The sequence below is a fragment of the Canis lupus genome, chromosome 2, assembly GCF_003254725.2.
Source record: "Canis lupus dingo isolate Sandy chromosome 2, ASM325472v2, whole genome shotgun sequence".
NCBI classification, from domain to species: domain Eukaryota; kingdom Metazoa; phylum Chordata; class Mammalia; order Carnivora; family Canidae; genus Canis; species Canis lupus.
Window position 1 is genome coordinate 83,257,505 of NC_064244.1, and position 132,295 is coordinate 83,389,799.

General features: G+C 60.3%; 1 protein-coding gene and 2 long non-coding RNA genes across 5 annotated transcripts; 1 reads left to right on the plus strand and 2 right to left on the minus strand.

Moving 5' to 3' along the window:
- Nucleotides 1-21,056: 21,056 nt before the first annotated feature.
- On the minus strand, nucleotides 21,057-71,619 carry DISP3 (dispatched RND transporter family member 3). Of its 3 annotated transcripts, none has more exons than XM_049107289.1 (21): nucleotides 71,490-71,619; nucleotides 55,190-56,252; nucleotides 53,620-53,839; nucleotides 44,141-44,277; nucleotides 43,133-43,267; nucleotides 42,708-42,868; nucleotides 41,364-41,503; nucleotides 40,357-40,505; nucleotides 39,976-40,137; nucleotides 39,057-39,218; nucleotides 37,113-37,226; nucleotides 36,296-36,432; nucleotides 35,313-35,497; nucleotides 33,689-33,819; nucleotides 33,444-33,616; nucleotides 32,290-32,416; nucleotides 31,737-31,882; nucleotides 29,957-30,086; nucleotides 29,620-29,733; nucleotides 29,026-29,192; nucleotides 21,057-28,434 (listed from the first exon to the last, which is right to left on the minus strand). In XM_049107289.1, exons 2-21 carry the CDS (start codon nucleotides 56,247-56,249, stop codon nucleotides 28,072-28,074), a joined length of 4,113 nt encoding a protein of 1,370 aa, XP_048963246.1. In that variant the 5' UTR covers nucleotides 56,250-56,252; nucleotides 71,490-71,619; the 3' UTR covers nucleotides 21,057-28,071. The 3 variants fall into 3 exon arrangements, with proteins under 3 accessions (XP_048963246.1, XP_035569343.1, XP_048963248.1); XM_035713450.2 differs by having other exon boundaries at nucleotides 29,957-30,116; nucleotides 71,490-71,618; XM_049107291.1 differs by lacking the exon at nucleotides 36,296-36,432 and having other exon boundaries at nucleotides 29,957-30,116; nucleotides 35,313-35,439.
- On the plus strand, nucleotides 70,464-90,594 carry LOC125754625 (uncharacterized). The gene is made up of 2 exons (XR_007409347.1): nucleotides 70,464-70,669; nucleotides 81,623-90,594. It is a non-coding gene; the product is annotated as an uncharacterized LOC125754625 (long non-coding RNA).
- LOC125754624 (uncharacterized) lies at nucleotides 79,173-80,912 on the minus strand. Its single transcript, XR_007409346.1, has 3 exons — nucleotides 80,814-80,912; nucleotides 80,201-80,384; nucleotides 79,173-80,128 (listed from the first exon to the last, which is right to left on the minus strand). It is a non-coding gene; the product is annotated as an uncharacterized LOC125754624 (long non-coding RNA).
- Nucleotides 90,595-132,295: the final 41,701 nt, after the last annotated feature.

Below are 132,295 nucleotides of genomic sequence, written 5' to 3' on the forward strand. Positions count from 1 at the left end.
GAAAGAAAGAAAGAAAGAAAGAAAGAAAGAAAGAAGAAAGGAAAGAAGAAAAAGAAAGAAAGAAGAAAGAAAGAAAGAAAGAAAGAAAGAAAGAAAGAAAGAAAGAAAGAAAGAAAGAAAGAAAGAAAGAGGGTGGGAGGGAAGGAAGGACGGAAGGAATTGGAGCCAGTTCTGCCCACCCCGTCCTGCGCTCTGATTCCTGGGACCCGGCCCCCCCCCCAGGGCCCGCGGACACAGCGGAGGCCCCGACCCCGCTGGCGGTGGCCAGGCTGCCAGGGTCAGAGCCCACCGCATGGCGACCCGGACGCCCCAGGGGGGAGGACTCCCGATGTGGCCGGGCCTGCAAAGTCGGCTCTTCTCTCTAAGAGAAGGTGTAGGGACCGTCTGTGTGTCTATTAATGCCTCGCTTGGGGACGCCTTTTCCTTTTTCTTTTTTTTAGGGCTCTACCTCCAGGGGCTGAGGGAGAGGACCCCCTTCCCACGGGAGGGCTGTGGGGACGGCGACGGGGGAACTCCCAGGGGTCTGGTACTGGTGTTGACTCTGACCCCGAACCCACCTTCGGGGCCGTAAGGCAGGAAGGATGCGTCTGGGGCTGTGGCCGGGCGTCATCCCAGCGCTGCCCTCACAGAGGACACAGGCTGGGCTGCCCAGACGACAGAAGGTTATTGTCTCAGGGCAGCTTGGGGGGCTCGGCGGTGGAGCGTCTGCCTCCGGCCCAGGGCGTGACCCCGGGGTCCCGGGTTCAAGTTCTGCATCGGGCTCCCTGCATGGAGCCTGCATCTCCCTCTGCCTGTGTCTGCCCCCCCACCCCGTGTCTCTCATGAATAAATAAATAAAATCTTAAAAAAAAAAAGAAGAAATGTATCGTGTCACAGCTTGGAGGCTGGGAGTCCGGAATTGAGGTATCGGCGGACCTTGTTCCTCCCGAGGCCTCGGTACCTTCTTCCCCGCGTCCTCGGGTGGGGGCAGTGGGCAGGCGGCCCACCGCCAGTCTCGGCCACTTCCCAGCCGTGTGGCCTCGAGCAAGTTGTTCGACGTCTGAGCCTCAGCTCCCTTCCCTGTCCTGCTCCCGCAGAGACGGGCCGTGGGGTGAGCCTGTGATTTCACGGCTGTGCTGTGGGACACCAGAGCGGCTGGGCGCGGCGGCTTCAGTCCTGATACCCGGCACCCGGCGGCCCCGACGGAGGAGGCGGGGCGGGTGCTCCCCGGGGACCCGGCTGCCCTGAGCACCTCGAATCTCCTCCAGCCCGGGAATTCCTCTCCTCCCCATTAACCTGCGTCGCGCATGGGCTCTACTAAAGGATCTTTTCGGTTCCGTAGGTGCAGACTTCAGCTCCCGGGCAAACATGAGCCCTGCTGTGCCCCCTGCACCGGTTACAAGGGGCCCGGGGCTCCCAGCGCCCGGAGGCCCCACAGTCGCGGCTCAAGGTGCACCTGCCCCCCCCCACCCCGCTGCAGCCGGTTCTCCACTGAGTCTGAGAGTGTGTGGGGGACGAGGGAGAGAGCGCGTGTGCACATGGGAGGGAAAGTAGGCTTTTATTTATTTACTTATTTAAAAGATTTTATTGATTTATTCATGAGATTTATTCATGCACAGGCAGAGACACAGGAAGAGGGAGAAGCAGGCTGCATGCAGGGAGCCCGACGTGGGACTCGATCCCAGGACCCCAGGGTCACGCCCTGAGCCGGAGGCGGACGCTCACCCACTGAGCCCCCCGGGCGCCCCAACGTAGGCTTTTATATCCTGAAATACCCAACTCACACTGACCCATGAATCTTACTGCAAACACCCTGTGGAGTCCTCCCTAAAACCCGAAGGCTGGTGCTTCTCTTCCAGCCCATCCTGTATCTGGGTAAACTGAGGCATGGCGAGAGGCAGTGAGCTCCCTGGGGTTTCACAGCTGCTGACCAGCAGCCTCAGGGCCCTAAGTCCCGGAGGCGGCCCCCAGCGCCACGACCTCAGGCTCTGCCTACGGCCCAGGGTGACCCGCGTGCTCCCCTCGCTCCCAGGGACGTGTGTGGTCCCGTCTGGACAGTCCTCACCCGCCCGATGCCACGCTCAGGACGGGGACAAAACCCAGCTCTGGCGGCTTCCAGCAGCTTCCAGCAGCTTCCAGCAGCAAGGAGCCAGTGGGTCCCGGGCCCCAGAGAGACCCTCCCACCCGCCGCCGGCCAACAGGCTCCCATCGGCGGTGGCATCGTGGCTGCCGCAGCCCCTCCCAGGCCCAGGCCAAGGCCCGTGGTGGCCGAGGCGGTGTCACCGGTGGCAGGGCCCCCCGGGGTCATGCGTTTACGGGGCTTCAGTGCCGCTCCTGTGGCTCAGGGCGCCTGCTCGGGCGTTCAGGGGGAGGGCGCAGTCCAGGCTGCCTGGCCCCTGGGGGGGTCATACCCCCTCCTCTCTCCTTGGGCCCCAAGCCTGGGCATCGTCTCACCGAGGCCCGACGCTCTCCCCAAGGCATGAGCGCTTCGGTTTTCTCGTCGGCAAGCCCAGCGCCCGTCCAGACGAGGGGAAGCTCAGTCCACCTACTGGGGGGTGTCACATGCCTCTGCACCCCGCACACGACCCTGCCACCCCGATGGCAGCCGGAAATCGCCTGCACCGCCGGCGGGACTGACAGCTGCCAGCCCTCCCCGCGGACGCTCTGGTTCTCGGCCCCAAATGAGGGCTTGTGTCCCAGGTTTCCTGCTGACGTGCGGAGGACAGCTCGGGGTCGGGGGGCCCACTGTCCTGCACGCAGGGAGGCGTGGGGGGACGGCGGTGCCCCGTGAGGTCCTCTGCTTGTGCCTGACAGATGAGGAAACAGAGGCTCAGAGAGGGTCCGCAACTTGCTCGAGGCCACACTGATCAGAGCCGACGCAGGTGGGAAGGTGCCGTGCGGGGAGGTGGCCGGCCTCGGCCTCCTGCCCGTCCCCTGTCCTGCCGGCAGTGTCCCCTCTTGGGGATGGTCAGCCACAGGCCCTGGGGGCTCCTCCGAGGTCGCAGAATCCCGCTGCACTGGGCCCAGACCGTGAGTCCCTGGGGCCCTCCCTTCACAGGGACATCCTGCTGCCTCAGGCCTTCCACGCAGCCAAGGCCTGGGCCGGGCGCCCCCTCCTCCCAGCCCACCCCCGCTCGCCCTGCCCCCTGCAGCCCCCCCAGCACACCCCAAGTCCGTATCCCTCTCACCATCGCCCTCGACGTCTGATTCTCCTCCTAGACCGTGAGCTCCACCAGGACTGAGACGGCGCTTGAACCGCTTGCTCAGAACACGGCCCAGGGCGCCTCCTGCAAATTCACAAGCGTGCCCCTTCCTGAAGACGGCTGACCGACGTTTTATTTATTTATTTATTTTTTTAAATTAATTTCTTTTTTTCCCAACGTTTTAGACCATAATCCTCACCCACACACAAATCCAAGACGCCAGTGTGAGCAGTGGCTCCCAGATTTGCACAGTGCACAGCCTGCGCAGCGGGACGTGCCCACCTCAGCGGGCCTTGTATTTGTTAACTGACCCGCGGTTGTAAATAAAGCATAATTCAGATGCTTAAATATGTAAACTGAATAATTTAAATAACAAACAGAGTGTCTGCTTAGGGCTGAAGAGAATTCAACCCTTGGAACACAGGGAAGGAAACTGGGTTGGGGATGAATAGGCGCCGCCACGGAGAGTCTGTGTTCCGAAAGGCAAGCCCCAGAAGTGGGTCAGAGCCGGACCCTGTGCAAATTAGCGACTGTTTACTTAGCGACGTTTCTCCAACTGAGTGCGGCTGCAGGGCTGGAGATTTATTGGGGGATTTAGTGTCAACAGAGTAACGAAAATCCTTTTAAAAAACACGTTTCATTCTAAAGTGAAACATTTTCCAGGAGCGGGGGCTTGGGGCTCAGCGCAACGGGTGCCCTGGGTTGTGTGGGCGACAGCGGGGCAGGGAGGGAATTGGCCTCGATTTGCTAAGGACTCGAGTCTCTCGGGGGGAAGGGGCGGAGCTCTGGTGCCGGGGGTGGGGGGTGCGTGAGGGGGAGCGGCCGTGACCTGTGTTCGGGCCCCAGAGCGCCCTCGCGGCCACCGCCACCCAAGAGGCCACAAAACCGAGGCTCAGGGCTGCAAACCTGTCCCGCTAAAAGCCCATACGGTGCATAGTTTAGGCTTTGGGGGCACCGAGGCTGCTCGCAACCTGCCCTCGGCCGGAGAGCCTCCCAGGGGTGGGCAACCTGCGTGACCGCGAACGGTAGAGGTCTCCCTGCAAAGATAGAGGGGCCCCTGCCCCCCAGGAGACTTAGGGAGGTGAGAACACGGGGGCGGCGCTTGGCTCTCAATCCCGGCCCCTCCGTTTATCTGCTGAGCCTGGCAAATCTCGCCACCGCACCCGCCCCCCCCCGCCCCGCGCCTCGGGTTTCCTCATCTGCAGGATGGGAATGGTATGGGGGGGGCGGGAGTGGGCCAGGCGAGCAAGGTGCCGGCGGGCAGCCGATGCTCGAGGGTGACGGGTGCCCGGGGTCAGACCACAGAGCTGAGCATCTCCTGGGGGGCAGCGGCCTGAGCTCCTGGCTGGCCCTGGGGCCGCCGTTCACTGGCTCCCGGTGACGAGGGAGGAGGGGACGCGGTGGGAGGCTCGCCCCGGCCTGCAGAGCGCACGGCCTCTGCCTCCTGCCTCCTGCCCGGGACCTGCCCTCAGCCACTCTCTGCCCCAACCCCCTGCAGTTCGTCCAAACTGTCCCGTCCGCCTGCTGCGGGAACCTGGCTCAGGTGAGGGACCTGCTCCACGGGCCAGTGGCACCTGGGACTGGAGGCCCGTGGGTGCTAAGAAGTACCTGCAGTCCTCTTTTTTTTTTTTTTTTAAGATTTAATTTATTTATTTGACAGAGAGTGGGAGAGCGAGAGAGCGAGCGAGAGCACAGCAGGGAGAGCGGCAGCCGAGGGAGAAGCAGGCTCCCCGCTGAGCAGGGAGCCCGACGTGGGGCTCAACCCCGGGACCCCGAGGTCGTGACCTGAGCCCAAGGCAGATGCCCGAGCCCCCGGCCGCTGGGGTCTCGCTCCCGTGCCAGCCTTGTCCCCCCACAGACCCGGTGACCCGCTCGGGGAGGCAGCACCCCAGCCGTGTGGCAGTGCCGTCCGGGTGCCATGGGCAGGTGGATGCGCCCGGGGACAACTGTAAGCCGAGGATTACGGGGTGACGTGAGAGGGCGCTGCGTTGGCGCCTCAGCTTCACAGAGTGGGGAGCGGAGGGAGACGTCGTGAGTGGGGGCCGTCCTGCAGAGTCCGCATATTTCTGCTAAAAGAGGTTTTATCCGGCCCGGCCCCGGCTGGGGGGCTGTGAAAGGAGCGTCTACTCCTGGCCTGTAAAGTCACAGCTGGCCGGACCCTAATGTCCGAGCATGATTTGCGTGGCCGTGAGCTGGCGCTGCCGGGCTGCTGGGGGCCGTGAGCGTGGCCGCGTGCTGGCTGGGGCCCGGGCCTGGGAGACCGTGCGGGGTCCCCGGGAGCACACGGGGTGAGGGGTGTCCCCGACACGGAGAGGCTATCAGCGCACACTCGCTTCACACTCGTCTTCAAACCCTCAGGACAGCCCTGCTGACGGCTCTCGCGGGGTCCCTGGTTTGCTGGGGGAGCTGAGCTCGGAGGCGCCAGGCGCCCTGTGCAGGTGGCACAGCCGGTTAGGGACGGAGCTCGAGGCTGAGCCCAGAGCAGCAGGCCTCGGGTAGGGCCCAGGCCCAGACCCTCGGGAGGCTCCCAGCCCGCCCCAGCCCTTCCCCTCTCTGCCATGCGACCTCGGGACAGGCGTGTAGCCGGCTGGACCTCAGTTTCCCTGTCAGATGCGGGGGACAGAGGAGCCCATCTCAGCAGACAAATGGCGGGTACCAGGGGCTCCCCGGGTCTCACAGCTCCGGAGGCCGAAGCCTGGCTCCTTCGGGAGGCTCAGCTCCTGGTGGCCGCCCGCCGTCCCCTGCACCCCGTCGCCTGGACCTCCGCCCTGCCCTGCACGGCACCGTCACCTCTGTGTGTCTCCGTGTCTCTCTTCTGTCTGTAGGAAACGTGTCACTGGGCGGACCCGGGATGACCTCCTCTCCAGATTCTCGGTTTCATCACATCCACAAAGACGCCGTGTCCCAATCAGTCCACCTGCATCCACTCTCGGGGGCCGTTTCTTCCACCTGTGAACCCACAGAAAGGGCTCGGGCTGTCGCGTGTACCCTCACGCCCGGGCGCTTGCTGAGTCCCCACAGCAGCCTCTGCAGGCAGCCCCACCCACCGCCCCGCCTCCCTTCCTGAAAACTCACACCCCGGTTCCGGTTCCGTTTGTCTTTCCACCTCTGGGTCTCACGGGCTAACGACGCCCAGATGCTCTGCGACCTTCAGTTACCCGCTGGCGAGCAGGGGGTAGGGGCGCGGGGGGCGGGCTGGGAGGGGCTGCCCAACTGCCAGGGAGCCTCCCCACCTTGACCCCAAAACGTGGATGGAGCACTGGCCGTGGGAACCGTTACCGGGGCGTCGGCCTTGAGCTTCCGGGGAGAGTAATGGGCTCAGGGACGCAGCTCACGGCAGGAGACGCGGGTCTGGGCCTCAGGCGGGTTGGGCCTCGGCCTGTCCTCACCCCGTGACGGCAGGAAGGAGCAAGCTCACGTGCTGAAGAGACTTAAAGTCTTTTTATTTTCAAAGTAAAGTTTGGGGGCCCCTGGGGGGCTCGGTCAGTGAAGCGTCTGCCTTCAGCTCAGGTCGTGACCCCGGGGTCCTGGGATCGAGCCCCAGGTCGGGCGCCCCGCTCAGCGAGGAGCCTGCTTCTTCTCCCTCTACCCTCCCCCACTCATTCTCTCTCTGTCTCTCAAATAAATAAAATCTTTCAAAAAAAAAAAAAAAAAAGAGTAACGTTTGTTGCCGCCAGTCCCGGAGCAGTCACGCTCTGCGCGGGAAATGCGGGGAACGCGGAACAGAGGGGGTGCAGGTCGCGGTCGCTCAGCCCCGGGGCCGCCGCCGTCCCTTTGCAGAGTGTTTCCTTCCAGGTTGCCGTCTTCTCCCGCGCGTAGCTTGCCTCCCACAGGCGGATGCTGTTCACGCGACTCCACGTCTTGCTTTTCCCGCACCCGCCGTCACAGCAGCTGAGGGGTTTCCCGTGTGTGGCGAGTTCCGTGCACATGGGATGCCCGGTGGCCGGCCGGTCGCGCGAGGGCCGTGCAGCATCGGCCAGACGTCCCGGGCTGTGAGTGGCCGGGGTCGCCCCGCGCCTGGCCCGGGCTGCGCAGCTGCCGTCGGGCCTCCTCACCGCGAGCGGCTTCTTCTCCGTTTCTGTCGCGGGACGCCCGCCGGGCCTGGCGCTGCCTCTCGGTGTCTCCCGCCCCCGGGGCCTCCCTGCCCAGAGCCAGTGAACCCTAAGTGGACTCGCAGGCTCCGGGCCTCCAGGGAGCTCTGGGCGCCGGTGCAGGCGCAGGGGTGCGGGGCAGCGGGGGTCGGGCGTGCCCTCCCTGCGGGCGGACAGCGGAGGGTGTCCCTGCCCCACCTGCTCTCTCCCTCCCTCCAGCTCACCCCTCCCGGTCTCCTTGGGGTGCCTTCTGGAAGACGCCAACTGCCAGGCTCTCCACCCTAAAGATGGGGACTCCGTGGGTGCCGTGGGGCCTCCGCTCAGCTAGACCAGGAAGTCCCTGTGGGACCCCCTGGGGTGGGCCGAGGACACCCCCGCAGCTCTGCTCAGAAGCGCCCCTCGGTCTGAGCTTGGCGCCACGTGCCAGCCGCGCGAGTCCCCACATCCCCGCCCTCTGGGACGCTCCGGCTGGAAAATCGCTGACTTGACTCAATTTCCTCATTTTATAACTGAGCGAACTAATTCCAGGGCGAGGAAGGGCTCATCCACCGTCTCGATAGCACCCACCTCCCATCCCCTAAATCATGGCCCTGTGGCCCCGGAGGCTCAGGGTCGCCTCCACCCCCCGATCCCGGTTCTCCAGACCTCCCTTGGCCGCGCACGGACGAGGACCGACCGAGTGGCCCCGTGCCTGCTGCCCCCGTACTGTCCAGCTGGCTCCTCGGCCAAGCTACTAAGATCCCGCAGTTTCCACTGGTTGTTGGGTCCTGCCAAGCCCTCTGCTGCTGTAGTTTCTAGTCGGTTCTGCAAGGAGGGAGAAAGAAGGCAAATGCCCATCACTCTGCTGGTGGAGGGAGAAAATGAAGAGCCGTTCCCGAATCTCCGAGGTTGTTTTCATGCTTGAAAATCCCCGATCTTGTCCTAGATCGGCCTGCGGGGACTCAAGACGGGCCCCCCACCCCCCATCCCCCGGGCTGATTTGCCGACACCATTAGGTTTGTGGCCAGCACCAGGTCCCCTGGGGGAGGGGGGACACCCGGTGGGGGGCGCAGGTCTGGGCTCCAGTCCCCCGAAGCGCGTGCGTGTCGCAGGGGGTGGGGGCAGCCTTCGGGCAGATGGCTGTGGGCTCCCGGCCGGCGTGTCCCCCTCGGTCTGGGGCCGTCTCTGAGGCAGGGAGGCGTGGAACGGGCCCGCTGAAGGAAGGGACAGCAGCTGAGGACGCCGAGTGCCTGAGATGAAATATGGATGAGCCTTTTTCATCCCAGTAAATTGGTAGCTGGGGCTGTGGGCGGTGCTGGCTGGAGGCCGCGGGGTTGTCTAATCTGATAATGGCCATTTTCGGCAGCGCTCCCTCCCTCACCTCTGGTCTCTCATTCTGTGGGTTTCCTGGGGGACGGCGGGCGGGGAGGGACGGGGGCTGGAGGGAGCTGCTCCTCTGGGGGGGCGGCGGGGGGCTAAGCTCTGCTCTGAGCCGGGGCAGAGGCGTCCTCGCGTCCACCAGGGCAGCTCCTTCCATCCCACGGGGACTGGGACGGTTCCTGCCCTGATCCCCCGCATTTCAGCGCCTAGCACAGAGCCCACGTGTGACTCGCCAGGCTCAACTGGCATTTGACACGTGTGTGAATGAAGGACCTCTGTACGCAGCCCTTTAAGAACTTGCTCTCTTGGGGCGCCCGGGGCGGGGGGCTCAGCGGGTGAGCATCTGCCTTCGGCCCAGGGTGTGGTCCTGGAGTCCCGGGATCGAGTCCCCCATCGGGCTCCCTGCATGGAGCCTGCTTCTCCCTCTGCCTGTGTCTCTGCCTCTCTCTCTGGGTCTCTCATGAAGAAATAAATAAAATCTTAAAAAAAAAAAAAAAAAGAACTTGCTCTCTGCCGGGTGTCAGAGTAACATGATCTACTTTAATCCAGGCGCTTCCATCAGCGGGTACCCATTTAGTCATTCAGTCCATATTCACGAGCACCTACTATGTGCCAGACAAAGAGCCTGTGTTCAAGACGCTCACATCCCAGTGCCAGGGGTCCCTGCTCTCAGGGAATGTTTAGGAGGCAATTTCCCAAACCAAAGAATTAAGCTGAATGGTGGGGTGTTGGAAGCTGCGGTCGGTGGGTGGCGGGAGATCTCCTGTTGAGGACAGGGGAAGGCGGACTTCCAAGGTGCTGCCTTGTTTGAGTGTCACGTCGGTCTGGGCTAGGCTGGGCAGGCGGGTGAGACCTCATGGGCTCATTCCAATTTGCACTGGGATTTGGCAGCGGGGCCAGCATCCTGGCTCTGGAGTGAGACTAAGAGCATCACCAGGCTGTTTCCCAATGTTCTAGGCTGGTTGCTATGAACAGCTGGGGCCGAGAGAAGGAAAACTTTCTCCCCGTGGCAGCGCCCCAGCTCTGTGATGTGCCGCGGTCCCCCGTGAATCAGGGTTGGAGCGATGCCTCATAAATGTCAAGCCGAGAACGTTGATGTCCTGGGAAGCAGAGAGACACTAGCCACGGAGGGTCCTTGTCACGCTCACGGGGGTTAACAGGACAGAAAGGGTTAAGCTGGGGTGTCCCCATGTGTCCCTGCCCACTCGATAAAGGGGGTTCTCTTCTCCTGGGTTCCTTCCACCCCTATTTGTCCCTCTCCCCAGTCCACGTCATCAGTCCAGCTCTTTGGCTTTTGAGATATAGAATCAGGGAAAATAGGCTGGAAAATCTGTAGCTCAGGAGTTGGAGTGAGGACTCGGGGATTTGGCAGGAAGGAGACACCAGGGGAACTGAATACTGTACGGATATGGGTGAGAAAGACAAGGAGACTGGGATGTTCCTCTGCCTATGTGTCCCCTTCAAAGGCCTGAAATATGCAGTTGCAGAATGGAAATAATTTTAAGTGACTTTTTTGGTTCCTGGATTCCTTCATCATGGTGCCACTGACCGTTTAGATGGAGGTTTTAGTAGGGTTACGTGTCATAAGCCCAAAGACCAAGATAACTCCTACCATGTAGTAAAGGTTATTATGTGCAATATATGAATAAAAATGATCAAATACCCCACATTTCATTTAACAACACTGTTCTGCTTTTTTCCTCTTTTATATTGTAAGTTTTGACCTCCTCAAGACTGCTTTTTTTCCCCTTCTGTGCTGACTAATAGAATTCCAATATTGGGTCTTGAAACTGTAGGTCCTTATAACTGCTGGTGAAAGAAATCTCAGCAAGATAAGAGGCAAAAAAAAAAAAAGAAAGTCCCCACTTTCCCTGCAGCTATAGGAAAGCAGATTCTAGTCTGCATGAAAAATCCATCCTTGCAAATGTTATTTTGAACAAAAGAGTTTTATATGGCAGCCTGACTTCGGAGATGGTTGCAATACTCCTTAGTAAACAGTTTTCACTCTTAAAGAAACCCCCTCATAATTTTGATTGATTGTCTTACTTAATAATTTATTACCCTGGTGATAATATGTAAGTGGATATGTCTGTTTTCTGGAAGGCGTAAATATCTGTGAGTTGTTTTTGTGAAACCAGAGGAGGGTGATGGGCACTGCCTCTCTTCTCCTGCATGAATGAGCACGAACAAACCCAGCATTGTTGGAATTCATATTTAAACGGGGAGTTTGAGAGCCCCTGCCTCATTTCAATTAAGGGGAGCAAGGTGCAGAGTCCTTTACCTGGGTTATCTCGCTTTAAGCCTCATAGCAACGGCACAAGGTGGGAGCCGTTGTCATTTCTCTTTCACAGACAGGACAATGAGACACAGTGAGACTAAGGGGCCAGGGAACACACAGCTGGCAGGGGACAGAGCCAGGAGTTAGAGCCAGGCTGGCTTACAGACCACACTCTTAGCCTTAGTGCTGTGTACCTGGGGGAAGGCAGTTCGATTTTGTCTTGTGGATTGATGATTCTGGGAGGTAGAGGATGAAGAACTGGGGACCTCGTGAGCATCTGAGCATTCAGGAAAACAGAGAGAGAAACCTCAGAGACAGGCCAGTTTTGCAAAGCCTGAAAGGAGGAATAAGCACAGAAATGAAAAAAAACAACAACAACAAACCAAAAAACAGAGGAGCTGCATTTAAAGAGTGTTCCTGAGTCTGAATCCAGGAGGCTGTAGGGGGAGCAGGGGAGTGAGGGGAGCCCAGGAAGGGGCTGGATGGGTTGTGAGAAGGACTGGCCTGGGTTTGGTGGGTTAAAAGGACATGGACCTCAAGGTCAATGCCACTGACATAGTATAACGGGGGGGGGGGGGCACCATTTATAAGGAAAAAATAGGTGAGTGGTAAACCCTGGACTTGGGCAGCTTGGGGACCCTGTCTGGGGACATGGTTTAGAGAAGCAGCCAGTTCACTGGATAGAAGAAGAGGGAATATACAGAAGAGCTTACTAAGTGCCCTAACGCTCTGCCAGGATAATAGGGCAATATGAGGCCTAACACCTGCAACGGATCACATCATCTTTTTCACATAATCACTCCTGCCAGTGGTGAAAGTTGGTACCTTTGGAAATGGTGGGTCCCATGGGCAGTTCTTCAGGTGTTAGATGTAGTGCTTGTTTGTTTGATGTGCTTATCCATCCACGTCCTAAGTCCCGTGGGAAACAATCTCTCTAACACCCTCCCCACACACATGCACACGCACACGCACACGCACACGTGTACACAAACAGTTCTAGTTATCTTTTGCTGCATAACCCATTACACCTAGACTTAGTCGCTTAAAACAACCATTTTATTATGATCCTGGATTCTGTGGGTCAGGAATTGGGGAAGGACGCAGCAGGGGTGGCTTGTCGTTGTTCACATGACGTGTGGGAGCTTTCCAAAGAGGACTCACTCCAGGGGCAGGAATCATCTTGAGGCAATGTCGCACATGTCTGGTACTGGTGTTGGTTGTCTAACCTCCTCTGGGGCCATCAGTCTGAACACCTGCCCTTGGCCTCTCTACGTGCCCTGGGCTTCCTCAAAAACATGGTAGCCTTGAATTTCTTAAGTGGGGGCCCAGAGCTTTAGAGGTGAGAGTCTCAAGAGGCAAAAACAATGGAAGCAGCCAGTTTCTAAGGGCTGGACCTGGAAATAGGGAAAGCATTACTTTTGCCATATTATGGCGGTCGAAGGAGCTGTGAAATCTGTCCGGATTCAAGGAGAAGGCCCATAAACTCAACCACGAGATGGAAGGAGTGTCAATGTTACATTGTAAAGGAGCACGTGGGATGGGACCTATTGTGGGGGCCACGAATGGAAAAATACAACACACATATACTTGATCTTGGCGTGGTTGTCAACAATGGTGTTCTTCTTGTCTGGGAGCATGAAATTTTGGGCCTATGGTGACCCTCTGGGCTACTGGCTGGGGCAGCTCCACCTGCAGAAGAATTCCAAGCAGACAGATGCAGAGCTGAGACAGAGACAGAGTTCTAACGACATTGCTGAGCCTCTGGATAGAGTCATGGCCCCATCCGGGTCTCGTCTAGGATTTTCATGTTTCTGGCACAACTGAAAGAATTCTTAACAATAAAGCAAGGGAGAAAGGGATGGTTGTACCACAAAACTAGTGAAACGGCCAAGATTTGGAGCCCAAGTCTCATTCTGTGGGGGAGAAACTTCCCCCAGAGGGAGGAAGAACATCTTCCAGGGGAGAAATAGTGGGAGACTGCTTTGGGGGGTTTCCACCTCCCGTGGAGTATCTCACCCCCATTCCTTCCTCTCCTCTCACTGTGATTTTATCCCCGAAAGGATCCGGGAACCGTGGAGATAACCTAGAAGTTGGGCAATTACAAGCAGCTGCTTTCCATTCCTGTGATATTGAGCAAGACACTTAAATCTCCCCTAGGCTCGCTGTTCTCATCTAAAATGTGGAGTTCGTAGGGTTATGGGAAGTTCTTTTTTTTTTTTTTAAGTTTTATTTATTTATGATAGTCACAGAGAGAGAGAGGGAGAGAGAGGCAGAGACACAGGCAGAGGGAGAAGCAGGCTCCATGCACCGGGAGCCCGACGTGGGATTCGATCCCGGGTCTCCAGGATCGCGCCCTGGGCCAAAGGCAGGCGCCAAACCGCTGCGCCACCCAGGGACCCCAAGGGTTATGGGAAGTTCAAACGGGATGACACACATGGGAATCCCTGAGCACAGTCCTGGGCACACTGCAAGCTCTGGACGACTGGAACCTGTTACATGAGCTCTGGGTGGTCGAGATTCCTGTGATGTGAGCACAAAGATGGAGGTCCCTCGCCTCCCACATAGCCTCCCTCGGCTCTGCCCAGCCTCCTCTCACTGCAGCCTGTGGAACTATTAGAAATGACAAGAGGCTCTCTTGCAGATTTATATGTACGGGTGAGTGGTAATTTCCACAACAAACACAGGCACAAGCAGGCGGGGTGCAGATTCCTCCAAGGCCCAGGCGCTGCAAAGGGAACACCTCCTAAATCAGGATGGGCGAATAAAGCCCCCGGCGCTGTCCTCTCTCCCCATGCTAATGAGCTGACACATTCCAATTATGAGCCCAGTGGAAGGGCCTGGTCATGATGGAATTCGCCCATGGCCTCAAGCCTGAAGTGTCCTGGGGATGACCAGAGATGTTGCAGGGCAGCCAGGGGCCCGCAGGGGCTTGAAGGGGCTGGGAAAGGGGAAGGGGCTATCCAGGGTGAGGTGAGGAAGCCTCGCAGAATGCACTGCTGTCAGCTGCTCCTGGAAGAGTTAGGATTTACCCGAGTGAGTTGTAATTGCATCTAAGTCCTCTCTCATTCACTTGGTAAAATTTGTGAATAGTACGTGTGACCTCAGTTTTCCATCCTGAACGATAGACATGATATTACATGCTTCCCATACTTTTTTGGGATTTGGGGAGTACAAGAAGAGATACCAAAGAATGTGGGAAATTACGGTCCTAGGGCCATTGCGGCTCTAAAGACTTCTTGAGCTGGAAAGTAATGAAATTCAAACCCCTCATTTCACAGTTGAGAAAAATGAGGCCCAGGGAAAGGAAAGGATCCTGCCTGACATCCTCAAGTGAGTTAGTGAATGAGATGAGATCAAATGCCAGAGGCCCCGATGCTAAGTCAAGTGATCTTTGTCTGTTCCCTCGTTGCTCAGTTTGCTCCCTTCCTGGTGGTCGTATTAGACGCAAATTCCCAAGGTACCCATGGCTGGCAAGCCTAGTTGGGTAGAGCATGGGCTTGTACACTATGCATGGTGGTCTTCCTGGGTCTTCTGGTTGGTTTGGGAAGTAATATCCCTGTTACATTAATGCTCTAAATATCATATATGTTGATGCTGTTGTTCATTGCATAACTGATAGTGTATAGTCTCCCCCCTTGACATCCCATCAGCATGAGCCTACAATTCCCACCGACTGGAGGGGGCTATTTCTCAGATGATGGACCATGAGGAGTGGATTAAGTGCTCTGCATGTCCTTCCTCCCCAAGTGGTAGCCCAGGAATTGAAAGAGTGAGAAAAACTGGCATCAAAGAGGCAACAGATCCTATTTCTGGATGAGACGGGTGTCTCTAAAGCCACTATTTATTCATTCTTTCAATGGTAAATAAACCATTGTGACCTGTGCATGTTCCCTCATAATATCTCACAATAACCCGTGTGTGGCACTGGTTACAAGAGGGACTGGAGAAAGGGAGCGTGGATGGCTCAGAGAAGTGCATTCTTCATTTTGGAGATAAAATTCCGAGTGGTGGGAGATGAGAAGGGATTATCATCACCACCGTCTCTCAGTGGGCCATTGCAGCAGCCTAACTTGGTCTGCTAGCTTCCCCTCCCACTCCCCCAGTCCATTCTCCCCAAAGCAGCCAAAAAGGCAGGCTGCTTGGAACATGAATCAGATCCCTCCCATGCTTAGGATCCGAACGTCTCGTATGACTCACAAGGTCCACGAGGTCGGGTTCCTTCCACTTCTCCAACCTTATTTCCTCCGTGTCTTCCCTTCATGCACTATACGCCATCGGCACTGGACTCCTTGCCACCCTTTGAACATGTCACGTTTGTTTCCAGCTCAGCCCTTTTCCTGGAACCCACTTCTGACAGCTCTTCCCAAGTCTGGCTCCTTCCCATTGTTCAAAACACAAGTCATACATCATCTCTTGAGAGCGGCCTTCCTTGACTCTCCTAGGGAGAGTAGTCCTCACCCTGTCACCACACAGCCCATTTCTCTACTTGTTTTCTTTACAGAACTTACAGTAGAACTGAAATTATCCTCGTTATTGATATATTTATGTGTTTACTGGTCTTCTCCTCCCACTAGACTGTGCGCTCATGAGAGCAGAGAATTTATTTGGCTCACCACTCTCTCTCCAGCGCTTAGCACAGGCCTGGCACACACTAGGCTCTCAATAAATATTAAATGAATGGATTAATTAATTGATAGTGCACATGTAAAGGAAAGATATCTTTTTTTTAAAAAATATTTTATTTATTTATTCATGAGAGACAGAGAGAGAGAGGAAGAGACAGGAAGAAGGAGGAGGCTCCATGCAGGGAGCCCGATGCGGGACTCGATCCTGGGATTCCAGGATCACGACTTGGGCTGAAGGCAGATGCTCAACCACTGAACCAACCAGGTGTCCCTAAAGGAAAGATTTCTAAATGACCTTGCTTTTCACTCTCTCAGAGAGGAAGGTGTTCTTTCGCATCTAGGTTTCAAAGGGAAAATAAGTTGGGTCCCAGGGGTTCTGTTCTTCTACCCGTGTGCTCCACTGACAATTCTATATATGAGAAACCCTATTTACCTGGGCATTCCCTGTAGTGCGGGTCCCTCGGGAAGCACCTGGATTGGAGGAAGGAGGTGGAGGTGGAAGGGAGGTAAGTAAGTGTTGAGTGTTTTCCAAACCAATCTTCCCATCACACATACATTTTTAACGCTGTCAGAATTTAATTTGTTATAGGAAGCTGGAAGCAGTCGCGGTGTGTGTAAATAGGCAGCTGTGGGAAGACTGCAAACCAGTCGACCGCACAGTCCGCAGACCAGTCAACGTCTGAAGCCATTTGATGCATGGGTCGCTGTCCCTGGTGCTGAAATAATAGGCTCCGCTGGGCACCCGGGCCTCCCGGGCGGGCCACCTCTGTCGGAGGTGCTGAAACAGCCTCTGCGAGCCCCCCGGGGCACGTGGTCACCAAGCCCCGCCAGGGTTGGGTCACCGTAATGGCAGCTGTTGGAGACCACCAGGCTGGTCTGTAATTCAATTCTAATTTGGCATCTCTTGAAGTTAATCCAGGAGCTGCTGCGACAGCCATCCTATTCTGCTCTAGGGAGAGTGGCAGGGCTATGGGATGATGAGAACTTTTGGCAGCTCCACGGGGCACGTCCAGCCTCAGGCGTTGTGAGCCACATCAATAATGCCACGAGGAAGGACAGAGGTGCCACAGGTCGTGGTTCACAGTCTGCGTTCACCATGACACCTGTCAGTCGAGCCTTACACTGCATGGCCTGCAGTGGTGCCTCTGCCTGAAGATCCCCATGCCTCATTATCCTCATTTGCGCAATGGGCAGGTGTGTTTCCCGTTTCCCTCAAGATGGAAGATAAAGCTCAAGCTCTGTGAATTTCACGGCCCTCAAGAAGTGATTGACAGATGATGGTTCAAATTTTGGACTGATGGAGTGGAGTGACCATTTAAAAATATCTGCTAGTCATCTTGAGGAGTGACTTGTATAAAATACACGCATCTTAAGTAAAAGTGTGTGTGCGTGTGTAACCACCATCCAGATAAAAATGCAAAACACTTTTAGCACCACCTCTTCGTGTTGCTTCCCACCCCTTTTCTGACATGTCATCATCGATGAGTCGTTCTTGTTCTTGAACTTCACATAAATGTATCTGCTCTTCTGTGTCTGGCTTCTTCCATTCAACATTGTGTCTTGAGATTCATCTATGTCACTGCATAGAAGTAGTTCATTCTTTTTTTTTTTATTTCTGTATAATACTCTTTTGTGTAAATAAACCACAGTCTATTGATCCATTCTACTGTTGATGGACATTTGAGTTGTTCCCAGTTTGAGGCTGTTATGAATAAAGCTGTGAACATTCCTGTGCGTGCCTTTTGATGGACAAAGCACTCATTTATGTTGGGTTTATACCCAGGAGTGAAATTGCGGATCATAGTATACAGATATGTTTCTAAAGGGGGTTGCATCAATTCACAGTCATTTTTTAAAAATGAATTTCTCCTTTCTGATTTTGCCTTTCTTCATTCTTTTGATCAACAGAGAAGATGTTCTAGGGAAAAACTCTGTTTCAGTAATGTGGCTTTAGATTTTCCTGGGACATTTTATTGATCAATATTGATTCAATGACTATTCCCCACTAGTCTCTTCCTAGAAACCAGAGACATTCTTCTCTCAGAACCTTTCCTGTCTTTGGTTATCGCCATGACTGACTCCTGTGATGGAATGTGAACGAGATGATGCAGAGCCTCGATTGAATAACCTTCTCCTTCTTCCTCCATGCCCCAGTTACATGTCTGAGAGAAGAATCTGTTCAAGAAGAGCTGAGAACGTGGAATTTATCTCCCAGTGCAATGGAGGACTCTTGGGAGCTCAGTTAAAAATCTGCAAGGAATCTTATGCCCCAAGAATGAGATGGGGTTAGGTAGCAGGGAAAATATCAAGCTCCTTCTCCTTTGTTCTTTCCCATTCTTGTCTTTTCTCCAGATTTTATGAGATTTGGGAGCATTGTGTCGACTGCTAGTTTACAATGTTTAAATAATTTTAGGATTCAAATTTGGACTGTATTATTGACAGCTCAACAATCTCAAGGGCACACATGGAGTATTTTACAGATCGTCTTAAACACTGATCCGTTCATTAGAAGACCCAGTGCTCACAGTCTGCCTCCCCTCCCTAGCTGTACTCCCTGGCCTTGGGGTCATGAGATTTCCCATTACACGTCTACTTCCTTGTAAAATCTCTCTCAGTTGTTCTATGCTCCCCTCTTAAAAACACTGGTTCTCTGTCCTTCTCCCTCACTCCTTTCCTCTGGACCTCTTGTTTTCCCTCTCTGCTTCCCCTCTCACTTCCTTTTGTTTGGCATGCCCTTTGGAGAAAAGATGTCTGGGTTCTGAACAGCCCAAATGGCTGGTAAAAAATAAAACGAGACTCCAGTGTTCTCCTGAGATGGAGCTAAGGGTTCTTATAGCCCCTTTAGAGGTAACAATAGAGATGGATAATGGTTTGTACTTTATGAAATGGAAGCAATCAGGGCTATGCCAACAAAACCCAAAGACGTTCCACCCTGCCTTTCTGCGTTGAGGTTGGAGAAGCTCTTGGCCTGAGACTTAAAGGACTTGAAACTTAGGATGAGGAAGGATAGTAGAACACATTTGTGGTGTACCTTGACTTGGATCCCTCTGGCCTAGGGAGTTGGGGGTCAGGCAGGCAATGGTGGGACAAAAGAGGGTGCGGTGTTTACCGTGGGGCCCTGGGAATCTTGGAGGGTCGCATAGGTCCTCGACATGTCTTTAGGGAGTCCCTGCAGGACTGGGATTAGGAGCTCTGCCTGTCTCAAGGTTATTTAACTTCTTCATCAGCCATCAGGGCTACCTGCGGGTCATACAAAAAGTGATCTCACAGCTGCAGGATTCTCTCCTGGTCCCCCCTGCCCACCCCGGCCTGAAGATGGTCACTGTCAGCACTTTCCCTCTCTATGTAGATCAATAGGGCCCTTGGATATGACCTCAAGTTCAATTATGGCTTCAATTATGGAATAAAGAGGCTGTTATTGCACACCTACCTCTTATTAAAAACACTACACTGGGGGCCTGGCAGAGGCTGGACCTGGGGGAAATCATTAGCCCACTAATTTGAAATCAATTTAAAATGCATTTGCTTAATGGTATAAGCCTAGTGAATTATCTATAAATTGTTAATTTAGTTGAATGTCACACCAGATTTTCATTTTATAAATTGCATTTTGGTGTTGGCAAATGTATGTGTCCTTTCTCTCCCCTCCACCCGTGCTTCCTCTCTTTTTCTAAAACAAACCTTGATAATCCATCATCTGGGATTCAACCTGTAACAGGAGGGTCGAACACAATTCGAGCCATAGTAAGAGGCCTCGTGCACTCCCACTCATTCCCTGGGAACCACGACACCGCCTTGTGAGTAAGCCTGGTGAGTGACACATCGTCCCGTGACCCCTGTTCCTCCGGCCTGACGGTCAGCCGAGCCCCCAAAGCAAAACCACTCAGCTAACCCACAGCTGACTGCAGACGCAGGAGGGAGCATCTAGGATCAGAACAACCACCCAGATGAGCCCAGCTTAATTTAATTAGCTTACAGACTCATGAGCTAAATACATGGCCGTTGTTTTAAGCCACTGGTGTTTGAAGTGGTTTGGTAGGCAGCAGTAGAGACTGGTATGTCGGGACTCAGCTCATGTGGCTTCCACGGGTTGGATCCCTGGCAGCCTGATGGTCTGACCACGGGGAAAGGATGTGTCCCAAGGTATCAGATGCCTCAAGGACCCCCTGCGGCCCAGAGTCCCCGAGTGGGACCCTTGGAATTCAGCGATCCAGGGGACAAGGCGGGGAGAGTCTTGCCTCAACTTCATTTACTGTGGGATCTTGGAAGAAATCACTTCACCTCCCGAGCCTCATGCTTCTCCTCCGTAAACTGGGGCGCTGGTCGGTCTGCTTGGCAAAGTCGTGAGACACTGATGAGACGGCAGCTCGGGAACCGCAGAGTGCTGTACACACTTTAGCGCATCTCTCTTTTTATTGTAAGAGTGTCATCGATGCTCTCTGTTCCTGTCGACGCTGCCGGCACCACCAAGGCACGGCAGATCGTCGCCGGCTGCGGAGGCCATTGCATGCAGGAAGAACTGACCTTGGGGTCAGCCAGCTTGGGTTAGAATCCCACCACTGGAGAAGGTGGGTGATTCACTTTCTTCTTTGAAAAATGGGGGATACAATCCTCCTTTCGGGGAGGGTGGTAAGGATGAATCGACTTCAAGGCATGTGGGAGGGACCCAGTTACACGTCAGCTGCCCCCAGTCCTCCCTCTCCGCCCGCCCTGCAGAGTTGTGTTCGCCAAGCCAAGGCAGATGCGCCCGGAGGGCACTGTGGCGGGCAGAGCGGGGCGCCCGGGGGCAGCCTGGGCAGAGGCCCTTCCCTCCCCACGCAAGCCAGGTAGGTACAAGCAGCACCTCCGTCAGGTGGTCTGTGCAGAACAAAGGCTCCCCGGTCTGCTGAGAAGCCACATCCTTCACCTCGGGTCCTTCTGACAAGAGCCGGGGAGGAGGTGACGGCAACGAGGGATGGAGTGGGTGGAGAGCAACAGGCACCTGTTCATTCCTCCTCCTGCAGCGAAGCAACGCAAGGGCAGCGCTCTGGCCCAGTTCTGACAAGACAGTTCCCATTCTACAGGTGGGCAGACGGAGGCTTCAAGGCACAGGGAATTCATTCGGTCAACACATATTTACCGTGAGTGTATTTATGCCAGGAGCTGGGGATGTTCAGTCTTTGCCTTCATGGACTATGACCTCGTGGGGAGAGAGAGACAAGTAGAAGGTCACTGAAAATACAGGGCAGAAGCAATCCAAAGGGCTATGGGGTCACATCGCAGGACAACCAGCCCAGACTTGGGGCACCCCTGAAGGCGTCCTGGCGGGAGCTGAGTCCTGAGGGGTAGAGAGTTGCGGTGAAGGTGCAGTAGGGGAGGAGCGCTCGAGGCAGGGGGGACGGTCTGCGGAGCTGGGGGTGAGCCACGGCACCACGTGCACCAGGACTGGATGAAACTTGGTTCGGCTGAGGCCTGAGGTACAAAATGGAGGCAGTGGCGTGAGATAAAAATGGGGAAATTGTCAATGAGATGCTAAAAGACCTTGAAGGACCTTCAACTTTATTGTGCAAGTCATGGTTGGTGCTTCCATCAGCTATTGTCGCAATAAAGCTGCAAAAAAACCCAAAAACAAATCTAACCAGCCAACCAAAAACTACCTAAACTTGGTGGCTTCGATCACTAGGGTCCGCTGGGCGTCATGAGATCTGTGCAAGGACCAGCTTCTCTTGGCTCCGGGCTCCAGCTGGGGTCAAGTCTGTGCCACAGCTCTCGGCCTCTGGGAACCAGCGGGCTCCCTGGGCATGGCTTTCCCTCGGAGGAGCCGTCAAGTCCCCGCAGGCTCCCATATTTCAGGTCTTGGCTTGCTCTACTCCTGCCAACATCCCAACAGACAATTTAGAGTCACAAAGCTAGACCCAGCATCGGTGGCCCAAGGAAACACATTCCCCCCAGAGTTGAAGAAAAGCTAATTGGGGAGCAAATGGCTCCTGTTTACTGAGGTGCTTTGCAACTCTAAGCACATCAATGCTGCCCTGAGTTGGTTGAAACCTGCTTTGTAACAATGACGGTGGTCGTGACGATGGTTCAGCGGGTCTCGATGCGGCCAAGCCCTCGGCATTATCTTACCTCGTTCAAAATGCGACAACCATGCACGCGGGTTATTCTATTTAAGGGATGAGCAAACAGGCGGAGATAGAGCAAATGACTTGCTCAAATTCACACAGTTAATGGAGGCGGAAGGAGGACACAAAACCCCGGGTTCTAGGCTCCGCACCAAAGTAGTCGCGGGGGCCGCCCGGGTTTCTCCATCACCCCGGGCTGCCTGTCCCAAGCACCCCCTGCCTGCCCGACTCCGGGGGAGGAGGAGGGACGGGCGCCAGGCAGCGCCACACTCCCCATCACTCCAAAGGCTCTGATGCAACTGGCTCCAGAGCGTGTGATTGTCCCTTGTTCCTGCTCAGTGATGGGGCAGGGAGCAGCTGCCGCCCGGCCAGCTCCCAGCGGTGCCCGGATTCGGCGGCACCTCTTCTGGGAGGGGGGGCTCCCTCCCCTTCTTGCTCACTGCTCTCCCTGACTCGCTCCCCCTCCTCCAGGCCCCCCTCTGCCCTGCAGCCCGAGTGAGCTCTCTAAGGAGCAAATGAAACCTACAGCTCTCCTCTGCTTAAAAAAAAAAAAAAAGAAAAGAAAAAAGAAAGATGCAGGTACTGCATTTCCTGCGGTCAAAAAATCCAAGAATGTGAAAAGATTTATTAGAAAAAGTCTTCCTTCAGCTGTTGCCGGCCGTCTGCGGGGTCGGCCCATACCCGCAGGTAGCGGTGTTCGGGCTCGTCCCATGCTTCCCTCAGGGCTTCCTAATGCTGAACAAGCAGAAATGAGTATCTGTCCTCTCGCCCCCACTGCTTCTTTTTTTTTTTTTTTTTTTTTAATTTTTAGACACACGAGCTAGCAGGTCTTGCACACGCTTTGCAGTGGTGGGTGCCCTGTGCGAAGGTTTCACGGGCACGTAGCTCCCTCGCTCTCCTACAGCTGGCGTGTCCTGGTGTCGGGAGGGGCCAGCGCATCCCACCGGTCCCCGTGCTGAGGGACAGTTAGGGGTCCCAGGCCTTGGCGACACTGGCTCAGCTTCTGTAACGTCTACACTTGACCAGCGCAAGTTTATCTGCGGGATAAATTCTCAGAAGCGGGCCTGCCGAGTCCAAAGGACCACGCGGCGTGATTTTCACGGTTAGTCGGGTTCCCCCATAGCTCTGCCGACAGAGGGTGTCATCAGATGCGATTTTTACCAATTGGATAAACTTAAAATGTTCTCCTGTTTTAAAAGAGAAAACCCTTCATCACATTCCCATTGGGCTGGGATAGAGTCCAGCTTCCTTGGGCCGTCGGGGGTCGGGGGTCGGGCACGGCGTTGTCCTGCCTCAGGGGCCTCCTGCCCGCCAGAAAGGCAGATGCAGGCGCAAGTCAGGCTCGCACGGACTCGGTGCTCCCACAGCCGCGAGAGAAGAGGGAGGCTTCACGGAGAAGGTAGCGTCTGAGCGGAACCTTGGGCCACAGGTCGTAGTTTGACGGGTGTTAGTGGGGAGAAGAGCGGGGGCCCCAAGCACCCGCCCAGTGGAGAAAGCCTGGGGCAGGTGAGCAGTCTGGGAGGCTGGAGGACCCGGGAGGTGACCTGAGGGGCCTTGAGGCAGTCCCGGCAGGCTTTGAATGTCACCCGTAAGAGCTGGGCTTAAACCCGTAAATGATAAACGCCTGAAGCCTTTGGGGGAGACTGGTTAGGACTCTTGATTCAAAGTGAAAGAGAGCCTCCCTCAAAGTGGCTTAAGGGAAAGGAGATTGGCATAAAAAAGCTATCTAGGTGTGTTCAGCTTCAGGCATGGCTGGATCCAGGGGCTTAAGCAATGTTACCAGAAATTTGACTTCTATCCTGAGGTCTGCTCTCCTCTGTTTTGGCCTCACTCCTGGGTAGGCTCGGCTTTCCTCCCACGATGTGGAAATAATGGTCAAAAGAGAGTCTATCTTTGCCAGAATCCCAGTAAGTTCCCAGGAAGACACTCATTGGACTGACTTGGGCGGGGTGTCCGGCCCTCAACAGAGCACTGTGGCCCGCGGGCAGCATGCACTGATTGGGCGACCCTGGGTTACAAGGGGGGGTAACGTAAGGGGGTAATCGGGGCAGTGTGCGCGGGGGACAGTGGCCAGCTTCTGCCCACAGGTCTGGGATGGGGGAAGATCCTCAAAATAAAAATCGAGGCACGGCGACCAGAAGAGGGAAGGATGGGCGTGTATGAAGGACAGAGGAGGAGGAGACGGTCAAGTCTGCACAGAGGATGGGGGAACCAGAAGAGGCTCCCCGGGCACCCCTCTGCGGAGCCTTGAAGGACGGGGTGGCGCAAAGACTAGGCCTGAGCCCCCCAAGACGCGGTGGAGGGTGGACCCTCGGCCCCCAGAGGCTGGCCTCATATTGCACATCCGTTCGGAGCGGCTAGAATTTCACAGGCCTCCGTGGGGCCTTGAATGCCAACGACAATGGCGTTTAGCCCGCTGAGCGGGTGTGACCGGCACCTGAACTCCGCTGGGCGCCCCAGGAAGCAGAGGACACTGTTCTTCAGCGCGTCTTTCTCGGCAGTGGCCGGGGCCGCCTCATGGGCGCTGCTCCTTTGGTTCACCTGGCGGGTTGCGTGTCACTCTGAGCCGGGTGCCGTCCTGGGCCAGCAGGTTGCCCCTTTCCGAGTCTGCTGCCCCAGGGAGGCTCTGGCTTCATCCCCTCTGAAGTCCAACAAAGCCCTTGTTTTACGGCCTAACAGCGGCCTGGGAGGCGGTCCTTCGGCCCCAGGCGGCCTGTGTGTGGTGGACCAGCTCCCCAGAGGCGAGGACAGTGGTCCTCAGGCTCCGCAGGGACCCCTCCGCCAGCCCCGCCCCATAGCTTCGGGCCCGTATCCCTCACCGCCCTCTGGTTCTTTTACCAAAGCTCCTTTCCCGGCACGAGGTAAGGTCCACGAGGTCGGGGTGGGTGTCTGCCTTCCTGCATCCCCGTGCCCAGCCCACGGCAGGTGCGCAGGAAGTCCCCGCGCCGTGGAGCTCCGGCGGGCATCCTGCTACGTGAACAGTGACGAGAACAAGACCGGCAGGGCACGGCCGCCGCGGGAGGGCACGGACGCGGGGGCCTCCTTGACTTCAGGAGACTCCCGTCCCACCGGCGTAGCAGTGGGGGTCAGGGCTCTGGGCATCACTCTGTGCCCTGCCCCGTCCCCAGGCTGAATTGCCGTCCAGGGCTTGCTCAAGGCCGCCCGGGCAGGGCTGGGGCTCGCCCTCGGGTGCTGGACTCTCAGCTCTGGGCCCGGAGCTCCCTTCCCTCGGGGCGGCACGCAGGTGGGGGACGGCCACTGAGGGCAGTGGGTCGGGGGCCCTGGAGTCAGACGCGGGGCCTGCCCAGGAATGCTGCGGGAGTGCCCAGGAACGCAGGGAAAGGACCAGGACGCGCAGGCGCCCCCAGACAAGCGGCCTTCATCGGGATGTCCCGGCCTCCAGGGGAGGAGGGGGAGAAGCAGCGGCTCAGGGAACTTCTGCAGGTGACAGGCGCTCCCCGGCACCCCGAGCTGAGCAAGGGCGTCTCGTGGACGCTCAGCCAAAGTGCACGGACCCCCGAGCTGTGCGTCAGCAGCAAAGAGAGGTCAAGGTTCTTCGCAAGGGGCTGACACCCCCGGGGCCCTGCGAGCCACGCCCGGACACGAGAGGGGCACTTGTTTATCGGCAACTGGATGGCCCAGCATGTGGCCCCGGGGAGTTGCCCACACCCTCCCCCCGCCCCGGGACGGAGGGGGCAGAGCCTGACTGGCCGGGGGCTGGACAGGTGCAGGGCCCGAGGGACCGGGACAGGTCAGTTCCTGTGAGGAAATGAAGGCCTGGAGTTGAGACGTCCCCGCAGAGGGCGAGTGTGGGGGGGGCAGGGTGCTGCCCGCATCTGCCTTCCCCTACCCGCCCCCCCCACCCGGGCCCAGGTGCTCATCTGTAGGTTGCGGACCGGCTCCCGGGGCAGCCCGAGGGTCACCAGGGTTACCCAGTGGGCAGCCCGTGCCCGGGGCAATGGGGACACCGAGGCCCCCACGACACTCTGAAAAAAGCAGAGGCCAAGAGGGAGGGAAAGGATGGTTCTTCAGAGGCAACAGGGCTACGTGAGGGTCTCTCTACAGACGGGCATCACCGGGCTGCAGGCAAACCATCTGCACCGACTCCGCCTCCGCGCTGGGCCAGGTGAGCAGCCAGGTGACGACGGGGTTGCTCGAGCACGTCCTGGGGGTCTGGTCACCTTGCCAGCCGCCTCCCGGCCCCGCTCCCACCCGAACCCCCCCCCAGAAGCCGGCCTGTTCCTCCCACAGCGGCAACCACCAGAAGGGACGCTGGCCCGCACCCCGGAGCAGCCCCCTGGGGCTGTGCACCCCACGCGTGACCTGTCCCCGGGCCTCCGTGCTCCCTGCTGGGCCTTGGGGGGCTCGGGCTTCACTGAAGGCCACCGGGCAAGCGTTCAGGGTGACGAGCGTCCATCCCGGGGCCTCTGGACTTGACCACCAACCTGAGCATCCCGCCACCAGGCCTTGCTCCTGTCCTCCCAGAGGCTGTGACCCTTAGTGCTTGAGCGCAGCCCTGGGGCGGACTGGCTGCGGTCCCGTCTGGCCCCACCGCCACCGGCTGTGTGACCCAGCCCGTCCGTCTCAGGGCCTCGGCTTCCCCATCCGTACGACGGGAGCGCCAGCATGCACTCCGGGTGGCGGACGGGGCAGCAGAGGCGTGCCGGGCCCTGCCTGTCCTGGGGTGAAACGTGTCCCCCCAAGATGCACCGAAGTCCTAACCCTGGTGCCTGGGACCGGCCGCCTACTTGGAGATAGGGTCTCTGCAGGTGGCGTCTCTGGGGTGGGCCCTGATGCGACACCACCGTGTCCTTGGGAAGGGACGGTGGGCGCGTGACGACGGAGGCAGAGCCGGGACTGACGTGTCCGTGAGCCAGGAAACACCAAGGCCTCCCCGACCCGGGCAGCTGGGAGAAAGGCCTGGAACCGACTCCCGCAGAAGCTCCAGGAGCCACCCTGCCCACCCTGATTCTGGGCCTCCAGCCTCCACAACTGAGCGTCCGTCTGTTGTTTAAGCCCCGCCAGGCGGCTCCAGATCCCGAGGAGGACGTGGGGTACGGTAACCGGTGCCATGAATTGCTCGGGGTCTGGCTTCCGAGCCGCCGAGTCCAAAGGTGTGCTGCTCCCTCTACACGTACGGAGATCCCACCTGGTCCCAGGCAGCACCTCTCCTTGCAGACCCAGCCCCCCAGTTAGTATTTACAGACGACCAGGCGAGCTGGCCTGGAGGACACCCGTGACGTCCGTCCCACCCTCAGGGCTCCAAGGTTCCAGCCCAGCCTGTGTCCGGCCTCCTCATGCCCAGGGGGCAACGTCCACCCCATGGGGGGCACAGTACCTGGCACACCAGAGGTGCTCACAGGTGTCCGCCTTTCGCTCAGGCCATGATCCCAGGGTCCTGGGGTCGAGTCCCTGCTCCCAGGGAGCCTGTGTCCCCCCACGCCCGCCCCCTCTCTAATAAATACAATCTTTTTAAAAAAATGCCCGAGGTAATGAGCCAGACGAGCCCCTTAAGAAGGTGCATCTACTGAGCCGCACCGCCACCCCCTCCCCGAGGCCCCCAACCTTGCCTGGGCAGGCAGGGGCTCCGGGACCGGGGTCCCTGGGGGCACCCTGTACCCACCTCCATCTCCGTCCAGGCCCAGCCCCACCCCTCGTGCCAGGTCCCGGCCGAGCACCGGCGACCCCGTAGCTACTACAACGTGAAGAACGCGGTGGAGCCAGCGGTGCTTGCAGTGCTCGTGTTAGTGGCAGCGGCCGGCAGTGTCACTGCCACGGGAACCCCTGCGGCGCAGCCAGCAACCCCCGGGGCCGCCTCCCCCAAGCCCACCCCTGGAGTCGAAGGGGGAGACGGGGACTCGGGTCAGTAGGAAGCTGCGCCAGGCCCTGCAGACCCCGGGAGGAGCAGCCCCTGGTGGCTGGGGCTGGGGCAGGACATGCAGAGCCCCAGGCCGGGCCCTGCACTCGCACCCAGGACCGGGAGGCCTGGGAGGGACACAGGACCAGCCAGCGCTGGCGCCAGGGAGCAGGGGGCGGGGAGGCGGGGGGCTGCGAGACCCCCGCCCTCGGACCGCTGTGCTCTTCCTGCAAATTCCCCGAGGGAGGCACGGAGGCAGCCCAGCCACGCGTCAGTCCACCCGCCGCCCAGTGCCTCAGTGTTCACGTCTGTAGGACGGGGGCCCCGTGACGCCCCACGGGAGAGCTGCGGGCAGCGCTGAGGCACTACGAGGGTCGCCCCCGGGGCACCCTGCACGGAGGGCGCCGGCTCTCCCGCCGTCGGATGGGGTGGTGGCTGGCTTCCCACGGGCCCCGCACGGAGCGACGCGGCCTGCCCAGCCCGGGCCCGGGCCAGGACAGATGGAGCCGGGCCGGGACAGCCGCCTCGTCCCACACCCGCCGGACCAAAGGAGCGCCAGGCGGGGCCCGGCGCCGGGGCTATAGGGAGGCCCCGGCGGGCAGCGGGATCTTGTAGCCGCTCCGGAGCAGCGCGAGGCAGGCGGCCAGGCCCAGGGCCCCCGCCAGGAGCACGGCGCCCAGGGCCTTGAGGAAGGAAGTCCTGGTCCGGGTGAAGGAGCCGGGTGCCATGACGCCGAGCAGGGCCGTGCTGACCGTGAGCGTGTAGAGGATGGACACGCCTGTGTTGAGCGCCACGATCTTGCCGAACTTGGCAAACGGGGCGATGATGCAGAAGAAGAGCGGCACCGTGGCGATGACCGTGGTGAGGGCGCTGGACACGATGGCCACCCCCACGTGCCGCACGGCCTCCAGCGTCCGCCACTGGCGCTGCGAGTGGGCGTCCTGCGTGCGAGGTGAAGACAAGGCTGGGGCCGAGGCCCTGACGCGCCAGCGGGCCCTCCCTGCCTGGGGCCGGCGCGCTCCCGGACACCCAGGTTTGCTGCCATAGAAGGGGCCGTGATGGCAGCACGGTCCCCGTGACGTGGGGACCCCCAGGCTGTGGCCGGCATGCGCAGCAGGTCCTCGTAAACGGCCCTGACTGGCGCGGATTTCCTTCTCTTGACCAAAAGCAGCTAAAAACAGAGCTGGTTTAAAGTATGTTCGTGAATGTTTTCGCGCCGATTAGGAAAAACACATACGAGACCCAGCGCTGGTGCTGGCACGGAGCGCCCGAGGTCCGGAGGGGCGGTGGGGCCCGGGGCAGGGCCGGGGGAAACTCGGACGCAGGGAAGCAGGGAGGCCGTGGCCATCGCCCGCACCCGCACGCCCACTAGAGACACAGGCGGGGAGGGAGGCGCCCACGGCCCACCGCGCTGCCCTGGGCACGGAGATGAGGCGTGAAGACCTCAGCCCGGGGCCGTCCCGCCGGCTCAGGGGCCCCTTCGCGGCACCGGGGACAGGGCGCGTGCTGGGCACGGCCGGCAGGGCGCTCACCTCGGCCTGGTGGGGGGGCAGGTTCTCTCCGGCCAGCAGGTAGCCCTCAACCAGATGGACGCAGTAGTCCACGGAGGAGCCGACGAGGATGGACAGGGAGATGGCCTCGACGGCGCCCATCTCCCAGCCGCTCCAGTACATGATGGTCACCACGAGGCAGACGATGCCTGCAGGGGCAGGGCAGGGACGGGCAGGCGGCTTGCACCCGGCCTCACCCACACAGTCCTGGAGGGCGGCGGGCGAGCCCAGAGGGCCCCGCGGAACGGGCGACACCTATGGTGGGGCCCCCGCCTCTGGTGACAGGAGGGACCAGGAGGGCCAGGCTCCAGGGGAGGGCAGGTGCAGCAGCAGGTCACTGGGCCAGGAGCGGCCACGCGGCGACACCCGGGTCTCTTCCGGGAGCACAGACTGGGGGGCAGGTCCTGTGAGCATCTGTTACAGAGGGTCCTTCTGCCTGGGGGGGGGGGGGGGCTGGGAAACCTTCACTGAGGATATGGACAGCCAAGGGTGGAGAGGAGCCTGCTGGCCTGCGGCCCCCGCCCCTCCTGGCCCCAAGCCTGATGCCTGCCCCCCGCCCCCCGCCCCCCCACATACCCAGGATACTCAGGAGCACGGGCAGCAGGAGCAGCACGTGGGTGGTGAACACGGCCACCGCGGCCACACAGATGAGCAAGGACAGGGCCAGGCCGTACAGGGCGCTCTGCACCCCTGGAAGGCAAGGGCAGAGGAGCCTCAGCCGGGCTTCCACGGGTGGGCGGTCACAGCAGCTGGCCCGCTCCCTGGGCCGTACGAGGACCCACCCGCGGGCCTCCAGGGCAGGCCCTCGCCAGGAAGGCAGGCACGACGCGGGCCACCTCTCCACCCACCCTGCCAGCACCCGCTCCTCCAGGCCTGGGGACGCGGGGGAGCGGGGGGCTGGGCTGCCTCTTGCCTATGATCTCCATGAAGATCTGCTTCCAGTGCTCACACGTCTGGAAGCCTCGGCGCAGGGCCGAGCCCTCGGGGAACGTCTGCAGCTGCTGCTGGAGGAAGCTCTCCCAGCGCAGATAGTCCGAGTACGTCTGGAAGGAGGACTTGCCCTTGTACGTGGTCTGGGGGGCACACGAGCCGGTGAGAGGGGGCAGCGCCCACTCCCCCTGCCAGGTGACGGCTGGGCCCCCGGCCACCTCCCAGCAGCCCCCGGGAGCACGTGTGAGCCACACACGGGCAGCAGGTCCTGGCGCAACCACAGCGCCCGTCCCTTTCCAACAGGCCCAGCGGCCGCTCCCGGAGCCCCCAAGCGCTCGGCTCCCGCCCGGGCCCACACGGCGCCCCACCCGCACGGCCAGCTCCCGGGTTCCAGCTCGCCCAGGAAGGCTTCCTGGAGCCCCAGATGTGCTGGGCTCCGCCGGGCTCGGGGCCTCCCTGGGAGCTGCGGCCGCCGCCCAGCGGCCGGCCAGTCTCCAGCCCCACGGGGGCCTTCGGGGGTGTGGGGGAGACCGGGACCTCTGCCACTCTAGGGCCTGCCCCGGGCGCTCACACGCCCACTTCTGGGCTCCCCAAGTGCGGCCCAGGCTCCAGGGCGTCCGTGGGCACGGGTGTGTGTGAGCGTCCGTGGGGTCGGCGTGGAAGGGACATCCCGCTGCGTGGATGCACCTGAAGGGCTCCGCCCTCCCTGAACCGCCCAGGGCTTCAGCCCTCCAGAGGACGGGGGTTGTGACACGGGAGGCGGCCACACTGGGGGAAACGAGCCGGCAGGGACCCGGGGCGGCCCGTTCAGGAGCACCCAGTATCCGCATGGCGCAGGCCTGGGGCGGGCGGCGCGGGGCCAGCGGGCGACGTAAGTACACTCAGCACCACCGAGCTGCGCTTCAGAAACGTTAAGACGGTCAATTCTGTCACGCGGATTTTGCCCAATTAAAAAACCCGCCCGTTGGCCTGGGTCTCCCTAGAGGGGGACCCGGAGGGGCTCTGGGGGCCTCCTGACTCTGGCCTGGTGCGTCTGCGGTGGGAAGGAGAGCAGGGCTGGAGGCCAGAGACTGAGCTGGTTGTCACTCCCGCGTCTTTACGGGACGGCACAGCTGCTTCCCGGGGATCGCGGAGCCCCTTCCTCAGGGAGGAGCCTGAGGCCGGCGGGGAAGAGGGATTTGCCAGGGAGACGCGGAGCACACAGGATCAGAGCCCGACCGGGCCCGGGTCTCCGCACGCGGCGGCAGGTGCAGGCTCGGGACCACGGGGCCCGCAGACGCCCAGGTCAGGTGCGCTGGCCCTCGTGTGTGCGTGCGGGTGTGCACGTGTGCGGGTGTGCACGGGGGCCTCCCCCCTTGGGCAGGGTCCAGGGAGCCTCGGCATGACAGAGGAAGTCGTGAGGTGCGTGCACGGCTGGTCCTGGCTCCCGAGCTTTCCTGGGGGAGGCCCAGCACCCGGACCCCCGAGGGGCAGAGGGGAGCGTCCGGGACTCCCAGCAGCGCAGCGGCGTCCCAGCCCGGAGGCCACAGAACAGACCCCAGGCTGGTGGGAACAGCCTCCGTGGAAGAAAGGGCAGCGCTGTGGTCAGCTGCCTGGTGTGACGCTTGACGCCGACACGCACAAGCTGTGACCTGCGGGGAGTCCCCCCACCTCTTGGCTGCAGTATCCGCCCCCCAAGAGCAACCCCTGTGATCTGGGCCAGGGGCTGGGCCTCGGGACACACGCGAGGCGAGCACTGGGCCCGGGGGCCACCGCGAGCTCACCGACTCAAAGGCCATGGAGATCCACTGCACCCGGCCCTCCTTGACGCCCACCGCGCCGTGGGACAGCTGCCCCGGGAGCAGGTTGGGCTCGGGCAGCTCCCTGCACTCGGGGTGCAGCATCTGCAGGAAGGAGGAGGTGCTGTAGCCTGCGGGGAGAGGGGCAGACAGGTCGGGCCCGGGACCCCGCAGAGCACGGCCCTGCCCGACCTCCCAGCCTGGACCGTGGCCTGCGGCGGCGCTGAGAGGAAACCTCCACAGTCGGTCACCATCAGGTGGACAAGGGCACCGGGCGTGACCGCGCCAGGTCACCTGTGCCAAGCCCTGCCCTGGCTCCTGCAGCTGTGCCCACACACCCGGCGCTCATCCCCGCACATGTGCACCTCGGCACCAATTCGTGCTGATGCACAACACGGCTCCAGAGGCCTCACACGCCCTCACCCGGTGTGGACAGACCGGCAGACGCGCCCACAGGACCCAGGCCAGGCGTGCGTGCCCTCCCGCTGTGCGCCCTCGGAGCAGCACGGCCTCCCAGGCTGTCCTCCCTCGGACGCACCTGAGGGCAGGCACTGGGCCCCGCCCGGCTTCACCAGCTCCGAGTTCTCCGCGATGGCCTTGCACAGGCGACACAGGTGCCCCAGTTCTTTGAAGAGATCAAAGCCGCTGTCATAGATGACGCTGCCCTTTCCCGAGGAGACACAAGCGGGCGCAGGCGGCTCAGTGAGTCGGGAACGCGGTCCTGGGCCCACCCCCGGGAAGAACCCCAGAGCTCCCCGCCACCCCTGCCCGGGCCTGCTCTGTCCTGCTCCACCAGCACCTTCTGCTCCCATCGCCGCCCACCCGCCACGGGGCCCCTGGGCTCACCCATGCTTTGAGTCACACTCATTTTTTTATTTGTAAAGATTTATTTGAGAGAGAGAGTGAGCGAGCAGGGAGGAGTGGGGAGGGAGGGGGACAAGCAGGCCCCGCTGAGCGCGGAGCCCGACTTGGGGCTCGATCCCAGGGCCCTGGGACCATGGCCTGAGCTGAAATCAAGAGTCAGAGGCTCAACAGACTGACTCACCTCTCACCAGGGCTTCCTGCCGTCTCTTGGCTCTGCCCGGCCAAACCCCCAAGCTCCCTCACCTGCTGCGTCTGCTCCCGCCTTCCCACCCTCCTCTGAACACCTGGGGGCTCCCGGTCAGGACTGAGCACACGGATCTCCAACCACCCGGCTCCCGAGTTACCCTGGGTGTGAACCCCGTACACCCCGTACACCCAGCCAGACCGACTGCTCGGGGCAGGAGTTCTGACCGCATGGGCTCGGCCCCACCCCGAGCCCCACGGACCCAGCAGCTCCTCAGTTTCTCCGCCTCCAGATACTCAAGAGGCCAGCCCAGGGCACCGTGCAGCAACCCAATGCAGCGGGGGCTGTGGGCGCGGCGGGGAGGGGGAGCGAGGGTGCGGGGGGGGGCAGTTTACACACTTGCATCTCCCTCGGCTCCGTTCCAGCCCCTCAACACAAGGGGCAACCGACTCAGGCCCAAAATGTACCCAGAGTCCTGGGTGATCCTGAGCTCAACCCCGAAGGCCGTCCCCAGGACCCGCGGTGGCCGCGTCTGGGCCTCGTGAGCTGTGCAAGGAGCCAGAGGGCATGTGGGGCGCTGGGCTGGTGGCCTCCCGGCGGCTGTGCCCCAGCCCCTTGGAGCTGCCCGACGTGGGCCCACGTACCGGGTCTCCGATGACATGGTTGTCCACCTGCCGCGTGCGGTTGATGCCGATGATGCCGAAGACCACGAAGACCATGGCCCCCGTGTCCACCAGCGGCCGCACGGCTGGCTTCCCGCAGCCCGTGTTCACGCAGGGGTTGAAGCCGAAGGTGGCCGAGAGGCGGGCCTTGGGCGCTGCGGGGGAGTCGCATCCGTGTGGGGCCGGGCCCGGCCTCCCAGGCCCCGCGGCAGCCTCCCTGCACGTACCTTTCTCACTGGGCACGTAGAAGAAGCCTTTGGTGGGGCCGTCGGGGCTGGAGCTGAGCAGGCAGCCGGGAGGGGCCGCGCACACGCGCCCGTGGAAGGGAGGCTTGTGGGACTGAGCGAAGTACACCTTCCTGCGGAGGCAAAGGGGCCTGGCTGAGGCGGGAAGGCACGCACGCCCCCCATGTGCCAGGGTGGGAGGGTGAGGGGGGCTGCACCGGGTGGGGGTTGGCGGGTCCCCGTGGTCTCACCACAACCGGGACGCACCACACAGCCTGCTCGACGGCCTCCCCGTGGCATGAAGGGTGGAGACCAGGAGCCTCCAGGCCGCCCCCAGGGGGTGCGAGTGTCCCCAGAGGGCCCCCGGCCGCCTCGCGTCCCCGCTCGGGAGCACGCCCGCCTGAACCTCAGCCGGGGCTGAGCCTCAAGGTTCCGTGGGAAGCAGGGGCTCTGTGGTTGGCTTGTTCGCCCCTGGACCTGATGTGGCCCCAGGTTCTTTCTAGAAGGTTCTAAGCTCGTGCGGGCAACCTGATCCCGGCTGCTGTGTGTGCACAGAGTGAGCCGAGCCCTGGGCTCCGGGAGCACAGGCAGGGGGACCCCCAGCCCCTGAGCCGAGGTACCCGGGCCGGGAGGGCCCAGCGAGTGAGCCGTTGCAGCCACCTCTCCCCACGTGGCTTCGGGGCTATGTGGGTGCCCGGCACCCCGAGGCCGCGCTCTGTCGGGGACCCGAGCCCCGCGTGTCAGCAGTGCAGGGCCCACGGCCACAGCGCCCCTCCTTGTGGAGCGGGGCCCGCGCCATCGTTTGCAAGGATGCTGTGGATGACCGGCTAGCCGCTGTCCCCCGCCAGCCGCCTGAGGGCCGGAGCCACATCTGTCCTGGTCACCCCCGTATCCCCGGCACCAGCAGGGCGCCCGCACACGTCGGCACCCCAGGTTTGTTCCAGGAACCACGGGATCGGCCTCAAGGGACACACGAATGCGGGGCCCTGGCCAGAACACGGGGCGCCCGGCTGCTCGGAGCCCGTCTTCCTGGGAGGAGCACCAGGAGCTGCGCATGCAGGTAAACACAGACGCGGCCGCTCCGGAGTCCTCGGTCCTGCGTCAGGGGCGAGGGCACGTTAGTCAAATACGCGCTGCATTAACCATGTACAGAGCGTGAGGACGGCGCCCGGAGAGGAGGTGCAGCGCGGCCGCAGCCCCTCATCCGGCGAGTGCTCACTGAGACCTGGGGGCCGACCCTGCGCCGGGTGCTGGGGACACAGCGGGGGGACGGGCAGGTCCCCGCTGCGCCTGAGGAGACGCCTCATAACCCCGCGGCCGAGCGATTCCAGGCCGTGGGGGCCGGGAAGGGGTAAGGCCGCGGGGGGCCGCGTGCTTCTCCCCGGGACGGGGCTCGGGCAGGGACTGGCTCTCCCAGGGGGACGTTGTGCCCCCGGAGCCAGGGAAGAGCCCGGCAGGCAGGGCGCGGGGGGCGCAGGCCTGGGACGGGAGCTGCCGGGCTCGGACGAGCAGCGGAGCCGTGGGAGGCGGGCCCGGCCCAGAACCGGCTGAAGGCGGGCGGGCGAGGACGTGCCCGGCCCGAGGTGTCCGAGGTGCCCCGGTCCCGCGGGCCGGCGGAGGCCACTACCTGGTGTGCTGCTGCTCCTTGGCGGCCGCGTAGAAGCTGAAGTCGAACTTCCAGCCCCGCTTGGCGTCGCAGGCCAGGGTCGTCACCATCCACCTGCGGGAGGGGCTCGCCGGCTGGAGCAGCCCTACTGTAGACATACAAGCGGTCAGCTTCTTGGTGAAGTTACCCAAAGGCGCTCTATACACCTACGCAGTGGATCAACAGAGACAAGACAGTGACTCCGGGGCTCGGCCGCCCCGCAGGCCCTGCCCCTCCCAGCGGCCGGGGGCAGGGGCTCCGGAGGCCTGGGTTCGAGTCCGCACACCGGGCAGATGCTCCTCCTGTCTGAGCCTCCGCTGAGCACGTCCTGGGCCGGGGCGGAGCGGGGCCCTGAGCCCGCAGCAGCCGGGGGGCCGCGGCCTGGGCCCGTGAAGGGCTGGGGCGAGAGGATCAGTGTGGGGGGGTAGACGTCTGCTGGGGCTTCCTGAGGGGCCGGCTCTGTGCACGTTGCAGGGGCAGCTTTCTAGGCCGGAACCGTGGGGCGGCCTCAGCCGTGTCATCACTCAAAGGGAAACGTGACCCCTCAACAAGCTAAGTGTGCCCCTGGACGGCGCAACTTGTCAAAGAAATGGACGATTCCTGAGGGCGACACGGGAGGCCGGCCGGCCCTGGGAGGCTGTCCCCTGGGGGCTGGAGCACTTCCCGTGTCCCGTGTGCTTCGTCCCCCACAGGCCCCCCCGGCTGTACCCCGCCTCACAGAGGACGACAGGGAGGCTCAGAGAGGTGAAGGATCTGCCCAGACACAGATTACAAATGGCAGCAGGACTCGAACCCAGGTCTGGCTGCCTGGAAGCCCCTGCTGGCCCCTCTGCAGGGGCCACAGACCCGGCTGGGGGGTGGTCACGTGCCTCCAGCTGCTCCGTCCTCACAGACCCTGCCTCCCCACTCCACGTGGTCAGCCCCATGCCCGACCCGGCGGTGCCCGGCACGGCAGCCCCGCTCACCTGGAAGGAGGGCACCTCCCCGTCCCCGGGGGACACGATCTGCCACGGGGCGGGCAGGCTGGCGTTGAGGGAGAACCTGTACACGGCCGGGTGGCCTCTACTCTTCATCTTGGAGACATACACGGTGCCTGGGGAGTCTGGGAGACAAGTGGGGGGGCGCTGCACGGTCACCGGGCCGGCCTCCCCCGACCCAGCGCGGCCCCCCTCAGTTCCTCTTGCAGACAGAGCCTGCGGCGCTGACCGGGGGTGTGGGGTGGACGTGGGGACGCAGCGAGCTGGGGGGCTTGGCAGGGACGGGCCGCGTGGAGGTGAAGAGCTGCCGCAGGGCTAGGGCAGTGGCGCTGCCGCCCGAGAGGGGAGCAAAGTGAAGGGGGGGCTGGAGCTGCCAGCTGAAGGACGATGGCAGGCACAGAGGGCTGGTGGGGTGACCGGGACACGCACGACTCCCCACGGGGGCTAATTCCTGCATGTGCCCCAGCATCCCACCTCTGAGGGGGCCCTGGGCAGGGAGGAGCCGGCCCCGGGGGCTCGGGATGGGTCTGGCACACATGGCGGGATCCTGGGTGCCGGAGGCCTGGCTGGGACGGCGGCAGGAGGGGATGCCAGCGTTCGGAGCTGGGGGATAGTGGGCAGCGCCTCGAGTTCACCCCCCAACCCAACCCCTTCTCAGTGACCCCCAAGAACAGACTCTCGTTCTCACAGGGGAACCAGAGCATGAACAGACCGTGCTCTCCCCACAGGGCCCCGACACCCCGGCAGGGGGTGAGATCTCCCGAAGCCCCCCCCCCTCCCGAGCCAGACCACACTCCCCACTAACCCTGTGGGGTGGCCTCAGTCCGGCTGGCCCAGGGGACCCCTGAGCCCCGCTTCTTCTTCTCCAGGGACGTGCGGATGTTGTTCTGCAGGCTGTGGGGCTTCTCCTGGAACAGACCTGCCCCCACATCCCGTTAGGGACAGTGGCAGGGGAGGGCAGAGATTGAGAGAGACGGCAACCCTAGGGACACAGGACATGGGTCCCTTGGCTTGGGGAGGGTGACAGGGGTCTGCGACACTGGATGCCACGGAAAACAATGCCAAATACTGAATTTGCAGGAATCTTAAGGCAGAAGGACCTGTCAGCTCCGTCCAGGGACACTCTGACACCTTCCCTCCTCGTCCCTGCCGTGCCCCAAGACCTCCTCCGGCAACCGGGCGACACCAAACCAACAGGGCGGCAGGAAGGCCGAACGGGAGGCTGCATCTCATGCACTGAGCTCCTGATAAACGCTCGGTGAGTGGAACGGTCAGAGACGGAACCTCAGCAGCCAGTGGAGACCACAGGACACTGTCCTCTTTTGCCTCAATCACTGGGGATGAATCTTCTGTTTTCTTTTGTTATTTAATGAGAGAAGTTTTACACCTTCGGAGATGCAATCGTCACAATACTCCTAGAGGTATAACCCCGGTGACAGGAGAAAGCAGAGGTCGGGGAGGTCCTGTGCCCTACCCAGGGAGCGAGAGGCACAGCCTCATCTGGGTCCAGCCTTGGCCCTGAAAGCCCTTTTCACTACACCATCAGGTCCCTGAGAGCAAGAGCCCCGAGGGGCTGGGGCCGAACTTGGGGGGCGCCCTGGCTCTCCTCCAGACGCCTCCAGGAGCTTCGGCCCCAGCTGAGTCAGGGGAGTGGCTTTTCGACAGTGGGCCCTGAGGGGTGGCAGGTGGCCTCACAGCAGGGGTGATGATGGAGTTTGGGGCGTGTGCCCAGGGGGTGGGAGGGGAGCCGGGGCTGCGGCCGGGGCTGGCTCCGGTTCAGGAGGGGCCTTCGGGCTCCTCTCTGAGCTGTGGCCGATTATCACGCGTGGGCTAAGGCCCTTAGCGAGGGGAGGCCAGGATAACGTGAACGCCGCCCTAATTAAGCGGAGGCAATCACAGCGCCAGCGGACCTTCTCCTAAGAGCCTGAGCGCTGGCCCAGCAGCTCCTGCGGGTTCTCACTGACCTGGCCACGCGGAGTGACCTGGGGCCAACCTCCCGGGCCCCAGCCCAGGCCTCGGGCACCCGTGTCCTGAGGGCCTGCACTAGACCACTCACCTCCTCGCTCATCCCCGACGCCCACTCCATCATCGGACCCTCCGGATTCCACCTCCTAGCACCTCCCGACTCCACTGCCTCCCACCTGGTCTCCCGCCCGCCCCCACACAGCGCCTGGAGACTCGGTCACGGCCCTTGTCCGCTCAGCACCCCCACTGGCTCCCCCTGGCAAACAGAGTAACACGCAGAGTGCTCACTCCAGCGCTCCCTTCCGGCCAGGTCCACCTGGCTGGCCTCAGCGCCTGCGACCAACTCTCAAACTTGGCCCCAGCCTTGTCCTCCTGTCCTCCTGGGTGCTTCCCTCTGCCTAGCCCTCTTCTCTTCTCTCTCAGCCTGGCTAGCTCCTTCCCTTTCCTTGAGTCTCAGCTTAGATGCAGCCTCCTCCAGGAAGCCTTCAGTGATGCTGAGCTCCCCAGGCTCCCCGTTCTTCTCTTACAACCCTGGCCCGCCCCTGGCAGGCAAATGCACTCCCCGAGCTCGGGAAGCCTGTCCTGCCCACTATGGTTTCCCAAGCACCCGGTAAATACCCGTTTCAGGAAATGGGAAAACACTGAGGCTCAGAGGCACAGGGATGTGCTGAGTTGCACAGTGACAGGGAGCCTGGACCTCGCATCTCTCACAGGCCCACGGTTTTTGAGGCCTGAACTCCAAAGGGAGCGGGAGCCCCAGGGGACCCCCCGACTGAACTCTCACCTGAACAGGTGATGCAGGATATGCCCTCCGCGCTCAGGTTGTACTTGAGATCCAGCAGCACCTGGATGTTGGTATCAGGCCGGAAGAGCAAGGGGGCCCGGCTGGCGGGGCGGAGCCGGCTGGCAAACACCAGGGACAGGATGAGGACGGAGACGAAGAGCCCTGCCAGGAGAGGATGCACACCAGGCGGGGCCGGGCCCGGTGGCATTCACGGCCCTGGATCAGAGATGCTCCCTTCACGGGGGGGCGGGGTCCCCAGGGAGCCGGCCCGCGGTGAAGCCTGTCAGGGACTGGCCATCCGGGTGGGGGTCAGGGCTGGCCGCTACCTGCGTCACGTGGGGGTCAGACTATAAGCTACGAGCTCACAGTCTTGGACGCTGAGCAGTTTACCAGGAGCCGGCACGTGCAGCTGATCCACGGCCTCAGACACCGCCGGCGATTACGGGAACAGCACTCAGTGTTTGCTGAGCCCCCGCTGCATGCCACGCGCCGCACCGAGCTCCGCGCCTGCACGGGCCTGCCCTCCCACCGCCCTAGTGCAGACGCTGCTCTTATCCCCAGTAGCGGGAAGGAGGCGAGGCTCCGACTGACGCAGCCACGGTAGCCCGGCCGGTACATGGGAGAACCAGGATTCCAACCTGGCCGAGCGGCTCTGACTCAGGGCGCAGGCATTAAGTGCTCTGCTCCACCGCCCCGGTGGGGCCTGGGCACGGGAGGCTCCAGAAACAGCAGCTCTACGGGCCCAGCTCCATTCCGCATGGGGGGTGAGGCCCAGGGAGCCGGGCGCCAACCAAGGGTCATTTGCAGGAGGGGGCTGGGCTCCCAGCGCCTCTGTGTCCCTTGGGGGGTCTGTCCCCCCACCTTGGGCGCTAGAGAAAAGCCCAGATCAGAGAGGAAGGAGGGTGGAGAGCCCACTTACCTACGATCACCCAGCGGCTCTTGACGGCGGACCACAGGGCCCAGTGGTGCAGCAGCTCCTGCAGCTGGGCGATGAGCTGGCCCCGGCTGCCCCGGTCGGGGGCTGGCTGGAGGCTCTCGGGGGGCACAGACACCAGGGACACGTCCCCCAGCTCCAGCGACACTGCCAGGGCAGAGCCGCGGCCCATCAGAGGCTGGCCCAGAGCCAGGGCAAGGTGCACCCCGGGCCCCGCCCTCTCCAGGACAGCCCAAGCGCTCGGCGGGGATCCCCGAGGCCCTCAGGACCCACCCGTCCTCACACCACCTCGTCCAAAGTGACGCCCCGGCAGACGTGGGCCGGGTGTCACCAGGGCCCGCAGGGCAGGCCTGTACCAGGACTCACCGGGCTCCTCCTCAACGTTCAGCAAGGGGATGTCATCGTCCAGGTAGGGCAGGGGGCCCTGGGCAGGGCTGCCCCCGGCCCGCTGGGCAGTAGCGAACACGTCCCCGGGGAAGTGCAGGGAGCTCTTGCGCCCACACTTGTGGTGGCAGCTGTGGAGAGAGTGGGGCGGAGGGGTGAGCCCCGAGGGCCCGGGCGTGCAGGGACGGTAGGGCAAGGCCCGGCCACCACCGGCTGAGACACCCCCTGGGGGCCTTCGCCACAGACTCCAGGAGCCTGCTGCCTCGTTTCCTGCACGTGCCATCTCCCCCCGGACCATGGGTGCCACTCCTCCGGGAGACAAGGGTGACGGCAGCCACGACCCAGGAAGAGGATCCCCTGCGTGGTGTGCCCTGCCCCCAGCCAGAGCCCCGGTCCTCCCGGCACCCAACCCCAGCCAGCCGCCCAGGCCTGACTTTGTGTGGCCACCCTCCTTCCCCGGCCCCCAAGACCCCAAGACCCCAACGCCTGGGCCTCCGGCAGCAACCGTGGGCGACACATTCAGCTCCGCACACAGCTCGCTGTGTCTGAAGAGGATTTCTCCACCAGGGCGAGAATACGAGACGCACCTGACGTGGCGGCTGCCCGGGGCCCGGTCACAGCACAGGGTTCAAATGTCCTCTTTGCTGCCTACTGAACGGGTGACCCTGAGAATGTCGCCCGCCCCGGCCCTTGTGTCATCATCGGTGAAATGGGCAAAGCAAGGGAACCCCGCTCCGAGGGCCCCGGGGACTAAGGCCGCAGACCACGCTGCCCACTGCCAGGCACGGGGCAGGAACTCCCAGCTGGTGACCACCGGGCCGGGCGCTCTTCCCGCCCTCGTCCCCGCAGTAGGGGCCTGCACAGAGCTGGGCACACAGAAGGTGCTCAGTAAAGGGTCACCGAACTTTTCGACGCGCGGTGGTGATCTGGGTGGCCCCGGAGGGCCCGTTATGCAGGCTCCGTGAGCGGAGGGCGCGGCCACCGCGCACCTGGTCTGGCAGGCAGTCTCCAGCGGCGCCACGTAGAGGCTCCAGATGCCCAGGGCGGCCGGCATGGTGAAGAGCACGGCCAGCCAGCAGCAGGACACGATGAGGGACATGAACAGGCCAAAGTCGTGGACGGCCGGGATCTGGCAACGGAGAGGTGGAGGGGGTGTGGGTGGGGCGTGGCGCGGGCAGGCCCGGGGCGGGAGCCTGGGACTCTGCAGCCACAGGCACTCAGGACCCCAGACCGCTCGCAGGATGAGGGGGTGAGGAAGCCCAGGAGGACGGGGAGCCCCAGCTCTGGGGCGGAGGCTCCGGTCCATACCCACGGCGGTGCCTGGCACGGGGCACGTGCGCTAACGGCCCTCACACAGTGAGGGTGTCCGAGGGAGGCAGCCCGTGAGGCCGTGCGTCAGGGAGGGTAGGGAGAGAAGGCCCACATGTGGCCCAGGGCCGGGGAGCAGCAGGCGTGCTCCAGGGTGTCCCAGGGACCCACGCGGGGATGTGGCGGCCAGAGGGAAGCTGTACCCCCGGCACACAGGCCTTCACCGTTGGTGGAAAACATTGACGATCAGTTCATTTCAGTCCCTGAATAATCCACACGCAAGGCGAGTGAGGCTGAGGTCCCGGGCCACACCCGGCCAGTCACAAAGTGGACCTAGCACCCAGCCCGGCCTGTTTTCTGCACGCAGTTCTCTAGCAAGGCCTGGATAATCCCAAAGCATCTAGGGGTTTCTAGACGGGATACTCGACCCAAGTCACTAAATGTTTCAAAGACTCAGGGATGCGGGGCCGGGGTCACTGCCTCTCGGGTTCTCCTGGCACCAAGGACCTGGCCCCAACTCAGATCCTTCTCCCGAGCCCACTCAGGGGCCTGATGGAGCATGGGGCTGGTGACAGGGATGACGACGCAGGGTGAAGCTGGCAGGTGGAAAGAGCCCCAGCCGGGGGTCAGGGGCCTAGGTCAGGCTCACCACTTACCGGCTCTGTCACTTTGCCTCTCTGGGCCTCAGTTTCTGTGTTAGGAAAACAGGGATGTGGTTGTACCTTTGTCCTATGTCTTGAAAACTAAACGTGGACGAGCTTTGGAAACTGCCACACACCCTTCCGGGCGGAGGTTGGATGCTATTAATGAGCATCAGTAATAAACACTATTTGTATCCTTGTGATTTTCACATTTGTCAAGCTCTGGGAATGGCAACCAGTAGCAAGAACGGAGTCTCGGGACATGGCAAGTGCCTTGAGGCAACGGCTGTACTGGCTGCAAGAGAAGGGGTGCGTGGGAGGAGCGGAGCCCGGGGCCCACGGGAGGAGGGGGAGGCTGGGCCGCGGACAAAGGCAGTCTCTCACCTGGGAGAAAACATTAGCTGCATAGGCGGCAGCTGTGGTCAGGGAGGTGAAGAAGGTGGCCTTGCCCGCCGTCTGGATGGTGTGGATCATCCGCAGCTGTGGGTCTTCCAGGTGGGTGGCCTGGCGGTAGGTGTTGATGAACACAAAGACGTCGTCCACACCTAAGGGTGGGAGCCCCAGGCCAGCAGGGGCAGGCTCAGGACCATTTTGCTGCCTCCACGATGGGCCCACACCAACCCTGAGCGGCCGCCTGACAGGTCAGGCTGGAGTTTTGAAAGACCCATCCGACTCTGGGCTCCACCCACCAAGAGTCCACACCCCACCATCCATGCTCCCCGGCCCTACCCTGTCCCCAGGACGAGGCCCCTTATTCCCAATCTTCGCCTCCTTCCCACCCTTCGCACCCTGCCACAGAGGCAACTCACCGATGCCCACTATCACGAAGGCAGCCACCCCATTGAGGATGCCCAGGTACTGGATACCAAAGACCACGTGGTACAGAAAGAGCGCCACCAGACAGCTGAGGCCAATGCTGGCGATCCCGAAGAAGGACAGGAACACTGGGCAGGGCGAGAGGCACACGGGGTAGAGTGGGAGGACCCAGAGCGGGGTCCTGCCTCACGCCTGCTGTCCCCACAGAGTGCCCTTCACCACCCTGGTATGCCCTGAACAGTTCTCATGCGCGGGGAGCAGGGGCCAGGCAGGAGGCCAGCGTGCCAGAGGAAGCCGTCGAGTGGGTGGTTCACGGGCCCTCAGCTTCGTAGAACAACTTGCCTTGGTTGCCAATAGGGACTTACTATATATTTAACATCCATCACCCCGTAGACTAGAGGCTCCCTGGGGGTAGGTAGTAAGTGTGTCTGCCATTTGCACCACTGGATCTCTGGTGCCTCGGAGCATCTGACACACAGTTGGTGCCCAATTTGTTACAGGGATGAATGAATGTCTTTTCCATTTTTGGAGGTATTACTAATCTGTCATTCACTTGGGCAACAGAGAGTGCCTACTGTATACACAGTAAGAAGTAACCAGGGTACATGGGAAGGTGAGATGTTAAAGTGAACTGAGGGACAAATGGGCAGCTGACCTGGGACTGTGAAACAGGCTACAGAATAATCCATAAAAGAGGCTCCGATACTCCAGACTCCCCAAAACAAAATTTTTGGCAAGGAAAAGATGGTCAAAGAGAAAAAGGTTAACTACATGAGGTCCCGGGAGCGGGGGCCTTTGGGTATGGCCCGAGCTGTGTCTGGACCTCAGTCCACCTGCCTGGGGTTGGAAGGTGACTTCTGAGCACCCCAACCTACCGGCGCTGACATAGCAGATTCAAGACGATTTCTGGCATTCTGGAGAAGGCAGGCTTTGGTGGGACAGAAGAGCGTGGGGAGGAAAAAAGGGGGCGGGCTCCTGCTGGGCCTTCTGAGGAGGCCTACCTGAGCAGGAGGTGAGGATGTAGACGAGGGCCGCGATGCAGCTGCTGCTGATGAAGGCCAGGAGCATGTCATTGTTGAAGGTTCTGCGTACCTCGTAATCAAAGAGGTCCGTCCCCCCGTACAGAACCTGGACTTTGCTGGGGGGTAGAGAGGAAAGACGTAAGTGTGTTGCGGACAGCTGTTGACACCTGGAGGACCACAATCCACCTCCACAGTGGCTCTTTACCTTGGTTCTACATTGAGTCACCTGGGGGCTTCCAAAAATCCTGATGTCCAGGCTGTACTCTAGACAAATTAAACCAGAATTTCTGTGGTGGGGCTGAGTCATCAGTGTTTAAAAATCTCCCAGGTGAGTCAAATGTATGGCCAAGGCTGAGACCCTGCTTGACACAGATAATAATCAATTATAGTCAAATCCTACATCATCTCTCAATTCTCAGTATTCTCTACAAAATCCTGAATTCAAGCCAGCTTCCAAACATGCAGTTTTACACGGATATTCAGTATGCAGGTCACATCAACTATTCTTAATAATAACAAAAACATTACTGGCTGGTCACATTGAGTTTTAAAATACAAACAGGAGTGACACCTGCTTCTGGCCAAGATAAAGTGATGGGGTGAAATCTAGATTTAGCCTCCTCATGAAACTAACAAAAAAAAGAGAAAATACATAAAATAAGACATGAGACAACATAGGATGATAATCCCCAAGAGATGAGAAGCAAAATGGGTCCTATGGTTATCCTGACTTACCCCCTTGAGAGTTGCTGGACCCCAGTGCAGCCTAATATATGGGTTATTGGGCTCCCCAACTTCCTCAAAGTTTTTTTTAATTTTTTATTTATTTATGATAGTCACAGAGAGAGAGAGAGAGAGAGGCAGAGACACAGGCAGAGGGAGAAGCAGGCTCCATGCACCGGGAGCCCGATGTGGGATTCGATCCCGGGTCTCCAGGATCGCGCCCTGGGCCAAAGGCAGGCGCCAAACCGCTGCGCCACCCAGGGATCCCCCAACTTCCTCAAAGTTGATGAAAACTATAAACCTGCTGATTCAAGAAGTCTGAGCAACTAACTCCAAGCACAAAAATAACCCATGAATGAAAGGATAATAATGTACATAATCAAATTGCTCAAAACCAGTGACCAAAAGAAAGGTTTTTTTTTTTTTTTTAAGAAAGGTTTTTTTTTAAAAAAATATTTTATTTATTTGAGAGACAGAACACAAACAAGGTGAGGGGCAGAGGGAGAAGCAGGCTCCCCCCTGAGCAGGGAGCCCAATGACTCCAGGATCATGACCTGAGCCAAAGGCAGACACTTAGCTGACTGAGCCACCCAGGTGCCCCCAAAAGAAAGTCTTAAAAGCAGCCTGAGGAAAAAGATGCATCACACACAGAAGAACAAAATAAGGATGACTTCTCATCAACAACAGTGTAAGTGAGCAGACAATGGAGCAATAATCACCTACTGGGACAACAGTTGACCCAGAATTCTATACCCAGCAAAACTATATTTTAAAAGCAAAGGCAAAATGAAGACTTTTTCAACTTCATGAAAACAGACGGAACTCATCTCCTGTACCTCTCCACTACAAGAGATGTTAAAGGATTCTCCCTCTGTCTCTCTCTCATGAATAAATAAATAAAATCATAAAAAAAAAATAAGGGATGCCTGGGTGGCTCAGTAGTTGAGCATCTATCTGCCTTTGGCTCAGGGCGTGATCCCATATCCAGGAATCAAATCTCACATTGGGCTCCCCGCATGGAGTCTGCTTCTCCCTCTGTGTCTCTGCCTCTCCCTGTGTCTCTCATGAATAAATTTTAAAAATCTTAAAAAAAGAGAGAGATGTTAAAGGAAGTCCTTCGGGTACAAAGAGAAGGATAACAGATGGAAACATAAATCTATACAAAGGAAGAAAAAGGACTAGAAATAGCAAGGCATGAACAAATATATAAAACTTTCTTATTAAGTCTTATAAAATAAAAAGACTTATTTAAGTCTTTTTTATCAGATAATGGACCATTTAAGCAAAAATTAATAATAACATAGTCTGGTATTTACAATATGTATGAAAATAAAACACATGATAACAATAACATAAAAGCCAGGAGGAAAAAAAGGTAGTATACCACTGTAAGGGTATCACAATATATATGAAGTGGTATAAAATAATCTGAAGGTTTGCTGTGATAATCTAAGGTTGCATACTGTGAGGCCTAAAGCAAGCACTAAAATAAATAAAAAATCATGGCTAAAAGGCTAAGAAAGGAAATAAAATATAATAATGAAAAATATTGAATTAGTCCAAAAGAAGGCAAAAGAGAGGAAAAGAGGAACAAAGCATGTATGACAAGTAGAATAAAATAAGACTTATGAAGTCTAACCGTATTAATAATTGCATTACCTAAAATGGTTTAAACACCCCAATTAAAAAACAGAGACAACCAGGCTAGCTTAAAAAAAAAACAAAAACACCCAAGACCTAGCTGCCTACAATAAGCATATTTTATTATTTTTGAAAATATTTATTTAAGGAATCCCTACACCCAATGTGGGGCTCAAACTCACGACCTTAAGATCAAGAGTCACATGCTCCTCTGAAACCCACCTTAAATATAGACATAAATAGGTTAAAACCAAAAGGATAGAAAAAGATGTTCCCTGCTAACTCAAATCAAAAGAAAGTGGGAATGGTTATGCTAATAACAAATGAAGTAAATTTCAGAGAATATTCCTAGGGATAAAGAAGACAATTTCAAAATGATAAAGGGTTCAAGTCATCCAGACAACACAATCAACCAATTTGACCTAATTGATATTTATTGAACACCCCACCCAACAATAGCAGAATATGTATTCTTCTAAAGGGTACAAGGGAACATTTAGCAAGACAGACCAAAATCTGGACCATAAAAGAAGACTCAATACATTTAAAATGACTGAAGCCATACAAAGTATGTTTTGTGACCACAAAAGAATTAACTTAAAAATCAGCCACAAAACGGTATCTGGAAAATTACCAAGTATTTGGAAACTAAATAACATACTTTTCAATAACACATGGGTCAAAAAAAGATATCAGAAGAGAAAATAGAAAGTATTTTGAGGGGTGGCTGGGTGGCTCAGTTGGTTAGGTGTCTGCCTTTGGCTCAGGTCATGATCCCAGAGTTCTGGGATCAAGTCCACATCTGGCTCCTTGCTCAGTGGGGAGACTGCTTCTTCCTCTACCTGCCACTCCACCTGTTTGTGCTGTCTCAGTGTCAAATAAATAAATAAAATCTTTTTTAAAAAAGAAAATATTTTGAATTGAATGAACATGAGCACGTGATATATGAAAATTTGTGGGATGTGCTAAAACAGAACTGAGATTTTTATAGCAATAAAAGCCTATATTGGAAAAGAAGAAAGAATGCAAATTAATGACCTCAGCTTCTACTTCAAAAAAGTAGAATGAGAGAAAATTACATGTAAAATAAGCAGACAAAAGGAAATAATGAAGAACAGAGAAAAAGTTACTGAAAAACAAAACCAAACCAATAGAAAAAAATCAAAGAAAACCTAAAGCTAGTTCTTTGAGTAAAACTGACAAAACCTCTAGCCAGACCGATCATGAAAAAGGAGAGAAAATAAACATGAATGAGGTGACATCACTACAGTTTCTACAGATATTTAGAAGATAATTAGAGGGCTCCTGAGTGGCTCAGTTGTTTAAACATCTGCTTTCAGCTCAGGTCATGATCCCAGAGTTCTGGGATCAAGTCCACATCTGGCTCCTTGCCAGGAGAGGGGAGACTGCTTCTCCCTCTCTCTCTGCCTGCCACTCCCCCTGCTTGTGCTCTCTGTCAAATAAATAAATAAAATCTTTTTAAAAAGATAGTAAAGGAATATTATGAACTACCTTATGCTAAGAAATCTGACAATTTAAATGAAATGGACAAATTTCGTGAAAGACTCAAAAATACCAAAACTCATGTGAGAGCAAATAGATAACTTCAATAACCCTATGTATAGTTTTTAATTGGATTTTTAAAAATTTGAAATAGCTCTGTGCGTGTGTATATTTTTTAAGTGTGCAAATAAATTGGTGGAACAGAACAGAGAATCCAGAAATAAACTCACATATATATAGACAATAGATTTTTGTCCTAGGTGCAAAGGCAATCTTTGTTGAAGGGATAATCTTTTCAAGAGATGATGCTGGAACAATTAGATAGCTTTAAAAAAATATGTGGTATCTCCATACCCTGGATTACTCTCAACATCTAAAAATAATAAACTATTGATACATCAAACAATGTGGATACAACTCAAAGTAATTAGGCTGAAAGAGGTCAACCAAATGGGTGCATACCATATGATGCCAAGGATATAAAATTCTAGAAAACAAAAACCAGTATATGGTGATAGAAAACAGAAAGTGGTGCCTGGGGTGGGGGTGGAGAGACAAAAAGAGGCAAGATGGGTACACAGGAAACTTTTGGGGGTGATGGATATGTTCACTATCTTGATTATGGTTAAGGTTTCATGCTGTATACGTGCGTCAAAATTAACGACACTGTAAACTTTACATATGTGCAGTTGGTTTATGTCAATTATGTCTCAATAAAGCTGTTTTAAAAACCAAATGGAACATTTAAAAGTCAAGTAGAAAAGATCTTTGGATTATCTACTTTGTTTAACTAAATACGTTAATTGATCATTCATTATATAACACTGAAAGTTCAAGCAACTGTTAATTAATTAATTAATTAATTAATACTGTATTTATAGAATGTCTTAAAAATTCTAGCTCCTATCTTAGTTGCTGGCTATAAAAACACACAAGCCCACATTTTTACTCTCTGATGTAAAGGAATAGCTCATGGAAGATAAGTATTTCTGCCAAGAACTATAAAAAGTCAGATAAAATCCAGAAATTATCTATTTGATGACAGTAGAGAGTTCCTAAAGTAATGAGAAGTAGAGGAACTCCAGAAAGAGAACCCAGGAAAGGTAAGTTGCCCTTCCATAGCTGTTTTTCTCCTGGAGGCATCTGCTGATTCTGCACACAGACAGAAGGCTGCAACTCAAGACTAGGAGTCAGAGGAATTAGCAGTTTGGGGCAGAAACTTGTAGACCAGCAGAGTGTGTAGTCAGTTTCCCCTTGAGCACTTGTACTGAGTACTGGAAATACATGAAGCATTAGGCTAAAATCCTAAGCAGAAAGCCTCTGAAAAAGTGGCATGGAGTTTTTGTTTTTTTAGTTTTGAGAAACAAATATTAGAGTTTGTAACCTGTCAGGAGAAAGAGTTCTACAGAATACACTGGGATCCCAGTTGAAAATTCTAGAGAACCAAGGGCAAACACAAGGTAGATTGAGACTTTGCAGGATTGCAAGACAGCTCTGACTCAGTGAAATGGTCGGCTATCTAAGGTGAAGTCACGACTCTGTCTGCCTAGTGGAGGGAAGGATAAACTTTCTGTGCAGGAAATAACATAATCTGGACCTCTTTGTTTTTTATATACAATGTTCATCACTCAATAAAAGTTACCAGGCATACTCATAGGCAGGACCCCATGACCAAAAACCAAGGGAAAGAACAGACTACAGAAACAAATCCTCAGGTTATCCCTATATTGAAAGTCAGCTGATAAGAACTTTAAAATAATGATAATATGTTTAAAGACAGAAAGGATAATATGGATAAAATAAATAAAATGATGAATTTAGATCAGTAACAAAGAATCAAATGGAAATTTTCCACAGAAAAGCATAACATCAACATTAAAGTCTCAATAGATATTAATTGGTAGCTTAGATATAATAGAAGACTGAACTAGAACAGTGAACTGGAATATCTAAAACAGAAAGCAATGAAGTATGGAAAGTAACATATACCAGAACATAGAAAAGAAATTTTAATAGCCAAACTGTAGAAAGAGACTCAGTGTCCATCGAAAGATGAATGGATAAAGAAGCTGTGGTCTATGTATACGATGGAATATTCCTCAGCCATTAGAAATGACAAATACCCACCATTTGCTTAGACGTGGATGGAACTGGAGGGTATGATGCTGAGTGAAATAAGCCAATCAGAGAAGGACAAACATTATATGGTCTCATTCATTTGGGAAATATAAAAAATAGTGAAAGGGAATAAAGGGGAAAGGAGAGAAAATGAGTGGGAAATATCAGAGAGGGAGACAGAACATGAGAGACTCCTCACTCTGGGAAATGAACAAGGGGTAGTGGAAGGGGAGGTGGGTGGGGGGATGGGGTGGCTGGGTGACGGGCACTGAGGGGGACACTTGACGGGATGAGCACTGGGTGTTATGCTATATGTTGGCAAACTGAACTCCAATAAAAATAAATTTTAAAAAATATTGGAAAGAACACTGAAGACACATGGGACTCTGAAAAGATCTAACATTTGTGTAATTAGAATCCTAAAAAAGAATCCTAAAAGGTAGAAGCAATATTTGAATAGGGAATAGCCAGGAAACTCCTAAAACCGATGAAAGTTATCAATCTACAGATTCACAAAGTTCGATGCACCCAAAGCACAACAAACACAAAGAAAACACCACCAACATAAATCATCGTTTCACCAGTCTTGGTGAAATCAAAGTCAAAAAGAAATCTTAAATGCAGCCAGAGGGAAAAAAAAGACAAATTTTCAAAGGGGCAATGAAAATATTTACAGATGACTTTTCCACAAAAATGATGGAAGTCAGAACACAATGGATTAACAGCTTTAAAGCATTAAAAGAACTGCCCATTAATAATTTTATAACAGCAGAAATATGCTTCAGAAATGAAAATAAAATAAAGATGTTTTGTAAGCAAAGCAACACAATTTATCACCAGCAAACCTATGCTAAAAAAAAAATGCTAAAGAGAGTTCTTCAGATACAAGCAAAATGATTCCAGAGGGAAACATGAAGTTGTAGAAACTAATGAAGAGCAACCGGAAAAGTAAATATGTGAGTAAATATAAATGAGTACTGACTCAGTAAAATAATAATGTAATGTCTTACGGGGTTTAAATGTATATAGAATTAAAATGCATGCAACAAAATGCAAATGGCTGAAGGGATATAAACACAGTGAACATGTTCTAAGATTCTAGTATTGTCAGGGAAGTAGTAAAAGTGATCATTTGTATTATTCTGTAATAAGTCAAGGTGATGTTGCCGTCTCTTGGGTAACCAATAACAGAGTAATAAAAAGATCTGATTATTCCACGAGAAGATACTAAAGTAAGCTCTATAGGGACTCGGCTTGTCACCACACCTATGAAGCTCTAGGGGGATGGGAAGGGGAAGAGAGGTTTTTCTACCCAGGAAGAGGGTTTTTTAAAAAGATTTTATTTATTTGCTCATGAGAGACACAGAAAGAGGCAGAGACACAGACAGAGGGAGAAGCTCCCTGCGAGGAGCCAGAGGTGGGACTCAATCCCGGTACCCCGGGATCACACCTTGAGCCAAAGGCGGACACTCAACCACTGAGCCACCCAGGTGTCCCCAGGCAAAGATTTTTGACTCATCAGCTGAACATATCATGCAGAGGGAATTGTCGGTACCTGAAACCCTAAAGATCCTCCTGTAGCCAGCCCCTCCCAGCTTCCCAATCCAGCCAAGTACCTCTCTCAGGAACACCTCCATTTATTCATCCACCCATCCATCCATCCACTCACTCATTCCCAAGACAAATCCCTACTAAGGGCTTCCTGGCACTGTACTAGGGGCTAGGCCTACAGAAGTGAGCCAGGAACAATCCAGGCCCCCACAAACTCACACTCTACTGAAACATAATGCAACTAGACCGTCCTCAAACGTTCACGTGCAAACAAGTCACCAGGGAATCCTGCAGGTCAAGGAAAGGCCGTGAAATTCTGCATCGATAACACGCCCCCAGGAGACGCTGATGCTGCTGATCTGAGGACTGCCCTTTGAGTGACAAGGAATTAAACGACTCAAAAACAGACAACCAAGGGCTACAGTGAACTGCAGCTCAGAGGTGAAAGAGCTCGCTGAAACTCCCACACCTAAGTGGAGTCGCTGGGATGTGACCCCAGACACATCTAACTCCACGTATGCTCTCTCCTGCCTCCTGAGGGAGAAGGAAGGGCACAGTGGGAGGGGGTACAGCAGCCCTTTGATCCAGCTTCAGGGAAAAACTGCCCAGGCTGCATCTTAGTGGATGAACACGGGTTTCTTTGGCAAAGAGACATGGCTGGGAGGAGGCTCCTAGCACCGTGACTGGCATAAAAACCCAAAGGGTAAAGGGCTTCAGATTAGAAAGCTTGGATTTTTTCTTTTCTTTTCTTTCTTTCTTTCTTTCTTTCTTTCTTTCTTTCTTTCTTTCTTTCTCTTTCTTTCTTTCGAGAGCTAGAGAGAGAGAGCACATGCATGGCGGCATGTAAGTGGGGAGAGGGAGAGAATCTTCAGCAGGCTCCACATCCAGCCCGGAGCCCAACGTGGGGCTCCATCTCACAGCCCTGAGATCATAACCTGAGCTGAAATCAAGAGCTGGATGCTTAACTCACTGAGCCACCGCTTTTAATGCCGGATTTTAATTGCCGGGATTTTAATGCCGTTCCACCATTTACGAGCTTTTATCATTTCAGACAACTGACTGAATTGTGCTGTGCCTCAATTTCCTCAGCTGTAAAACGGAGGTAACCATAGTAGCATCTACCTCACTGGGTCGGTGTGAAGATTACATGAGACGCTGTGTACGAGGGGCTTGTACCTGCATCACTGTTGGCTCTGATTTCACGGTAATTGTCAGTGTAATGGATGAGTGATGGAAGGGGCAAGGGCATTCCAAGCAGAATGATTCCTCCTGGGTCTGGCCTCCTCAGGGCAGGGGACTGAGAGTCACTCCAGTTACTGTCCATCAGGACGGACAAACGATCTCACCCTTTCTGGGTGAGGAAGGGGCTAGTTGTATTGTTAGACACACACCCCAAGGTTTGGAGGACAACCGAGGTGCCCATGGCCTGGGAGCACCTTCACATCTCTTGGCTCAGCTCCTCCTGATGCCTCCAGAAGGGTAACAGGACTCACCATCCCCATTTTACAAGTAGCCCAGAGAAGTAGACTGACTTGCCAACTATCTCCCTGGGTAGTAGAGGCAGAGAGGCCAATACTCTTTCCAGAAAACCCTGTAGCACCGTCTCAGGAGAAAAATCATCAACACCCCCACACCTGCAGGGGCAAGAGCTATAGGATTTCCTGCCTCCGCCAAAATGGTCATGTTCACTATCCACTAGCACTGATCAAGAAATGGAGCCTTTCAGCTGTCACGGTGACGGTGAGGACGCGTCTGGCTCTGCCCCTGATTCAGGCAGAAAGATTTCCTAGGGAGAAGTTTGAGGGTAGGTGATCTGGGGTTTAGGAGAAAGCAGCACCTGGAAGATAATCTCTTACCCTAACACAGCCCCTTCCTGGTATGCACAGGGGCAAACACACACGGGGTGCAGCTGGACCTCCTACCTAGTAGACTGCTTGGCCAGCATGGCCACATAGGTGACCACAAAGCTCTGAAACTTGGCCCGCTGCTCCTCCCAGCGATCGTCCACCGAGTAGTAGTTGGGCAGGGGTGCTCCAAACAGGATCTCGCTGCGCAGGAGGGAGCTCTTGAGGTTTTCTGCGGAGAGGCCCTCGTCCACATACCAGTAGAACTCCGGGTGAGTCATGGCCAGCTCCAGGGAGCCTGCAGGGGTGGGGGCCCCAGGAGCTCAGAGGGGCAGCTTCCCCCAGCCCTCCATCAACGTCACCCTGCCCGACTCCTTTCTCACGATGGAGGAAACTCCTCCTCAGGCTGCCTCCAACTGTCCCTAATGGGACAGGGTGAGGGTTTAAAGAACTCACTGCCCGGGAGGCAGCAGCCCCCAGACCTGCTCGGGCAGCTCCTGATAAATTCACGTTTTATTTGCATGCGAGCTTCACCTAACTCCAAGGCTCAGTCGTTGCAGTCCTAAAGCTCCACCTTCCCGTTCCGGTCCCCCTCTGCCTAGAACCCTGTCCACGGGTCCCTTAGGAGTCACACCCAAGCCCCCGCACCCCGCCCTGCACCCATTCTCTAGCCTCCTTCAAGTCTCATCTTCCAAACTGCCTCGACCCAACCCCACGCTGGTCCCCCTCCACCCCAGTCGGCCGCATCTTCTCTGAGCGATGCCCCATCCGTCACCGCACCCGGGCTTCCCGCTAACCAGCCTCACGCCCGAGCCCCCACTCCATGCTTTCTCTAACCCCCACCGCCCCCAACCCGGGTGTGCGCCCAGACCTCCCTCCTGTCCCCCCGGAGCCCCTCTCGCCCCAGCCCTTGGACCTACCACCTCCGGGTCAGGTCACCTCCTGGCTTGGCCCGCACAGCCCAGTCCCACCGCATCCTCCAGCGGTGAGATCCAGGCCAGGTTTCACCTCTTACCAGCCTCCAGGAGGCCCCGCTCCCTGCAGGCCCCGCCCCCCGCGGATGTCCGCCAGGTCCTGGCCCTCCTCCCGGCCTCCAGGGGGCCCGCAGGCCCCGCCCGCCCAGGCCCCGCCCACCCAGGCCCCGCCCCCCGCAGGCCCCGCCCCCGCTCACCGCGGATGTCCGCCAGGTCCTGGCCCTCCTCCCGGCCTCCAGGGGGCCCGCAGGCCCCGCCCCCGCCAGGCCCCGCCCCCGCTCACCGCGGATGTCCGCCAGGTCCTGGCCCTCCTCCCGGCCTCCAGGGGGCCCGCAGGCCCCGCCCCCGCCAGGCCCCGCCCCCGCCAGGCCCCGCCCCCGCTCACCGCGGATGTCCGCCAGGTCCTGGCCCTCCTCCCGGCCTCCAGGGGGCCCGCAGGCCCCGCCCCCGCCAGGCCCCGCCCCCGCCAGGCCCCGCCCCCGCTCACCGCGGATGTCCGCCAGGTCCTGGCCCTCCTCCCGGCCTCCAGGGGGCCCCCAGGCCCCGCCCACCCAGGCCCCGCCCCCCGCAGGCCCCGCCCCCGCTCACCGCGGATGTCCGCCAGGTCCTGGCCCTCCTCCCAGCCTCCGGGAGGCCCGCAGGCCCCGCCCCCCGCAGGCCCCGCCCCCGCTCACCGCGGATGTCCGCCAGGTCCTGGCCCATGCCGTCGTAGTAGATCTTGCCGCCTCTCTCGGTGGGGAAGAAGTAGGTCATGAGCGAGCTGGGCGGGGAGCAGTAGGAGTAGGAGCCCAGCGGCAGGTCCTTGAGCACCTCGTGGGGCTTCCAGCAGAACTCGCGGAAGCCCGGGTGGTCCATGATCTTGCGCTCAACCTCGTGGATGGTGACCAGCCGCTCGCTCGTGAAGATGTTGCGCTCCGCGTCGCCGCGCGCCAGGAAGATGAGCTCGATGCGCCAGTGCGCATGCGTCTGCGTGTTGGCGCTCACGTACGAGCGCGAGTAGTCCCAGCGCGAGGCCCCTCGGCGGGCCCGGCTCTGATTGGCCGCGGCCGCGGCGGGGGGCGGGGCGCTGCGTCGGCACCGCCCCCCCTCGGGCCGCCGATTCAGCGGGCCTTCGCCCTGGTTGGCTGCCTGGTCCCGCGGGGGCGGGGCCTCGCGCCGAACACGCCCCCCGCGCCCGGCAGGTGGCTCGTGGCCGGGGTCGCCCCCGGGGGCAGCGCGCGGGGACCCGGTCGCCGGCCGAGAGCGGTTGCCCAGGTGCAGCAGCTGCAGCTGCTCCGAGATGAGGCGCTGCAGCGTCTCGGAGGTGAAGTCGGCCAGGTCGCGCCGGTTGCGCCCCCAGGACCCGAACTGGGACTTGAGCGCCAGCGCCAGGGCGTCGAAGCGCTGGGAGGCCTCGTGGTTGCGGATCTCGAAGGCGTTGTAGGAGATGTCGATGTCCAGCGGCGGGTAGTAGAGGAACATGAAGGCCGACAGCGCCATGGGGATGCTGCAGCCCAGGAAGAGCACCAGCCCCGCGCAGCACGGGTTGGTGAAGGCCCAGCCCAGGGTGCTCCAGAAGCCCGAGGCCGGCGGCCCAGAAGGCCAGGCCCAGCGCCGCCAGCAACACTGCCCCGCGGGCTCGGCGCGCGGCCCTGCCCGCGGGGCCCTCCCGGAGGCCTCGCCCGCCGCCTCCTCCTCCTCCTGCTCCTCTTCTAGCCACACGTCTTGCAGCAAGGGGTCATCCTCCGGGTCCATAGCCTACAGGACAGGGAGAGGGTCAGCAGGCTGCAGGGAGGGAGAGGATGGTGCCCGCCCCGGTACCCACCGCCCACAAACACTACCACGGAATTGCATCCAGCACACATTCACCTCCACTGCACTTAATCTCTCGGGCACGAGACAAAGAAAAAAAAAATGTTTATTTGCCCATCACCTCCCGCAGCTAGGTCTTGGCTTTCAAGGTCACAGAAAAGGGAGCAATCACAGCCCAGGTGCAAACAGAAGACACACGTCCTCCCCACAGAAGGGGACGTCACGTATGACGGAAATCGTGGGCCACGCAGGATGTCCCAACTCTGGCTTCACGCTCGGATTTTAGAACTCCGGGCCAACATGAGGCGTCTCTCACTCCACCGTAACCTCTCTTATTGAACCAACGCCGAAGTACCTTGCGGAAGTTACCAGGGTAGAGGGGAAAGAACAGGATCTTTGGAGTCAGATGGACCCGAGTTTGGGTCTCGGTAGTGTGGACGCCGGCATGTTCTCCGAACCTCAGAGTCTTTGTGTATACAATAGAGGTGGCCCTTCCCGCCTCCCACGACGGCGGGGGTCAGAGGGGGAAGCGCTCTGCAGTCTGTGTAGCATGTTATTATCTGTCACTTACACAGATTTCTTTGCTCCCCTCTGGGAGCTGTAACGTGCTCAGCCAGGGCCCATGGGGCTGTGCCCGAGCTGGCTGCCTGTCACAGCTCTCCTCAAGAACTCTCGATGGCTCCCCACCCCCTCTTTGGGACGCCGCAGCTGCAGCCACTGTTTGTCAGGCTCGGGCCACTTAACATTCAGCTCCAGCAACATCAGACCTTTGGGCATGAGCAGGGGCCGGGCATCTGTCTCCCCAAGACTTGGGCACAAGCAGCAGGAGGGCCTGGCAGGAGAGGGCAGGCTGGGCAGCCTGAGGACTCCAGCAGGGTGGCCCGAAGGCAGGAGGCCTTCCAGCATCCCCGGGCATGGCCTGTCCCCCTTGTCCCTCCTGTCCTCTGTTTGGACGGAGAGAGACCCATTATCCAGTTAGACGCCAGGCATTGAGAAGAGGAAGCTAATTATGCCAGAGCTGGCTAATTAATGCTGCCTTTCCTATTAACATTCTCTAGAGTGCTCCATTTCAATTAGACGGTCTGTCCAGGAAGAGAGGGGGCTGCCGACAGCCCAAAGAAAGTGAGGAAGAGAGGGTGAGGGGAAGGAGGGAAGCAGAGACAGAGAGACAGGAAAGGGGAGATGAGAGACAGAGACCGTTGGAAAGAGGAGCCAGCGGGGAGGGTGGAATTGGGTGGCGGTGGGCAGACAGCGATGCAAATAGGAAAGCAAAGGGACAGAGGCACAGAGTGGGGCAGGCGGGTGGGTGGGTGGGGGAACAAGGAGGGCAAAGCAGAAGACGTGAAAGGGAGAGAGGCCCCGAGGGGGCGGGGACTGCTCCCCGAATATGCAAGATGCCTGTGATGGGACAGCCAAAGTGCACTTGCCTGCCCCAAGCACGCCTGCCACGGGGATGCTGCGGGGCCCAGTCTGCACCCGCAGAAACTCCTGAGCTCGGCCTCACCCCGCATCCAGAGGGCGGCATGAGGGGGTCCTGTGCAGGTGGGGCCGGTGGGAACCGCGGCCCCACTCCCAGCCTGGGGAGGAGGATGCCGACGCCACTTTCGCCTTTTTTCTGGGGTCCATGTGCCCTGTCTCCAGCTTTTCGGGGTGTACAGTTTACAATGTGTTGATGTATGAGTGGGGGGGGTCTGAGGCCAGGATTCTGGGTCACAGCCGCACTCTCTGAGTGGTGTGGGATCCTCTCAGCCACTCTTCCCCAGGCGTCCGGGTCTGTGGTCTGTGGCCGTGGAGGCAGAGCTGGCTGCAGACCCCAGCTGTGTGGCTTACAGCAGGCTTACGAGCCTCAGCTGTCCCACCTGCAGAATGGGGCTCACGGTACCCCTCACAGAGGGGGCTGGATGACATCCACAGGGGGTGACCCCAGCCCCCAGCCACCTCCTGTGAGACCCACGTGGCCCATTGAACTTGCTGCCGTGATCACAGCAGCATCCCTCATCTCGTGTGCTCTTCTCACGGGATGACTGGGCTTCCCCATCCAGCGGTGACGTCTGCCCTCCGTCCCCTTGTGTCTGGGGGCCGGGGTGGGGTGTTGTGACCGCAGCAGCAAGGGTGCTCCGAGATGAGGCCAAGGGACAGGAGGCAGCTTCCCCCTGGCTGCCTTGGGACACTTTGTCCTTGGAACCCTGCTGCTGTGCTGGGAGGAAGCCGAGTCACCACGGCAGGAGCTCCTGCCGACAGCGGCAACCACCGGACGTGTGAGCAAAGACCCCTCCGGTCGAGGAGTCACCCGAGCCCTCAGGCCTTCCCAGCTGAGACCCAGGTGCCAGGAGAGCCAAGCCACCCCGTCCTGGACCCCTGGCCCACAGCTCCACGAGCATAATGCACTGGTTGCCATTCCTCACGAAGTTTGGGGGTGACTGCTTACACAGGAACGGTCCCTGAAACACTTGCGATGGAGCCCTGTCCCCTACCTGTGACCCCAGGCCCCGCAGACGACATTTGCTGGATTTAAGCGACCAGAAAATTGGGCACAGCCATTCTGCCTCCCGGTGAGAGCCCCCCAGCTGGGTGGGCCTGGGCTCCGCGAGAGCAGGGACTTCGCTGTTAGGTTCGCTGCTGGGTTCCTGTGGCCTAAAGTACCTGGTGGGGCAGGGTGACGGGCGCTTAGCACATGTCGCATGGAGGAAGGCAAAGGAATCTCGGGAGAATCTGAGCTAGACGTTGGAGAGAACTTCCTCCTGGACGGAGGAGAGTCGCCAAACAATACGACCACATGGCTGGGAGTCGGGCTATTTGTGCCCGGGGTGGGGACGGGGAGGATCTTAAAGGGCACGAAATGGACATGCAGGAAGTGGATGGGGTGCATTCCGTGTCTATCATGCTCCCTCCCGGCCCCACCCCACCTTCTCAGTCCCCCCTGAAAAGAGAAGCTGCCACGTGAGAAGTGACACCAGACCAGTGGGCAAAGGGCTTGGCCTGGCTCAGCCCCCCAACGTCCTGTGTGGCCCTGGGCATGTCCCTCCCGTCCCGGGCCCTGTCTCCATCCTCCAGGATTGGGGTGGTGAAGACCCGGGTCCTCCTGGTGGGGCCATCCCCCACCCAGAGAGCAGACAGGAGCCCCGGTCTGCAGGCCAACGAGGGTGGGTGAGGTCTGAGGCCCTCCGGCGCCCAGGGAGGCCGGCCCCCGGGTGGGGGCTGACAGCGACGCCTCAGTGGGCAACCACCCACCTCCCGGGCCCTCCCCAGCTGGGGCAGCAAACTGCACATGGATTCTCCTTTCTCAAGCCGCGGGAATTGATTATCTTCGCGAGGAGCTCCAGCTGCTCCGTGGAAAGGACACGTCCACGGCGCCCGTCATGAGCCGATTTCCATTGGGGTCCCCGGCCTCCCAGTAGGGTGGGCCCGGGGGTGCTTCTAACAACTACGCCGTCCGCCTGCCCCGCTCTGCCTCTGTCACACGCACACGCACACACACTCACACTCACAGACGTGGCCAGAGATCAACTCTGGGCCTCCGGGAGCCCAGGAGCCAAGCTGGACACCCGTCCACGAAACAAAAACAAGCTCTCCCTTCTCCTGGGAAAAGCCAGCAGGCAGCCGCCTGCCGCGGAACAGCAGCCCCTCGGGGCCTGGGAAGGAGGAGCCTGGCTCAGCTTTAAGGACGGCGCGCGGGCAACCCAAAGCCACATTTGAAGCATGATCTCAATCCTATAACAACAACAACAAAAAATCCACATGTATATGTATTAAAAAACAAACAAACAACCATTTACACTGGTTTATCTCCATCTGGGAGGATTACGGGTGATTTCTATTTTCTTTTTTATACTTCTTGATTTCCAATTTTTCTGCAATCACCTAGGTGCAGCCTTAGTTTTAGAATGAGAATTGTTGTTTAAAAATAGAATGTGTACGTATGTGTGTGGACGGGATTTTGCCAACAGCCTTCAACTCTTTGAGGAGGAGATCCTATCGCGGGCCTGGGAGGAGGGTTGCGTCCACTAAGGAGAGAACACGAGGAGGGGGAGGCCGAGCCGCAGCAGGACAGACCCTGGCGAGACAGCAGAAGGACCGGCAAACGCCCAGTGAGTGACTGGCTCTGGAAACCCCCGGGTCCCCCGAGACGAACAGAGGGGGGACCCCAGGGCACAGCCAGCCCCACTATTTCATCCTCCAGCTGGGGAAACCGAGGCCCGGCCAAGGGAGGGGACGTTCTGCAGCTCTTATTTCAGGGGCAGAGCCAGGACTGTGGCTCCATCCGCTCCATCGCCCAATTCGGGGGGCGGGTGGCAGTCCCCAGGACAAACCACACAGGTGCCCCCAAAAAAGCCAAACAGGAAAGCAATTTTTAAGGTCTAGGGAAAGAAGCGTTCTTCAAGTCCAGGCCAGGCGGACGGAGTGGGGCTTTGATGGGAGGCGACGGCGCCGCCAAGATCCTCCAAGCGCCCCCCCCACTGCCCTCCAGCCCATGGCTCCGCCTGCAGCCCCGGTGACCGTGTCCCTCCTCCCCATCGTAGGCGACAGAAGCCTTCCTTCATCCCCTTATCCCAGCCAGACTATTAAAATGTAATAAAAAAGATCACATTAGACATGCAGATTCGACTTGAAATACGTATATGTATATATAACTTAATGGCAATTAGGAGCTAATCAGCTTTTTCTTCCCGGCTCGGGGCGTCTTGCCTCCCCGGGGCAGCCAGTCCTTGGGGGCGTCTCGGGGGCTCGGGTTCTCCTACCCTTCAGCTGGGAGATTTGGGTGCAAGCTGGAAAAGAGATCCAGTCCCGCTTCCCCCGGCGCCGAGGAGGGGACCTGTGTCGTCTGCTCCCTGCCCCTGGGTCTGGTCCTTTGGCGAAGGCAGCTCATCCGCAGTGGGGAAGGGAGGGGAGGGCCCTCCTGAGTCCCAATGTCCCATCATCTGAGAGACCGCCACCCCCCAGGTGCCCCAGCCAGGTGCCTGCCCCCCGCCCCCTGGCGCCTAGGCCCCTCTGACACCAGTCACCCCCTCTCAGCCCAAGAGCCGTGTTAGGGACGCGGGGGCTTCCTACAGTCTTCTCTCCAAAACCCCGGAGCCTTACCCAGCATCTCCAATGAGATGAGCAATGCCCTCCAAACCCGCGGAGGGAGGGGTGTGGTTAGGTGGCTCCTGGGGCTCGTCCGAGCCCCTCCCTCAGCCAGAAGACCCCAAATCTCCCATCCTCCCTGCCCCAGCCCCGGGGAGTCCTGGTTTTGCAGAGCGGGGCGGGCTGCGGGCTGCGGGCTGCGGGGACGGAGCGCGTGAAGGACAGCTGGCCTCCCCGGGCTGACAGCTGGTGAGGAAACTAGGCCCCGGCTCGGCAGCCCGGCGGCGCAGTACACATCCGGCAAATAAGCTTTGCTCTGGTCAATACATCACCGGGGACTCCAGTACCGGCGCGCGCCAGGGCCCGGCCGGCTCCCCGCCCCGGGTTCTCGTGCCCCGCGCTGAAGGATGTGGGGTACCGAGACACAGGGCCGGGCCCGGGGGCTGGGGGGCTAAGCACGGACTTTGCAGTCGGAGAAACCTGGCTTCAAACCGCGGCTCTGCCACTGGCGGGGGCCTGGAGTTGCGGTGTCCTCCTCTGTAAAATGGCAATGGTGACACCATGCTTGCTGAGTCACAGCTGCAGGTACGATCACGATGAACTTCAGAGGCCCGGAGACCCCCAAATCTGCCCCTGACACGGGCAGGGCCCTAGGCTGGCCACAGCCCACGCGTATTCTCTACCACCTTGGCCTTCACCTCCACGACGGGTCCATCGGCAGGTGCACTCGTTAAAACCACCAGATCCGGTCAATCAGACTCTGGGGGGGCGGCGGGGGACAAGGGGGAGCCCCAGGAATCTGCACATTCCTGGAGCCCCAGGAATCACACCTGCTCCGCAGCTGATTCTGTTGCAAGCGGCCCAGGATTCTCTGAAAGACCCTGCCGCCCGGTCACCCTCCCCAGTCCCCAGTGACTTCTCCCAGCGGGGGCTCTAGGCTGCGGCCTCCCCCACCCCAGGGCCCACACCTGCCCCCCTGCAGGCTTGCCGCACCCCTCCCCGGTCCCGGGATGGACTCGGCCTCCCGGATCTCTGGCCAGGGCTCACTCCTCCAGCCGCGGGGAGCGAAGGAGTGATGGCATCCGGGCCCGGCACGGGACGTCAGTCAGAGAGAGGGACGCGGGCTGCCCACATCGGCCAACCTGCTCTTCAACGAGCAGCGAAAGACGCCTGAAGGCCTAGGGCTTGCCGTGCGGGAGGGGTTGGTGCTTTGTGGCACCAGGCACCGGGCACTAGGCCACCGCGGATCCAGCCTCAGCTCCGGGAGGGTGGGGCTGGGGTCCGGCCCCTGCAGCCGATGTCAGAGCCCAGAGCCTCTGTGCTCCACTGGCCGGAGGAAAGCCGCCCCGGGTGGCCCCCTCTTGCCCTCCCCCCACCCCCCCTCGCTGTCTCGGAGCTCAGGCCCCATATCCCAGACCCACGAGTCCTGCTCCCCGAGCCCCCCAAGCAGCCTCAGCATCTCTAAAGAAAAGGCAACGAAAGCTTAATAAAACCGGTAACACAGAGCCCATAAAATACAGCCAGGCCCCAGGCGCCCCTTGCCTGAAGGGCCGGAAGTTTCCTGAAATCCCTCACTACATGCCTCGGCCAACCTGTCCCCCTCCCACTGTCTCCCACGTCCTGGCCGCTGTCTGGACTTCAGCGTGAGCCCGGAGGACCCCCTGGGCCCCGCAGCCAGTCGGCTCCTCAGCCCCCAGACCACTGGGTTAATGAAAAATAAAAAGATCCCCACAAAATACGACCAATAACCAAGGCCATAAAAGCCAAATTGGATTCCTTCGTGGATGATGAGCTTGGGGTCCTTCTCTTCCTCTGAGGCCTGATTAACAAAAATGTAAAACAATTTCCCTGCCATCCCTGGCTGCAGCCGGCTGTCCCCGCGGCTCAGAGCTCAGCACGAGGAAGGAGGCGGAAGCAGGGGGTCCCCATCTGGGGCAGAAGCAGCGGCCCCCGGGGCTGGGCGTAGGGATGCACCGCCCCCGGCCACCGCCAACCTGCTGTGTGACTCAGAGCAAGTCACTTAATACCCCTGAACGGTGCTCCCCTCTCTGGGGCGAGACGCCCTCAAACCTTCTCCCTTCGGATTCTCAGCCTCTGCCCGAGACAAGGAGACAAAGGACGGGGAAAGGGCTCCCTTTCACCCTATTTGGGAGCTGTTGTGTAACTGGGGGCTCGGGGACATGCAGGGAGGGGCCTGCAATGACACCAGCTAAGCAATGTGCTTAGGGTCCTTAGGTCTGGGGGTGGCTTTGGAGGCCCTAACCCTCCCCGCAGCACGCCCAGACCACATCTGTGGGTGCAGGGACATAGTAAGAGCCTTCTTGACCTCACGGCACAGCAGATAAGCTTGGAGGAAAACTGGAAGCTGAACGACACAAAGCACATAATGCAAAGGGCTCAAGGCCAGAGAGGCCACTGCGACTGGGAAGGCTGTGCCCCAGCCTGACTGCCTGGAAAAAAGGGAGAAAGCTCAGGGCCACTGTCCCCTCTGAGCCCTTGGGGCTGCCCCAGCCCCTGCTGCGGGGCTCGCCGGGGGCCAAGGGTGAGAGCCGGATGAGAGCACCCAGCAAGGAGATGCCCTCGCGTCCCCAGGCCCCCGTGTCCCAGGCCAGAGCCACCCCCTGCCCCTGCCCTCCGGGGGGACCGAACGATCTCGCGTCTCTGCAGCAACTTACAGCCTGTCCGTCATTTCCATGGGGTTTTCAAATCTTAGGGATTATTTCTAATTTGCAAACAAGAAAACGGAGGCTAAAAGAAGCGAAGGGATTATTTGAACCAGATCTCTGATCAGCTTGCCACTCTCGTCACCGCACCACATTTCCTCGGAGTCCTCCGTGTTTGAAACGCTGCGAGCTGCGGGGCCCTCCTTCCTGACCCGCGGCCTCCCCGTCTCCCCCCGGGCTTGCGGCCGCCCTGCAGGGAAGGGGGACGGGGCGCTATGGATGGACGAGCGTGTGTCAGCTGGGGCGTCCAGGGGGGCACCGGGCTGTGGGGGGGGGGCCGCACCCCTGCACACACGGGCGGGCACGCGGGCTCGGCCCACGCTCCGCGACGACACACCTGCCCAGAGACGCAGGACTTGAGGGTGGGAGCCGGGCAGTCAGGGCCAGGGCCCGGCGAGGAGCGGACCTCACCCCTCCGCTCTGCTGCCTTTCCCCTGGGAGGCTTGGGAGAGTCGGCGCCCCAGGAACTCACCGCTGCTCCCAGCCCCGGAGGCCAGGAGAGACCCCAGTGAAGTTTCCGGGGCTCAAGAACCTCAGCCCCTTTCTGCCCACCCCTGCCCTGCTCTGTGGGGCAGCGTCCCCCAAATCCTTCCACGATAACGGGGCTCTGGCTCCTATTTGCCTGCGATCTCGGGCTAAGCCCTCCTTCCTGGGTCTCAGTTTGCACTTTGTCAAACGGGAGGGCTGGACTCCGGGAGCTTTCAGACACACCTCCCAGCTGTCGTTTGGGAAAATCCCCAAAGGGCCAGGACACAGAAGCAAGAAAGCGGGGCGGCCTAGGGCTCGGGGAGCAACTGGGAAGGTGGGGAGCGCTGCACGTCCCAGGTGCTGGGGCGGCCACCTCCAGCAGCTTTGCAGCCCCCGGTCCCGATGGCCAGGGGCCAGAGTTGCTCAGTGACCAGAGGGTCCTGCAGAGCGGGGTGGGGTGGGGTGTGCAGCGGGAGGGCAAGGGTCAAGGGCGCCCAGGGGGCACGGTCAGGTCCCTTCCCTTTGCCAGTACTTGGGGCCAGGCTCTGTCCAATCAAGGCCCTGGCCATCGACGTCCACTTAGCAACGCTGCATTCGCCATTCACTCACTCGCCCGCGAATCCATTCATTCATCGTCTTAGCGCACTCGCTCCTCGGCGCTTGCTAGTTGCCATAAAGATGTGCTGTGACGTGGCCGGCACCCTGAACTCCTCTCCTCCAGGAGGCTCTGGAACCCTCACCAGGCAGCTTCCTTCCTGCTCCCCCGGTTGCAGACGGGCCAGGGGGCTCTTCTCCGGCTGCTGTCCCAAAGCCTGGCTTCTTTCCAGGTTAGCGCCTAATGTGTCTCGGGCCCGGAGGGCGGACGGGGACTGAAACCACCCCCCTGCCTTTGGGAAGTCACAGGATGATGCTCTAAAACCAGCAAACGCCTTTCAACCAGGGATTTCACACACGCAGGCATGTCCAGGGGGACCCAAGTCCCAGCTGTGTCTACACGGGATGAAAAGGGGAAACATCTGGAGGAAAGCCAGACAAGTCCTGCCAGCCTGCCAGATGTTGCTCACATCTGGACACCCCAACACGATCCACTTGGCTGCCTGGCAGTCAAGAAGCAAGTGGTCAAGCCGTGCTGCCCTGCCAACCGGGACACAGCCCCATACGACACGTTACTCAGATTACCGAAGGATCCTAAGGGACTCCGGCTGCAATCCCCAGAGACTCGGATCAACCCGGTCGTCATATGGTGGCTGTGATTACGGCCCCTGAGGCCAGCTGGCCCACGTTCCACGGCTCACCAGCAAGCTGCTTCTCCTCTCTGCCTTTCACACTGCTGATCCTTAAAATGGAATAATGATAGCGACGCCCTCGTAGGGCAGGTGTGAGGGTGAAACCGTAATGCCCCATAAGGCTCCAAGCCTAGTGCCTGGCAGGTAGTAAACACCGAATACGTCGGCTGTTAGTAGAAGCGTCACCACCGGGGTGGTCGCCCTGCAGAGCTCTCCCAGCTAAAACACGAGAGATCCTTCGGGACGGTGCCAAGGCCAGAAGGAGGCAGGACAGGGACACAGCCCCCCCACCCCAACATCCCAGGAGCACCCGTCCGCCAAACGCTTTGCCCATCTCAGCCCCACTGAAGCGGCCTCCCCCAGAGACAAGATCACCACGCTCTCCTCCAAGGTAGGAGCGGCTTCCAGCTGGCATTCACGACTCCTCCATCAGCAAGGTTTGGCAAAGGACGCGTTGTCCAGGTGCCAGCACGTGTGTGGGGTGCCTCGGGCAGACGGTCGGGCGGGGATGAGCCTTCCCTACCACCCCCCCCACCCCGCCGCCAAGACCTCAAACTGGGAAGAGCACCCAAGTGTGCTCCCCTGACCCTTAGAACGCCTGCTTGCTTGACCATGTGCTCTGAGCCCCAGAGGACACCTGGGTCCCCCTTCTACTTCTGTCAGGGGACCTAGAGAAGCCGTCACTTTCGTCCATCACTTTTGTCCGTCACCTCTGCTCCAGGCAGGAGATGCCGGGAGGGGATGGGAGACTCTGGCGAGCAATACAGGGACACACACAGGCTTTTCTGCTTCTGCAGCCGGTGCCTGGCACGCAATGGGGCTGCCCGGGCCGACTGTGGGGTGGGGGATTGAGAAGACTTCTTCCGGCAGAGGAGGCTTAGGCCTCTGGACACTGTCTCCCAGGACCCCATCCCTGGTTCCAAGGAGCATCCCCTATAAGAGACCTAGATCCGGCCACCGGCATCTGAACCCAAGCCCCTCCTTCCCCCCTCGCCCCCACCACTTCCTCATTCCCAAGGGTCAAGTTCAAGGCACATGGCATGACCCTAGATCTGCCATGTGACAGCTTTTTCTGATTTTCCCAGGTTCCGGGTCCGGTTCCCTCAGGGGGAAGAACAAAGGAGGGAAGCAGGATGCCAGATCAAAGGCGTGCTCCAGGGTTCCACATGCCCGGTGGGTTCTCCCCCGAGTCCAGGGAGACCCGACGCTGTGGTCAAGGCCCCCGGGGACGGTCCCGGGATCCCGCACCCGGCTCCTTCCTTCCAGGCTTTGGCAGAGTGGCAGCTCCTGCTGGCGCCGATGCCCGCGAGCGTGACAAGGCCCGGAGGTTTAACAGAAGCAGCCTGCTGCTGCCCAGCAGCTCCTCCTCCCTCTGGCTTTGGTTCCAGATTTTCTCCTTCCTTGTCCCCAGAACAAAGCTGCTAACGGGGCTGTGTGGGCTCCACCTACCTCCTAGCCAGCTGTGCGACCCTGGGGAGGTGAGCCAACGTCTCCCGCCTCGGTCCCTTCAGCCGCGAGGTGGAATAAGAACACCCGCCTCTGGGTTGTTGTGGGGTTCACGTCAATTAATGGGCGTAAAGCATCTAGCGGTGCCCGGCACATGACACATGTTCTGTATTTGCTCGACTTGTGGTTTGTGTGATGATGCGTAGGCGGGGACGTGGGCAGGTCAGCAGGGCCAGGCTCGTGGTGGGGGCACGGGATGCGGCGCCCCGAGAGCCAGCAGCATTGCACCCCCACGCAGGGGGCTCAGCTCCCCCACGGGGCCCCCAGACGCCGCCTGCACACTCAGTAGCCTGGCTCCCGGCGACGCCGGGCAGCTCGGCCCCTCCAAGTAACTCCCCATCCGCCCCTTGAAGCCCCGACCTCTCCTATCCACACTTCTGCGGGGGCTCCCACCCGAGCCCGTGCACAGGCGACAGCTGTGGGCTCCCGTGGTCGGGGACACAGTGCAAGACGCGGAGGCCAAACCCCCAGCCGCAGCCCAGCCCAGCGACCTCAGGTGCCCAGCTCCGGGCCCTGAGGGACGGCCAGGGTTGAACCCAGGCCACAGCAGCGCCCGTCACCCGTCACCCTGGGTGGGGCCAGCAGACGAGTCCACACGCTTTTGCAAACCGTGGTGTAAACGGTTTCTTGACTAAGACTATTCACTCCACGAGTGGGCGGATGAGTGAGTGGACACTCGAAACAGTACCGGGCGGAACGGGGGCTTCTGGTTTATTTGATCACAGTCTGTCCCCAACTTGGTCTCCTCTGGGTGTGTGGCCTTGGTCAAGCCTCGTCGCTTCTCTGAACCTTGGTTTCCCGTATATTAAACGGGAATGACGATCCCTGCTCCGTGAGGTGGTCGCAGGGCTGAGCGAAATCGCGTCTGTAAATACCCGGCGGGGACCCAACCCCTGGCGGCCTCAGGGTCGGCACCGCCGGTGCCAGCTGCTCCCGTCGGGAGGCAGGGGACCTGAGGCCCGGAGCCTTGGACGGTGCCCGTTTCCAAGGAGCTTCGGCGACCACACGGACGCAGGCCAGCGGCACCCTCCCGCCCGGGGCCTGCCTTCCGGCTGCTGCGGAGCAGCAGTGGGTGCCGGCGTCCCCGTGGCCAGGCAGGGCCACCTTCCCGGCCGTCCCGCAGCATCCACGCCCCTGGCCTTTGTCGAGCAGCTGGAGTGTGAGCCGCGCCGTCTGCCCGTGAAATGCGACTTTGAGAAAACATGCATATTTGTGAGTTGGTGCATGTTTCTATTTCGGGCCGACACTGCCCTCTTTATTTATTTTCCCTGGGCTTTGCAATTGGAACCCAGCTTGGAAGGGTGTTTTGACAGACTTTGACACCGCTCCCGGCTCCTCTGGCAGAAGACGGGCTCTGGTGAGGGCGGGTGGACAGGGGGAGGAGGATTTAAAATGACAAGCTCTCTCTCAGCTGGGACCCACTAACAACCAGACAGCTTGCCTCCCCGGTCCAGCCCTCGGTCTCTCCATATCTGGGAGGGGGGAGGAGCACAACAGGTTCAGGTGGGGCAATAATTTCAAAGAAAAGGAAAATAAAATGAAAAAAAAGAGGCTAATCACTGAGCTTCCAATCCTAATAATGCTGGCATCCTTGGCAACACGATAATGTCAGCCTCAACCACCACCGCCGTCTTGGGGTGCCTATTTTTATGACTGTCCGTGGCCCGGAAGGCTGCCACCTCCTCTTTCGGCATCTCACTGTGCTCATCCGTAAAGGCGATTCTGCAGAACTCAGCTCGTGGGGCTGTAAGAAGTGGCCACTCAGTCAAATGGCAGCGGCGACTGTCTTCCCTCCTGGCCTCGGATCTTGGCCAGCTGCCCACGGACAGCTGACTTGGTCCAGTCTTCGGGATTTGGGGCTGCTTGCCAAGACCCTACCCACCGGGCAGGCCTCTCACGCTGCTCTCAGCTAGTCCCGTCTCTGTGGCCATTTACAACCAGCCCGGAGTGACCTCAACTCAGGAGGAGGGACCTTCCCTCAGACAACTCCAGCTGCCTTCACGTGACCGGACGAGTGAAGGGGAGCTGGGGAGACCAGAGGAATGTGCTTAACCCATCATTCCAAGGCTCTGAGGGTCAGGAGATCCAGGTTCAAGTTCCTTCTACCCACTCACTCACTCATTCATTCATCCACCGAGCACCCACCGGCGGAATCAGTGGTTCACGCAGATGCACCCACAGTAGAATCAGCGTCTGCCTCACTGGCGAATGCGCTTCAGCAACGTGACCTCAAGAAAACTACTCGACGTCTCTGGTCCTATGAAGGAAATGGCCTGAACATCCCTCGTTCGGGGGACGGGATGAATTCACCGGTGGGGGGTGCTTTGAGCAGGCGGGGAAGGTGCTATAACCTCTGAGGTTAGAACCCTGATTTTTCAAACCTATCCACACTCAAGAATGGGTTAATGTTCCACATTATTAGGGCCAAACAGACACCCTTGAAGGTCAGTCAGCCAGCCCTGTCCTTGCACAGATGGGGAGCCTGAAGCTCAGGGAAGGGAGGTAACTTGACCGAGGACACACTGGGAGACTGGCCAAGCCGAGACTGGAATGCAGGTGTCCCTACTTCTGCTCCAGGGCTCCTTGCACCACATCACACTGGGACGCCTCTGCTTCCATCGCAGTTTTGGATTTTTAAGGGCAAAAGCAGAAGAGGTTTCAAAGGGGATGCCAGAACCTGGGTACCAGGTCCTTCAAAGTCCCCATGGGGTGGGGGGCTCGCTGTGATCCCAGAACACAGGAATCCGGGCCCCTTGGAGAGGCTGCTGGGCTCTAGGGCACCAGGCCCTAGACAGGTGCCCTGGGAGGGGCTGGAAGCTGCTGCGGCCCTGGGCAGGGAGGGGTGGGGTCAGACTCTCAGAGAGAGGGGAGGAGAGGCAAGGAAGCCGCCTGGAGGATGGGGTCGGCTCCCCCTAAGGGTCACTGTGTCCATGTTGGAGCAAAGATGCGCTGGGTCACATCCAGGCTGAAGGAAAGTTGGTGAGAGAGACTGAGGGTAGCTGGGAAGGACGAACTGGGAAAGACCAAAAAAGGGGGGAGGGAGGGAGATACACATGGGGGAGAAGAACAGAGCGGGGAACAAAGAGAGGGCAAGCGCAGGATGATGCAGAGAGAGGGGCGTGTAGCCTGGTTGCAGGAGATTTGTCTGGAGTAAGGACTGAGGAAGGGGAGCCGCTCGCTCGCTCGCTTGCTCGGGGTGGTGAGCTAAGCCCAATGGACTCTGCGCCTAGAATCCAGGTTCCCGGGGGGCCAGGCTTCTGCCCGCGGCTCCCACGGGGCCACAGCCTCCTCCTCCATTCGGCAGATGCCAGCTCAGGTCCGCATGGGAGGGGGGGGACCTGCGTCTCCGTGTCCCGGTCCCCAAGGAGGTGCGCGCGGTGCGGGGAGCTGAGCGGCTCTGGGTCCCGGGCAGCCCCGTGGGCGCCGGGGGAGGGGCTCGGCCTCTGGCCAGGAGAGATGCCCGGAGGGGCCAGGACCTGGAGGGAGCTGCCCGCGGACGCTGGTGCGCGTGGGAGCCCCGAGCTGGCCCACGTGCACCGGCGGACGGTGAGGGGCCTGGGGGCTGCGCGCGGGTGTGCACGGGGTGCGCGGGGTGCAGGGGGTGCAGGGGGTGCGCGGGGGGGCGGGTGTGCACGGGGTGCAGGGGTGCAGGGGGCGCGCGGGGTGGGGTCTGCGGGGCCGCGGGGGACCGAGAGGCGTCTCCAGGCCCGTCCCGCCGCCGCGGGTCTCCCCGGGGAGTTGGGAAAAGTTCTCCCGGCGGCGCGGTCGGCTCCCGGGCCCCGCGCCCCTCGCCCCGGGCGGTCCCCCGCGTGCGCAGGACCCGCCTTCCCCCGCCTTCCCCCGCCCCGCCCCGCCCCGCCCCTGCCGCGCGGCGGCCGCTCTCCGGGGCTCCGACGGGAGGAGGCCGCCGGCCTGTCCCTCCGAGTGGCCCGCGCCCCCGGGACCGACGCTCAACTTCCAGGGGATCCGCTGTGCCCGCGAGCACGGGCGGCCGCCGCAGGTCGAGCCTCCCCGGCCCCGAGCGCCCGCCCGGCGTGGACCGCGCAGCCCCGAGCCCGAGCCCGAGCCCCGGCCCCGCAGCCCCCGAGTCCCGGCCCCGCTCCCGGCCCCGCAGCCGCGACCCGGGGCGCACTCACCTCGGCCGGCGGGGGGCCCGGAGGACAGCGCCCCGCGGGACCCCGCGCCCTCGCGCCCTCGCGCCCTCCCGGCGGCAGGAGGCGGGGCCGCCCCCCCCAGCACCGCGCGGCCGAGCGGGTCCCGGTCCCAGCGCAGCCCGAGCGCCGCCGCCGCCGCCGCCGCCGCCGCCTTTTATCCGCCGCCGCCTTTGTTTGGGTCCCGGCGCTACCACGGGGCCGGGGGGGGCCGGGCAGGCCTCCGAGCCGCGCCGCCGCCCCCCGCGCCGGCCGCCCCCGCCCCCGCGCCGCCCGGCCGCCCGCCCCGGGCCGACGACGCCCGCGCCCCGCCCGCGCCCCGCCCGCGCCCCGCCGCCCCCGGGACCCGCCGCCCCGCGCCGCCGCCGCCGCCGCCCCCCCCGCGGAGCCGAGTGGTACAGCCCGGCCCGGAGCCCGCGGGAACCAGCGCCCCCTGCGGGCGGACGCGCGCCCTGCACCCGCCCGCCCCGCCGCGCTCCTGCCCCGCCGCGTCCTCGCCCCAGCCCCGCAGCCCTCCAGCCCCGCAGCCCTCCATCCCCTCAGCCCTCCAGCCCTCCACCCCTCCATCCCCCAGCCCTCCAGCCCTCCATCCCCCCAACCCTCTAGCCCTCCAGCCCTCCATCCCCCCAGCCCTCCAGCCCTCCATCCCCGCAGCCCTCCAGCCCTCTAGCCCTCCATCCCCTCAGCCCTCCAGCCCTCCATCCCCCCAGCCCTCTAGCCCTCCAGCCCTCCACCCCTCCATCCCCCAGCCCTCCAGCCCTCCATCCCTCCAGCCCTCCAGCCCTCCATCCCCCCAGCCCTCTAGCCCTCCAGCCCTCCACCCCTCCATCCCCCAGCCCTCCATCCCCGCAGCCCTCCAGCCCTCTAGCCCTCCAGCCCTCCAGCCCTCCAGCCCTCCATTCCCCCAGCCCTCCACCCCTCCATCCCCCAGCCCTCCATCCCCGCAGCCCTCCAGCCCTCCAGCCCCGCAGCCCTCCAGCCCTCCAGCCCTCCATCCCCCCAGCCCTCCAGCCCTCCATCCCCCCAACCCTCTAGCCCTCCAGCCCTCCATCCCCCCAGCCCTCCAGCCCTCCATCCCCGCAGCCCTCCAGCCCTCTAGCCCTCCATCCCCTCAGCCCTCCAGCCCTCCATCTCCCCAGCCCTCTAGCCCTCCAGCCCTCCACCCCTCCATCCCCCAGCCCTCCAGCCCTCTAGCCCTCCATCCCCTCAGCCCTCCAGCCCTCCATCCCCCCAGCCCTCTAGCCCTCCAGCCCTCCACCCCTCCATCCCCCAGCCCTCCAGCCCTCCATCCCCCCAGCCCTCTAGCCCTCCAGCCCTCCATCCCCCCAGCCCTCCAGCCCTCCATCCCCGCAGCCCTCCAGCCCTCTAGCCCTCCATCCCCTCAGCCCTCCACCCCTCCATCCCCCAGCCCTCCAGCCCTCCACCCCTCCATCCCCCAGCCCTCCAGCCCTCCATGCCCCCAGCCCTCCAGCCCTCCATCCCCGCAGCCCTCCAGCCCTCTAGCCCTCCAGCCCTCCAGCCCTCCAGCCACACATGCCACCCACCAGACCCCTGCCCGCGAGGCCACGAGGACACAGAGCCCAGGCCCAGGCCACTCCTCCCCACCGGGGCTGCGGCACACTGGCTTCGGCGGCCCCGGCGGGGGGAGGGCCCGAGGGTCGCCCCAGAGGCCGGGCCAGCTGCAAGGCCACGGCGCACGGTGGGGCCCAGACCGCTGCTGGGTGGCAAGAGCTTCCCGGCATCTGGAGCACGTGCAGGGGAGAGCAGGGAAGAGGGAAGGGGCCCATGGGTGGCCTGCAGCAGGTTCCTGGCCTGCACAGGGACTCGGCCCCAGAGGGCTCAGATGAAGCACCAGGGGCTACACAGCCAGGCCAGCTTCCCAGTCATTCCCTTTAACACAGGGAAACTGAGGCGAGGGCACCTCTAAGTGGAGCTCCCACTGGGTGGCCCACCTGCCGTTCCTGCTCTGCGGCCGGCGGCCCCTGGAAGCTGTAGCCTCCCGCCCGCTGCCCACCGGACACATCCGTGTGTGTCACCCAGGATGCCTTGAGGGCTCATCTATGCAGAAGAACCAGTGTCCCTGCCCAGGCACCTGCGCCCCGTGTGCTCAGGACCCTCAGCAGAGGCGTTGGCAGGCCAGTCAAGCCTGTTAGGAGACTCCTAGTGGCTTCATGGGGCCTTGACGACCTTTAGGGCTGGAGGCAGCTCCTAACTAGAAGGATGCCACCCTGAGCTGCAAGGGGAGACAGACAGAGACCAGAGGCCTCTCCTGAGACTTGGCAGGGGGGTATGTGCATTGCTGTCCCCAACAGCAGTGGCTGAATCTGATAGAGGAGTGCAAAGGGACAGACCTAGCACCACCCTGCATGTGTCCGGTGTCTCCTGCTACATCCCAGAGGGAAGCCAGAAAACGTGGAGCCACGGCGGGGCAGAGGGGGGTGTAGGGTTAGGGAACAGGGAAAAGATTGCTTTTAAGGGAGCAATAGGGGAGAAGATACAAAATGCGTTCCCAGGCCCAGCTGAGAGCAAAGGGTTTCCTTTGCTGGGTGAACGGCTTCCTCTTCTCAGCCGGTGCGATGGCTGCTTCCAAAAGCCTCCTCAAAGTTCTACAAGCTTCCCGCACTGTTCCTTTCAGTCTGACCGATCCGCAGGGGATGCCGTTGGCACGTGCCATGGTGCTGGGCCGTCCTGAGGACGCGGCCCCCACTCCCCCGGGAACTATTACTAGCGGATTGGGGTCCTAGCCCATGTCGTGTAGCTAGCCACAGATCTCCAAGGCCTCCCTGCCGTGGGGTCTCCAGATGATCCCTAGTGGGGGATGGGCTTGCCGTGCCCCTGTCGGGGGACTTCTGGGTACCGGGGACGCAGAGGCAGAGGCCCGCAGAGTGGGGGAGGAGGTAGGCAGCGTGGTGCCCAAGAGCACTGAAAGGATGCAATTTTCCCGGGCCATCAGCAGAGTTTTAAAAATGCAAATGGAACCGGGCCTTTGAAATATGCCTGCCATAAAGTGGAGCTGGTGATGGCGGCGGAGCCGGCGCGGGTGCGGAGAGTCACGGGCAGCCTCCTGGCAGGGCCTCACCCTCAGGCTTCCTTCCCTCCAGTCCCCACTCCGCCTGCAGGATGTGCGTTTACGGGGCCCGGGGATGCTGGGCTCAGAGATCCCTGCCCAACCTCGGGGCACCTCCCCGAAGCCTCCTTTGCCCCGAGATCTGCCCAACAGGAAGGCGGCGGCGAACGGATGCTGCCCCCCGCAGCCCTGCTCCAGCGCTGTCTGCTGGAAGTTCTTCCTGGGTCTGATTTAAATGCCTCTTGGCGACGATACGCGGCTTCCCTTATACTCTGTCTTCACGACTAATTGAAAAGCTTCTCTTGTAAGGGGTTTGAGCTATAAAGGCCGCTTTGTCCTTCGTTCCCATCCCTTTATTTCTGTTTTGATTTCCCTTCAACCGTGTCTGAGGCAGGGCCTCTGAGCCCATCACTCGCTGTAAAGCCGTATTTCTGTTCCACCCCTTACTGACTGTGTGACCTTGGGGAAGTCACTTCACCTTGCTGAGCTCGGTTATTTGGTCTATCAAATGGGGATGGAAGAAGTGCGTCTTTCAGAGGGGCGGCTATAAATGAGGAGTTTGTTAAGTGAGCAAATCTCGGTGCACAAACAGCATTCAGCACGGCGGACGGCGTAAACGAAGCTCTAAATAAACACCAGGTGGTAGTGAAGATGATGATGATGGTGATGAGGATGAGGACGAGCTGCTGAGCAAGAGGTGGCCTGGAGGTGTGTTGCTGGAGGCCACCGTGACACTTCTCACTTCTTTGCCCCACCCCTGCTGAGATGAACTGCGTGCAAACCAAGTCCTCCCGCCAGATGGTTGAGCAGCTCAGGGGAAGGGCACGTGGGGAGGGGAGGCTTGGAGGTGTTTTTTCCTGAAAAACATGGTAGATTAAGACAGTTGCTCCATTGTAACAGCCTCGGGGAACAGAATAATTACATTCAAAGGTGATTGTGTCTTCAATCTGCTAACACACTGGCTTCGGGACTCCTGGCCCCCACGTCTCCAGGAAACCCCTGGCACTCTAGATGCAGGCGTCTTTTACCAACTGCGTGACCTGGGGTAAGTCGCTATTTCTCCGAGACTCAGTTTCCTCATCTGCAAAATGAGAGTGTAATGAACTGTGCCTATAAGATGCCTGCGGTGATCTTTCCGGCTGAGGCGGAGCGCAGATTTATAGGCAACAATCGGATGATCATAGAGATAGGTCGAATGGTCAGTCCCTCTTTCCGTGGCTCTCAGGGTTGACTGCACTTCATTTGATATAATGGATGCAAAAGAGCTCAGGAAACTTGCCCGGGTTCATGGCGAATGGATTTCCGGCTGAAGGTCACGTAGGAAGTCCGTGGAAGAGTTGGGTTGGACCCAGCCCTGAACTTGTCCCAAGGCACCATCTTGCCTTGTTCTCCCTGGAGCTCCGCTCAGGAGGTGGGGGGCACAGGGTGGAAGGGCCAGTAATTCAAGAGAAGAGAAAAAGGTCTGGAGGAGGGCGATAGGGCCAGACTGGGGAAAGGGCGCTGCAAGACAGGGCCTGGGGGAGGCTGGGCAGATGGCAAACCTTCCTCTTGCCTCCAGAATTCTGCAAGCAGCCAGACCCAGCATCCTCGCCCAGCCTCGCCTGCCTCCTCCAAGGAAGCAAGCAGCCTGCGCCAGAGTGAATACAATCCAAGTTATTAATTGCCTGCAACAATTAGCCCCAGTGCCTGGCCTGCAGACACCCAGGCTCGGAAGAAAAAAAAAAAAAACAAAGAAAGAAAAAAGCCAATTACAGTTTTATCAATATTCGCTTTGCTGCGTAATCCTCCCCCAGCAGCACAGGCCACCCTACTCCCCGTTCATGTTTCCGGGGGCCTTTGCTCTGGCTCCAGCGTCTGGACAGGACCAGGTTTTCCTGGGGTCTTCAAGGGCGGAAGTCACTCAAGGGCTGGACCCTAAGGGGCCAAAGCGCTGCCAGGGAAGAGCAAGACCCTCCCAAGGTCTGGACGGGGTGGCCTTGGCCAAAGACTAGGGCTCCCCCCCCCCACGGTGCAGGAGAGCGCTCACCCTCCAGGCTGAAGGTTTTAAATAGGCTCCCGAGGGTCGTGCTGTCAGGACCCGCAAGGGAGAGATGGGGAACTGGGGAACGTCCCCGAAGTTCCGGTTTGAATCCCTTCAGTCACAGACTAGCTCCGGAGCTGCTTTGGGAAAACCCTTTCATGACTCTGAGCTCATGTCCTTATCTGCAGACGGGGCGCGGTGGTCGCACGCGTCAGTGGAGGGAGGTTCAGGGAAAGGCCGTGCAGGGGCACGAGGCAACCCGGGGCCGGGGCATGGGGGGGCACGGGGTGAGCTGCAAGTAAACGGCAGCTGTTTTGTTCTATATGGACAGAGCCTGGCCGCAGGTTCCCTGCTGCCCGCAGGTGCCTGTCCCCCGGCAGGCGAGAAGTGGGAGGCAACGGGAATGAGGCACACGGGGACTCGGGGGACCTGGAGCTGAGCGGGCCTTGCTGTGCCTCACACCGCGGTCCCGGTGCCCCTGGCGCTCCGGCCTCTTGCTCCAACCCGCCTACTAGGGGCACGGGGCTGCTGAGCCCGAGGGCCCCTCTAGCCCATCTTTTAGGAGAGTGTGAGCAGAGGGCCTGGGTGCAGGATGGGGAGGGGGTCGTGGGGAGACTCCGCGATTACTCAGGGGCGCACGGCAGCCGGGTGAATGTACTGGAACTGCCAGGAGAATGTGAAGCCGGTTACGTAAATCGTTAAGCCTGGACACGCACATCTGTTGGTTCCGCATCAGTAAAAGAAAGCACTCGCTTTTATCAGGACGGGGCATGAAGGTCGTCACCTGGGGCAGACGGACTCGGGGAGGCCGGGTCCGAGGCCCCAGCTCGGCCCTACCCCGTGGGGCGTCTCAGGACCACGAACGGCGGCAGATGCCAGCCTCCGAGCTTCTGGGCCGTGGCGGAGGTGAGGGCAGAGGGAGGGGGACACGGACGTGGCCTCTGGGTCCTCAGAGACGGTGCGACGATGCTGCCGTTCAAGAAAAGCTCCGTCACCCTCGGGGGTGGAGGCGGCGGGGCTCTGAGTGCGCAGCGGGCCCGCGGGAGAGTCGGAGAGAAGTCACGCGGAGGGCCTGCCTCGAGCCTCCCCCGGGAGCACGTGCGGCTCCCGCTGCACCTGTCCGCGCGACAGCGTTCATGACTCGGCGTGGCATTCCAGCTCCAGGTGCCCCCCGCTGCCCCACCCTGACCCCATGTCCCTCTGGCCTCAGCTTCCTGGCACGAGTTGGCCGGCGCCTCCCCTTGCCTCGGTCGGCCTGGCTGGCCCACTGGCGCCGGGAGCCGAGCCAGCGTTAACCCTGCCCGCCAGCCTCCATCTGGGCCGCAGCCGTGACGGCAGGAAAGAGCTCCTCTGGCTTCCCCCCAGCTGGAGAAGCGCACGGCCCTGCTCCGGGACACCCGGCGTGGGGCGGAGGGGGCGAGGCCCGGCCAGAGGGCTCTGTGGTCGGGGCCTTGGGCTGGAATGAGGGGCTGCGGAGGGACCAGCAGCGCTCGGGCGTTCGGGCACCTTGCAGGCAGCGAGGGAGGCTACCGGCAGCTTTAGCATCATTGATAATGAACGGCTGCCGTGTGTCGGGTGCCAGGCCCCGCGGACGCGTTACTTCCTCTAAACTCACACCCGCCCGGGGGACGGGCCTGCACCATCCTCATTCCCAGGTGAGGAGATTGAGGCTCGGCTCCCGGCAGTGGGATTCGTTACCACGTTAATCGTTCCCATTTTTCAGATGGAGAAACTGAGGGTCGGAGAGGTGAGGGACGTGGTTGAGGTCACAGAAGAGTCCGTGACGGAGATGTGCCTGGCGTCAGAGGTGGCACATTAATGTGTCGCACTCTGCTGCCCGGCATGAGCTAGGTCCCCGTGGGGCGCCCACCCCGAGCCCTCCACGGTGCCGCCTGGGTCTCTTCCCGGGTCACAAACACAACCAAGCGAAGCTCCGCGCTCTCCCCAGGGGGAGTCACCGCCTCCCTCGGAGCCCCCCGCCCTCCAAGGGCGCAGGCCAAGGCGGTCCCCGTTCCAATCTGAGAGTGGCCGTGTCTGATGCCATTCCCCCGCGGAGACGAGCAGGGCCATCCTGCGACGTGGCAGGACAGTCCCCGGGCCCCGGGGGGCGGCGTCACCCCTGGCCCCCAGGCCTGGACGCAGGGGCCGCTGGCTGCACGACTGCCATCCCCCCGACACCCGACGCGGCCGACTCCGCGCTCTCACCCGGGAGGAGGTTAAGGCGCGGGGCCGGCGACCACAGCGGTGGCTGCCTCCCGACAGCACAGTCGCTGGGGCCGTGGCTCCGAGGCTTCCGTGTCCTTCCCGGCCCCCTGAGTCCTCGTTCTGCAGCTGGACGCGTCGGGGACAGCCGTTCTCGCCGGCACCCAGGGCCCCGTGGGGCGGGGGTGCCTCAGGCTGCAGCAGGGCGGCGTGAACCGCCCGACGGCCCTGGGGGCGCAGCCTGGGCGGGTAGCCTGGCGGGCCGAGCTTGGGGAGCCGGGCTGGCGCCTGTCCCCCTCCGCCCTGCCAGCCCCACTGCTCCTCCTCCCCCACGTCTCTTCCCTCCCGTCTTCCCCCCCCACCACCTCCACCTCCTCATCGTCCCTCCTTTACACTTACTCGTCCCCTGATAATGAGCACAGTCGATGTTTGCTGAGCACTCGCTGTGTGACAAGCCCCGTACCAGGCACTTCTTCTGCACCCTCCTCTTCAATCTTCGCCACAGGCCCTTGGAGAATAGCCCTCTCTCTGCTACAGATAAGGACAACGTGGCTCAGGGACGTCAGGATGCAAGGCTCACCCTCTCCCGTCCTTCGTTCTGCTGGGTCTGTGATCACGGTCCTTCCAAAGCTTTTTATTTTTATTTTTTTTTTGAGAGAGAGAGAACCCAAGCAGCCCCCACGCCCAGCGTGTGAGCCCAGCGTGGAGCTCGATCCCACCACCTCGAGGTCATGACCCGAGCTGAGATCGGAAGTCGGACGCTTCACCCGCTGAGCCGCCCAGGCGCCCGTGACCCCGGCCACGTCGGTCCGCGGATACCTAGGGCCTGCGGAGCGTGGGGGCTGCGGCCAGAGCCCCGAGTCTGCTCACAGCCGTGCCAGGTGAGGGGGGCGCGCTGCCCGAGTTCTCGGAGTCTCGGCCTCCTCCCCGCACACCGGAGCAGCCGGCGCTCAGCGGGAGGCGCGGCCGAGAGCAACAACAAGGCAGTGCCCGTAGCTGTGCGCCACGCAGCCCGCGGACCGGGGCCGTCTCCCTCTCACGGTGGGTCAAGAGAATCAGAGAACACGCTCCCTCTCGTCCGGGGCGGCCCCCCCGGTGCTCGTCCCCCAGAATCGTTCTCCCAAGTATCTCGTTGGTAAGATTCGGGCAGGACGGTCCCAGCTGGCGTTTCTCTGCGTGTCGCGTGCGATGTGTGAGGCGCTCGCGTCATCTTGTATGGAACGTGTGGGTTCTGAGCAGGCGTCCTGGAGCCTGTGTTCACACCCCGGCTCTGGCACTTGCTGGCTGTGTGCCCCGGCGGGACTCGGCTGACCCCCTGCGCTTCACCGTCCTCATCTGTAAGAGACGAGGAGTTAGTTAGGGGCGTGCAGGAAGCGCCCGGTCGGGCTGAGCCTCGTGGGTGCTCACCGTGAATATGTCACGTCCACAGCAACCTCGGAAGGTAGACGTTACTGTCCTCGTTTTACAAAAGGAGCAACCGGCAGAGGTTCGGTCCCTGGCCCGAGGTCATATAACTAGTCAGCGGCAGAGCAGGATTTGAACTCAGCTCTGGATGATTCCCAGCCTTCCGGGTTTCGCTGCAGCCCCACGTCTGGGAGGGAAGAGGAGACGGGGCCTGGAGGCTCGGTCAGCCTCCGACGCCGTGACCCCGATGAGCTGACCCGCCGCCCTCTTGCTTCCTCTGGTTGTTCCCATTTATCTCAGAGGCTCCTGTTTAAGGGGCAGATTCCCGGGCTGCCCGCCCTCCCCAACCCGCTGAGCCTGCCGGGGCCCTGAATCCAGCCTTGTCTGCCCCCCGTGGGCGGGGAAGCCAGGAGAGCCCCCCAGGACCCCTTCTGTTCCCCGCTGGGGGCTCTGCTGCCCCGGGTGCTCCGTGGCGCCGCCCTCCCCGCTGCCCCAGGACAACGCCCGACCCAGCACGGCCGACCCTGTCACCGCGGCCCCTCCGCGCCCCCGTAGCCCCAACTCCACTCCCGTCTCAAGAGCCCGTGTCGCTCAGACGCCCTCCCAGCCTTCTCACGTCACTCCATCTGCCCGAGAGCTTCTTTAGCTTCTTCTCCCCCAGCTGAAGTATTACTCATCCCGGAGGCCCTGCATCCCTTCCACGGTGGAGCCTCCCCCCAACCCTCCACCCACTCTTCCCCCAGAGTCGTCAGCTCTCTCTCTTCTTTGCTCCCGGAACAATTTCACACATCTATTTCTGCATTCGTCACAGTCTGACTTGTTTTCTATATGGAGTCTGTTGCGTGAGGGCACACAAGGTGTGAGGGTGCACGACGTCTCTGCGGGGGTGGGGGCACTTCCCGGGCAGAGGCCGGGGGCACACACGGGCGGACCCTAAGCAGGAGCAGAGCCTGGAGCTCCTGAGGCCCTGGTTACGGAGGCCGAGCACCGGGCTCAGATGTTACCCTCCCATGGTCACGTGGCACTTCATGGGAGAGCTACGGAACCGGGGCGCCCTACTCCCGATCCTGTGGGGCCCCCCAAACTCCCAGTTGTACAGCTGGGCTGATGCACACACGCACTCTCTGTCACCCAGAGCCTCCAATCCGCCTTGCTACCTTTATTAGTCAGCTATCGCCCTCCTAGTGCTGTGTAACAAGCACTTCAGAGTCTCAGCAGCATTTAACGTTAACGTGTGTATTTTTTTAAAGATTTTTATTTATTCATAAGACAGAGAGAGGGAGAGAGGCAGAGACACAGGCAGAGGGAGAAGCAGGCTCCCTGCAGGGAGCCCGATGCAGGACTCGATCCCAGGACCCCGGGGTATGTGAGATGCCCAGCTGCTGAGCCCCCCGGGCGTCCCTAACATGTGTGTTTTGCCCACAGGTCCAAACCTGACTGGAGAACCCTGCTTCAGGCCGCGGCTCAGCTCATGTCTGCTCCACGCGTCCCATGAGGAACCCCTCATTAGGTTCCTTTTGTGGCAGAAACACAAGAACCCAAGGGCAGCCGCATAAACACATCTCAAGGCTCTTCTCTCGTTGCGTTGCTACGACCCCATTGAGGAGAGCAAGGCCCCGGCCAAGCCAGTCACGTGGTGGCGAAGGAGACCCAGCCCACACGCAGCCACGGCCAGGCTGTGCTGGGAGGCTGCAGAATTAGGACCAATAATTCAGGCTTCTGTGCCACGTTGATGCCTCCGCCTTCCCTCTTACAGATCCCGATTGATCGCTGACACCCCAAGCCGCTCCGTGGGTCTCTTCAGCTCCCTCCCCTGCAGCCACTTACCCGCAGAGCTTGCAGCTGACTTTCCACCTTCCCCATCTGAAACCTAGCCATGCCGAAGGCAAAGTGACGACGGCAAAGAAATGTGAAGAGAACATTCAGGCCGAAGGGTTGCAGGTAGAGGAAGAGGAAGGAGGCACATGATCTGTGTCATTTTGGAAGGGTGGAGAGTGGGAGAGGCCGAGCTTCACCCCATCTTCCAGCACTACACATTGTCCCGAATCTGAATGGTGAGCTCTGGGGACCCCTCAAAGCTCTCGGTCAAGTTCTCGTAGGACCTCCCACCTCCAGGGCTTCAGAACCTTGATGTGGGGACACTTTTTTAGCAATCTTTATCTGTCTTCATCAGTTGACCAGTTTTTTAATCTTTTTTTTTTAATTTTTATTTACTTATGATAGTCACACAGAGAGAGAGAGAGGCAGAGACACAGGCAGAGGGAGAAGCAGGCTCCCTGCAGGGAACCCGACGTGGGATTCGATCCCGGGTCTCCAGGATCGCGCCCCGGGCCAAAGGCAGGCGCCAAACCGCTGCGCCACCCAGGGATCCCAGTTGACCAGTTTTTGATAGCAGCCCACCAGTGTCCAATGGAGAACCGGCGGGCGGCCTGCACATAGGACCCCGGCCGAAGCCAAGCAGAGCATCCCATTGTCTCCTGGGCTGCAGAGGTTGAATCAGGGACAGACACAAGGCAAATCCAGGTCAATGAGAATTCAGGCTTTTGTCGAACTTCTGGACATGACGTGAGGAGTTAGAGGAAGCCGGGAAGAGACCCCGTTTGTCCTGCAGGACTTGAATCTGAGAGGCTCTAGGCTTTGTGTCGCTAGCAGCCATCACGGCGCCCACTGACACCAGAATGAGGTGTGCCGGCCTCACCCGACTGACGGGCGAAGAGAGGCTCAACTTAAGCTCCGCGGCCTGGCTACGCCCACGTCCTCGTTCGCGACTTTTCAGCCATGAGATGGAGTAGAACAGCTTTTCTGTCACTTGTAACTGAAGGAGTCCCGATTAAATACCCTTGGAATCCTATAACCGTGCAATCTGGGGCCGCTAAAGCCAAGGGTGTCTGGAACAATGAATTTGTTGGGTGCAGCTGGTCGGGGACCCGACTCCTTTTGGCTCAGGTTGTGACCTCGGTGTTGTAAGACCCAGCCCCACACCACGCTCGCATCTGCCTGGTGTTCGCTCTCCCTCTGTCCCTCCCGCTTGTGCACTCTTGTGCTCTCTCTCAAATACACAGACAAATCTTAAAGAAAACAGAGGAATAGATTTACCGCCGCTCAGGGAGTCAGTCCTTGGAGACTAAGCCTGGCTGAAAGGAACACGGCGAGGGCCTCAAAGCTCTGGGCGGGGAGCACGGAGGACCCAAGGGGCCGTTCTGCACCCCCACCCCTGCAGGTGCATCCACCCCGTACCGGGAGCTCCTCCAGGTCCAAGCACTAGACCTTGATGGCCTGGGTGAGCCTTGAGCATCGAGGTGCACAACCCCAGCTTCCTCGTCTCAGCCACGGCTCTTCACGGTTGCATCTCGGCATGGCACCTCTTGTCCTTTCACCGGGTGGGGGGGGGGGGCACAGGGTCTGAGCCGGCCTGGAGCGGTACAAGCCTCGTTGCTGGGAGAGGCTGCTGCCAACAGCATCACCGTCTAGAGGGAGAGGCGGACGGTGAGGACATCCCTTAGAAGAGCTGCATTCAGGGCAGCCCGGGGGGCGCAGTGGTTTAGCGCTGCCTTCAGCCCAGGGTGTGACCACGGAGGTCCTGGGATCGAGTCCCACGTCGGGCTCCCTGCCTGGAGCCTGCTCCTCCCTCTGCCTGTGTCTCTGCCTCTCTCTCCCTCTCTCTCTGAGTCTCTCATGAATAAATAAATAAAATTGAGGAAAAAATAAAAAAAAAGAGCTGCATTCGGCCAGCGGAAACGCCTACCCCAAACGGGATTGCTCCGAGCCAGGGGCCCAGCCCGTGTGCCACCCTCCATCCTGGCATCAGGGCCCGCTCTTGCTGGCTGACCTTCCCGAGCAGATATTTCAGGAAAGGGACTGGAAGCTCACACCTCGCTCTGGCTTCCCCACCTGCTGAGACAATCTTCCAAAGGTGCCAATGGCTGAACTGGCTGCTGGGCCACTTCTCTCTGCCAGGACCGGGGCTGCCATTGGCCGTGTTCCCTTCCAGCCCACAGGGCCGCCCACCTGGCCGCAGCTCCTGGATCCAGCTTCCTCCCCTGGCCACTCTTCTTCACAAGGCAAACAGCTCTTTGCCCTGCTTGGAGGTTCCTGAGTATACTAACTTGGGGTCCTAGTTCCATTTTCCCCAGGACTTGCTCCTTCTACATATCGGTGTCAGCCTGTCCACTTGGAAGCCAGAGGCTCCTTCGATGGCGGTAAGCCTCACTACACTTCTATGAAATGGGCCCTTGCACTCCCATCCTATAGGCAAAGACGCCAAGGCTCTGAGGTCCCTGACGCCATTCACCCCGCAGGCTCAATAAACAAATACTGGTTGAGCACAGTCTACTCGCCGGGCACTGTACTAAGTTCTCAGGACATTACGGTGACTAAAACGAGGTCCTGATCCACAGGCTACTCGGTGGGGGTGGGTAAGACACTCGCTGAAGGGCATAGAGCAAATTATCATCGCCCCTGCACACAGAAGGTGCCCAATCAATGCACAGATTGGCTGAAACGCCTTACGGGCAACTGACGACGAGCAATCACGGGCAAAAAGGCAGTGGGGGGCAAGGGATGCATTGGGAGGAAGGCGGGCGTCAGCTTCCAGCCTGGAGGCTGCGGCTCTTGGCTCCTGCCTGACCAAGCAGCTGGGGGGCCGCAGGGCTCTGGACTGGCCCGGGTCCCCCCAGCCAGGGCTGCAGAGAGGATGGAGGCAATGCAGCCAGGCTGGCCTGCTGGTGCGGGGAGGGACGGTTTGCAAAGAGGAGGATGAGCCCTCGGGATGGACCAGCCTCAGAAACGATAGCAGCAGGCTCTCTCTCGCCTCCGGACCTTGCTTCTCAAAGCGCAGCCTGTGGACCAGCAGCATCGGCAACACCTGGGCATTCGTTTAAAGAAATCCCACCTCGCACCTACTGAATGTGAGTCTGCGATGCCAGCAGGGCTCCCCACCGCCTCCCAAGGCTGGCCGCGCACCGCGCACTAGAACCACCCCGGGAGGTTTGGAAAACCCTGGCGCCTGGATCTGTCCCGGAGACTCTGATTGCATTGGTCTGGGCTGTGGCCGGGCAGCAGGACCCTCTCGAGCCGTAACTGACCTGTGACACCGTGTGAGTGCAAGGTGTGCAAGCCATCACTTGACGCACTCCCGTCTTGCAAAACCGTCACCACCGCAGCATCCGTTAACACCTCCTTCACATCACGCGGTCATCATCCCTTTTCTTTTCAAAGATTTTATTTATTTATTCATGAGAGACACACAGAGAGAGAGAGAGAGAGAGAGAGAGAGAGAGAGACGCAGGCAGAGGGAGAAGCAGGCTCCATGCAGGGAGCCCGGTGCAGGACTCGATTCTGGGACCCTGGGGTCACGCCCTGGGCTGAAGGTGGTGCTAAACCACTGAGCCCCCCCGGCTGCCCTCATCATCCCTTTTCAAGCCAGAACCCTTTCGGGCCCAAGAGGTGATCCCCCTCTCCCGGCCGAGGCTGGCGGCCGCCCCTTTAACCTTGTAGGGTACATCCTGAAACTTGACCCCTCAGGCCCGCCCCACAGCCCTGGTGGCTCAGGAGGGCCTGGCCAGTCCCCATCTTTCAGAAATGGCCTCACCCTCCTTTCTCAGCCCAGCAGGCTGGCGTAGAACAGCGGTTCTCCGAGGCCCCAGTGGAGCAGCGTCACCCCGGAGCTTATTAAGAATGTGAACATCTGAATCAGAAACCCTGGTGATGGGGTCCGGCATCTGCGTTCTAATGGCCTCCCCGGTGCTTCTGGGGCAGGCTCAGGGTTAGGAGAGGGGCGCTGGCCCCTGTCCCGGCTCCGGGTGTCCTCGGGTGGGGGACTCGCCCTCTTTGGGCTTCATGCGTGCAGATGAGGGAGGCGTGGGCCACATGGGGGCCGTCACCCTCCGTAGCGCCCCCGGCAGTCACTGCCCGTCGGCCACAGCACCCAGACGGACCTGCACTCCCCTAGCACCCCCCACCCCCATCCCCACCCCCCAGCCAGTGCGGCCCTCCCCGGTGGTGGTGGTGTCCGGGGTCAGCATCGGAATTTAAGCCTCTTTAGCATCCCAGGCGCTGGCCCAGCTCCCAGGCTCCTCCGCGGTGTCAGTGGCAGGTGCGGCCCGGGATCCGGGAACCCAGCGCGCTTTCCCCTCGTCCTCCTCAGGCTCTGAGAGATGGAGAAGCAGGTGCGTCCTCATGGGCCAGAAAGACGTGTCAAGGGGGCGGGTGGCCTGTCGCCTCCTCCAGGCCCTTCCAACCGCCATGCTCTGCACAGCCACCCCCACTCCCTGATGAACGCCTCCGCACTGATCCTAACGCAGCCACTGAGGCTGCAAACGTGACCTTCCCCGTGAAGTCCCTTTGCCTCCAGGCAGGGACGGCGGAAGTTGCCTGGAGAAGGGGGCGCGTCCTGCCTGCAAGATGCGTCTCCACGGCAGTCGGCCTCCCCCCTGCGGACCGTGGCTTCTGGAGATGAGGAACCCGTCAGGATCCCCCACGCCAGGCCCTGGGCCTGGTAGGGACGAATGTTCGGGACAAATGGGATTGAATGAGGTGCCCGGTTCCCAGCGTCAGGGGCAGGATGTCCTCAGGGCCCCAGCGCTGCTGCTAATGGCACCCCTTGCAGTTCGCTGTGCCAGCGTCTTGGCCACCTCCCCACGGCCCGTCCTCCGGACCTCAGGGTCAGTGCTGCCGGGCGCTCGGGGCCGACAGGTGCGGGCCCGGGAGCTGCCAGCGTGCGCTGCACCAGCCTGTCTGGCCTGACTCCCTCCTGGTGAAGCGGGAGGCGCGGGCAGGCGGCGGCGCTCCCACTGGCCTCCAGCCAGGAGCCGATGGCAGGGCCATGGGGCGCTGGCCGCAGGCAGCTTACTGCCCCCAGGGAGCCAGGAAGGCCGCGCCGGGACTGTCCTAAGGGCGGCGAACGGGTATGTCGGCCCCGCTGGGCTGCCCTCCCCCCGCGCCCCGCACCTGCCTCGGCAGGCGGAGACCCCTCCTCTGCCGCTCACCGGGACGGGCCACACGCGGATGTGCGGATGTTCGGGGAGGAAAGGCCCATCTGGAGGAGCCAGGCTGCCGCCTGCCCCCGGGGATCGGCGCGGTTGTTACCGGGAGGCTCTCCCTCCGCCTCGCAGAGTAATTGCTGAACAGATTGCACCGGAAGGAGAATTCCCGGATTATGGAGTCATGATTCTAAACGGCTGTTTATCTGCGTTTTGCTTCGTTCCTTAAAAGAAAAACGGTGAGAATTTAAGTACGTGAGCTGAATGCCAGGGACCGGAGGACGGTGCGGGGCACCCAGGAGAAGCCGGGGGCGTCATGGTCGCCCTCCTTGTCTCCACGGCTTCCCCCTGCACACACCGGAGCAGAGCCCGGGGGCTCCGGTGCCCGGGCCAGGGCCGCCCGGGGGATACCTGGCATCAGTCAGTCTGACCCCAAAGCCGAGCTCCCCGGCTGCCCGCGGTGAGCCAGGGCACCTGTCCGCCGCTTCTCCCTGAGGCTCCCTGGACGGCTGCTCTCAGGTGCCGAGGACACAGAAGCCCCGCGGTTCCGACCCGGGCTCGGTCAGCGGAGGGGAGAGACGGGGGAGCCACCGCCCTCGCCTGCGCCCAGGGCCCCCAGAGTCTGGGCGAGGACACCGAGGGCCCCCGTGCGGCGAGGTGCGAGGACAGTGCCGCGTCCTCAGCCCCAGGACGCGTCCGTGCGCCTGGCTCCACCTCACCGAGGCTGGGCCTCTCCTGGGACCGAGAGTGCGTGATCCTCCCGCCACGGCTCAGGGTCCTCCTCGGGCTGCAGGATCCAAAGCCCCGCCCCTGTGACCCGCCCGTCGTCAGGCCGTGGGCCACCCTGAGCTCAGTTTGCTCATCTGCAAAGTGGGGATACTGAGAGTCCTGCCTCGTGGGAGAGTAGTGTGGGGCCGCGCCTGCTCCCCCAGCCGGGGCTCAGGAGCTGCTGGACACACCGCATTCTTCCCCCAGTGAGTCACTTACCCAGGCCTGTGACCCACAGGCAAGGAGGCTGACGGGGAGGGGCACGCGGAGGAAGCCCCCCCCCCCCCGCCCAGTGGCAAGCCTGGGGGCGCCAAGGGAGCCCGGAGCACAGGGTCGCTGGAGGCTCCCGGGAGGTGACAGTCATGGGGGGCGGAGGGACAGGGAGACACAAGCCGGGAATCTGGCAGGAGGAGCAGCGCACGGAGGCCCAGAGGAAAGAGAACGCCTGGCACCTCTAGGGAGCCGCACGGGCCCGCGATGGCCGCGCATCAGGGCTGAGTGACCGGCAGCGACGAGAGATGGGGGTGCAGACCGCGGGGCTCGGGGGCCCTTGGGGTTTGAACTGTGTCCCCCAGGAAGATGCGCTGAGGCCCCAACCCCTGGCACCTGTGGATGTGACTTGATTTGGACCTGGGGTCACTGCACAGACGAGGCCGCGCCTGGGGAGCCCAGGGCACCAAAGGTAGCCGGAGCTTATTGAGCACCACTGTGTACCCCGAGCTGCCCCGAGACCTCGGCTTCCTGCGGCCGCTGACTCGGGGCTAAGGACACGAGGCAGGAGCTGTGAGTCTGCCCACCTTGGAAACCACCCTACGGAGGAAGAGAATCGAGGCTCAGGGAGGCACAGCTGACATGTGGCGGGCCCCGACCCTGCCCCGGACCAGGGCACCGCAGCTGGAGCACCCGGCAGTGCGGGTGGGGTGGTCTGTGGAGGGACACGTCACCCAGCCCGGGGAGGCTTCCTGGAGGAAGCGGGCCTGCAGGAGCAGAGAGCTGGGGAGCTCTCAGCCCGGGGACGGGGCCCACAGGAGCACAGGGAAGGCCCGGGGTCCTGGTGTGGGCAGCTGGGGGACAGGCTCCAGCCTCCGTGCCCTGGAGCGGGAACCCCATGAAAGGAGAGGCCAGAGGCCCCGTCTGCGTCTCCCTCACCGTTCAAGGGCTCCTAGCCTGAGGTCAGCTGCCCAGAAGGGGCCCCAGTGCTCTTGGCCATCCCCCCGCCGTGACGGTGACAGGGGCTCCCTCCTCCCCCACCCGCCTCCAAAACTCCCTGCACCTCCCCTCACTGCCCCCCAGGAAGGTAGCCCTGGGCTTTGACTCGGGATCCCCAGGCCTGACACGGGAACCGTTTCTCTACGAATCAATGAATGAGTCCCCAAGTCGAGCTGCGGGAAAGGAACAAATGCGAGCGTCCGGCCCGGCAGCCCCGCTAAGGCCCCTGACCCCGTGGCCGCCCCTGTGCCCCCTCTTCCCTGGTACAGCCCAGCCCTCGCCTTGCGGGGGAGCTCGGCCCGTCACCCCAGCACAGAGACCCCGCCCGGGACGCCAGCTCCGGCAGGTGTGGGAGCCCCCGGAGCCCCGCCATGTGCGCGTCTTGCCTCTTCCCGCAGCCTCGGCCGTGGGGGGACCCGGCGCTGGGGGACAGGCCGCAGACCCGCTGGGTCCCGGGCGGAGGCAGCGCCACCGGGGAAGCATCCCAGCCACTGTCCCCGCCCCGGACTCACCGCGTCCTCGGCCACTGGGCAGGCTCTCCATCTTCCGGGGCCTCTGATATTTAAGGAAATTAAGGTCAGGTCTGGCTGCTAAATATTTGTCTAAGCCGAATAGAAAATGGTGCCAGAGAAGAAGGCCTTCAATTTTATGAGCAAATAAATCATATGATGGGAGAGTGGGCTGGGAAGACGGAGGGGGCCCGATGCTCAATTATTTAGAGCAGAAAGTGCCTCCCAGAGCCTGGGGTCCGCCCATGCCCCCCCCCCAACCTGTAAACCATGGACCCTTCGCTTTGCTCCGAGGGCCAAGGCTGGGGGCAGGTTAGGGTCACACATCGGTGACCTTGAGGTGGGGCGATGCACCCAGGTCCCCGTGTGGGCCCAGTCCCGTCCCAAGGGTCCTTTGTAGTAACGGAGGGAAGCAGGGGCGTCAGCGTCAACGCCACGCGGTGGGAGGAAGCCTTGAGCAGCCGTGGCCGGCCTCGCGAGAGGAAGGATGGAAGGCCGCCGGCCCCGAGGGCGCCCCTGAGCTCCGGGACTGTGGGGTCATGCATGTGCCATGTGTCCGGGGCGTGTTAAACGGCGGTCACGGGGGCCTAACGCCGTCCCTAACGAGCAAGCAATGCCATCGCTACCCAGCTGTCACGCAGGGAGCTCGGAGTCCTGGGTCCCCGCCCCGCCCCCCTAACTGGCCGACCTGCCCGGGGCAGCTCCCCGCTCTCCGCTCTCCCGGGAGCTTCTGCACCACGAACCACCCTCTCGGCCTCCTGTCTCAATGCTGAACATCTTCTCGTTTTAATCGTCGCCGGAACGGTTCCTGTGCTGCCCCCCGCCCCCCCTTTCCACCTGCAGTCTGCTCCCGGGCCGGGTCCAGGCTGAACTGGAAGAACCGGCCGCCCCCGGAGGAGGGAGTTAATAAAGGCGGGAGGAGAAGAATCAATGTGCGCTGACATCCCTATGACAGATTGGGGCGAGCGACAGATTTAATATCCTGCCGTTTCCCTTCCCCAGCCTGGGGGCCGGAATTGATTAAATAAATTAAAGCTCCGCAGCGGCTCGGGATGCTCTGGGTAAGGTCGTCTAGTCCTCCCGCTGTCACCCGCCCCGCCGCCCCGGGCATGGGGGTCCTGAACAGCCGGCGGCCCCGGCCTCTGTTGGGCCCGTGCAGGGATGCAGACGGACGGTGGGTCGGGCGGGAAGCGCAGGATGGCGCGGGGAGGTGGGAGGGGAGGCCTAGGGCAGGGCAGGGAGGCTGGGGCCCCGTGGGGAGCAGGGGCAGGGGGCGCAGCAGAGAGCGAGACAGCTGTGGGCCCCGCTGCATGGCCCCGCTGCACGCCTGGGCTCCTGCAGGCTGGACGCAGCAGGACAGCGGGGCCGGAAGGGACCTGCCCGGGGAACGTGCAGCCAAGCCGGAGCCGGGCCACACTCCCCGCCGCCTCCCTCCCAGACCGCCCCGGCCCTGACCCAGCAGCGTGCTGGCCGCGCTGACCTCCCCGAGATTGCTCCGAAAAGGCAGGCTCACCTGAGGCTGGAGGATTGGGGGTGACGCGGTGTTGGCGGGGTCAGCACCCTACGCACCCCGGGTCGGCCAGAAGGACGGGCTGCCTGGGGCGGCCTTCCCCGGTGTGCACTCAGGCCCCAGGCTCCAGGGCGCCCCCTCCCACTCCCTACAGCCTCTGCTTGAGGCTCAGCTCCTCACGGGGCCGGGACATCTCTGACCACCTCTCTTCTCACGGTGCTCAGGTCATCCGGTTGGTTGAGTCCGGGGCAGGTCCCCACCGACGAGGCCAGAGCCGGAAGCCGCTGCCCCAGGTCACGGCTGGGGCCTGGACTGGAGCCCCAGGTGCCTGACGGTGCAGCGGGGACGGTGGGCCGGGACCACACCCGAGGCTCCGACGCAGGAGCAGGAGTGGAGGGGCCCGGGGACACCTGCCCCCCTTCCGCACTCTGCCGAAGACGGCACCGGCTTCCGCCAGCCCCCGGGACGGGCAGGCCCTGGTCCAAGCCGCCGCGGTGCAGGTGCGCGCCCTCCAGCACCCGGGGGGCCTCAGACTGGGCCCCCAGGAATCAGGCCCCCGTCCCTGAAGCGGTGGCGAAGGGACCGGCTCCCCGAGAGGCGGCCCGTCCAGGGAAGCGACACGGCTGCTGCGTGGACTCAAGCTGCCCAGGGCTCGTGGAGCCTGCGGGCCCCGCATCCAGGGAGCCCCCCCACGGGGCACAGAGCGGGCTCAGCGACAGTCAGCCATGTGGCCGGGCGCCAACACCTGCTCCTCCGTCACTTCCCAAGGTTGGGATCAACTCGCAGGTTCGTGGGACAGAGTCGAGGTGTTGGGGGAGCCAGCGGGGCAGGGGCGGCCCCTCCCTGTTTATGAGGAACTGGGTCAGCGCCACCCAGAACCCGCCGTCGCTCAGCCCCGAGACCTCCGAGGAGGGGGCTGCGGGATCGGGTCGGACCGGCCCAGAGCTGGCTCCCCCCGCCCCGCAGCTGCTTTGCTCGGGCTCAGGCGGCCGTGCTCCTGTCTGTGCCGTGACCCGGTTCTGTTTTCTCCGTTTTCATGGTTGAGGTGAGAGGAAAGGCAGCCTGGCACCCAGGGAGCCCCCGATGTCGCCCTTGGCTGTCGGCCTGTCGGGCTCCTGCTCCTACTGCAGCCCATGGGGCAGCCTCTCTCTCTCTCTCTCTCTCTCTCTCATAACTAATTCCTGCTCCAACGTAAATCCCTCCCGGGCATGTCGAGCAGGGGCCGGATGCTGGGAAGCAGGCCCGCTGGAGCCAGCACGGGGGGCGGGAAGCCTGGCGGTGTGGCGGGGAGGCCCAGTGCAGGGGACGGGCTGCTGGCCCACTTCTCAGATTCTGCTCCCGAGGCCAGAGGCAAGCCCCAGCCGCCCTCCCCTCGCCCCAGGCCAGCCGTGACCCAGCTCTTCCTTTTTCTCCAAATGTGCCTTCGTCGAACCTCAGGCTTCCCGTGTTCGCGCTGGGGCCACCCTCACCCCAGGGAGCAGCCTTGAGGCAGGGCAACGACAGCCACCACTGCTGAGCACCCCCAGGGCGAGCAGCTGGGCCGCTGGGCGCTTTGCACCTTCGTCGCGCCCACACTCAGTGGCAGGTGCGAGGTCCACACCGGTTTCCAGAGGAGAAACGAGGCTCCGGGAGGAGTAGTGACTTGGAGGCCGAGCAGGAGGTGCCAGCGACTCCTGCCCCCGGGGGCTCCCCGTGCCACGTCTGATTCCTGCCCTGTCGTCCCTCCAGGTGATGGGACTTCTCAGTCTGCCGCCCCCACGATGCCCTTCCCCTTCCCTGCCCGGGCCGGACGCAGGGAAGACGTGTGAGGTGCTGCCGTCCCCCCACCCCTCCCCACCCAGCCAGCCGAGTTTGTCCTGGGGGAGGAGAAGCCACCCTGGCCCAGGGGGGTGACCTGGGCCTGCCCAACATTGTGGCTATGGAGCGGGGCCGCCCAGGACAGCGGGCTCCTCTGCCTGGGCCCCCGTGGCCCCCACAGGGGAGGGAGCTCACACCCCAGCAGCTCCTGGTCCACGGACGCAGCACCTGCTTCTACGTTACTCTGTGCTGTGTGCGCCGTGGCCTCGACCCGCCCGGAGGAGCCCCCGGGAGGTGAAGGAGTCGCTCCCGGAAGGCAGAGGGGCTCCCGTGCTCTGCTGCTGGGGGCAGGGGACAGATGGGGCTTGGCGGGGGCTGGAGGGCTCTGACCGAAGGCGGCGGGCAGCTCGCAGAAGGGAGGCGCTTGGGCGGCGGTGGCACGCGGGGCGGCAGGTCCAGGCCTGCCCGGGTCACCCGCCGTCTGTCCTCGTCCCGCTCAGCCAGGCCGTGGAGGCCGCTGCCGAGGTCCGCCCGGGCGGGGCTGCACCGGCCTCCTGGCAGCACAGTCGGGGAGCTGAGCTGAGGCCCAGGGAGGACCCCCAACCGCCCGGGCGCAGGAGCCGCAGCCTCAGCCCTGTGCCAACGCCCCCGAGGTAACGCTGAGTCTGTCGCCTGGGCCCGGGGCAGGTGCATGGGCCGCGCAGGGTGTGGCTGGTGCGGGAAAAGGAGGAGCCTCGTTGGCACAACTGTTTTTTAAATGCGTTTTGTGGGGCGTCTGGGAGGCTCCGCCGTCAAGCGTCTGCCTTCGGCCCAGGCCGTGACCCCGGGGTCCCGGGATCGAGTCCTGCGTCCCTGCATGGAGCCTGCTTCTCCCTCTGCCTGTGTCTCCGCCTCTCTCTGTGTGTCTCGTGAATAAATAAATAAAATCTTTAAAATAAAATAAAAGAAGACGCATTTAGCAACACGTGTGTGTGGTGTCAGTCTACGCAGGGTGAACACACAGCCGCCCCGACTCTGCCCCTGCCCCTCCTCGGTCTCCTGTTCGTCGTGGGAAAGTATCCGTGGCAGAAAACGTACCATTTTAAGCGTGTCTAAGTCACGACGCAGTGACGCGGTGACACGGAGCACGTTCTCGCTGTTGCGCGTCCGTGACCACAGCCCTGCTCCGGGTCTCCCGCCCCCGCAGGAGTGAACTCGCTCCCACGAGGCAGCAAGTGTCCAGCAAGTGCCCGCCCGGCTGGCACGGCCCAGCTCCCACGGCGGCCTCTCCAGGAGGAGACCCTGGAGGACCTCGGCGACCGCCCGTGTGCCCTGCCCCCGCATGCTTTCCAGTCCCCCGCGGCCCCGGGGCTGGCTCCACGCGGCACAGCAGCCTCACTCCGTCCTGAGCCGCCTGCCGCCCCGCTGCCCCTCGCCACGCACACCTCGGAGGAAGCCGGCTGAGCCAGGGGGTTGTGCATTTTGAATCCTGAGAGACGGGCTCCCATCACTGTTCCGAGGGGCCGCCCGCCCGCGCCGCTCCCGGTGGGGAACCCCGCTAGGATGCAGCGGCCCCTGGGTCTCCAGCGGCTTCTCTGCGGCTCTGAGGGGGAGCAAGCTGGGGTCCGCACCCCCTGTCCTCCCTGCTGACATGAACGCCCCCGGACGCCCTCTGACTCTCGTCCCTCGGGGGGTCCAGCCCGTGCGCCCCTGCCAGACAGGCCTGGCCGCGTGCAGCCACCCTCCGGTGTCTGGGCCATTCGTCTGAGGGACTTCAGCCTGGGCCTTTCTTTTCCCCCCGAGATAAATTGAGAAAACTCACAGCCTGCGACCGATCTGCAGGGAAGCTGGGAGCGCGGAGGCATTCTGGGTCGGGAGGACGGGCCTGGCAGGGGGAGGCTCGGAGAGACAGCAGGGCCCGGTGGGGATCGCGGGCGGGAGGGTTGACGCCGCCGCAGGCTCACGGGCCAGCAGAGGCAGGGCCTCAAGGCACTGGCTCTGCCCCGGCACCTGTCCTGGGTACGGAGGATGGGCCCCTCGGGAGGGACCCTGTAGCGATAAAACAAGGTCAGCAGCTACCACTCACCCAGCCCCGCGCATGCTGGCCTGACCCTCTCTCCAGTCCGAGCCCGGAAATGACCCTACGATCCCACCCTACAGAGGGGAAGCCAAGTGACTCCCCACCTCCCCCAGCAGGTGTGTGGGCAGGGCGGGACCCTAAGGCAGGCCTCCTGGACCTCCTGGACCTCCTGGCCCCCACCTTCCAGCAGGACTCAGGCCTCCCTGCGCCTCGGCCCCGTAAGTCGCAGGCCCCAGGGGTCTGGCAGCGCCTCTCCCCCCGCCCCGATCCTGCAGCCTTACAGGATTCATTGCTGACAATAATTAGGTCTCACAAGGATAAAACTTAAACAAGTCCGGAGCCTTCGGGGACGGTATTAGCGCGCTAACTCTGTTTGTGGTTTAAATATTAATGTCAGAGTGTAATTACTACCCCCTCTGTCGAAGGCAGTGGCTTGGAAACAGCCTCAGCCCAGCGAAGGGGACCATCCGGCCCGGATGGCAACGTGCACAGGGGACAGTCGGGCATCCGGGAGGACCCGGGGCTCTGAGAGTCCGGGCGTTTAGAACAACGGGTACAAACTGGCAAGCGGAGGGCCCAAGCTGGCCGCGTACCTGTTTTTATTTATTTTAACTCTTTAAAAAAGATTCATTTATTTATGTGAGTGGGGAGGAGCCGGGGGAGGGGAGGGAGGCTCTCCAGGGGATCCTGGCACCGGCTCCACCTCAGGGCCCTGAGCAAGTCAGGAGCCGGACGCTCAAGCGACTGAGCCACCCGGGGGCCCCGGTACCTGTTTTTAAATGTTGGTCTACACTACGTCTAAACCAAGCACATAACCCAGATTCATAATGTGTCTCGGGCACCGCCGAACCTCGGCTGCGCGGGCCCAGGATCCCACAGGGGCCAGCGGGCTGGGCGGAGCGGCAGCAGCTCCTCTGGGGACCGGTGCTCTGCCGCACCCCCGCCGCGCCCCCCGCCCTCCCGGCCCCTGTGCTTCACCTGTCTGGGCCCTGGGCGGGGGGTTTGGCTTCGCAGCTCCTAGAGGAGAATTCGGGCAAGTGTGGAAGGAAGAGGGTTGGAATCACAGAGCTAAGAGTGGGAGCCGGAGCCGGGAGCTGGGGCAGGGGCTGCTGGGGAGGGGGTCGTGGGGCTGGGGGACGGTGCTGGGGGGAGGAGGGCTGGGGGGTTGGGGGGAGGGGCTGGCTGTCGGCCCAGGAGGACGGGCCTGCTGGGGAGGGGGTCGTGGGGCTGGGGGATGATGCTGGGGGGAGGGGGGCTGGGGGGCCGGGCTGTTGGGAGCCACAGGACCGACCCAGACCGAGGGGGAAGGGGTTTGGGGGAGGGGTGCTGGGGGGAGGGTCCATCAGGAGCTGCAGGACTGGACCCCTGGGCTGGGGGCGCTGTAGGGCTTGGAGGACAGGGGCTGGGGAGAGGGGCCCTCGGGAGCCACAGGACTGGACCCCCAGGCCGGGTGCAGGGGGGCCGGGTGGCAGGGCCATGGGAGCAGGGCTGTGCTGCGTTCCTTGGACAGGCCCAGGGGCCCACATTCCCATCAAGGCGCCTCCTCCGCCGACCTGGGTGAACCAGGCGAACTGGGGGTTTGTCATTGAGTCTTCAGGGCACCCCCGACCCCCAAGAACAGGAGAGGCGGGGCTGGAGCCCGACGGCCAGGCGGTGGGTCTGGGGCTGCCTCTCGGGGGATCAGCCGTCCCTCTGTCCCTCTCACGGTCCCTCCCTGCTCTTTCTGCCTCTGTCTCTAGTCCTTTTTTCCTGTGTGTCTCTCACTGCTTCCCTGCTTCTCTCGGTGTCACTGTCTCCATCTCTCTGCGTCCGTTTTTGTCCCTCTTCGTCCCTCCACCTGCCCACTTGGTCCTCCCGGCAGCACGCAGCTCTCCCCCAGCCTCCCGCCGCGTCCAGTTCAAGCGTCTGCCCCTTGGAGACATCGAAGGTCTCCACACGGAGGACGCTGGGGGCCCAGCCTGGTCTGGCTCCCAAACCCTTGGTCCAGCCCACCCCGGGGACCAGGGAGGACACGCCCAGGGCTTAGCTCGCATGGGCCTGCATTTCCTAGAGAAGATGGGCTGGGCCAACCCCAAGGTGCCTCGGGACGCTGTGGTTGGGGGTCAGAGGTGGCCCCCAGTGTGTTGTTAGCACCGTGAGTGACGCTGGCACACGGCTGGCAGTGACCTCGACAGTTAAGGGCTGCCATAGGGTCAGCCATCCTGCCACCACACTGAGCTGAAACAGGGGAGCTGGCACTCAGGTCTAAGGAGGGAGCCCCCCTTGCTCCCGGGGATGGATGGGCTCCTGGAGGTACCGGCACCCTCGCTGCCCTACGCGGGCCCAGGCGCCTCCCTGCCAGCAGGACGGCGTAGCGGAAGGGGGGTGGGAGCCGGGCAACGACACTGGGCACGACCTCTGGTATGCAGCTGGTGCGTCGTCGTGAGTGTTTGCTGAACCGTCTCATGAAGGAGTGGTCAGGTGGGGGCAGAGTCGCAGATTCTTCTTTTTTTTTACTTTTTTCTTAAGAGTCGCAGATTCTAACAGGACAAGGAGCAGTGAGGCGCAGAGTGGGGAGCAGAGCGGGAGGGAAAACCCGGGCAGAGGAGACGGTGGGGGAGGCCGGGGGCTGGCTGGGGACTATACCGGGGAGCAGAGAGGGGAGGGGGGAGGACGGACTGCAACTCATTTCACTTCATCTCTGTTCATTTTGGACAAATAGAGCAGAAACTGCGGCCCAAGGAAGGAGGAAACAGGGCATGAAATTGCACTGCGCCTTGGAATAGGTCCGCCAGCCGGAGGCCAGGGGCTAATAACCCACCGGGGCAGCCTTGACCCACCCAGGAGCTGAGCGGTGGGCACCCCACCCCGTGCAGCGGCCCAGGGACGCGGCTCTCAAGCTGGCTCACCCTCCGTCCGCCCTCAGGTGCAACAGGATGCTGCAAGGAGCCAGGGAAGGGAGAGCAGAGAAAAATCCCTTTGAGTTGAAGGGATCTGGTGAATTAATACAACCTGGATTTAGATGATCCAAAGCATTTCTGGAGAGGTGGCCGGACGGAGGCCGCTGGAAACCCCCGGCTGGAGTGAGCTCGGGAGCCTTCCTCCCGTCCGCAGGGCGCTGGTTTGAGGTGGCGGGTGGAGGGGATTGGGCCCGTGGAGGCTCCAGAGAGCTACTAGGGCCCCGGCAGTGCAGCCTGTTCCCTGAAGCCCCGTCTGGGCCAGCTTGCTGGGGCTGTGCCCACCAGCCAAAGTCCAGAGGTGAGGATTCAGAATAAGAACAAATTCTCCGACGACAAACTCGGGTGCCCAGCTTCCTGAGTGGGTTTTCCTCCGAGGGAGTACGGAGGGCGGTGTGGCGGGAGGAGCCCCAAGCGTCCCCTCCCAGATTCAGGGCCTACTGGGCACCCCGCTCGAAGGAATGCCTCTCCTGATGCCACTTACATCTCCCTGCAGGTTAATCTTTGTCCAGCTCAGCTCAACCCCACGTCCTCCCTGCGTAGTGGACCCTTTTGGCTTTGGAATAAATCACATCAACCCAAATAGCAAATGCTGCCGTCGCCTTATTATATCCCAAACACCAGGCCACGCCTGTGACGTGCATCAGCCCACGGGGCCAACAACGTCCCATAGCTGCTCACATCACCCCGGTTTAAAGAGCCCTGGCCATCGGCTCTGGGGTTTATGATCTTCACCGGGGCTGGTGGGTTGGGTGGTGGGTGGGTGACCTGAGACGGATGGTTTGAACAACGGGTTGGGAGGTTGGGTGATGAGTTGATGGATTTGGGGTTGGGTAGGTTGGTGGCTTGGGTGAGTGGGCTGGTGTGGTGGATTGTGTGGTGTGTGGAAAGGTGGTTGGTGATGGGCCGGGTGTCGGGTGTCGGTTTGGAGGGTTGAACAACTGGATTAGGGCTGGACAAGATGGACGGTGGATTCACTGACCCTAAAACACATCGTGCGCTTTCCAACCTCGGAATCTCAGCTTTGCGGGTCCTCCCCCAGGGACCCCTCCCCTCCTCTTCTTCCCCCCCCTCCCCCACTCCTCTTTCCAGGCTCCGCCCGGATTCTGGGCAAGTTCTCACAGCAGAAAGCAAGTTTGTCTCTGCAAACAGACTACGAAGCTTCACCCTGCGGCTCCTCTGCTGTCTGTGTCCCGGTTCCTTCCACCAGAGGATGAGCCCAGAAGCTGGTCCGGGGCAGGCGCCGCGTTCATCTCGGCATGAGCGACGGTGCCCCCACAGAGCCCAGGACACCCGGCTGCGGGTAAGCACCTGGAGGGAAGGACACGCAGGGGCTCCTGCCCAGGGCCTGGCAGCGTCTGCCCCGGAGCCTCCGAAGCCAAGCCCTGGGCGTGGCGGTGCTGGTGCTCTGGGGTCACGTGGGGTCACGTGGGGTCACGGCCGCAAGCTGCCCGGTGTAGCCCCGGGCGCTCCCTGCTCTGCCGGGCACTGTCCCCTGGGCAGCCCGTGGCACCGGGTCCTGCGGGTCCTGACGGTGCGGCTTGCCCAGGCCTCAGAGGCTGCACGGATCGGCCCGGGGACCCGCTGCCCCAGGAGCTGGTCCGAGAAGCTTCTAGCAGCCTCTGGCCAGCGTGAAAGGCGAAGCCCGTGGCAGAGGAGGTCCAGGCCAGTCTCTGACGCCGCTTCACGAGACCAGGCGTCGCTGCTGCGGGTCCTCAGCTCCTCGGCGGGTGACATTCAAGCACAGCCCCTCCTGCTTGTTCACCCACTTTCAGGGGCTGTGGGGGGGGGCCCTGGAAGGAGAACCAGTCACCCCCTATCAAGGCAAATCCTTTTTCTGCTAATTGGTATTTGCATGGCAAATCTCGGGTAAAGACGGGATCATTTGCATGTTCTAAGGGTAATGATATTTGATGTTGTCAACTTATTACAACCTTAATCACCACTCAATTTCCTGCTTTCTGAGCTCCCAATCACGCTGCCACCCGAAATAACCACGTCTTCGAGACTCTGGCGGAGTCCCACGGAGGGAGGGAGCCACGTGGGATCCCACCACCGAGGGGGCTGCATGACATTCTGAGCCCGTGAAGGTGCCCCCCCCTCCTCCCCCCTCTTCCCCCCTTTCCCTGCCGCCTCTCCCCTTCTGACCCCTCCCGGCCTTGCCTCCCTCCCTCCTCCTCCACCTGTCCTCCTTCCTCTCCCTCCCCCTCCTCTCTTCCCCCTTCTCCTCCTCTGCCTCTCCATCCCCCTCCATCCCCCTCCATCCCCCTCCGTCCAAGGTACAGGGACCTCACTTTGCGAAGTCCATTTATCCTCTGCAGGAGACGGGACGGGGAGTGGGTCTCCATTGCAAGGACAGGGAAAGAATCTCCCCTAAGTGGCCCGGCTCCCATTAGGCTGCTTGCTTCCAGGAGCAAGAGGGGCTCTTCTCCAAGGTCACCCCGGGGCCCCCCTAGGCCCCCTTACACGAGCAGTAAGTGGTTCACAGGAATATGCAGCACTGATGTCTAGAGGGCACCGCGTGTGCCGGGCACTGGGCCCAGCCGTTCTCCGGGATTCCTCACTGTCCCCCGTCCACTGGCAGTAGAGCCGGGGTCCTCACGGGGACCCTGTGGCCCCTCCCCACCTGCCCTTGTCTCCCACGCCCTGGCCTCTGCCCCGGCCACCCCGGCCACCCCGGCCTCCAGCAGCAGGTGTGCTCCTTCAGGCTCGTGCTGGCTGCTCCTGAGGCCCAGACGCTCCTTCCCCGGACGTCTGCTCGGCCCCTGGGCTCAGCCCCCTTCCATGCAGCCTGTGCTGACCCCCCTTAAATCCCTCAACGGAGCGCACATGCACGTGCACACACAACCCCACCCCTGCCGCCCACCCCGGAGCCTTCTCGTCCTGATGGTTCCCTGGCCCCTCGCGCCTGCCGTGCTGTTGACCGCTCGGTGTGTCGTCTCCGTCCCACCCCCAGACCGCGGCTGGGACCCTGTTAGACACTCGATGAAGACCTACCGCTTGAGTAGAGGAATCTTCACGATAACCATAGGAGGGAAGTCGTTGCCTTCACTCTACAGACAAGGAAACTGAGGCAGAGGGAGGTTCGGTATCTTGCCCAGGGCTGCCCGGGGGGTTGGACGGCAGGCCCGGGACCTGCACCCAGTGTTCCCGCCCCCAGAGCTGTCCCGGGAATGCTGCCCTGGGCCCCCTGCCCCCCGTTTGCCTGGAGAGGACGCGACACCACCCTGCCAGGCCCAATGGGGCAATCCCCGTCGCTGGCGTGCGCTGGTGTGCACTCGGGTGCAAACCCCGACTCACTACCTAGTGCAGTCACGTGCCATCAGCCCGGTCAGTGTGCGCCTCCCAGAGCGGGTGAGGACTCCGGGGGCTGGCGCTCCTAGACTAAGCAGCGGCCCCGTAGCCACAGGCTCAGGGACGCCCGGCTGCCCTTGCGGCCACTTCTGGGAGGTATAGGAAGTATTTCCCAGGGTTTGGAGGAAGGCTGGGCGACCCCGGGGCTCCCTGCAGGGGCGTGGATGCAGCCTGCTGGTGGGGAGCCCTGGTGCAGAGCGCAGGGCCGTGGGCCGGGCCAGCGACTCGGTGGGGCCTCCCCGGGGTCCCGGGCACACCTGCCCCAGGAGTCTGCTCCTGATACCCTGAACTTGCCGAGTTTGCGCAGCATCCGCCTCCCGTGGTAAGTCTGGTTGGCGTTATGACGTCACCACCTCGTTGGAGAGAAGGTGGAACCGGCCACAGCGCTAGGACACACAGGAAGGGGGGTGTGGGGAGCCACAGGGACTCCGGCGGCTCAAGGGGGGCGGAGGAGGAGGGCTGAACCGGCGAGGAGACCTGTCCCGGTCCGCGGGGCTCAGGCCGGAGGAGCAGGAGCTCCGGTCTCCCGGTCCCGAGACGCCCATAGACGGCCGACCACGAAGCTCAAGCCGCGCTTTTCCAGATCAGGGTGGGCTGGGGCTCCGGCGAGAGGACGAGCCCTTCCTGGGGACGGGGGAGCACAGGTGGACTGGGGGCTCCCGGCCAGACAGCCGGCCCCTCGCTGGCCCCACGTAGCCCCATCACTGGAGACGAGCCCCCGTGGGGAACGGGCCCCTGTACTCCACTGATGACAGCTGCGAAGGGGGCAGGAGCCCCCATCGGGGGCCGCTTCCCCAGGTCCCCTCCTGGAGACAGCCGCGCCAGCAGCAGCCCCCACGCACACACGGGGAACCCCAGCCCCCATCAGCATCCCCGGGTAATCAATGCTCTCATTTTTTTTGCCTCTAAACAGCCAAGGAAGATGATCATTAAATACTCCTGTAATTGTGGCCTTTTAAACCATCCCGAGGAGGAGAACCTGGGCTCGCACCCAGCCCTGCTCAGTCCTCCCGGGTTTCTGGGGCCGCATGGCCGGGAGCAGCCCAGCCAACGCGGTGGTGGCTCGGCGGGGCGCAGGGGGACACGCTCCACCCGAGGGTTTCCCGGGAACGCACTTTGAAGGAAGGAGGTGCCGGCGGCTGGGGGGCAGCTCTGAAACGATGAATTAAACATTTGCCGAGCTCTTTCGGAGCAGCTGCTACCAAAGCGGGGAAATGCTTTAATTAATAAAGCACAGTCGGGGAGAGGGAGCTGTTTTCCGACACCGCACCCCGGGGCTCCGGGAGCAAGATAAACAAAGCAGATGCCGCCGCGGGCGCCGTGCGGGGAGGGTGGAGGCTCCCACGTGGAGGCTCCCACGTGGGGTCTGCACTGAGCGGCTCGGGTGTCACCCAGGGGCGAGGGGAATGCCCGCTGCCGGCCTCAAGCCCAGCCCAGGACTGAGGGCACTCGGCCTGCGGGAGACCCCGGAGAGGTGGCAGGAAGAGCATTTAACCGGGAGTCCCATAGCCAGGCCTCAGGTTTCAAAGTTGCCGGGTGACCCTGGGCCAGTCTCTGGATCGTGGTTTCCTCGTCCGGGCTTCTCGGACTTGGGTTCTGCGGGCCCTCAGGGTCCTTCTCGGGGCTGCCTCTGATGGTGGGGGCTCGGGCAGGCCGGGGAGGGGGGACGCTCTGGGCCTCCAACCCGGCTTCAGCCGGAGCAGCTTTGCTTTTGTCTGCTAATACATCGTGGGCTTCGTGTAAGATGTTCTTTTGAAGAAAGAACACAGTAGGCTTTAAAAAATTTAAAAAAAGGAAAACCTTTGGCTTAGATGTCCCTCCTCTCTCTTCAGGAGCCGGGCCTCAGCGCTGAGCGGTTCCTGCCAACAGACGTCGGGCCAACACCGGGAACGAGCCGGGGCCGGGGGGCTGCAAAGGGGATACCGAGGCCCCGCCTTCCGTCCAGGGGTCTCCAGGCAGATGCGGGCACACGGGCCATGGTCCCTGCCACTCTGCCCGTGGCGGATTATCACTGGCCGGTCATGACCCTCCTCCCGCGGGGGGCAAACGTGACCTCCAACCCTTCCTCAACCCGGGGCTCCAGGCAGCTGCGGCCTATCAGCTGGCCCCGGCCCAGGAAACGGAGCCTTTCCCTGCCCCGTCTGCTTGGTTCTAACAAACAGCAGTTTTTCCCCCAATGCGATGGGCTGCGTCCTGGGGGGTGAGAGTCCCACCCCTGTTTGCTCCTTCAGTCAATAGGTGTTTGCTGAGCACCTGCCCTCTGCCGGGCGAGGTCTGGGCACACAGCAGCCGGACAGACGGAGGGAGATAGAGGCAAGTGGGAAGGGTGGGGTGTCTCGGGTGGTGAAGGTCGTCCCGGCCATTGAACGTAGGGCGGTAACGAGGCAAAGGGGCCGGCAGGGCGGTGACACATAGGGCGAGATCCGCAAGCCGGGAAGGAAGTGGGGGTGCGCACCCCAGACCGAGGGCACGGCCGGGACAGAGGGCGGCAGCTCACACGCCTGGGCCCGGCCCCGGCCAGCCGCCGGTCGTCCTAAGAGGCCACACGCCGGTGACAAGCGGTCCCCGCGCAGACACGCTCACCGACGGCCTGCAGATTAAACGGATCCCGCGTCGCGGGCGTCTACACAAGGCCGGGGTCTGGGACAGGAGGACGCCGTGTGGGTGGTGGAGGACAGATCTGTGCGTGGGCAGGGCTCCCGGGCGATGCGGGGGGTGGGGGGGAGCGTACCCAGTCGGCGAGGCCCCGGGGCCGCTGCACCCTGACTCCCGAGGCGTCGGGGCCGTGTTGGCTGTGGCATCGGGCAGCGCCGGGAGCTGGAGCGTCCGGGCCCGAGGTCCTAAAGACAGGGACAGAAGGGACCGCAAACCGCGGCCCGCGGCGAGGAGCGGAGGGTTTATGGGCTGTTTGGGTCGTGCTCTGCGTTCAGTCTTCCCCGTGGGAGGACTCCCGTCTCAGTCTCCCGAGAGTGTGTCCCCGAAACCAGATTATACAAAAGGAGAGAGGCCTCGAGGTGCACGGGGAAGACGTGCAGGACACACGGCAGAGGATCCCGCTCATGCGGCCCTGGGTCCTGCTGGGGGCCCGGCCTGGGCCTGGGGGTGGGAGGGATGGAGGGGACAGGCCAGCCGCGGCAGGACGGGGGGCTGGGCCAGGTCCCTGTGAGGGGCTCTCAGGCCGCCGGGCAGACGGAGCCACAGCCTCCCCAGCCCCCTCCACCCCGCCATTGGTCTCTCTTCCACCCAAACTGGACTTCTCAGGGGCAAAAGGGCCTTGGCTCGCCTTAAAAAAAAAAAAGAAGAAAAAGAAAAAAAAAAAGCTAAAACCCTGTGTTGTCATTCCGATCTAGGGAATGAAAGTCTATATAAAACGGCTTCTCCTCGGCAGCTCTGACTCTTTATACCTTCAAGGCCCTTTATTTCACTCCGCTGGCAAATTTCTCCCGACAATTATGCCTTTGAGGAGCCTGCCAGGCTGCAGCAGGCGGGCGGGCAGCTGGTCCTCACATCCTGCCAGTGGGAGACACGGAGCCCGGCCCCCTTTCAAAGGCAGGACAGGACGGGCGAGGGTGGCGGGAAGCGCAGCGCCCAGGCCCCCACCTGCCAAGAGGAAGACCACCAGCTGCTAAGGAGCCAGATGGGTCTGGGCCTCGGTGAGCCCGGGGGTGCCCAGGAGGAAGGAGGGGCCCGCGGCTCCCCAGGGCGGGCACATGCTCTGGCTCCGGCCCGGGGGCCCAGGGCTTCACGGGGTGGGGCTGCCCCCGTCTCCCCGGCATCACGCTGGAGGTGGGCCCGGGGAGCAGAGGGGTGCCGTCCAGGGCGGCCTGTGGGAGCTCCGCGGCTCTGCCCCCCATCTGCTCCCTGCTCCCCGGGGCTGAAACAGGCCCCAGCACCCGCCCCCCGCCCCCCCCCGCCCCATCCCGAGCTGCAGGGAAAGGTCCCTGGGGCTCCGTGCAGCCGGCAGCCCGGCCAGGAGGCAGTGACAGGGGCCGCTCCTGGGTGACGGGCTGGTCCTCAGTGGGTGACGCGCCCCTCGGGCTGCTCTCCTGGCTCAGCCGCCGGGTGGTCACTCACGGGGCCCCTCCGCTGCACGGACCCGCTTCAAGGCCACGGCAGACCTCCTGCCGGAGCGGGCGCACAGCCGGCCAGCGTAACACGACGGCCACCCCACAGTGGGCGAGTGGCCCAGGGGTCAGCGGCCGGCTCTGCCCCCAGGACATCAGCTGGTTTTTGCGGGGACTCGCTGCTGAGATGCCAGGACTGAGCCCTGCATCCCCCCCAGCTCACACCTAGGGCAGAGACTTGCAGGGGACCCTGACCCCCGGCCAGCCCTCCTGCTGCGCTGTCTTGGGGCAAATTTCTCCCAACAATTATACCTTTGAGCCATAACTCACCTGGGTGAGCCAGTCACTCACCTGGGGACGAGCAGGGAGGACCAAGGCGGCCCCCCCACCCCACCGCACTCCCCTTCAGTCTTGAAGACCCTCCCGCAGCCCCAGGGCCGCCAATGGGAGGGACTCCGTGCTGGTCCCCAGAAGCGCCAGGGTGCCGGGGGCTCCGTGGAGGCTCGCCCGCGGGAGAGCAGAGCAAGGCCGGCTCCCGGGCCCCCCTCGTCCCAGAGGCCGCCTCGCTTTCCCGGCCCAGCCCGGCCCATGCTTATTCCACGGACGGCTTCTGAGCACGCACGGGGTGCTGGCGGTTGCAGGAGACCAAGGCATCCGGGCCGCGGAGGCCCGTTCTCCTGCGGGGGGAGGAGCACACGCGAACAAGTCAGGGACGGGACACGGCGGAAAGCACGAGGGCTGTGAAGGAAGCAAGGCAGGGAGCAGCGGCCCGAGGGGCCTTCCACAGGGGGGCGGGGCCATTGCGAGGCCGTGGGCCTGGGGGTGACTGAAGGCTGCGGCCTGGGGCGGGGCAAGGGCGAGGGCAGCGCACAGGCCGGTGTGGCGAGGGGAGGGGGCCGAGCCCCCAGGAGGCCCTGGCAGGACCAGCGGGGCCCCCGGGATGCGTCCACCTGTCCACATTCCCACCGCCGGGGCCTGTGACGGTGACCTCACTTGGGAAAGGAGCCTGCGTGTGGCTAATCAGTGGTATTGATAGGAGATCGTGTGGATCATCCGGGGCCGGGGGCCCAAGGCCAATGACGAGTGTCCTTATAAGAGACGGGAGGGGCGCAGCCTTGTGAGGATGGAGACACGAGGCCATGAGCCGCGGAGCTGAAGGGCCGGCGAGGTCTCACCCGACGGCTGGGCGTGTGGCCTGCAGAGCCCAGAGAGGACACGGTAATCCGTCACCGCGGCCCCAACGATGTAACGAGGAGGCCGTAGAGACGCCCCGGTGCCACTGGGAAGCAGGACCCAGGGGAGGGCTCTGGGACGTGGGGCTGGGGTCGAGGTCCCCGGGTGCCGGTGGGGGCAGGGAGGGGCCATGGCTGTAGCGGGACGGGCACGACACCTGCGTGAGGGTGGGACGGGGGGGGTGCACTGCCCCAGGACAGAGCCCCGCCCCCTCTGAGCTCGCCGCCCGGACACAGGGAGCTGCGGCCGCGTGGCCTGTGTGGACGAGCCCACGGGGCGGGGGGACAGTGCCACGATGGTGCCCGCAGCCCCCGACGCCTGCCACCAGCTGGTTCCTCGCCACCTACTCTCACCTCGGCCCCGTAAGACCGCGGGATGCTGTCCCCGTATTGCAGAGAGAGAAACTGAGGCTCGCCTGGGCTCACGGAGCTGCCAGGGCAGCGGGGGCGCGAACCAGCTCCGTCGGCTGCCGAGGTCCTCCGCGTCGGCCGCAGCAGAGGGAGAGCGGCCGCGGGACCCCAGGGCTCACGGGCCCAGTCCCCGCGTGTGCAGGTGCAGGAGCCACAGGTGCCCGCCGGGGCGGCCGGGGGCGTCTCCTCCAGGCACAGGGGACCCCACCCTTGGGGGGCAGGAGGATAGGGGGGCCATGGGCGTGCGGACCCCAGTCCAAGAGCTGAGTCGTGCAGCGGAGCCCGCCCACCCTGCCAGCCGACCACAGGGGCCCGCGGCCCTCGGGGAGAGAGCGGTGGCGGCGCTGGGAGCCTCCTGGGCCTTGACGACTCGCATGGGCGCCGCCTCCCCACCTGCTCCCACGTGAATGTTATCCTCTCATCCCGAGCGAAATCAGCCACACGCCGGCAGCTTATTTTTAATTGCTTCCAAATACGCATCCTAATTACGACGCGGGTCTAAATCGGAGGTGATGGCAGGAGCCGCACGGCGGCTTCGGGGACACGAGGAGTGAGGATCACACGCTCCCGTCCCCGCAGCCGCCTCGGGGACCCCGAGCCCCCGCCTCCCGCCCAGTGTTTTGTCTCCTCTTGTAGCTGCTCTAATAACTACATCAGGCCAGAGCGCGGAGCGCGGAGCTGACACCTTCCATAAAGCCGCCGCGGAGATCAGGCCCCGGGGAGGCCCGGCTGACGGGCAGGAGAGAAATGGAACACGGCGTGGAAGCGGCCGGCGCGTCCGGGCGGCGCGGGTGGGAGCGGGCACGTGTGCGCAGGCGCCGCGCCATCCAGGGGCTGCCGTCACCCGAGGGCGCCTTCCCCACGCACCCCACTGCGGCGGCCCCGGGTCACCCCAGCCCGCCCGCGTCGGTGGCCGTCCAGCTAAGGCCTCCTGGCACCGCGAGCCTTAGTTTGCAGCGGGCGGAGGGCGGGCAGTGGGGGGGCCTCTGAGAATCAATAAAAACTGTGAATTCTCCCCCCTGAAAAATGTGCACATATGCAATCCCGAGGGCGGGGTCGCGGGCCCTGAAGCCAACCTGGGTCCCCGTGAGCCTGCGCCAGTGGCCTGAGTGCGGCCAGAGCGTGGATCTGAGGGCCGTTCCGCTGAGCTGGGTCGCGGGCAGGTCCCCACGTCCCCTGGTGCCACCGCCGACCTGCCGAGCCATCCCAGGCGAGCCACTGCGCCTCCCACCTGCGGCGCCTTCCCCACAGGGGCCATCCCGGGATAAGGAGCCCAAGAGGCCGCCTCCCCCAGACCCCACTATCTCTGGCCGCTGCTCAAGCCTCAGGTGGAGACCCAGGAGGCAGAGGCGCAGGCCGGGCCCATCGGGGAGGGCCGCCCGAGGAGGGGGCGTCGGGGAGCAGGAAGGTTCTGGGTCTGACGGGAGGCGCGGAGGGACCGACCGTGGGGCGGGCACAGCCGAGGGCAGTCGGTGCCCGTCAGCTCCCAAGGCCCCAGTGCACTTGGCGGGCGCCCAGGAAGTGCTCGCACACGGGCAGGCACAGGGCAGCTTGGGTGCGGGTGAGGCAGCGTCACGACCTACGAGCAGCCACGGCCACCGGGCCCGCCGTCCCGCTGCTCTGGTCACTCGCGGCGTGAAGGTGCAGGTCGTGCTGGGACCCGGGGGCGGGTGCATGGGAGGGTGTCCCCCGCCCTGACCCCAGCGTGGGCCTCTGCAGGCTGCGGCTTGAGCTGGGTCCCAAAGGCAAGGGCTCCAGGAGGGCAGGGACGTGGGCCGGGGTCACAGAATGGGGGGTCAGTGTGGGCAGGCCGGGTCACCCCTGAGGGCTGGGGCCAGCAGGCTCGGGAGCCTCAGTTTCCCCGACTCCAAAATGGGGCTGAGTCGTCTGAAGCCCTGAGGTGGTGTTCAGAGCGTGGGGCTCAGGTGGCCCCCGGGGGGAGTTGGGGACGTGGAGCCTGTGTTTACTGGGACCCCGTGGGGCGGGAGGGTGCTGGGGGGGGTGGCAGGGTGCGGACAGGCCTGGCTCTGGGCGCACCAGGGTGCCCGCGAAGCCTCTCTTTGGACTCAACTCTCACCTGTTGACCTTGGGCCACATGCACCTGTTCAGATAAAGCACCTGGTTCCCATCTCCTCCCTGGGACCCGTCTCCTGGTGGGGGCAGGTTCTGGAGAGCAGGACGCAGACCGACCTGACGTCCTCACTGTTCTGGGCACGAGGCCTCAGGGCTGTGGGGACACGGCTGTGCGCGAGCCCTTCATGGGGAGGGGACCAACCGGGCTGCTGTTCCCGGGACGGGGGGGTCCCCCGCAAGCCCCGACGGTCCTCCCTGGACAGACCACCGGTTGGGACACACGACACGGCTTCGTGCTGAGCGGAGCGTCTGCGGCTGGACAGCAACGCACGGAGACTCGAACTGTGGCGAAGCCCAGACGCCCCAGGAGGGAGGATCGTCCGCGTCCGACGACGCCCGAGGCTCTGCTGCTGCCCCGATGGGGGGAAATAACGTCATGAGATGCACCGGGTGGAAAATCACATCCCAAACCAGCGCATCCGACTTCACATACGAGCTTTCAATAGACGCACGTGATTTAACTGATAAGTTAAATGTTATCAGAGATTTAACCACCTTTTCCGGCGGCTTATGGAAACATAAATTCGCGTTGGCCCAACAACTTTCTTTCACTTTCTCCTTGAGGACCTGGAGCACCTCCTCGCACTCGGAGCCCATCTGCTGGCTGGGGTCTCTGCGGTGCGCCCCGCGCCACCCACCCCGGGGTGACGGGGTCGCTGTGGGGAACCCGATCCGTTCACACTGGGTGGGACTGGGGACCCGCTCGCTCCTCCGCGCAAACGAGTATTTATTGAGCACCGTGTGCCGGAGACTCGGCGGGTGGCAGCTGGAAAAGAAAAGCACAGCAGTCCCTGCTCCCCTGGAGCGGACGTGCCAGCGGGCGACACATCACAAGTAAAGAAAATGTATGTGGTGTCGGCAGCACGAGCTGCGGAGAAAACACAGAGCGTGGAAGACGGACGGGACGGACGGCGGAGGTTGACACGGCAGGAGGAGGCCGGGGCAGGCTTCACCCAAGAGGGTTATTTAGTAAAACCTGAAAGGGATGAAATACGCCGTGTGGACTTCTGGGAAAGCAGGACAGGCCCTGGAGCAGGAGCGGCCAGTGCAAAGGTCCTGGGGCAGGAATGGGGGGCCTTGAAACAGCCAGGAGGCAGAGGTGAGGTGAGGGCCGAGGGGGAGGAGACGCGGTCAGAGAGGAAGAGGGGAGGTCGCAGGTCACAGCAAAACCTTGACTTTTCTTCTGAGGGAGACGGGTCCTGGAGGCCGGGGGAAGGGGGCTGCACGCAGGGACGAGGAACTGACCACTGAACTTGGTGACGACCGTGACCTCGGGGTGGACGGACCAGACGGGGCAGAGGAGCCAGAGCCCAAGGGGTGGGTTCGGGGGACGGCGTGTCAGGGATTTTGCTGTAAAGGGAGAGAGACCAAGGGGCGGGGACGGGGACGAGGGAAGTGGGGCAGAGGGGGGCCAGGGGGCGAGGGACCAAGGACGCAGCTGCCCGCCCGGCAGGTGAGCGCGGGCGGACGAGGGTGCTGAGTGCAGGTCCCACAAGAACCTCATTATTTGTTCTGAGAGCGAGCGAGGGAGCGCGGGACAGAGCCTCCGGGGCCCCTGACGCCGACACCAACACCGCGGCCCGAGCCGGGACAGCCCCGCCTGAGCCCCGCGCCCCGGGCGCCCGGCGGGCAAGGATTCTGGGGAGCAAGCTCCGGCCCGACGGACCTCGGCTCCAACCCTGGCCCTGCCGCCTCGAGCCACGTTTCTGCGCGGACTTAGGGCCGTTTCGGCTCTGAGCCTCAGGTTTCCTCTACAAACAGGGACTCGGGGCACCTGCTGCCCGGCTGGCGGAGGATGGAGCCCGGGTCCCTGGAGACTTCTGCACGTGGCACTGCGGTGTGCAAAGTGCTGCAGATGGCGACGTGCCCTTATCATAAGCAGCCCCCCCGCCCCCCCCCTCCCCGAGCTCATCCAGAGTTTGATGAAATCCAGCGCGTAGAAGGCCGCGGACGCAGCTGTAAAACCGCAGCGCGCACACCCCACGACCGCCCACAGCTGTCCCGGCCGATTGTGACCCTCGTGACGAGTCGGCTCTGAGGGCCCAGCTGTTCCCTGGGATGACGCCCCGGCCTCTTCCCCGCAAGGAAGCGCGTGGACGAGTGACGGCGACCTTATTAGAGAGGGAACATTCAATCCGCTCCGCTTGATCTTTTTTTAAAAAGGCAAATTACTCACAGGAGTTGGCCCTTCAATGGCTGTGAGTGACGGCTTCGCAGCTGAAGCCACTCCAGGGCGGCGGCTGTGCTGCCGGCTGCGGAAAACCAACAAACGGAAGCCTGAGACGAGCTTGGAAGGTCGAGGAGGGCTTCCTGTAGGAAGTGAGTCTTTAAGAGGAAAGGATAGGGGCGCCCAGGGGCTCAGCTGGTGGGGCGTCTGCCTTGGGCTCCGGGCGCGACCCTGGGGTCCTGGGATCGAGTCCTGCGTCGGGCTCTCTGCGTGGAGCCTGCTTCTCCCTCTGCCTGTGTCTCTGCTTCTCTCTCTCTCTCTCTTTCTGTCTCTTGTGAATAAATGAATAGAAATAAAAAAATTTATAAAAGACGGGAAGGCTCATGTGGTTCTGTCTTGTGTGTGTTTTCTTAGCAAACAACGGAGCCAAAGGGTTTGACCGGGTTTGTCCTGTTTGACCCCGTGCCGCAGCCAGGGCCACTTGCCTCCTCCCCAGGACTCGGTCACAGCCCCACGTTGTTGCGTTCCGGGCGGTTCTGACCTCCGCTTAAGCACCAGACGCCATCAGCGTCCACGGCGCTAGGAAGCCGCGCAGGGGAAGGTGCTTGGGGCAGGCGCTTGACCTAATCCAGTTCCAGGGACGAGCCCGGTGGACCCGGGGTGCCCAGCAGGGGACGGAGAGGCCTAGGCCGGGGGGCAGCAGCTATGGTGACACTTGGGGAGTCCCACACGTGGGCCCCGGGCCGGCCCTGCCGGGGTGGGCGGGTCTCCCCACAACTGCAGGAAGGCGCTGCGCTGCCATTTCGCAGATGGGACCAGCGGGGCCGGGGGGTTGGCTGACCGTCGGGCGTCACAGAGCGGAGAGGACGGCGCGGCCGGGGAGGCGGGATGCCAGGCGGGACCAGGGCCTGTGGGGATCAGAGATCCTTTGTCCTTTGTGGAACCAAGGACAGGGCTCCGCCTCCGTGGGGTGCGGGCCCCAGACCCGAACCAGACCTCCCAGACTCCCTTGCAGCGGCTCTAGGCGGGAGCGGCTCTCCAATGACCTGGCCGTGCTCGGGCCCGGTGACCCCCCGGCAGCCCATTGGGGGACCAGCCGACCCGGCCCCAGAAACGAGGGTCCTGGTCCCCGGGGTGCAGGTAACAGACCTCGGGCAGCTGGGGCCTGCGGCGGGGTGGGGGAGCTGGGCATTGGGAGGCCCACGTTGGGGGGGAGGCCGGGTCAGAGTCAGTGTAGCCCAGCGACGGTTCCGAGCACAGACCCTGGAGACAGACCGTTGGGCTCTCAGCCCGGCTCCGCTGCCCCGCAGCCATGTGACCTTAGACAAATTACTTGCTCGCTGTGCCTCAGCCTTCCCATCTGTAAACTGGGGCAGCGCCCAGCGTAGGGCACTGATGCAAGGATGGAGGACGTCACGGACGCGACACAGGACGGGGCCTGGCACGCGTGAGCGAAGAACAGACGGGAGGCGCTCTCATCCCTCTGCCGGTTGCGCTGCAGCCCTGAGCAGGGCGTCCTGGGCCCGTCCTGCGTCGGCCTCGCAGCCTCCCTGCCGGGCAGGTGGCGCCCCTTCGCGGCGCAGGGCCAGGGTCCGAGGGGTGCAGCCGGTAGGCAGCGTGCTGGGAGATGAGCCCCGACCCCTGGTCTCCCGGGGCCTCTCGGGGAGGACTTGGGGTCCCCGTGGGAGGGCTCCGGGGCGTCAGGGGACCCAGGCCAGCAGGTGGGGATCCTGGTCTTCATTACCCACCCCCGGCCCGCAGAGTCCCAGCGTGGGGTCAGGGCCCTACCCCAGGCACGGGCAGGCCCTCCCGTCTTGGGGACCGGCATCTGGGGAGGGCCAGGTGCTGGTCATTCCTGGGGCGGGAGCCTGGGGCAGGGGGGGGGGGGTGGGCACCGGAAACGATCACATTTGCATCGTTGGAAGCTGAGGCAGCTGCTGCCGGGGGCTGGTCCACAGGGACACGGAGCGGGAGGTGGCCGGCAGGCCAGACCCCCAGCTCCGCTCCCGGACTCAGCCCCCCCAGCCCCCACCCCCGCTGCCAGGAGGCCTTTTCTCAGGAAACTGAGTGTCCGGATGGGGACGCGTCCTGAGCCTCTCTCCCTCCTCGGCCCCACTGGCCTCCTCTGAACAGGGGGTGTCAGGGCGCCTCGCGGGGCGGCCGAGGCCACAAACGCTCAGTCAACAAACAGTCGCGGAGCATCACCCTGGGCAGGAAACGAGAATGTCCCAAATGAAGGCGGAGGGGCAGGCTTGTGTCGCCTCATCGGAGGAGCCTCCTTTCTGGGTCTCGGGGTCCCCACCTGAAAACCCACAGTTTGGGGCTTGAGAAAGAACGACGCCCCCCCCCCCGCCCCCCCCGGGGACGTCCATGCTCCCTGGGGAAAGCGTCTTGGCAGGTGTGATACAGCTGAGGGCCTGGGGCTGCGGAGATGATCCTAGTCACGAGATCCTTAAAGGGGAAGAGCCGGGGCGCGCGGTGGCCGGGCTGGTGGGGCGGTGGGGCGCCTGGCTCTTGGTGTCAGCTCATGCCGTGATCTCGGGGTCGTGGGATCGGTCCCCAGTCGGGCTCCAGCTGCGCGTGAGGGCTGCTTGGGATGCTCCCTCCTCTCCCTCTGCCCCTCCCGCTCGCTCTGGCTCTTTCGAAATGGAATGAATAAATCTTTAGAAGGGCGGGAGGGGGCGTCAGGAGGGAAGAGCAGCAGCCGCAGCCAGAGCCAGAGACCGTGGGTGGCCCCTGGACCCCGAAAGAGGCGACAAAGCCGAGAGCACGTGGCCAGGCCCACACCTTGATTTCCGCCCGTGGGACCCACGCGACTTCCGACCCCAGGAACCCCGAGAAGAGATCTGCGGTGATTCAACCGGGACCCAGGGCGCGGGCGAGGCGCTCAAGCCACCCGTGGGGATGGAGCGGGTCGGGGTGCGAGGCCGCGGGCCCGGAACTGTGGCTGGGGCGGCCGAGGAGACGACTGGGGAGCTCACCCGGGTCCCCGTGACCGTAGGTCAGATGGGCACGTGCGGCTGCCGCGGTGGACGCTGTGACACGGGACGCTCGCAGCCCCACGGAGAGCTCCGCGGACAGCCGACGTTGGCTGCAGAGAGGCTGTGCCGCTCGGAGGAGCTGGGGCCACAGGTGCCCCAAGATGAGTCTCCAGCAACGGTGGCCTCAATCGGGGCTCCCTGAGGTCTGGAAAAATCCAGGTTATAGTTCCTGTTGGAGATGAGCTTCGGAAGGCCCCCAGCTCCCAGCAGGCCCCTCAATCTCAGACACGGAGGAAGACCCCCAGTTACCAAGAAGCAGCCTCGTCCTGTCTTTCCTGAGTTATCTGGACACTGAGGAGGCCGCGTCCTCCTGAGGGGAAGCGTCCTGGGACCCAGCACCCCAAACTGCCAGCAAGATGCTCTGGATGCATTTTCAAGGCGTATCAGTCGATCACATTCATCAGATTTTGAAGGGGTCTGACCCCATCCCCTAAAAATGTTCAGAAACACTGCTTTCTTGTGGCCTCGAGAAGCCCTCCCTGTCCTCGCCCCACCCCTCCTCAGCTCTCCTTGCCTCCTACAAATACTACCCAGGTCTGCGCCCCCCACCCCACCCCACCCCACCCCACCGCCGCCGCCGCCGGGATGTCCCTCTCTCTCCTCCCCTCCCCTCCTCCACCTGCCACCCCCGCCCCAAGCAAGGCTCATCAATTCCGGGGGAAACCTCCAGGCATCCGATGTACTTCTTGGGGGAGACAAAGCGGGATGCGAAGGGGGAGAGCGTGTACAAACAACCTGATCTCCAGAAGAGAGGAATTACGCGAATTACAATTGATTTTCCACCGTTAATGAAGCATGAACCCGTGTGATTGCATCTTGAAAAGATTTATAATTATTCATTGAATCTTGGAAGATAATTAAACTTCATTAAACGCAGACATGACAAGCCTTCAGAGCGCGCCGAGACCTCCGTGCAGGGTTCCAGATCAGAGCGGGCGAAGCGAGGCCGGGACCCTGTCGGGTGGGGGGGCTGGTGGGGAGGACCGGGTGGGGGGCAGCTCAGGGAGGTTCTGCTGATACGCAGACACTCTTGGGCCTCTGGATTTCTCTCTCACCCCCCAGCTCCAGCCTCCTGTGCCCCCCCATTCCCTTCCTCTTGGCAAGATGCTGGGGACGGGGGTGCACCTTCGTGTTCAGAGTCCCTGAGAGCCCAGGGCCTCCCAGCAGAGCAGCAGTCGGGGCGCAGCGGGAGGTGGGGGAGGATGGGGGTTCTTCTGGACCCATGGGTGCCAAAGCAAGGGGGGCGAGTGGATGTGTGTGTGCACGTGCTTACGCACACGCATGCAGGGGTGTGTGGGGTCTGCTCTGTCACAGTAGATTCGTGCGTTCTGGAAAGCCATCTGGCAGGAGACTAACCAAACTGCCGTCAACGGTTAGTTACCTCTGCGAGGGGACGGGAAGGGGGTGGCATAAAGAAAGGAATCTCACTTTTTCTCCATCATATGCTTCTTCAGGGCTTGCATTACATAATGAACATCTACTTGGATATAGCACATGTAATTAAAAAGATCGTAAGCGTGGAGCAGAGCTGTTCACCAGGTATTTATAGTTCAGAGCCAGGCTTCTGGCTCAGGGTGCTGTGGACAGAGAGATAATTGAGACGGTCCAGGCCCTTCCTTGGGGAGTAAGTACGCCATTGTGGGTGTGAGCACGGTGGGCTGGTTGTGAAGAATATCTCCTACCCCACCCCTGGGGAGCCCGGAGGAGTCAGCCCCAGCCGGGAGGTGGCCCTGCTCCTGACCTCCTGCGGGTGGGTACCCGGTCCCCCCACCCTTCATCTATTCCAAGCCGTCCCTCTGCATCCTTTGGACACCTCTTCCTGAGGACCTTCTGCTAGGCTAACCCCTCGCAATGATGCCCTGAGACCCTTCCTCCTGCCAGGTACACAGCCCTCCTCCCCCAGTGGCTCACAGTTCCCTGCCAACATGACAGAAGGAGAGAATATTAATGAGGCTGCCCTCACCATATCCTTTTCATAGAGCTGCTTCTTGGCAGAGAGGAGGACTTTCTAAGGACAGGCTCGGAGGGAGTCATGCCCAGCAGGGATCTGGCCCAGGTTCCGTGGCAGGGCTAGGTGGTTGAGGGGGGAGGCAAGGATTGGGGGATGGGAAGGCCTTCGAGGCAGGAGGGCAGAAAGGTGGGGAACCATCTCTTAGCACAGAGGTCAAGATCTTCGTTCCTAAGCCACACAGCCTGGTTTCCAATTGTGGCTCGACTACCTTGCAACTATGGGACCTTGGACAAGCTATTTTAGTTCTCTGTACCTCAGTATCCCCATCAGCAGCTCCCTTCTGGGCTGTCAAGAGAAGCTGATAAAATGATGCGTGTGGAGTCCTTGGCACGGTGCCTGGCATAACGGAGGTGCTCGGTAAAAGGCAGCGGGTGTTCATTTGGAGGATTTGAATGATTTCCCCAAATACCATCAGTCGTGTTTCATGGCTCTTTACCTCATGGTGTACGCCCAAGAACAGGCTTCGTGTCTTACGGATCTCCGTGCCCCCTCTGCCTCACCCAGGACGTGGCCCCTAGCAGGTGCTCCAGGAAATAGGTGTCACATAAACAAGGGGATGAACAAAGAACAAATAAAACCGGGCCACAGGACTGATTTCTAATCTCAAGATATCTTCCCAACACAGGACACTTGGAATGGTTGAATGAAGAAATTAAAAGATTTTTTTTTTCTTGCACATGGATAGGCTGGCAGGAAAGTAAAGCAAATCTTCAGAGGTCAGAAAGGACAAGAAATGCAGTTCCAGAGAATTAAGTGAGCATCTCCCTGCGGGCACTTAGTCAATCCAAAGCCTGGGCAAAGGCAAATCAGCTGCCCTTGCATAAAGTAGGGTCCTGCCATCATGAACTAAGAAAAGCCTGCTGTGACTCTGGTGGGGAGGGGGAAATGGAGAGAGAAAAAAATCTCCCTCTGTTGAGATTCTCACCCATAAGCTCACCCTCACTTGGGCTTGGGGCCGGAAATCGTTGTATTCACGTGGCCTAAAAATCCACAAACAGAGAACTGGCCCACCAGTTCCTAATGGCACCTGACAAGAGCTAAACAGATCTTCTCCAAAGAAATTCCCTCTTGAACCCAGTCCTGAAAGAATTCCTACAGGGATCCCTGGGTGGCGCAGCGGTTTGGCGCCTGCCTTTGGCCCAGGGCGTGATCCTGGAGACCCGGGATCGAATCCCACATCGGGCTCCCGGTGCATGGAGCCTGCTTCTCCCTCTGCTTGTGTCTCTGCCTCTCTCTCTCTCTCTCTCTGTGACTATCATAAATAAATAAAAATTAAAAAAAAAAAAAGAATTCCTACAGAAAACAAGTTCCAAGAAACATGGGTGCTTAAAAAAAAAAAAAAAAAAAAAAAGCCAAAACACACAAGGAAACAAGCAACTATGAGCAACAGTCAGCAGAAACAGCCACACATGAGACCTGAAAAGACCAAAAGTGTTGGAATTGTCAGATCTCGAATATAAAACAAATATGCATTTAAACCATTGACGTGGACACCAAAGGTATGACAAAGGGGGTTGAGATTACAAGAAAACACCAGGCTGATTTGAAAAAGAATCAAACAAAATATCTAGAATTAAGTAAAGTCGTGGAATGGGTGCAACAGAAGCCAAGATGAAGGTAAGCTGGGAAAAAGGTAAGAAAAGCTTTCCGGGAAGGCAGGAGGCAGAGAGAGACAAAGAGAGCAGAAATAGGGAAGAGACATCAAGAAATATGAGAGATAAAAATGAAAAGATCTAACGGAGTTCCAGGAGATACTAGAATAATGGAAATCCAAATTTAAGGAGAAAACAGCTAAGAATCTTGCAGAACCGTGAAAGACTGAACCCTCCGATTCAGAAAGCTTGATGAATCCCAAGCAGGATGAATAGAAAGAGATCTCGGCCTCCACGCACCACAGGGAAACCACAGAGCATCGTAGACAAAGAGAAAATCTTAAAAGCAGCCAGAGATAAAAGAGAGATTACCTAAAAAGGAACACCAAATAGATTGATGTCAGGGCTCTCCGAGAAACTGGAAGTTCAGGAGACGGTCGAGGAACACCTTCAAAAAGCCGAGAGAAGATGTGTCCCAAGGATTCTGTAACCTCTGAAACTCGTTTTTAAGAACGGGAGCAAAATAAAGACATTTTTTAAAAAGATTTATTTATTTATGATAGAGAGAGAGAGAGAGACAGGAGGAGGGAGAAGCAGGCTCCATGCCGGGAGCCCAACGTGGGACTTGATCCCGGGACTCCAGGATCGCGCCCTGGGCCAAAGGCAAGGGCTAAACCGCTGGGCCACCCAGGGATCCCCAAAATAAAGACATTTTTCAGACAAACAAAAACTGTCGGAGTTTACGAGGAGCGGCCTCGCTGCAGAAAGTCCTGAAAGCATTGATTTCAGGCAGGAAGGAAAATGAGCCCAGCAGGACGGCCGAGGCGGCGAGAAAGAGCAGTGAGCAGAAGACATGGCACTCGGAGGGTAAATTTAAATAAACGCTGATAATTGGAAATGTTTAATTTGTGGGGTTAGGACAAACAAATAAGAGAGAATCAAAATACAGGGAACCAGGGTTAAAACATGTGAGATGCCTGGACTCGTGGAGGAGGAAGGCGAAGACGGAGCTCGTGGCTGGCAATTAGAGCCCGGAGACGTGCGACGCATTTCCAGGGTAATCACGAGGGAATAAAAATAGCAGGTGTTCTAGCTTCCAAGTTAGTAGAGGAAAACATGAAACGGGGAGAACCTTCCATGAATACAATTGGAAAGAGGCAAGAAAAAAGGAGAAGGAGGGAGGGAGGGAGGGAGGGAGGGAGGTGGAGGGACCAGAGAGCAAGCGACTCGCCCAAGGCCATGCAGCAGGTGAGAGTGCAAGGGTGAGGGGCTCGTGCCCCAGAACGGTGCAGCCCCCTTGGTCTCCGCGGGGATGGTCAGAGCCGGACTCTCAGCCCCGCCTTCCCAGCTGCGGTGGAACCACGCGCACCCCTCGGGCAGCTCGTGGGAGGCGTGACTAAGACACGTTTGGTCGGCAAACACGGGGCCTCGGGGTCTGCGACGACGTCATTGCCGAGAGCCCGGCGGCTTCCAGTGCAGGCCCCTCTGTGTGTGACTCACTAGATGCTCACAACCACCCCGTGAAGGGGATGCTACTAACACACTCGTGTGTGCGCCACCCAAGGACGAGGAAGGTGAGGTCACCATCCAGGGTCACGCCGCTGGGGCCTGACCCCGGACGCTGCCCCCACCCTGCCTCGGTCTGCGTGCTCGGAGGCTGGGCTGCGCCTGTGAACCTCTGCGTACGGGGACAGGATAGTAGAGGTGAGCAGTGTACTGGGCTGATCCGAATTAGATCCTGGATCTAAAATAATAATTAAAAAAAAAAAAAGAACAGCTACAAAGGGCATTTTTGGGTAATTGGGGGAAAATTTTTTTTTAAGGTTTTATCTACTTTTTCATGAGAGACACAGAGAGAGGCAGAGACACAGGCAGAGGGAGAAGCAGGCTCCCTGTGTGGACCCCAATGCGGGACTCGATCCCGGGACCCCAAGATTGCACCCTGGGCTGAAGGTAGATGCTCCACCGCTGCCCCCCCTCCCCCGGCGCCCCTGATGGGGCAAACTTGAACGGGGCTCTCTGTTACCTGCCACTACGCGGGATCAAGCGACTCGGTGTGACCACCGTGGTAGCTCATGCAGGGACGGCCTCGTGGTGGAGACAGAGCCACGGCAGGTGGAGGAGAAGTGCCATGGTGTCGACAACGTTCCAATGTTACGGAAGTACACAGAGAATAAAGCAAACGTGGCAAAATGTCGATAATAGGTAAATCGAGGTAAAGGATAAATGTTTATTGTTGTTTGCATTTAGAAGCCATCCCCAAACTTAAAACAGCAGCTACTTCTGCATTTTTAAAAATTTATTTATTTATTTATTTATTTATTTATTTATTTATTTATTTAGCAAGCCCCTGGGTCACCGATCGGCGATTCCACCGAGGCGGGCTGGCCTTCCTTCGGCACCTGTCAGCAGCTAGTGGGTGGGCCGTGGCCCGGCTGGGCGAAGGTGACAGTGGCTTGCGCGGCTCAGCTCTCGTCCACCAGCTCCTCACTTTCTGCAGCCGGGTTGGCCTGGGACCGTCTTCCTGGCAGCGGCAAGAGTCCAAGAGAGGAAGAGGAGCAGGAACGCATGCGTCTAAGCTGCTGCTCACGTCACTGTCCTGCTGCCCCGTTGGCCAAGCCCAGAGCCAGCCCAGGAAGACACGTCCAAAGACGGTGACCCGGGGGGCAAGCGTCGTTGATGCAGTGCACTTGCCACAGTTGTATTACTATCTTAACTTTTCGATACATTTGAAATCTTTTTTATTTTTATTTTTATTTTTATTAATTTTTATTTATTTATGATAGTCACACAGAGAGAGAGAGAGGCAGAGACACAGGCAGAGGGAGAAGCAGGCTCCATGCACCGGGAGCCCGACGTGGGATTCGATCCCGGGGCTCCAGGACTGCGCCCTGGGCCAAAGGCAGGCGCTAAACCACTGCGCCACCCAGGGATCCCGAAATCTTTCTTTTTTAAACATTTTTTTCATTTGACTCTAAGTTGGACTTGCCGATATGTGGTATCACACCCAGTGCTCATCCCACCAAGTAAAAAGCTAAGAGGGGTGTATTAGAATGCTCTAGAGAAACAGGACCAGGAGAATGGGATTAAATATAAAAGGGATTTATTGTAAGGAACTGGCTCACGTGATTCTAGAGGCTTGAGAGGTCCCCAGATCCGCAGCCAGTAAGCCGGCAACCCCGAGGGCGGAGGGTAGCTCCGGTGTGAACCCTGGCGGGCTCAACGGCCCAGGAGAGCGGACGTTTCAGGTCAAGTCAGAAGGCGAGAAGCGATGTTCCAGCTCCGGGGCGTCGGGCAGGAGGCGCCGCCTTAATCACAGGAGAGTCAGTGGGTTTTGTTCTATTCAGGCCTTGACCTGATAAGGTCAGTCCCACCATCCGGGGCGGGGGGCACTTTGCTGTACTCAGTTGAGTGTCGCTCTCATCAGAGACACCCTCACAGTCACGCCCACAACATCTGACCCCATATTGGGCACCCCATGACCCAGGCGACCGGACCCACGACATTAACCATCAGCAGAGACGAAGGAAAAACAAGTCAGTCTGACCCTGTAACTCCTCCGCGCTGACCGTTCCCTGCGTCCACGGTGAGGCGCGAGTGTACAAGGGCGTCCACTGCAGCTCCGCAGCTCAAACCGCAGACTGGAGACCACCCTGACGTCCTTCAACATCATCACGGAGAAGTAAACGTGTCCCTAACGTGGAATCCAACACGGAGTGATAAACGGTGGCGAGGGAGACGGCACCAGAGCACACAAGGGCGTGGGGAGTCCCACCGGGGGAAACCCGCACGCCGTGTGTTTCTGGCTCCGGGACGTCCAGGAGAGAAATCATCGACAGCGGAGCCTTCGTTGGGAAGGGGCCTGAGGCGACTTCCTGGAGCGCCGTCAATGTCCCGCGTCTCGGTCGGGGGCCGAGGGTGGCTACGTGGACATGTTCGTGTGGAAAAATGTGTGAAGTTGGACACTTCAGACTTGAGGGCTTTATTTTTTTTTTTTTTGAGATTATTTATTTGAGAAAGAGAGAGAGTACGCACAAGCCGAGGCAGGGCAGAGGGAGGCGGAGAACCTCGAGCAGACTCTGCACTGAGCGCGGAGCCCGACTCGGGGCTCGATCCCACGACCTGAGGTCACGGCCGGAGCTGACACCGAGAGTCAGACGCCCCATCAGCTGAGCCACCAGGCGCCCAAGGCCTGAGAGCTTTAGGTCGTATCTCAAAAACTGTAGGGACACACGCGCACCCAATGCTGATTCCTGGTTCCTCCTGAACAAGACCCGGACTCCTTAACGCTCAGTTCAATTCAACCGAGCGCAGTTTCGTTCTCCCCCTAACGTGGCGGCACAGCAGCCGGGTGGACTTCTCAGCGCCCTGCCCCGTAGAGCTCCTCGAAAACTATGCATTGAATCCACATGGGGCGGGGATCCCTGGGGGGCTCAGCGGTTTAGCACCTGCCTTTGGCCCAGGGCGTGATCCTGGAGACCCAGGATCGAATCCCACATCAGGCTCCCAGTGCATGGAGCCTGCTTCTCCCTCTGCCTGTGTCTCTGCCTCTCCCTCTCTCTGTCTCTCATGAATGAATAAATAAAATCTTAAAAAAAAAAAAAAAAGAATCCACATGGGAGCCTCCAGGGCGGGGACCTCGGATGCGCTGGGGATGGCATCCTGGTCCCTGGCTCCATCCAGGCCCCTTTGGCGCCTGCGCGCAGGCTCCGTCTTGCAGGGGTGCCTTCCGCCCCCTCGTCCGCCAAGGCCCCCAGCCACCCCCTTTGCTCAGTGCTGCACACTTTACGGCCATTGTCAAACATAATGATTCTTACCCTGGAGAGAAATTGGGTTCCATTTCATGTTTTATTGCCTCAAAAAGGACATTTTTTACCTCCCCGCAGTCCGTACCCAGCAGGAACAGGACGATAAATCTCAGCAAAGGTTTCCTCTGAGATAGATGGTCCAGCGAGGGGACCACTGTGCTGCTGGCGGGCGGGGAGGAAACAAGCATTTGCACCTGCTTTGCCCCCCCAGCCCCGTGCCCCGTCCCCAACGCCACCTGGCAGCTTGGAGCTGAGCATGGGGTGGGGTGGGGGTGCTCCAGAGCCCAAGGACAGCCAGCCGGTGAGGGAAAAAGCCTGGACATCGGAGCCTGTCTGTCCTCCAGCCTCGCCACCTTCATTCGGAAGAAGCTTCTAGCGAGAGAGCACGTAGGAGGCGCATCACACACTTACTGGGCGCAGGCCGCGTGTCTTAACCCCGTGCCTTCAGCAGCCCCCGTGCTTGCAGGCGTGTGTTGTCCCATTGTACAGACGAGGGGACTGAGGTTCGTGGCGGTCAGGCCCGCAGCTGGTAAGGAGCAAGCTGGAGTTTGAATAGGGGTCTCGGGGGAACCCACTCGCGACGCTCCTGATGGCGGCTTCTCCACGGTCCCCTAGGAGCCGGCCCGGGGCACCAGGGCAGCCGTGGGCAGATGGCAGCAAGAGTCGATCGGCCGCTGCTGCGACAGCCTTCACCGCAGCCTCCTAGGCTGGGGGCTCACCGGGGAGCTTCCCTGCGTGGCCTACGGGGAGAGTGGCCACCGCGTGCACGTCCCCTCGGTCGTTGTGTGGCTCGGACGGACCCGTCAGCCTCCCCAGAGAGGCTGCCGTCCTGTGCAGGGTCACGCACTGCAACATGGAATCAGGACTGGAGCTCAAGACCCGTGACTCCCGGCCCAGGGTCTTTCTTCTTTCTCCCCCAATTTCTTTTTGTTGTGGCAACACACGTGACGTAGAATTCATCATCTTAACCATTTCCAAGCGTACAGAGGCGTGAGACACATTCACAATGTCGCGGAACCTCCGCCGCCATCCAGCTCCAGACCCTTTCCATCTTCGAGACTCAAACTCGGCCCCCGGTGAAGAAGTGACTCCCCTTGTCATCCTCCCTCGGCCTTGGCCACCACCCCTGTGCTCCCTGTCTCTGAGCTTGACTCCCCGGGTGCCTCGGGTAGGCAGAGCACCCAGCGGTGGTCCTTTGGAGACGGGCTCCCTGCCAAGTCGCAGTACGATGTCCTCGGGGTCCATGCACCCTGCCGCACCTGTCGGGACGCCCTTCCTCCTTCGGCTGGGAGATCCTCCAGCGTATCTCGAGACACCGCTTGCCTATCCGTTCACCCACCCGTGGACTTCGGGGGGCTTCCTCATTTTAGCTCCTGCTGATCGCGCTGCCGTGAACGCGACTACAAACGTCTCTTCAGGACCCGCCTCTCTTCTTACCCAGGACCCTGCCTCCCTGACTGCCTTCGACGATTTATCAGTGATCTTTTCTAAGACACGGAAATGCCTCGTGCAGCCCTTGCTTAGTTAATAACCCGGAATCTACCCCACAGCATAGACCAGCCCCCCCAGGCCACGGGCTGCATGACGCCGCTGATGTGGAATGTCCGGCGTGGGCAACTCCGGAGAGAGAAAGCGGGATCCTGGCAGCGTGGGGAGCCGTGCTGGAGTGACGGAGATGCTCCGAAATTGGTCGCGGTTCGGGTCGCACGACTCCGCGGATACACTAAACAACTGATTCGAGGGGGTCGTGGACTATATTAAGAGCCCTCAAAAGCCGTTAAAAAAACCCGTTAGGGATCCCTGGGTGGCGCAGCGGTTTGGCGCCTGCCTTTGGCCCAGGGTGCGATCCTGGAGACCCGGGATCGAGTCCCACATCGGGCTCCCGGTACATGGAGCCTGCTTCTCCCTCTGCCTGTGTCTCTGCCTCTCTCTCTCTCACTGTGTGCCTATCATAAAAAAAAAAAAAAAAAAAAACGTTAGACCCTCAGCCCATTTCCTCGCCTGTAAGTTAGGGATTGCGAGAGCCCCGTCTGCGCCGTCACCAGGCCGGGTCAGTACGTGGAAACCTCCCGGCGCCGCCCCGCCGCGTCCCGCACACGGGGGAGCCTCCCACGGCCAGGACGGCATCGTCAGGAGCACGGCTCAGGCGTGAGTTTGTTCGGCAGGTGAGCTGCGTGGGGCGCGGAGCCCGTGGTGTCGGAGGCCGCCCTGCCCCACGGCGTGTTCTTGGGCCCACGGAGGGTCTAGCTCTGCGGCACCAGGTTGGGGCCACTTCTGAGCCCTTGAGGTGCGGCCCCTGTGACCGTGACCGAGCCCCCGGGCTTCCCTCTTTTCTTTCCATTGATTTACATTCAAAAAGCCCCCCGTGGCCAATGGCTGCCTCGCTGGGTTAGGAGATACCCCAAGTGCTGGAAAGGACACAGCGCAGAGCGGCCCCCCGGCCTCGTGGAGCGGACAGCCTGATGCGCAGCAGGTATTCCTGACGCGTAAGCCTGGAAGAAACCCCGGTGGAGGTGACGGGCGGAAAGGACAGGGTGGGGACTGGCCACACGGGGTGGCCCAGGAGAGCCCCCTGGGGAGGCGACCCCGAGCAGGGCATTCCGGGCTGAGGGCGAGCAAGGAGCGGAGGCCCCGACGCACGAACTTGCGTGTCCAACTCAAGGAAGAGCCAAGGCCAGTGCGGCTGGAGGGCGGGGGTGAGTTCGGGAGCAGGGGGCAGCCGGTGGCGGGGCCGGGGCCACGGGAAGGGGCCCAACGTGCTCAGGCGCCGCAGCTGGGCAGCCAAGCCGCCGGGCGAACAGGAGCCCCAAGGGGACACGGGCACGAGGGAAACCACCGAGGGAGCCACGGACCGGGCCGGGCAGGACCAGCGAGAAGCTGTCGGGGGGCGATCGCGGCGCCCCCAGGGCGGCTCAGGGGCCCAGGGCTGGGCACCGGGGCAGCCGGGCCTTCAGGACAGCGGGGAGAGTGGGCTGCGAGCCACGGGGCACACCTTGGGTCTGTGGGCCTGAAGCCCGTCGGGAACCCCCAGGATGCGCAGGAGTAGGAAGGCTCCAGGGTCCCCGACCCGCACTCCCCGGACCTGGGAGGTGGGGCCTGAGCCCATCGTCCCTGAAGGTGAAGAAGGGGCATCACTAGTGGGCTGGGCCTGTCCTGCCTGCCCGGGGGTGAGGTGGGGGAGGTCTGGCCTCCAGCAGGAGCACGGACCGAGGCCTCGGTGCCTCCAGCAGGGCCGCTGAGCCTCTGCGGAGAAGCTTCCTCGGCGTCCCCGGCAGGCAGCGGGGACAAGGGCCTCTGGGCAGCCAGCTCCGAGCCGGAGGCTGACCCCCCGGCCGCCCGAGCTGGAACGCACCCGATGACGGCCAAGAGGAAGGACCCCGACAGGCTGCTTGCTCGGTCCCGGGGGAGCTGGAGGCGAGGGGACCAGCCTGCGTCTGCTTGGACGCAGCACTGCAGGTAGCAGTGGCAGAGGAATGGGGAGGGGGTCAATGCCGGGAAGACAGAGCGCTGGCCCCTGCCCCCATCATCCACAGCCTCTGCCGCTAGCCCTGCTGCTGCCGACAGCCCCTCCACCATGCGCCCCTGCAGAGATGGACCGGGCCAAAGAAATGTACCTGGATGGAAGCTTCCAGAACTGCAGACCTGGAGTTGCCCCTCCGCAGGGCGGCCTAGCGAGTTCTCAGCTTCAAGGACATGTACCCACGCATCCAATTACCACTCGCTTCCCGGGGGCGTCTAGGTGCTGGCCGCCGTGGGCACCCGCGCTACACCCGCGAACACAACAGACGATATATTCCAGTGGCGGGGGGGTGGGGGGGGGGCAAGCAGGGACAGACCAGAGCTAAGTAGGACACAGTAAGTGTGGGAACCGGGCGGCGAGCCAGAACAGGTGCAGGGCCTGTGGGCGAAAGGCAGGAAACAGCAGAGTAGGCTTGGGGGGTGAGGGTGGGGTGAGCAGTTGTCACCTCAACTAGGGCAGAGGAGGCCTCCCTTGCAGATCCTTAGGCCGCTCTGACCATCAAATTGACATAAAAGATGAACCGGAAGGAAAGAAATTTTGTACCTATGAGAGCTCATAAAAATAGGAGACTCAGAGAAGGAACCAAAGGAGGCAGGTTTTATCCCTTTGATGCAGGGAAGCAACACCCGGTGAAGAGCTGACAAGACAAGGGGTTTGGGCTCGGGGTAGATGCTGGAGGGGAAGAAACCAGGTCGGCCTCCGCGGTGCTCGCAGCCCAGAATCCCCGTCTCTGGGGATAAAGACGCCTCTCTTTCTCCCGCTGCAGGGACGGTGCCTCTTACATGGGAGATTATTTCCTGCTTTCAGGGCCCAGAGGAGGGTCTGAGTGTCCTGCCTATACTGGCTATTTCTTACACAACTTTAATTTGAAATAATTGCTATACCAAAGTGGCGTATCTTGGGGGGCCTGCCCTGGGCCCCACCAGTTCCCTCCTCTGAAGCCACTCTGGAAATTTCTTTTACTCATTAAAAGCTGAGTAGATGGGGACCCCTGGGCGACTCAGTGGTTTAGCGCCTGCCTTCAGCCCAGGGTGTGACCCCAGGGTCCTGGGATCGAGTCCCACATCGGGCTCCCTGCATGGAGCCTGCTTCTCCGTCTGCCTGTGTCTCTGCCTCTCTCTGTGTGTCTCATGAATAAATAAATTAAATCTTTAAAAAAAAAATAAAGAAAAGAAAAGCTGAGTAGATGACTGTGGAGGGAGGAACCAGGTTGGTGGCCGAGCAGCCGATTGCTGCGTGTCGCACTGAACCGGTCCCTAGTCCCGAGAACAGTTGTGAGTCCCTTCCAGAGGCGGTGATGCGGGTGGGCTCCCCACGAGAGGCCCCGACTGCACAAGTAATCGATTATTTAGTAAGAGGCCACTCTATGGAAACAAAAGAAGGACGATGCTTAGAGATTGGGGCAAATTATAAACCAGTTTCTGGGTTTTTGAGGGTAGCCCGTTGAGAAGATTTCTAGACCTCGGGCTTGAAGGATTTTCAGATAGGGTGAGGGCGGGCGATGGCCGTCTAACAGATTTTCCTGGTTTGAATGTATTTGGGGCTCTTTTGAGTGGCAAACACAGCAACAGGTGCAAAGACCTTCCCTACGCGAGCGGCTGTCGCAGTTTCTCTGAAGCCCACATCCAGTTGTCAGGTTAGCTTGTGTGGCTTCGGGGGAAAAGGCTGCATTAGTGTTAGATGATCCAGGTCAGAAGAATGGGAGAAAAGCTGAAAATATTGGCCTAGAGAGTTGTAGCCAGACACTGGAGGAAACGAAAAGATTTAGGATCTAGTCCAGTTTACAGGCAGAGAACAAAACCTCAAGGACAATGAGCAGCCTGGAGCCAGATACCCACAGGGCGCCGTAGAGATTGTGGCTAAGACAAGCGATTTCTCTCTATTCTCCTCGGAGATAACAAAAGACGAATTTGTTTACAAAATAGGTCCAGTCTTAATAACCTCAGCTTGATTACGTACATGAACGCGGCGAGAATATATATATACTGACCACACAGAATGTTTTAAACCGCTTTGCTACAACTTTGTGTAAGGAATCTCTTTTTATCTTGCTGTAAGGATCGGGCCTTTAAAAGCCTCTCAAAGCTCAGAGGTCAAGCCTATACCTGTGGATTTTGGTGAATTCCTCTTCTCAAGGGCCCCAAATATCCCGAGGTTCTTGCACCTGCCTCGAAGTGACCTGGTGAGGCTGCGGGAAGCCCTGTGAGCGAAGTGCCGGGCTGATTTTTTCCAAAGGGTTTTATCGGCTCCGTAAAGTCGGCCTTAGTTCCTTCAAGCTGTCTGGTCATATCTGAGCCTTTGAGCATCTGTCTTGACTATGACCTTCCAGTCAAAGGCTTGGTAACGTGACCGATATTTCCAGTTGTGTCCTGTTACGAGGAGAACAGATTCTTAGTGAACTTACGCAAATCGCCACATTGCCATAAAAATAAAAATACTCGCTTGAACAGCTTCTGAATTCTAGAGGGGCCAGGGAGGGAGAAAAAGATAAATGTTTCATCTTTGTTCTGAAAGTCAGGTTTTACCGAGTTGCTGTGAGTCATAGACAGCTTGTGAGAGAACACGCTTTCCTTAAATATGGGAAAAAAATTTTTTTTTAAATCAGCACTGTTCCAAACAAAACAGCAATAAAACATTATAATCATCCTCATCAGTTAATTCAATCTGGTGTAATTGACTCTTGTTGATCTTTTGTTAAAAGCCATGAAGACATTAGTTTCTCCGTTAGGAGTCTCTAAATCCTTGCCCAGGCCAGCGGTGTGATCCGGGGGTTCTCAGACACCTGTTCTAGAGACCTTGGCGGAGTCCTCCCCGTGAATACTTCTGTAGGGTCGAGCCTGCGAAAGCCCCAGAGTAAAACAGGAACTGCCTGTGAATGACGAAAGACCTCCACGGGCCCGTGGCTACAGGTCCGATTAGAGTTCGTTACAGGGCGATGGACAAGGAGGTATGGCTATTTCTGCGACGCGCAGTGTTTCAAGATAAAAACTAGAATCGTGACTGGTGACATTACACCAGGGCCTATCCGAGTTTGGGGAATTTCATACAATTTCTACAACACCGAGGAATGACATTCACCCACAGTCTATCATCTACGAAGCCTTCCCCTCACTCATCTGACGATGCTCCCCGTGTAATTACCAAATAAGCCTAATTAGTGTGATTCCTCGTGTAAGGGAAGAGAACAAATCTTTTGAGACGTTCCGGAGGCCCTCTGGAAAATCCCAAGTAACTTCCAGGTCAAAAGACTTTTTTTTTTTTTTTTTTTTTTTTAAGATTGTATTTATTTAAGAGACAGAGAGTGGGCATAATGCGCAGAGGGAGAGAGAGAGAATGAGAATCTCGGGCAGACTCCGTGCTGAGCATGGAGCCCACCCTGGGCTTGACCTCACGACCCCGAGATCATGACCTGAGCCGAACCCAAGAGTCAGACACTTAAGTGATGGAGCCACCCCGGGGCCCCCAGGTCAAAAGACTTTACTTCAAATTTAATTTTTTGGAAAGTTGGTCAAAACATTGGGAGGTTTTTAAACACTTGGTCAAACAGGATCAGAGGTCATTGAAACAACTTCGTTATCCATTTAATCATGGTAACATTTAAAGACCTTGCAGGTGAACACAGAAAGTTAAATAGTTGTAAGTAAAACTTAGCTCTTTTAATAAAGAAGACTCAATTTTCTTTTTAAGTGATCAAAGATCTCGGGGCTCCCGGGTGGCTCCGCTGCCTTCAGGTCTTGGGATGGAGCCGGGCTTCGGGCTCCCTGCTCATCAGGGAACCTGCTCCTCCTCTCCCTCTACCCCTTCCCTACCATGAGCGCATGCACGTGCATGTGTGCACACTCTGTCTCTCTCTCTCAAATAAATAAATAAAATTTTTAAATAAAAAAGAAGATCTGATAAAAGCAACACAAGAAATTATTTTGATAAAACACAAATTCTTCATTTTCTAGACAGATTACTTTAAAACCGAGGAAGTCTTTTATAATCTCTTATCAGGAGCAGACCAATAGTCCAAGCAAATTTTTCCCTCGAGCAGATGAAAGAAAATTAGGTTCCAGTTCTACATTAGTACACCATGGCTATTAAAGCTTATTTTTAAAACCCTTACAACAAATTCATTCAATTTCATCCTGCTTGATCACACGCAAAATTCCTTCACAAGCATTCCTTTTTCACAACCTTCCCCAACTTTCTATTTTGGCTCAATCCCTCTCCCATTCAGAAATAACCAGTTTTACTTTAGGACAAAATTATTTTCTTTCCTTCCATGAAAATGCATCCCCATGCCTCATAAAAGTCATCAAAGAGATTCGAGAAACTAAGGAGACGCACCATAAAACGGTCATCGCTGGAACATTCACTGGAAAACTCTTACATTCTCCTCTTTGGTTCATTTGTTCTTCACGATCGTACCTCGATCGCCCACAGTGATTTCATGAGATGTTAAACCGTGAGCCATCGTCTTAAGTTATTTCTCTTGGCGACAAATTTTATAACAGAGACAATATGAGCTTATTTGACTTTCAGTAAATCTAGATAAAAGTATGATTCTTAATGCCAACAACTCTAAAGACACGTCTGCATTAATTGAACCAACAAACTTTTTTTTTTAAGATTTTATTTATTTATTCATGAGAGACCCAGAGAGAGAGGCAGAGACACAGGCAGAGGGAGAAGCAGGCTCCACACAGGGAGCCCGATGCGGGACTCGATCCCGGGGCCCCGGGGTCACGCCCTGAGCCAAAGGCAGGTGCTCAACTGCTGAGCCGCCCAGGGGTCCCTCGAACCAACAAACTTAAACTAGTTTCTATTTACCAAAAATTATCCTGGATCATGCCAACCTGCAAACAGTTGGGTTGGTTTCTATTACATTTCTGAGATTTCAAAATACTTAATATAAGCACTTATTTTTAAGCTGGTTACACAGAGCTCTATACATTAATTCTAGCAGCACCATCTGGAAGGAGGAAAATCTCAGGTTTCTGATGTACACCCATGGGCATAATGAGCAGACAGACACCGAGATGTCATAACTTTAGCCACGAATCAAGCCCCGAGCGTTTGTCGGATACGATACAAAATGTGCTAGGACGACTCGAAACTCACGCGTTTACAAGTAATTGTGTCTCTGGCCGGTAAATAGGTGAAGATAAATTGCTTAAAAAGTCTTTCTTGCTAATATTTGTGGAGAAGTCTTAAGATCTGTATTTCTTCTTGACCAGTAATTTTAAGGAGGCCTAGAGTTTGGGCAAGAGAGCCCTTCTAGGAGTTCGGATATTTTTTTTTTTTTTAAGATTTATTTATTTATTCAGAGAGAGAGAGAGAGGCAGAGACACAGGCAGAGGGAGAAGCAGGCTCTACGCAGGGAGCCCCACGCCAGGGCTCCAGGATCACACCCCAAGCTGCAGGCGGCACTAAACCGCTGCGCCACCGCCACCGCCACTGCCACCGGGGTTTGGATTTTTAAAAGTTTGGATTTTTAATAGGCCTCTTTCTCTCTCTTTCTTCTTTTTTCTCCCATCTGGACAGAGTTTTAATGACCTCCTGGGGTGTTTACATTCCAAAGACCCGGTAAGATTTGCATCTTCAAGGGACAGAAAGAGTATCCAAGTTTTCCCTGGGACTTTTGCATCTATTTCTCTATTATCAGACTTTCAGGGTAATTCCTATTTAAAATGTTTTTACCTTTTTCTTTTCTCTTCTTTTAAAGATTTTATTTATTTGACAGAGTGGGCGCGCAGGAGCACAAGCAGGGGGAGGGCAGGCAGAGGGAGAGGGAGACGCAGGCTCGATCCCAGGACCCTGAGATCATGACGGGAGCCGAAGGCAGACGCTTAACCGACTGGGCTGCCCGGGTGTCCCCTTACCTTTTTCTAAAGTGCGGGACAAGGACTTCCAATGTCCTGAGTTCTGATAATATGTGCAAATGTCCGGAGGCAAATAGGAAAGGCTCTGAATGGATTTCGAGTTGCTCTTCAGAGTTTCGCCTTTGTTTTT

What these genes read in the sequence shown, in the direction of transcription:
- DISP3 (XM_035713450.2), bottom strand. Translation starts at nt 56,249, where the DNA reads ATGGACCCGGAGGATGACCCCTTGCTGCAAGACGTGTGGCTAGAAGAG. An exon ending in GAGCCGCTGGGTGATCGTAG is followed by an intron (nt 39,219 to 39,975) that starts GTAAGTGGGCTC and finishes CTCTCCTGGCAG; the next exon opens with GGCTCTTCGTCTCCGTCCTC. An exon ending in ATCCTGCATCACCTGTTCAG is followed by an intron (nt 37,227 to 39,056) that starts GTGAGAGTTCAG and finishes ATGTGGGGGCAG; the next exon opens with GTCTGTTCCAGGAGAAGCCC.